This window comes from Rhododendron vialii, chromosome 2a, assembly GCF_030253575.1.
Source record: "Rhododendron vialii isolate Sample 1 chromosome 2a, ASM3025357v1".
In the NCBI taxonomy this organism is placed as follows: Eukaryota; Viridiplantae; Streptophyta; class Magnoliopsida; order Ericales; family Ericaceae; genus Rhododendron; species Rhododendron vialii.
Genome location: NC_080558.1, coordinates 14382433 through 14504777, shown reverse-complemented (window position 1 = coordinate 14504777; position 122345 = coordinate 14382433). Strand labels below are relative to the sequence as shown.

Sequence of the window (122345 nt, the reverse complement as noted above, 5' to 3'; positions counted from 1 at the left end):
GTCATACTGGCTAGGAAAACGAAGGGTGAAATTCCAATTTTACTAGCTGAGCAAGCGGCAAGTGGGAGCATAAGAAGGACCTTTGAAGTCAGCTCAAGCGGCGTGTACCTTGTGATTTCGAAAGAAAGAGTGGGAATTTGAATTCATGAAGTCCACTGGATTATCTGTTTTTTGGAGAACAACATCCCAAATTTTCTCATCGTAGAGGCATTAGACAAGGGGATCCTATCTCCCCTTATCTTTTTGTCTTGTGCATTGAAAGATTATCTATTCTGATGAGAAATGAAGTGCTCCACAAGAGATGGTGTGGTTCCAAGGCTTTTAGCTATAGCCCTTTCTTTAGCCAATGGTATTTTGCTGATGATATATTGTACTAGTTACTTAATGGCTAAAGCTGATGGTGATAATTGTGATTCCATTATGGATACTCTTCAGTCCTTTTGGGAGGCTTCTGGCCAATTGAAAAGTTGCCAAAAAGTCAGACTTATGTGTCCCCCAATATTAGAAGAGGTGAGGCTACTAACTTGAGTCTGCACTCAACATCTCTCTCACCCATGACCTTGTCCAATCTGTGACTTACTATTACCTACTATACTATGCAAGCTTCTTCTTTACCTATGAGCGTTTGTGAAAACATAGATAGGCTCAATAGCACTTTTCACCGGCGAAGAAAAAAGTGCATTCTCTTTAATTGGGATCATTTTAGAAAAGTATAAGAAATCGGGGCCTAGCCTAGGCATTAGAAAATCCAGAGAAAATTAACAATTTAGCCTTTCTTTGTAAGCTTGGGTGGAGATTACATAATGAGAAGAAACCTTGTGGATTCAACTTATTTGTAAGCTATGTAGCTCCAGTACACAGACACGACACCGAGACTCTGACTCACCAATTATAAAAATTGGAGGATACAACATGTTTTAAATTATGTATGTGTATATAAAGGCTCTAAATTCATTTTTGTAACACCATATGTAGCTTAAATCCTATATATGACATGGAGGAAGCTATGGTACACAGGGTATACCGTATGTCTAAATTATGACAATTTGTCATTTTCATTATGCCGATTTTTGGTTTTTGAATGCATATTTATGATTCTAGTTACGACTTGTACATTAAAATTTACCTGTTAAACAGGTCATTAGCAGGTTACCCATAATTAAAAAATATTGTTATTATGTAACCATAATTATTCGTACCGAAATCCATAATATTTATACCCTAACCAAATATATGCGTACAATATCAAAAATTAAATAATGTTACCCACAAATGTTATAACAATACCATAAATTGGCATTATCTTACCACAATGAATCGTACCAAATTTTTTTTGACTCGTATGATATTCCGTAACAAAATCAAAATATGTCGTACCAGAATCAACAATTGTTATACTCAAGCCAAAAATATTTGTAAAATGCCAAATTTTTTATAAAATATCCACAATTATTATGACAACACCTAAAATTGTCATTTTCTTAACACAAGGTGTAGTATCAAAAGAAAATATATTTAAATACCACAAATTATATAACAAACCATAATTATTATGACAATACCATAAATTGACGTTTTCTTACCACAATGTGTCGTACCAAATGATACTAATTAAAATATTCCGTAATAACACATGTCTAAAATACCACAAATTTAGTAATATAATCAAATTTGTTATGACAACACCATAAATTGACGATTTTATACCCACAACGTGTCGTATAAAAAAATTCAATCAGAATATTCAATTAACGAGTTATAATCAACAAAATATCATACCATAAATTCAGTAATATAACCAAAGTTGTTATGACAACACCATAAATTGGCGTTTTCATACCCACAACGTGTCGTATAAAAAAAATTCAATTGAAATGCTCAGTTAACGATAGTTATTAGTAACAAAATACCATACCGCAAATTCAATAATATAACCAAATTTGTTATGACAACACCATAAATTGACGTTTTCATACCCACAACGTGTCGTATAAAAAAATTCAATCAGAATGTTCAATTAACGATAGTTATAATTAATAAAATATCATACCACAAATTTAGTAATATAACCAAATTTGTTATGACAACACCATAAATTGGCGTTTTCATACCCACAACGTGTCGTATAAAAAAATTTCAATCGGAATGTTCAGTAAACGATAATTATAATTGGCAAAATACAATACCACTAAGGCCCCGTTCCGGAACTCCAAAAAAGCCCTTATTTTTTAAGAAGGCAATTTCAAGCTTAAAAATGAGGGATTTATTGAAATTTAAAAATATGCACTATGGATCTTGTTTGAAAGATCTCATTGAGATCTTTTATACGATGCAAAAAAAATTGAAAAATTATTTTTCATTTACATTATTTTTGAGTTTGAAAATGTGAAATAAGCTGCTTATTTTTTAAGAAGGTTTCTGGAACGGAGCCTAATTATTTTCAATTCCCGCCACATTAGTTTTTAAAATTTTAAAATTTCCACCATATTATCTTAATTTTCGATTCCCTCCATACTATTTTTTCAAATTGTTATTTGTCCCTACACAATACCTCAATAATTTAAACTAAAAATGAAGTTCTCGCACAAAATTTTCATCCAAGAAATTCACCAAAAAGTAAGAACTATTCCCAAATTTTTTAATACAACTACAATTTCCTCTCAAAATATTGTCTAAATCAAATTATTTCTCCACAAAATTTAATTCAAAAAATCAAAATTCCTTCGTGGAAAAATGAGAGGTCACTTAAAAAATAATTATCCTACTGTCTCAAATGCATACACTTTCGACACTAAAATGGAATACAAAAAAATAAGTGTGAATATCAAAAAATAGATTGTAAAAATTACTCCCCTTTTTGTAATTGGTGAAATTAATTACATTAATACCCAATCTTATTAATATTCAGGGCGATGCACTTAACAATTGGCACTATATATTTGACACATGGATCGGTGTCAAACCTTCACCCTATGCATACCAATCAAAATTTAATGGTGGTCCTTGGAACTAGGTCGTGGAAGTAAAATCTAAATAATTTTGTAAGTTTATTGTCATTGTACTTTCTTTCAAAAAAAATTATTATAGTCGACATATTGATTTACACCAATGACATAGGCTATAATATGATCTACAAGTGTAGGCCCAGCACTAGGACGGAGGCATTTGAGGTCTCTGTTTTCTCAAATTTTTAGCCTGAAAATAAAGCCCATACATACAAGAAAATATTATATAACTAATTGCCTTTAGAATTACAAATTCTAAATTGTGTACCGTAGTGATAAAGTGTTGAAGTTTGGACATTTATCTAAAAGATCTGGGGTTCATGTCTTACACCCTTCGTTTCTATTTTTTTTAAAAGAATGTTGTTATTTTTTAGGATAAATTACATAGTTAGTCCTTAAATTTTCATACTTCAACAAATCTCGTCGTTCAATTTCAATACAACATTAAAATATAATAATGCACAATCTGAGCCCCACGTAGGGTGTTTTTATTTTATTTTATCAAAATCGTCTATCTTTTACATAATATTAATTAGGTCATTCGTACCAAGAATGAAGTTGATGGCTTATAGCTAGACACTTAATTGGATGGAAAATATCATTCTATTATTCAATTTGTGTGTCGATGATGGAGCTTTCTAAACCTGATTGAGACAAAAATTTACGTAGGTGACTTAATCAACAAACATAAAAAATTTCAACGGATTTGATTGTTATTATTGTGTCACAGTCGCATGGCTACATTACATTCAACTATAACAGAGGACTAGGTTTCATACCAAATACTATAAATTGACTGTACAGTCTAAATGTCGTTAGTGAGTGTATTTTTAAAATGATCAATCAGGACTGTTAGGATGTTAAGTTATACAATATTTAATTTGTGATATTTTAGACATGTATCTTGCTTGGGTATAATAATTATTGATTGTGCTACGATATATTTTGGTCGTGTATCTAGTATCTTTTGATCGATTTCTTTTGGTACGACACATTGTGGTAAGAAAATGTTAATTTTTTGTGTTATCATAACAATTGTGGTTATGTTATATAATTTGTAGTATTTTTTACACATGAGGGAGAGGGAGAGAAAGTCAAGGAGGAGTGAATAACCTGTTACCTGCTGAGCCCTTTTTTATTTTATAAATTGATTTAACAAATGGGTGGTCCGGATTATTTACTTTGAAATCCAAGGGTTTAAAATCATGATGCGTACGGTACACCCCCTAATAAGGGGGATGTACCATAGGACTACCCATATGACATTATTCGCAAAAGTATTCCAACAAAAAACGTTTCATCATTTGTGTCTTTATCATCAATAAACAATCATATGTTACACAAAGAAGAAAGACTTTTCTAAGCTTTGATAAGAGCCTTAACCATTTCGTGTAACACCCCGACATATCTTGTGAGTGTCGTGTCCAAAGCATTTTTTGGATGTCCCCAGAGCGTTTTTTCATTTTTTGATCTGCTGTCCCTGGAGTGTCAAAACCAAAAACTTTAAGAAAAAGTAGTACACTTCATATTTGAGTGTCTCTGGAACTACGATGCTTAAAAAACACGCCAACCGCCAACACGTAGGGAAATTGAAAAGATGAGAATACCCAATTGGCCGCACTGAAGTGGAATACTTGGACATAAAGCCACGTACCAGCACTCTACCATGCTTAAAAAACATGCCAACCGCCAACGCATTGAAAAATTGAAAAGACGAGAATACCCAATTGACCACATATGAAGTGGAATACTTGGACACAGTAAATCCATGTCCTAGCTAGCACTCTACCATGCTTAAAAAACATGCCAACCGCCAACGCATAGAAAAATTGAAAAGACGAGAATACCTAATTGGCCAACATTAGATGCCATCCAATTGAGGGGTAAAATTGGCTAAGTTGGGGGGAAAAATATGGGAAGACGCCAAATTTTCACCGAGTGGTTCTTTTTATATAGGTTGACAAACAACTCATTTGTTCTTCGAAGTTGATTCTGCCCCATACTGTGTTCATTAAACCATGGCATTACCATTTAGTTGTGATCTCAATGTTCGGGAAACGATTTACATGATCAAAGTAGTTAAGAACTCTCAAGTCTTTGTATGCAAGTAGCTATAGCTTCATGGATACAAATGCAAGTTCCTATAAGAGAAACAGAACATTGCTTAATTCAATCATTTCCAAAGTGTGTGCCTCATTTGGGTCATAGATAATTTGCACGAGCGCACAAACAAAAGTCACACAAACATTAGTTGCACACTTACTGATGCATTTTTGATCTTAATATGAAGACTTTCACGTGCAAAGCACGTGGGTATTTACTTGTGGAAATAGAAAGCCCAAACAATAGAATCATACCTCCATTGAATAACCAAATCATTCATGGATAGGAAGAAAAATATTAATCAAAATGCTATATTTATAAGTTTTTTCCTTTTCATCAATTCCTAATTTGTGATAGCAGCAAACATTAGTGGTGGTGGTGTTGGCCAAACCAATAAAACTTTTTCCGATCAAAACATCGGGGGATAAGGAACGAACTATATATATCCACAGAGAGAGAGAGAGAGAGTTCTCCGATCAAAGAAGAAATGGTGTGGTTGTGTGTAAAATTCACCGAGAGAGAGAGAGGGGAAAGTAAAGTGGAATACTTGGACACAATAAAGTCACATACTAGCACTCTACCATGCTTAAAAAACATGTGAACCGCCAATACATAGGGAAATTGAAAAGACGTGAATACCCAATTGGCCGCATCTAAAGTGGAATACTTGGACATAGTAAAGCCGCGTGCCAGCACTCTACCGTGCTTAAAAAACACGCTAACCACCAATGCATAGGAAAATTGAAAAGACGAGAATACCCAATTGGCCTCATCTAAAGTGGAATACTTGGACATAGTAAAGCTGTGTGCCAGCACTCTACCGTGCTTAAAAAACACGCTAACCACCAATGCATAGGAAAATTGAAAAGACGAGAAAACGCCAACCACTGATGCATAGAAAAATTGAAAAGACAAAATGCTCAATCTGCCGCATCTGAAGTGGAATACTTGGGCACAGAAAAGCTATGCATTAGAACTCTATCATGCTTAAAAAACACGCCAACCACCAATGCATAGGAAAATTGAAAAGACGAGAATACCCAATTGGCCAACGTTAGATGCCCTCCAATTGAGGGGTAAAATTGGCTTAATTGGAACAAAAAAAACCGTGCTACCCACACAGAGAATTCCACACAGATCACGCACAGATCATTGTGGGCCCCACACAAACGATCCGATCCGTTCATTAAATGTAAAACATATTTGCAAGGGCTCTCTCAAAAATAAGTTCAATCTAAGACCTATAGGTTTTCGATCCAAAAATAAAACTTTTCATTAAGATTTTCGGATAATAAAAAGATAGATGATTGGATCAAGCAACTATAGTTATCAGATTGAGCTGATTTTTTTAGAGGGCCCTTGAAAAAATGTTTTACATTTAATGAATGATTCAGATCGTTTGTATGAGATCCGAAGTGGACTCCACACAAGAATCTACGTGCAATCTTTGTGGGAAAAATCTGTATGAACATACTTACTGGAAAAAAAAAAAAAAAGGGGGCAAGGCGCCAAATTTCACCGAGTGGTTCTTTTTATATATTCTGTGAAGAAAAGCGTGAGAAGAGAAAATTGTTACCTTAGCCGGAGAAACCACTATGCGCAAAGGTGGAGATTTTTATCGAACTAATCCTTTTTTTAGAACTATTAGCCTGAATACTCTCGTTTTCAAACTATTTTTAAAACTGCTCGGTAGAGCCACTTCAACAAGCGCTACTTGAGTAGCGTCATTACAATTGGCGCTATTTGCCATGTGGCGCTCTGTCATGTGCTGTGTTGGTTATATGACGTGGACTAACGCCACTTGAAGCTGCTCTACCTAATCAGGTAGCGCCACTTGAAGTTGCTCTACCTAATCAGGTAGCGCCATTTCAAGTGGCTCTACCTAAATCAGGTAGCGCCTTTTCAACTGGCTCTACCTTATTGAAACATCTTCCCATTAATTTGATCACTTTTCTTGGTCATGGTGAAAACGAAAGTAAAATCGTTAAAATAAAAATTGCGAACCACTTAGTGTAGAATATTTGGTCATTACAACATGAATAGCGAAAACTATTGTATTTTATGCTTAAGAAAAGATAGATTGACAATAACTACTTTACTTAAAATTGAAAAACAAATGATTGTCCAAAATATAACTAATATAGAACAATGTTGATGGCACTTTAATTCGCTTTAGGGTTTTTATTAACTTCACTAGAAAAAATTTTATTTATATTTTCAGCTTTATTTTGCTACATATCGTGTATATTTATTTTGCTACTGAAGAATTCTAAATATAGTTAACTTTCTCTAATTTATTTTGAAAACCTCATTACAATGTTAACTGTCTTTAATTATGTGGTATTGACTTTGTTATTTTAAACGACAATTTAACAGTTGACACTAAAGCACTACAAAAACTAATAACCATCATAACTTCGCATTATATAGCTCTAACAACAATACTTATTCTCCAACTTCCATGAAAGAAAATAAAAACTAAACATTGCAAGTTACAGATCCATTTTAGCAATTGAAAAGTCAAACATATACATAATTTTAAACATTACAAGTTACATATTTGGTACCGAAGATGACGCTTCTCCCCTCTTTGAACATTTTCGCTTGTTATGCCCATGTCCACCACACAAGGTACAAGACTGTTTGTGTGATGGTTGTGCCTCAAGCCAGTCGTCCATCATATCCATCTCATTTCGAAATCGATTTACTTGTGGACGTCCTCGACCCCTAAGACGTTCTTCATCAGGATGAATTATTGGCCCATTGTAGGGAGGCCAATATGATTTGTCATGCAGCGGTACGAACGTTTCAGAGCTATATATGGCTATGTTTGAGTCAAGCCTCCAAACATTGCTTATGAATCGTGTAGGGTCCATGGCCATTCTATTACACACTGCAATCACATGCGAGCACGGCATCCTCCATTGTTGCATCTTGTTGCAAGTACATGTCTGCTCATTGAAGTGTACTGTGTGCCGCAAGTGAAACGTGTGTGTCTCAGGCCGCCATCGCTCTAAAAGTGCTGTAATGAGACCCCAATCCACGGACACAAAAGGCAATGAACAAAGGCCCTCTAAACGGGCACGCCGTATCAACTCTAAAACAGGGGGTGATGGCCATGGCAATGCTCGTATACCTTTCTTCGCACTACGAACTCTGACTTTTTTTGAATCCACAGGCCGTGTGAAAATAAATTGTTAATTCATGGATTAGATTGATAAATTTACACTAAAGTTTATGAAGTACGTACATTATCCAAATGTCACTTACATCAGCTTCCCAGACTTCTCGAGAGCGGTGCTGATGTTGTAAACATAGAATCGACCCATCTCTGGGCCCCGGGTCAGGCCTACGAAGCGCATTAAGGTTGAGGTCCATAGTATGACCTATATTTTAGATTAATTGTCAATTTCGACATATTATCCACATTGCTAAACAAAATATAGGCAAATTTATAAAGACTTGAACATGGGGTTTTGCACCTACACAATTTAAGGTGATTTCCAATTTTCCTTGACGTACATTAGCCAAGGTAAAATAAAGCGTATAATGAATAGGAAGTGTATATCTTGCCATTCCATACCTATTGTATTATGTTTAAGAAAAGATGGATTGACAATAACTACTTTGCTTAAAATTGAACAAAATAAAACAATTGCCCATAATATAACTAATGACCAACAATTCATAAATTTGCATTACATAGATCAAACAATAATACTTCACTAAGAACTTTCTTTAAAAAAAAATACAACAGATTTATGAGTCATAAGTGGCTAGCTTTCCATTTTGCTTGAACTAAGCCAAAAAACTATCTTATCCTCCAATCACAAAAGATTGAAGACAAAAAAATTTAAATTCTTTTATGAACTTTCAAGATTGTAAAAGATTTTGAAGCATTAGTTTTATTTTGATTGGCACATGGTATGTCGAAGACAAAGCTAGAACATAAGAAAAAGATATGTAAATAGCACGCAGTAACAAACAAAGCTGTTTGAAAACAAATCCACTTTAAGCCCAAAGAACTTGATGATAATGATTTAGGGTGGAGCACGATTCAGAAAAGGAATTTTATATCCAAGTAGAGTTCTACTGTTGTTGACTGGACCTAAGTTCTACGTATTTTTCCCTTTCCCCAAAGCCTCACCGCCATTTTCTCATGCTCCTCCTCACTACAGACTCCACTCTCCTACCAGGTAAAAAAGCCATAAACCCACTTCAAAGTCAGAAAATTGATTACTAGCCTTTATGTGAACAACTTGGGTGTATAAAGTGCTAAATTGCTCTGGACAAACAAATACTTGCCATATTGTTGTGGGTGTGAGTTGCATTGCAACATTTGGGTAGTTTAGCCAGCAACATGAGAGAAATGAACCCTATGCGAGGGGTGAAAATAGGTAAACGACCACAAACCCACTTCAGAAAGTCACTAGATACACATACATTCATAATCTTGGGGTGCATAATGTGCATGAGGAGAGTTATGGTTCCGATTTCACGATAGGATTCATACCAGAAAAACAGCCCCAAACCCATTTCAGACAATTCCCTAAAATCTAGAGATGTGCTTATAAAGTGGTGTATGAAGTGCTAAACTTTTGTGGGTTTGAATGTAAAATTTGCAGAGATTAAGCAGCAACGGAAGAGGGATGAACCCTTTGTGGGTGTAAACCTAGGCACGGATGTGTCGAATTTCCTCTCTCCTACCGATTTGGTCGCTTTCTTACACCTACAGAAGACCATCCATCTCGCGTGTGGACTGGGCCCATGGATTTTCTTCCTTACTACTCTCCATAAATGCTCGAAATCAGAATAGTAGAGAGTAGAGAATGCAAAGAAAGCATAGAGAAAGCTAAAGAGAGAGAGATACATACGGTGAACAGCCAGCGAGTCAGTGACGATTGTTGCCGGTTTTTGACGGCGTCCGTCGAGCGGTCTCGGCTAGCACGAGGGTGGGTATCGCAGAGAGGGAGGGGAGCAGAGCAGAGCAGAGGAGAGGAGAGAGGGAGAAGAAGCGCCGTTGGAATTAGATACAACCGGATATGCCGAATCTGAGCTGAGAGATGCTAGGTCTCGTCTAAGCCCTTCTGCGGATTCTCAAGCAACCTCTTCTTAGCCCAGGAACTTCTTCTAGTTAGTAGCGCCATTGAATATCTATTGAGGCTAGCCCACTGTGGAACGGGGAAAGGTCACCAAAACAAAAGCCCTAGAGCCGGATCAAAAAAAAAAAGAAAGAAAGAGCTAGAGCCAGTTCAAGTGGCTCTACTAATTTGAGTAGAGCTATTTCAAATGGCGTTTGTCCACGTCATACAGCCGCGTGGCACAGGTGTAATTCCATAGCGCCAATCGGAATAGCGCTACTCAGGTAGCGCTTGTTGAAGTGGCTCTACCGAGCAGTTTTAAAAATAGTTTGAAAACGAGAGTATTCAGGCTAATAGTTCTAAAAAACGGATTAGTTCGATAAAAATCTCGCAAAGGTGAGACAAACGACTGTAGAATCCTTCCATCAGAGATCATCGCCGACGTACTCTCTCGACTGCCGGTGAAGCCACTGTGCCGATTCAAGTGCGTCTCTCCCTCATGGAATTCCCTAATCTCTTCCCCCCATTTTTCCAAAACCCACCTCAATCGAACCCAGACCAATAACCCTAAACACTTACTTCACAGCATCCTTCTCGTTCTTCGCAGCAGCTTGCAGGATCTCTACTCCGTCTATCTCACCGCTGCTGACTTGGTTCCGGTCACCGACAAGCTTGATTTTCCTTTGCTCCGAGAACCCGAGTACAAGTGGATCACGGTATTGAACTCTTGCAACGGTTTGGTTCTGGTTTCCGACGGAGGTAATTCCCACTTATTCCTTTTGAATCCAGCCACAAGAGAATGTAAGAAACTGCCCACACCCCCTCTTATCCCCGATCCCGTTCGTGGGTATTACAACTACGCATATGGTGTGGGTTACGATTCGTCTAAGGATGATTACAAGGTTGTGAAGCTCTCGTATATTGAATCTGAGTCTGAGTCCGAGTCTGAGTTTGAATATTCTACTCTGACGAGTAATATAATATTTGTGTGTGTCTATTCGCTGGAAACTAATGCTTGGAGGAGAATTCAAGATACCCATTATGTCCTTGACGGAACTTCGTCTGGCACTAACTGTAAGGGGCGTCTCCATTGGCTTTGCTGGAGGGCTGGGTCCCATCTGATGGCTGCTTTCGATTGGGCGGATGAGATTTTTAGGGAAGTGCCATTGCCTGCTTCGTTTGTGCACTGTGACCAGCTTGTGTACCTTGACGTGGTCATTATTAAGGATTGTCTCTGTTTGGCTTATAAACAGGGTAGTGACCCAGTTGAGGTTTGGATGATGAAGGAGTATGGGGTTAAAGCGTCGTGGACAAAAATTTTGATTGATACACATGATATGTGTCTACAAGGTTTGTTAGCGGAAGATGAATTTTTGCTGATGGGAAATGTCATACAAACATACGAAGATAAATTAATTGTGTACAATCCCAAAAAAGAAACGCTGAGGGACATTGTGGTTCATGGCATTCCTGCTGCATTTTTAACTTGGGGGACATATGTTGAGAGCCTTGTTTCTCCTAATCAATGTAGTCATGGAGGAGGGATTGGGAAGCAAGGATATAGCTAGATATGCTCATTGGCACTGTATCTCCTGGCCCTTTTGATTTCACAGAAGCTTTTTTTGTATCTTTGTAGCTTCAGTTTCATTTGCTTGGTTATGAGCTTAATTTATTGCAGTATGGTTGTTAATTTGTTATTTATTCCATGACTGTTTTGCTCGTTTCTGTGGTAGTTTTCTTTGTTTAGGACATACCTAAACTGATATTATATCCTAATGTATTGGGTTATAATACCCGGTAATGGTAGTAACTTAGAAGAGTGATCAAGCAGTTAGATAATTTTCTTTTTTGATGTGTTTTTTGACACCATAGACAATATAAAAGGATAATTTCTCATCTTTTTTAAGTCTTCAACAAGTGATCAAATTTTTCTTTATTCTTCTTTTCCCATCCTTTCTCTCAATTCAAGGAGAGATTATCCAGTGTTCATGCAGCAATGTTCAATCTTTTTGCCCGCCACACATTAATATGAGACTTGGGTAATTCATGATTGAACTCATCAATCAATGTGTGGCAAAAGATGTGGGTTCCATTTCAGGGGCGCGGAGACGATTGAAGTTTACATCAAGTCATCAGCATCCTGGCTATGCATACAAGGGTTGAAATTCCAATTTTACTAGCTCATATAGAGGGTGCATGTGAAGGACCTTTGAAGTCGGCTCAAGCGGTTAGTACCTTTTGATTTCGAAAGAAAGATTTGAAATTCGAGCCTCTGTTCTAAATGGCGGCCGCCGAGGCCGCCTAGGCGCCGCCTAGGCGCTTGGAGGTACCCTGCCGCCACGCCAATACCCCTTGGCGTTTGATTTGGCACCCAGGGAGGTTTGGCGGTGTTTGGTGGCCGCCTAGGCGGCCTTGGCGGCCATGGCGGTCTCGGCGATTTGGCACCCAGGGAGGTTTGGCGGTGTTTGACGGCCGCCTAGGCGGCCTTGGAGGTCTTGGCGGGCCTTGGAGGCATCATCGACGTCTTTGGAGGCCTTTGGCAGCTTAAAATGTATAGTATTAAACTAATGTAGATCAAGTTTTGGAAGGGTATGGAGGAGAAGAGTTAAAGAAAAGAGATGAACTTTTAACTTGGCATTGGGGATCTCCGATCTTGTTTATTTCTACTTATTGTCTTATTCAACTTATTTGCTAGTTGCTATTACTTAATTTCATTTGGGTTTGTACATTAAACTTTGCATTATGGTTATGTAGAACTTTGAACTTGTATTATGGATACATAGAATATAGTTTGATTGGATAATGGTTTGTTAAAAAAAAAAAAAAAAAACGCCGAATTGCTTGGCGGCGCCTAGGCGGCCGCCTAGGCGGCTTGGCGCTTGGAGGTGGGTCTCCGCCCTACTAGCGCCAAGCGCCATTTAGAACATTGATTCGAGCTCATGAACTTGTTATGAACTTATGAGTTGTGTTAAGTCCACTAGCAAAAGTAGCTTACTGTGAAACGAATTGTACTCAATGTTTGCGTCTGGCTTTCAAAATCACACCATCGTTTATGGTGCACTTCATTCCTAATGAGAATATATAGTCTTTTCACGCTCAAGACAAAAAGATAAGGGGAGATAGGAAACCCATGTCTAATGCCTCTACCAGGAGAAAATTCGGGAAGTTGTTCACCATTCCATACAACCGAGTACTTTTTACCTTACCATTGCCCAGTCCTTCCATTTTTTTTTAGGATAACCAAAAGGAAAATTGGTTTCCCTGTGGAATTTTCACACTGCATGTAGGGTACCTCATTCAGACGCTTAAATTTCTATGTAGCAATTTCTTGATTTGAAGTGCAATCTTCTTTGTTTTTTTCCTCATTTCGTTTCAAACCTTTTGGTTTCAGTGGCATTGTCGTCCAAACTTGTAAATTTCTTCATTATGACATGATGTGCTTGCTTGTCGCCACTCGCGATAAGGATTTGTGCGTCAGACTCAAGTGCCTACATTGGATGTGTGAGACTTGAAGCCAAAACTGTAGTTTTGTTGGAGGGGTGCCCAACCGCTGGCCTACCGTTTCGGGCACTTCTCCTTATTTTAGCTGACTCACCTACAGGTTCTAGTAACTCGCTAAACCCATCAACCCCTGGGGGATTTCAGAAGAAAAAATCTCTAAACTTGGTAATTTGTATCAAATGCTTTGTTTTATTCTGCTGGTATACGATAGAGAGTGAGAGGGCAAGAAGAGGAAGGCTATAGCTGCTATACTATGTTCATCAGTTTTACGAATATCATAAAAGTCATTGCTACGATGTTTAAGAAACCAAAAGAAGTGTTATTCTTGGTTTAGCTTTTTTCGTGATGTTTAATCGTCTGCATCCATATTTAAGCATGGATCTTTCTAACTGTTTGAATTTGATGCTCTGCTGCATGCTTGCATCCATTCATGGGGGTCAGAATAAGAACCATTCGGAAAGCACGAAATCAAATACAGTAATAATAAGAAGAAGAGCGGATGATACGGGTTTCTGGTGATAGTGCTTGTTGATTAGATATCTGAGGTTCTGGATCCACTACATGCGATCTTTTCTCTCTTAAAGGACGTTACTCAGCAGATCAAAAAGAAAAAAGAAAAAAGACGTTACTCAAACTAGTGTCATGTCCAGGAGATTGCGATAAGTGTACCAACCTCCACTTAGATTTTTGCGCTACTGACTTCTGAGAAGTACTTGCTCCTTACAAGAGTTCAACTTCTGCAGGGCGGAGTGGATCATAGAAGAAACTACAATGAAGTTCATGAAATTTGTGGACAGAGCTTTCCTCTTGTATTGAGAAGGGAGGATTCCCATACACAGGTTAAGGCTCCAGATAACCTCCTGTGCAACCTGGTTTAATTCTCTTCATGGGAAGTGGATCAAAATGGCTGTTCAAAACCATTCCAAAGAACTAGAACTCCACATTAAACCTTGTAGCTGTCCAAGGTATTCTTCAAAGTTTAAGATTCAAGCGTTCGATTTGTCTTTCCAGTTTTTCATTAGGTTTATCTGATTAGCTGTAAATTTCAATCTCAAACTAGCGGTGTATACTTCTAGTTGTAAAACTAAAAGGTATGTCCACATTGAAAAGATAACTTACAGCTCTGTAAGTAACTGCGAATCTGCAATATTGTTTTTCTATTCTATTCTCTATGGCTTTTGGGGCAGCAAAATTAGAGAGAGGGAAACATGTCAAACCCTATTCTGATTGAGGGATATCAATTTTAGGGCCACTAATTTTCGTACATTAAGACATTGTGATATGTATGGTTTGCATTCATTTGTCTGAACCCCCCACGAAACGAGACGAATATAGCTTTTGGCCAAGGACTTATCCAACTTACTGAATTTGTTTTCATTTTTTTTTTTTCCATTTTCTTTTTCAGAGCGTGTGTGGCACACATTCATGTTTGTCGTTTAAGTTACTGTTTCCATTATTTCTTTGTTTTGATACCAAGTACTGTTGTCGTCAACATCGATTTTATAATTTTTGTATTCAGGTTTGATTGATTTTTTCACACACAACAGTTTGCATTAAACTACTATGATACTAGATACTTCACACACAACAGTTTGATTAATGATAATGATATCTAACCCTCTGATTAAACAGTTCTGAAACTGGACTGAAGAAGTTTAGATAAATGGAGTAAGTGAAAAAGTTGTGATCGAGGCGCCAAATCTTGGCGAAAGATTGGACAAGGATTTTGCAAAGTTTATAACATTGATTCACCTCACAATCTGTGAGATCTTTCTGTGATAGGCAGTTCCATCACCGACGAGTTCCTCTTTGGTGGCATTATTTCTAGATTCCTCCTCCTTGAGTATTCGAGCTTAGACGGTTGTGAATTGTGACAAGATCAAAACTATCAGCATCAAAAAGTCAACAACTTAAGCGCCTTATTTAATTTTGTGTGACTGTTGAGATCAATTGGAGGTGGTGAATCTTGATGCTCCAAGTTTCACTTTTGCTCGAATACGAAGGAACGAAAATCCCCTCTTCCTTAACCAGCTCGCGGGGGAAATCCTGGATAATGGCAGAATATCGATTTGGAAAACCTATTTGACCGCTCGTGACCGAAGGCAGTAAAGCGATCGTCCTTGAATTTAAAGTCATATCGCTTTTTGACCACTCAAGGCACTCTCTCCTTTCTGGGCCGAGGATTCGATACCATCTACTACTACGAAAAGTTTTTCATTCTGTCACTCTCACATTACTCGTAACTCGATCGGTTCAACTCGGTGGATAAAGAGAGAGAAATTAGTACATCGTGTATGAGCTAATCTCAGGGAAACCACAACCAAGTGCATGTCACCTAGGTTAATTTCATGTCTTCTTCAAAGCGTAACACACGTACGTTACGTTCGACATTTGGATCGATGTATGGGCTCCGCATCAGACGTAATCAGTTGGAAAATTGGGTAGTTTGAATATGCTCCCTCCTGAAGTCTAAACGCTTATACTCTTAATATGCCTGAAATTCCTTTAGGCAACTCGTAAACAATGTTCATCCTAGAAGACAACAGAAATATGCTTAGGCAAACACATATTTGGCTGGTATCGTATCCTTCAAATGGACATTAGTTGAATCCTAGACTTAAATGCATATCTCACCCCCGGCACCCATACCCGAGTCTATGTAACGAAGAAGGCATTGGTTCCAACTTGGATGGTTCGACCAATCTATTTTGCAAAATATAACTAGCGTTGTAACGAAGAAGGCATTGGTTCCAACTTGGATGGTTCGACCAATCTATTTTGCAAAATATAACTAGCGTTGTACTCATTTGATGAACGGAAACGGGAAAAATCAATGTCACCCTTATTGTCCTATGCATTAAACGGGTACAAGGCTGGTTGCACAAATAAAAATGTTCGATACATACTAAATTTTACTTATTTTTTTGCAACAAATAAACTTAGTTTTCCCTAAATATGAAGTATTCAACGAATTTTATAAAATGATCCATTCGAATCAAGATAATGTGCTCCATGCTTATCCCAACGATTCACGCTAAACGCAATTCTGAATTCAACCGGCAACCCAAGTCGAATATAATACAGACAATTTAGACAAAAGATTTTCTCGAATTATATGTAATAGTAGATTATTAACAGTCCATTTAGAGTGTGAAAAGGACAATTGGTTAATCAAAAGTTTTGATATTATTCTCCACATTTTCGCAAAAAGTCAGAATTTGTATTTTGAAATTCTAGTAAAAGTCCATTGGGCTTTGAATAATAGAAAGAAACTATTTTTTGTTTTTTGGATCACTTAAAAAAGCTGTATTGACATCGGCAAAAAATGTATAAAATCTCCGCCAAAGTGGATTGATATAGTATGTTAAAACTGTATTGAAGTTCTAACCGTTTTGTTCTTTTGTTTGTACTCCCGTGTGTACAATAAACTTATGTTAGCTAATGGGCTCTAACCCAATTAACATCTTCTGGTCTATCCCATGTGAGAGGCCGGGTTCGATCCTTGTTGTGGACATTTGGTTTGGTTCGATCCTTGTTGTGGCTCTTAGAAAAAAAAAACGAAAAAGAAAGAAATTACTTTGGCTGGGCTCTCAAATTCCCTGCACAATAAAAATTCTTGATCTATTTCTCTTCATTTCTTAATCTTAAAAATCTGCATTAAAACCCAAATCGAACAGGGAGAGCCCTAAAACAGAAAATGAAGAAGAAGAAGACGATTATGTCCAACGGTGATACCAACGACTGTTCAATACATAGGGTTCCACCGGAGATTCTCGCCGACATACTCTCACGGTTACCAGTCAAATTTCTATGCCAATTAAAGTGTGTCTCTCCCTCATGGAATTCCTTAATCTCTTCCCCCTGTTTCGCCAAAACCCATCTCAAACGAAACCCCCCAAGTCAAAAAATCATCCTCGTTTGCGTCTCTGAAGATCTCTATTCCGTTGATTTCGCCAACGCGAATCCCGCCGCAAAAAAGCTTGATTTCCCCTCGGTCCAACGCTCCCACCACCGGTGGACCGAGGTTTTGGGTTCTTGCAATGGCTTGCTTCTTGTTTCTGGTAAAGGTTATTCCACATCCCTTTTGAATCCAACCACTAGAGAACGCAAGAAGCTGCCCACTTGCCCTCTCAGTTTTTCTCTTGAGCCCTACGTTTATCTCCATGGTTTTGGTCATGACTCTTTTACGGATGATTACAAGGTTGTGATGCTCTCTTACCAGTATATTAAGTCTTATTCTAAATACTATTTCGACAGTGATGCTAATATCACGCATGTGGCTGTCTATTCATTGAAAACCGATGCTTGGAGGAGAATACAAGATTCTCATTATCATCCTTTGGGAAATCCTTCTGGGGTTCACTTTAACGAGCGTCTCCATTGGCTTTGTAGGAGGACTGGTGGTTCGGATGGTTCCAAAGTTATTGTTGCTTTCGATTTGTCAGATGAGATTTTCAAAGAAGTGCAGCTGCCTACTTCATTTAGTGATTACGAGATTTTTTATCATCACATGGCGGTTCTTGGGGGTTGTCTCTGTGTGATTGTTTGCCCTCTTAGTTACCGAAATGAAGTTTGGATGATGAAGGAGTACGGGGTAAGAGAATCGTGGACCAAATTTATGATAAATCCTAGGATGGTTTTAGTGGATTTATTGTGTTTGTTAGCAGAGGACGAATTTTTGATGAAAACAAGAGGAAAAGAACCAGATGTACTGTTTCAAGATAAATTGGTTGTGTACAATCTGAAAAAGAAAACACTAAGGGACATGGTGGTTCCAGACATTCAGCTTAAATGTCAAAATGGGGTCACCTATGGCTATGTCGAGAGCCTTGTCTCTCCTAATCATTGAGGAGGGATTGGGAGGCAATGAAGAATGAAAAGCTTCTTCAGGTAGCTTTTGTTAAATGCAAATGAAATGACTCTATGCCTTCTTTTGTTGATCAATATGTGTAGATTCATTTGGTGAGCTTCTTATTTCAAGGGGTTTTTTTTTTTTTTTTGGTGGTTTCAAATCCATATATCCCATATTGATACTTATACAGCTTTGCTAGTTTGAGTTATATGGTGCAGTGGTTAGTGATGTAAGTTGAACTTTGATATTGCCTCCATCGTACACAAGTTGCTAATGCCCACATCAAAATGGTTGAGTCTAAAAGGCATGAGATCTTATTGATGGGGTTCATATCCCTTTTCGATATGATTTAAAATTGACTTTGCTTACGCATGAAGGTATCGGGGGTACTGGTCAGATACTCTTATGTCGTGTACCCGAATTTCCATGAAAGTGAGATTATAGCTATTCTTAACTACACCGACAAGTCAGATTTTTTACCTAGCGGTGGCAAACACATAGTTATTTGGCGGTAAGAGCTATTGGAGAACCATGCAGTCCGACCTCCTACTTGATACTAATTTTTTGAGTTCTGAAGTTCACCATGCGAGGATAATAACATTATCAACCTTTCAAGTTGTGTATTTTGCGATCACTGACCCTAATAGTTGAGTTATACGAACCCAATTGCAAATTATTCACCATGGTAATCGTCTGATGCCAAAGGAATTGTACTTGGTTCAGACAAAGGACCATCTGAAGACTAGTATTCGTGCTTTGGAGCTCGTAATTCATTAAAATGAGTCGTTACCATTTAGTCAGAAGTGATGGGTATACCGTATTTATAGTTTGGCAGTAAATTGAAGTTAGGATAGACTATATGAGGATAATTTGCCACCATATTTCCTGGTCTTCTGAACTTATGATTCTTGCAGATGACAAATTGACAACACATCAGGTTCTTAAAGTTATGATTCTTGCTGACCTCTTTATCATTTGCGGAGTTGCTTTGAGTGTTACAATTGATTTTGTATTGGTGGTATCTCTATTCATTCTCTCTTTTGACAAAGTTGTGTTTGGCATCTGACTTTTGGTGGCTGCATTAAGTAAACATACCATCTATATGCATCATCTCATTTATAATGTTGAGTGTTCAACTGGTTATAGTTCATTTCAGGTTGGAATTCATCCCAAAAAGTAGTGAATTCACAGACTTTTTTCTGACCTGGCTTTCTTAATTTGATTTTCTTCTGATCATTATATCTCCCTTTAATTTGAATGTCAGATCGGAATGTACCGTAAATGAGACAATTTGAGTGATCAATGGCTTGTTGAAATGTGATTTGAGAACTTGACCAGTATCAAAACGTGTTTAACCATAAAAAGGTTTTTGATCACCCGAAGGTTTTTGTTTTTGTGTTCGGATATTGGAGACACTTGGAGATTATGTGACTTCTCGTGGAGAGTGTGGGGACTTGTTTGGGGGCTTAATTAGCTGGTTCATATTACAAGAGTGGTTTGTTATAAAAGTTTTGTTCTGGTGACTGGTATTAGATGTGTTTTGTGTTGTCTTGACCTAGACTTTACATCCTTTGATTTGTTATGAAAGAATGCTGGAAGTTCTGTAAGAATTCATGCGTTTGGATTTAAGCTCTGAAAATAAGGTAATTATTAGGGTTTTGGTGAGAATATCAGCTAGCTGGGCTTGAGAGGTAGGATAGCGAATAACAAGTTGCTTGTTTCTAACTTTTTCCTGTATAAAATGAAAGCCAACCTCCACATGCTTGGTGCGGACATGGAAAACATGATTAGATGCCAAAGAAGTAGCAGAAATATTATCACACTACAATGCTAAGTTCACCTTTAACAAATTGAAGGCCTTAATTCAAGCTGCCTCTAAGACTGTGTTTCAACTTTCATAGCATTAAACTGACTATCATGGGGCTATTCATATGCTGACAAACAGCATTGACAGAAGAGGCCAACTCTGGTATAGTAAGAGTCAGGTATTGCAAGAGCCAACTATGGTTCTCTAGAATTCAGCATTAGCAAACACAGGCTTCTCGGAGAGGATGGATAACCATAAGGTCTGCAGTCAGGCATGCGGCATGCCAGCCTCGGCTAGGATCCTTATCATATTCTGCTTGAGATAATACCAAAACCATGAGACACTTGAACGACTTCGATACCCGGAAAGTAACTGCGATCTCCCAAATCTTTAAGAGCAAAATAGACCCCAATTTTGGAACAAGAGCGTGTATAAGACTTGGATTGTTGCCCGTTATGAGAATGTCATCTACAAAGACCAGTATATAGACGGTATTTGCACCTTGTTTGGGAACAAAGAAAAGGGAATCTGCTGAACTGTTCTCAAAACCATGCTTAATCAAACAGTTGGTAAATAGATCATACCAAGCTCTAGGAGCTTGTTTGAGTCCATACAAGGCCTCGCGAAGTTTGCAAACATGGGCCTGTATCAATGTTGTCAATTCCGAACCGTACCGGCCGGTAACACCCGTACAGGACATAAGCGGTAAACATAAGTAGGTGTTCGTACTGACCCAAATACTAGCCTGTATCGGTCGATACCGGATGATTCTAGGTTTGTACCGGAATCTCGACCAGAACAAAAAAATAATAATAATAATTGTGTATTTTTTCTTTTGCTTAAAAAATGCTTGAATTTTAAGATAATTCAATAAAATTTGGAGTATATAATATGTTAATCATCTTAATTTGTTATTAGGACTAATTTTAAGGTAGTATATCAAAGTGTTAGAATTTATTTTATATCTCTACTTTTGAGTGTTTTTTTTTTTTGGTTTTTTGTACATATATTAAAATTATATAAAATATACGTTACGGTCATTCCGGAACAGTACTGAAATATATACCGGTACCGATAGGCAACTCGTAAACACCGTTCATCCTAGAAGACGACAGAAATATGGTTAGCAAACACATATTTGGCTGGTATCGTATCCTTCGTATCTCACTCCCCTGCACCTACACCCCACAGTCTACGTATTGCAGAAGGCATTGGTCTCAACTTGGATAGTTCGAATTTCGACCAATCTATTTTGAAAAGAGATTAAATTCCTTTGGCCGGTGGCAGAAACTATTGGGTTTTCCACCGCCATCATTTTGGGCCTCACGATGCGTTAATTGGCACTCTGAACTGATCATCTTACAGGGCCTGCAGAGTAGTATTCTCATTTCAAAAATTAGCTTCACCGAATATCGATAGGTGTGTCAAAATTTAAATTTTGATTTATAAAACGGATGTCATGGTCAGTTTAACTTGAAAGGGTCAGACCGTTTAATTCATAAACTAAAATTTGACTTTTGATTGATCTATGAATATCAAATCAAGTTGATTGTTTGCACGAATATACTACATTATAGGTCTTACAAAATGAGCGATTCGAATTATAACAATAAACGAATTGTAGGGTTCACAATGGGCAGTGGTGGAAAACCCACCCTTTCCACCGCCGGCGGAATTTAATCTCTTTTGAAAAAATATAACTAGCGTTGTTCTCACTCGATGAACGGAAACTGAAAAAATCAATGTGACCCTTTTTTTTTAATTGTCTTGTACATTAAATGGGTACAAGGCTAGTTGAACAAATAAAAATGTTCGATACATAGTATTAAGTAATCAATGAATTTTACAAAATGATCCATTCGAATCAAGATAATGTGCTCCATGCTTATCCCAACGATTCACGCTAAGGCTTGTTTTGTCTTAAGAAGTCATGACTTTTTTGTTTGTCTCTATTCAAAAAAATTTGCATTTATTAGTTTTGCGTCAAATTTTTCTGACTTAGGCTCTGTTTGTTTGGACGTAAAATATTTTTGGATAGAATATTTTACCGATTTTCCGTTGTTTGGCTGATAGAAAGATGAGGAAAATATTTTCTAGGTAAAATATTTTGCATGAAAGGGGTGAAAATGTTTTACTCTCTTTTTCTCGGTAAGATGTTTTTGTTTTTGGTGCCCGATGGTCTTACTCCCCGTATCCCATCCCCCTTCTCAAAATAGGTGTACCCATCCCCTTCTCCCATATGTGATTCAATCGAAATAAATAACTAGTTCGGAAATTCTGCTTGACCAAAAAAAAGAAATAAATAAATAACTAGTTCAAAAAAGTCCATGAGTAGCGCTGCAAATTAGATTTCCTCAAGGACCAGTCTCTCTTCATATAAATTTTTTTTTTCATATTTCCATTGTTAACATTATGGTTGTGTTTCAATCTCGGTGCTTGGGCACTTCCGTACGTGTGCAATCCCAACAAGAAGGAAAGTTATTCTTCCCTACCATTTGAGGAATTTTTCAATGCCGCAAGGGTACCAAGTGGTGCCGCTCGACGTATCCGGGCTGTCCAAAAGATTTTTTACATAGGTATTATTGGTGCAATATTTGCATAACCAGTTGAGTGAAAAATCATTTTGACAACCAAACTACGGAAAATTATTGTTTTGAAAAATATTTTTCATGTGTCAACCAAACAACGGAAAATAAAAGTTGAAAGTTTATTTTTTGGAAAAATATTTTACATCGAAACAAACGGAGCCTTATTGATTTATCTCGACGAGAGGAATAAAAAAAGTACAAAATTATTATCATAATTTTTTCCAAAAAGACAAAAATAAATCAAAAAGAAAAAATCAATTTCAAAAAATAAATATTACTAACAATAAATAAAGGCGAGTGATTTTGACACTCTCTGAATTGATAATCGTACACTTAATAGGGAGTGCAAAATTAATTTGGAGAGTGTCAAAATCAATCCCTATATGAAATTGGTTTTTTGGTATTAATTTGGGGTATGAAAATCAATTTCCTAAATAAATAAATACATATATAAATGAACTTGCGTTCGCCGGAACCTATATATATCGATCTCTTCGGGATTATCACACGGAGAACCCTAAACACACAAGATGATGAAGCAGAAGACGATTGTGTCCAACGGTAATAACCTTCCACTGGAGATTCTCGCCGACATACTCGCACGGTTATCTGTTCTTCTCCCTTTTTCGCCAAAACCCATCTCAAACGAAACCCTAGTAAAAAAATCGTTCTCTTTTGCGACTCTGAAGATCTCTACTCCGTTGATTTCGCCGCCGCAAAAAAGCTTGAAATCCCCTCGGTCCAATACTCCCACAAGTGGGTCAAGGTTATGGGTCTTGCAATGGCTTGCTTCTTGTTTGTGATCAAGGTCATTCCGAATTCGTTTTGAATCCATCCACTAGAGAAGGTAAGAAGCTGCCCACGTGCCCTTTATCTACTCCCCATTTGTTTAGTGAGCCCTACGTTTATCTACATGGTTTTGGTTATGACTCATCTAGGGATGATTACAAGGTTGTGATGCTCCCGCACAAGTATACTAAGTCTGATTCTAAATCCTATTGCGATGGTGATACTAATAATACCTATGTGTTTGTCTATTCACTGAAAACTGATGCTTGGAGGAGAATTCAAGGTTTCCATTATCATCCTTTGGGATATTTTTCTGGGGTTCATCGGCTTCCTTCTGGGGTTTACTTTAATGAGCGTCTCCATTGGCTTTGTAGGAGGACTGGTGGTTCGGATGGTTATTTCGTTATTGTTGCTTTTGATTCGTCAAATGAGATTTTCAGGGAAGTACAACTGTCTACTTTGTTTAGTTATTCTGAGATTTTGTATCATTGATGATAGTTCTTGGGGGTTATCTCTGTGTGGTTGTCTTGCCTTCTAGTTTCCGAAATGAAGTTTGGATGATGAAGGACTACGGGGTAAGAGAATCCTGGACCAAATTTACGACTAATCCTAAGATGGTTTTAAAGGATTTGTTGTGTTTGTTGGCAAAGGACAAATTTTGGTTGAAAACCACAGGAAATGTAGATGAAGTGTGCCAAGATAAATTGGTTGTGTACAATTCAAAAAAGTAAACACTGAGGGACATGGTGGTTCGTGGCATTTCTCCTAAATGTCAACATGGGGGAACCTATGTTGGGAGCCTTGTCTCTCCTAATCATGGAGGAGGGATTGGGAGGCAATGAGTGAGAAGCTTCTTCAGGTAGTTTTTGTGAAATGCGAATGAATCTATGCCTTCTTATTACAAGTTTTTTTTTGCTTGCAAATCCATATATCCCCCTTATAGATACTTATACAGCTTTGCTAGTTTGAGTTATATGGTGCATTGGTTAGTGATGTAAGTTGAACTTTGATTATCGTCTTTATCATACACAAGTTGCTAATGCCCAATCAAAATGGTTGGATTCTAACCCGAAAAGTATGAGATCTTATTGATGGGGTTCATATCCATATGATTTAATAATTAACTTTGCTTATGCATGACGTATGCGTACTGTTGGAAAACTCTTATGTCATGTACCTGATCAATTTTCTTGAAACTGAGATTATAGCCGTACGTTCTTTAAGTACACCAATGAAGTCAGAGGTTTTATCTAGGGGCTGCAAACACCTAGTTAGTTGGCGATAAGAGGTATTGCACAACCATGCACTGTGACCTCCTATTCCATCCTAGATTTTTTGAGTTCTAAAGTTCAGTACTAGTAACGATATTAACCTTTGAAGTTGTGTATTTTATGATCATTAACTCTAATAGTTGAGTTATGCATAACCAATCGTAAATTGTTCACCATGGTAATCGTCTGCTTTCAAAGGACTTGTACTTGAACCTTGGTTCCGACGAGGGACCATTTGAAGAGTATTCCTGCTTTGGAGCTCATTATTCATTAAAAAATGAAGAGTTACCATGTAGTTTTCTTGAACTATCATATTAGAAGGGATGGGTCTATATAGTTTGGCAGCAAATTACTTATCCAAAAAAAAAAAAAATAATTGGCAGCAAATTGACAAAAATCCTAGTAGAATAAGAATTTTTTTCTGAATCGTTGAGGTGGCATTTAAGTGCAATTATTGGCGGTAAATACATGTTTCAAATAGTGTGAATTGAAGTTAGGATAGACAATATGGGGATAATTTGCCTATACAGAGGGAGGGATTATCACACGGAGAGCCCTAAAAACAGAAGATGAAGGAGAAGACGATTATGTCCTACGGTGATACCAAGGGCTACCCAATACATAGAGTTCCACTGGAGATTCTCGCCGACATACTCTCCCGACTATCAGTAAAATCTCTCTGCCAATTAAAGTGTGTGACGTGTGTCTTTCCCTCATGGAATTCCCTAATCTCTCCCCCCGATTTTGCCAAAACCCACCTCTAATGAACCAGCATCAATGGCAATCCACGTCAAAAAATCATTCTCGTTTTTGAATCTCAAGATTTCTACTCCGTTGATTTCGCTGATGCAAATCCCACCGCCGAAAAGGTTGATTTCCACAAGTGGGCCAAGGTTTTGGGTTCTTGCAATGGCTTGCTTCTTGTTTATGAGAAAGGTTATTCCACATTCCTTTTGAATCCATCCACTAGAGAACCTAAGAAGCTGCCCACTTGTCCTCTCGATTTGTTTTTTGAGCCCTACGTTTATCTACATGGTTTTGGTCATGACTCTTTTACGGATGATTACAAGGTTGTGATGCTCTCTTACCAGTATATTAAGTCTGATTCTAAATACTACTATTTCAATAGTAATGCTAATGTCACGCATGTGGCTGTCTATTTGTTGAAAACCAATGCTTGGAAGAGAATACAAAGATTCTCATTATCATCCTTTTGGATATCCTTCTGGGGTTCAATTTAATGAGTGTCTCCATTGGCTTTGTAGGAGGACTGGTGTTTCGGATGGTTCTTAAGCTATTGTTGCTTTTGATTTGTCAGATGAGATTTTCAAAGAAGTGCAGCTGCCTACTTCGTTAAGTGATTACAAGATTTTATATCATCACATGGCGGTTCTTGGGGGTTGTCTATTGTGTGATTGTTTGCCCGCTTAGTTACTGAAATGAAGTTTGGATGATAAAAGAGTATGGGGTAAGTGAATCATGGACCAAATCTACAATAAATCCTAGGATGGTTTTAGTGAATTTGTTGAAAATCAGAGGAGAAGTACTAGCGGTAGTGTACCAAGATAAATTAATTGGTAGTGTACAACCCAAAAAAGAAAACACTAAGGGACCTGGTGGTACCTGGCATTCTGCCTAAATATCAACATGGGGTCACCTATGTCAAGAGCCTTGTCTCTCCTAATCATGGAGGAGGGATTGGGAGGTAATGAATGAGAAGCTTCTTTAGGTAGTTTTTGCTGAATGCAAGTGAAATAAATCTATGCCTTCTTTTGTTGATAAATATGAGTAAATTCATTTGGTGAGCTTCTTATTTCAGGGTTTTGTATGTGTGTGTGTGTGGTTTCAAATCCATATATCCCTTGGTTGATACTTATACAGCTTTGCTAGTTTGAGTTATATGGTGCAGCAGTGGTTAGTGATGTAACTATGTAAGTTGAACTTTGATTATTGCCTTTATCATACACAAGTTGCTGATGCCCACATCAAAATGGTTGGAGTCTAACCTAAAAAGCATGAGATCTTATTGACGGGGTTCATAACGGTATCATTTCCATATGATTAAAAATTTATATACTATATACTTCGCTTTTGCATGAAGTATCAGGGGTACTGGTCGGATACTCTTATGTCATGTACCCGAATTTCCATGAAAGTGAGATGATAGCCAGCCTTAAGTACACCAACAAGTCAGAAATTTTACCAAGCGGTGGGCCGGTGGCAAACACAGTTAATTGGTGGTAAGATTGCACAACCATGCAGTCCGACCACCTATTTGATCCTAAATTTTATGAGTTCCGAAGTTCACTATGTGAGGATAATAACAATATCAACCGTTCAAGTTGTGTATTTTACGATCACTGACCCTAATAGTTGAGTTGAGTTATACAAACCCAATTGCAAATTTTTCACCATGGTAATCCTCTAATGCCAAAGGAATTGTACTTGAATCTTGGTTCAGACAAAGGACCATTTGAAGACTAGTATTCGTGCTTTGGATCGAGCTCGTAATTCATTAAAATGAATCGTTACCATTTAGTCAGAAGTGATGTGTATACCGTATATATAGTTTGGCAGAAGTTAGGATAGACAATATGAGGATAATTTGCCAATGTGGTTCCGGGCCTTCTGAACTTATGATTCTTGCATATGACAACACCTCAGGTTCTTAAGGTTATGATTCTTGCCGACCTCTTTATCATTTGCAGAGTTGCTTTGAGGGTTACAATCGATTTTGTATTGGTGGTATCTCTATTCATTTCTCTCTTTTGACAAAGTTGTGTTTGGCATCTGACTTTTGGTGGCTGCATTAAGTAAACAAACCTTCTATATGCATCATCTCATGTATAGTGTTGAGCGTTCAACTGGTTATAGTTGATTTCAGGTTGAAATTCATACCAAAAAGTAGTGAATTCACAAACCTTTTTCTGACCTGGCTTTCTTTTTTTTTTTTATTGTTTTTGTTTTTGTTTTTTTTTCTGATCGTTATATCTCCCTTTACCTTGAATGTCAGATTGAAATGTGTCGTAAATGAGACAATTTGAGTGGATTAATAGCTTGTTGAAATGTGATTTGAGAACTTGACCAGTATCAAAACGTGTTCAACCATAAAAAGGTTTTTGATCACCCGAAGGTTCTTGTTTTTGTGTTCGGATATTGGAGACGGTTGGAGATTATGCGACATCTCGTGGAGAGTGTGGGGACTTAATTAGCTGGTTCGTATTACAGGAGTGGTTTGTTATGAAAGTTTTGTTCTGGTGACTGGTATTAGATGTGTCTTGTGTAGTCTTTGCATCCTTTGATTTGTTGTTGTTTTGTTTTCTAGTTTCTCCGCTCGAGACTCCCCCGCAAAATAATGCTGGAGTTTGGATTTAAGCTCTGAAAATATGGTAAGGGTTTGGTGAGCTAGAATATCAGCTAGCTAGCTGGGCTTGAGAGGGAGGATAGCAATTGCTTGTTTAGAACTTTTTTCCGAATAAAATGAAAGTCAACCTCCACATGCTTGGTGCGGACATGGAAAACATGATTGGATGCCAAAGTCTAAGAGCATCCGCACGTGGCTCTTTAAGACCCCTCTCTAAACTAAAGTAACGAGCAAAAACAAAAAAATGGACAAAAAGTGTCCTGCACCAGCCTCTCTTCCTTCCTCTTTCACTTTGCAAAATGGGTAACTTTGCTACAGAGACTCTTGTAAACCAAAAGTCACTGTTTAACCCATTATTTTAATGTTTTTGTTTCAAAGGCCCTGTTTGAGTCGCAATACTTAAAAAAAAAAAAATTAAGTTTTGCAATTTTGAATTTGTTTGAACCGGTGCGAAGATTTTATGTTTTAATCATTTTATCTTAAAGAGTCATGATCAACTTTTGGTTCTAATGTTCTCATATGAGAGTTCGAAAGATTGCATTCACATTTGTCTTTCTTACTCTCATATAAAAGCTCTAGAGCCAAAAATAATTATGACCCTTTAGGATAAAATGATCAGAAAATAAAATCTTCGTACTGGCTCAAAGTGGATTGAAAATTGGAGCATTTAATTTTTTTTGGCAATTTATATATTAAGAAATATGATTAAAAATTAAGTGTTCCAATTTTCAATTTATTTGAACTAGTATGAAAATTTTATTTTTTCAATTATTTTATTCTAAAAGGTCATAATTAATTTTTGGCCATAGGGCTCTCATGTACGAGCCCTAAGATCGTCATATAACCAAATAAAGAGTAAATACTTAATTATGAGAGAAATGTGGAAATAAATAAAGGTAATACAAAAGTATGAATATTTAATTTAGTAGAGAGTGGGAGTAAAGAGTGTGATACAATAAGGTGAATTTTTAAGATGTAAATTGATTCAAAATCTAAAGATGCTACTGCGGATGCTCTAAAATCACCTTTAACAAAATTGATTTTCGCCATAAGGTGAGGGTTCGATTTTCGCCAGAAGCTCAAATGTTGGGTGCGGTGGTTGACACCCTTTGGGTTTGCCCCACCCGAATGGGTAATAATTTAGTACTCTCGGTGTATACCCCCTTCCCTCACATAACATGTGGAGCCCTTTTCTCATCTTTTAAGAGTAAGTTAGACATCTATCGAGTGGGAAAAAAAAAACTATATTAGAGTTCTAACTCTTTTTTAAAAACTTTTAGGCATTGTTTGGAAAATGTGGAAAAGAAGGGAAAGGGAAAGGGAAAGAGAGTTTAAAGATTTTCTCTTTGGGTTGGACAGGAAATGAGAGAGAAAATGAAAAAATAGAGTTCTTGGACTAGTAAAATATTTCCCCTCATTTTTTCCTATTTTCCTTCTTAATTATTTTCTCTCCCCTTTTTTTTTTCCTTCTACATGTTCCAAACGGCTCCGGCTATGATGCTCCCTGGTGGGTTGGGAGCATCGTACTCCCAATTTGTACTACCATACTACTCACCATTGGATTTAAGACGGAGAATCTGAACCGTTGGTTTTTTTAAGTGGGGTCAACAAGTACAGCCGGTTACCAAACTTGCCTTCCATCTTGCCCAAATTATTGACTGCTCCTGTTGCTCCGAAAAGTACCTCTCTCATTGATTATGGTAACTTTTGTATCATTTGTAACTTTAATTTCAAATCTTTTGAATATTGAACATTGTAGCCCTTAGCTCTTTCGATACTCGGTACTTGTGTTAATTTGGAGCCTCGAAGCCAACGATGTAATATTTTGGGAACTTTTGGAAGTTGAAATGAGATTACAGAATTGGGGGAAGGCTATTTTATTTTGGGAAATCGCATAGATTATAACGAGGTTTTATTTATGGAAAATCCTTTATAATTATGTTGAAAATCGTGGGCGTGACAAAACAATCACCACACACTTAAAGCATAGTGTCACATGGACGGACACCTTTGGAGTGGAAACCACCTATGCTCAGGCCCGGCTCTGGGCTAAAGCCCAAGAGGCGTGGGCCTTAAGCCCCCCAAAACTGTCAAAAAAACAGGGCCCCCACTTATTTGTGAAACCTAGTATATATTTTCTAATTTAGGGCCCAATTTTGAACCCAATACATTCTACACTTGAGGCCCAATGGCCCAGAAAAATGAACAAGGAACCATCGAAACGCAAGAAAAAAACAAAAAGGAGGAACAACGAACAGAACTAGGGCAGAAAAAAATCGAGAAGAAGACGAAGAACTAGAGGAACAAGATCAAAGAGTAAGAGAGACAAGAAGGAAATTAGAGATTCAACAGATATTTTATGATCGATTCTTTATTTGATCTCTTTTCCCACATCCTATCTAGGGTTTTAGGCCCTTAATGAGTATACATGGTTTAAAACCATAATATTAGTTGTTAGTTCTTCAATCTGGACGTCTTATGTCTATGAGTGTGGAATACATGTTTGATATCTTTATGTTTATTTCTTCTTGATGGCATCATGATTCATGGCAAAATTGATGGTTGAAATTTTTTGGGATTTGCAGATTTTAAGGAATCGTGCCTAAAATTGGAAAGTATATGTTTGGATTCGAAAAAAGAAAACGAAAGCAAAGAGTAGATGAATTGATTCAATCTCAAGCGGGGGCTCTCGATAGGTTTATAAGTAGTAATAAACAAAAAGAGAGTTCAAATTTGAATGAAGAACAAGAAATATTGGTGAATGAAGAACAAGAAATTGTGGGGAATGAAGGAAAAGAAAACTTGGGGAATGAAGGACAAGAAAATTTGGGGAATCAAGAACACAAGGAATTCAATGAGCAGATAGACGAGAGTGGTCATGAAGGTATGGATAATGATAGTCAAAATGAAGACATGAGTTTTGAACGTGGGGTGAGAAATATTGATGATCCAAGTATTTGGGACAAAATTGATCAAAAATTCATTGACTTCATAGTAGAAAGAGGTCCTTTGAAGAGAGATAAAGTTAATTTTCCTATGGATAATGCGGGTAGGCGTTTCTTGTGTTTTCATTATATTCACCGTTTGTCAAATGGAGAAAAGCAAGATGGGAGATGGCTTGTATATTCAAATGCTTCGGACAAAGTATTTTGCTTTTGTTGTAAGTTGTTTAAGCAAGATGAAAACGAGACTATGTTGGCTACTAGTGGGTTAAATGATTGGCATAATCTTGCCCAAAGGGTCAAGAGTCATGAAGCTAGTAATGAGCATATTTTTGGCATGAGCAAATGGATCAAATCAGAGATAAGATTGCGATTGAACGAAACAATTGACAAAAGTGTGGAAGATCAAATCAAGAAAGATAAAGTACATTGGAAAGGGGTACTAGAAAGGGTAATTGAGGCTGTGAAAAACTTGCTAAAAATAACTTGGCATTTCGCGGGGACAACGAGAAGATTTATCAAAAGAATAATGGGATTTTTCTGAGCATAATTGAAATGATGGCCAAACATGACCCAACAATGCGAGAGCACCTTCGACGGATACTGAATGGTGAGATTCATTACCATTATTTTGGTCACAATATTCAGAATGAATTGATACAAATGCTAGCTAATGAGGTCAAAAGTGCAATGATTAGAAGGATCAAAGATGCAAAATATTTTGCCGTGATACTTGATTGTACTCCAGATATAAGTCACATGGAACAAATGTCTCTTGTAATACGTTGTGTGGATGTTTCAACAACTACAATTCAAGTGGAAGAGTTCTTTTCACAATTTCTTAAGGTGGAAGATACAACGGGATCCAGACTTTTTGAGGAACTTGAAGAAGGCTTGGTCACTCTTCAACTTGACATTGGTGATTGCAGAGGACAAGGATATGACAACGGCTCTAATATGAAAGGAAAGCGCAAAGGTGTTCAAAATAGATTACTCAACAAAAATCCTAGAGTGTTTTACATGCCATGTGGTTGCCATGCATAGTCTTAACCTTTTGCTTTGTGATATGGCTAACTCTTGCAATAAAGCAGTATCTTTTTTTGGAGTCCTACAAGGTATATACTGCTTGTTTGCAGCTTCTACGAAGCGGTGGAAATTTTTACTGATAATGTTGAAGGTTTCACCGCTAAGCCATTATCACAAACGCGTTGGAAAAGTCGCGTTGAAAGTGTTAAAGCCATAAGATATCAAGCTCCGGAAAACGAAATGCTTTAATTGAATTGGAAAATTCCCCTGACGAAGCAGGTGCAAAAAGTGAAGCCGATTCGTTGGCAAGACATGAAATTGGAGATTTTGGATTCTTGGTTAGCATGATTATTTGGCATAATCTGTTGTTTGCCGTTAATTCTGTAAGCAAGACATTGCAAAAAGAAGATATGCATATAGATGTAGCTATTGAGCAATTGAATGGGCTTATTACCTTTTTTACATAAAGTCTACTGGCACCAGCAAATTTGTGCACAGATTGTGCATAGATTTCTATGTGGGGCCCACCACGGGTCCCACACAAGTGATCTGAGCCGTTCATTATATTTAAAATATTTTTTCAAAAGCCATTGCAAAAAATCAGCTCAATCCGATACCTATAAGTACTTGATCTAATTGTCTAACTTTTCATTCTCTAAAAACCTGAATGAAAAGTTAGATGATTAGATCAAGCACTTATAGGTATCGGATTGAGCTGATCTTTTTTTGCGGGGGTCCTTGAAAAAATATTTTAAACATAATGAACGGCTCGGATCACTTGTGTGGGACCCGTCTGTGCACAGATTTGCTGTGCTAGTAGACTGGTTCCCTTTTTTAAGAGGTACAGAGAAAATGGTTAGGTAGAGGCCATTATTGAAGCTAAGGAAATTGCATCAACGATGGGAATCGAGCCTATTTTTTATGAGAAGCGTGTCATTCGTAGAAAGAAACAATTCAATGAGAATGTGGGTGAAGAGGTGAGCTTATTAGCTGCAGAATCATTTAGAGTCAATTATTTTTTGTTTGTTCTCGATCATGGCCTTTCTTCTCTTGAAAGCAGATTCAAGCAATTTCAAAGATATGAGAAAACTTGGGGTTTTTTGTTTGATGTGAAGAAGTTAAATTCTATGACTGGTCAATGTTTGATGGCACATTGTGTGAAGCTAGAAGATGTTCTGAAGCACGAAGGGACTTCCGATATCGATGGAAAAGATTTGTTTTCAGAATTAAAAGTCTTGAAAGACTGTTTACCGCAAGAGACAACAAAACCAGTTGAAGTGCTCAATTTTTTGAAACAGATAGAGGGCTGTTTTCCAAATGCATGGATTGCTTATAGAATCCTATTGACTATACCCGTTGGCGTTGCGTCCGGAGAGAGAAGCTTTTCAAGGTTGAAGTTGATCAAGTCTTATCTTCGCTCAACTATGTCACAAGAAAGGTTAAATGGACTGGCCATCATATCCATCGAGAGTGAAATGGCAGAGGAGATTGATTGTGAGGGCATAATTAGTACTTTTGCTGCTAAAACCGCAAGAAGAGTGATGTTTAAGTAAAGATAATGATGCTTTTGAAATAGTGTGGTATATTGTATTTTTTGTTGGGTTTTATGCCTTGAATACATGTATTTGGTTTTGAAATTAAAGTTCATTTATCGACTTTTTATTTGATTTTCGTTTACAATTATTAAAAGCCTCACTTTCGAAAATCGTCTTAGGCCTCCAAAATCTCAGAGCCGGCCCTGCTTATGCTTTAGCATATATACAACAAGACAAGAAATTCAAACAATTATTTATACATGCTCATAACCATCCTAAAGATCAAAATATGAATACTATCAATCAAATTATTATTTCTTATGTTTCGAAATATGTTCTTTCTTCCTTTTTGGAAAGTTCAAAACAACACATGTTTTTCTGGAAAAAAATAAAGTCAATTTATTCAACATAATCGTATTTCCTTTCGACCCATTAAAACACTTTTCAATCCTCATGCAATTCAAACAATAGAAGCAATAAACATTTTTTTTAACTTTTATACTTAGAGTAGTGAGTAAGAAAAATCTACCGTTCTTCTTGGCGTTAGGGCGGCTACGGAAAAACTAAGTCGACTATCGGACGGAATGACTTCCTATGGTAAGCTTCTGGTAGTATTGAAAGAGAAAGGTTTCTCTCAAAACTAGTTCTTGGCTAAACTACTAAACTTTTTGGATCAAGAGGGTGGTCGAGTGGTGGTTTAGTGGCGGTCTTAGATGAGTTTTGTGAAGAACTCAAGAAGAATTAAAGAATAAAGGAAGAACACCAAGAACAAAGAACAACACAAGAATTCTAGAGAGAGAAGTTGAAAGGTTTGGTGGTGAGAGTTGAATGGCATGAGAGGGGTGCTATTTACAGTAAAAACTTGGCTCCCACTCTCTCTACATGGCTGACCCTATCTCTTTCTCTCTCTCTCTCTATCTCTCTCTCTCTCACTCTCATGGATTTGCTCCATTGTATTGTCCAATCAAGCCTTTCTAGCAAGCCAAAGCCTTGCCAATCCTTCCTAGGTGTAAGACTAAGTGATTATGAAGAATCCTAATGCTTAAAAGGAAGATCCAAGGTGATTATATCCTATCTTACTATAGAAAAGTTACCTGATCAAGCCTCCTCGGCTTGGAGATCATTGGCTCGGCGCGGGACGGTCGGGTAGGCGGGGGGGGGGGAGGGGTTGTGGGGCCGACCACCGTGATATCCTCCCCAGCGAGGCGACAACTGCCACCTCTCGGGCTTTAGCAAGGTGTCTGATCACATGCACAATGAGTACTGTAACTGTAACAACTGCCAAAACAAGCGTCGCCGAAGATGCGACAACAATGACGATTCCTTCGATCTTGCCGGCAGGAAGTGGTTGAGGAGGGGGTGCTCGCCGCTGCCGCCGCAGTGACGGGCTGGAAAGAGGAGATTGAAGAGGGGCGGTGGTGGCTGTGGGAGAGGGGGCGGTGGTGCTGGAAGGGCAGAGAAGGAGGAGGGCTGCGGTGAGGAGGAGGAGAGACAAGGAGGAGGGGGATGGAGGGGGAGGAGGGACAAAGAGAGAGAGAGAGAGAGAGAGAGAGAGAGAGAGAGAGAGAGTGTGTGTGTGTGTGTGTGGGTGTTTAGCAAGTAAACCCAAAGGGGGGATGGGGTAGTTATGATGGGGTAGTCGGGATTGTGTCTCTATATATCAGCAGATACCATCCATCCTACAGATACCATGCACCCGTCCATGTTTATTTTTGTTTAGTTCCTTGAAGTCTTTTTGGTGACATAATTAGATATAAAACTTATGATTAGATATGCTCTTTCTCAATGCTATACATCTGTATCTTGTTTCTAATATGCATGACTACTTTTGTCGCATGTTATTCGAATTTAGGAGTTTTTAGAAGTGGTGTTCCATTGAATTCTGTATCTTGTTTTTTTTTTGTCCCATTTGTGCAGCGAAAGGGGCAAGATAAAAATCCCAATTAGGTGTAGCGACATGTGATTTTCTTCATGCCTCGTGAGGCAAGGTGTTCCAGGAACTTGGATATGAAAAGTCAGTGTCGTTAGTTGTTGTTAGCAAGCTTTGAATTCTAATCACTATGCTCGTGCAATATCCGTGCAATATCTGTGCAATATACGGGTAATTTTTATATGTTCTCTGTTCTCAGTTCCAAACATTTCCGGAAAGTAGGCAATAGCTTTTCTATCTAATTACGTCACCAAAAAGACTACAAGGAACTAAACAAAAATAAATATGAACGGAGGCATGGGTATTTATAGGATCCATTCCCCCCTTATAAGGGGTGTTTCTGCCTATTAGCAGAATTCGAAATCCACACCTCTCACCAAGGCCAAACTAGTATTCCTATATATTTGAACTCCTATCCCTTTTTTCACATGGAATTCATGTGTGTGTGTGTGTGTGTGTGTGTATATATATATATATATATATATATATATATATATATATATATATATATATTGCATCCTTCCAAGTTAAATCGTTGATTGCTATATCCCTGCAAATGCAAATGCAAAAAATTAAAAAATTACAACGGTGTGCCAATGTGAACCGATAAAAAAAAAACAGAGACAGAAAAGTTACCTGACCAAGCCTCCTCAGCTTGACAATCCTTGGCTAGGCGCGGGATGGTCAGGAGGGGGGAGGGGTGTGGGGCCAGCAACCGTGAATCGTCCCCAGCGAGGCGACAACTGCCACCCTCGGGCTTCAGCAAGGGGTCTGATCATGTACACAATGAGTACTGTAATTGTAACGACTGCCAAAACCAGCGTCGCCGAAGATGCGACAACAACGACGATTCCTTCGATCGTGCCGGCGGGAAGTGGTCAGGGTGGGGGTGGTCACCGCTGCTGCTGCAGTGACAGCTTTGCAAGAGGAGATGGAAGTGGGGCGGTGGTGGCTGTATGAGGGGGGGCGGTGGTGGTGGAAGGGCAGAAGAGGAGAAGGGTAGGCATTGGAAACGAGGAGGAGAGAGAAGGAGAAGGGGGAGGGAGGGGGAGGAGGGACAAAGAGAGAGAGTGTGAGAGTGTGTTTTGCAAGCAAACCCAAAGGGGGGATAGGGTAGTTATGATGGGGTAGTCGGGATTGTGTCTCTATATATCAGCTGATACCATCCACCCTACAGATACCATGCACCCGTCCATGTTTATTTTTGTTTAGTTCATTGAAGTCTTTTTGGTGACATAATTAGATATAAAACCTATGACTAGATATGCTCTTTCTCAATGCTATACATCTGTATCTTGTTTCTAATATGCATGACTACTTTTTATGCATGTTATTCGGATTTAGGAGTTTTTAGAAGTGGTGTTCCATTGCATTCTATATCTTGTTTTTTTTTGGTCCCATTTTTGTAGCGAAAAGGGCAAGATAAAATCCTGATTAGGTGTAGCGACAGGTGGTTTACTTTATGCCACGTGAGGCAATGTGTTCTAGGAACTTGGATATGAAAAGTCAGTGTCGTTAGTTGTTGTTAGCAAGCTTTGAATTCTAAGCACTATGCTCGTGCAATATCCGTGCAATATACGGGTAATTTTTATATGTTCTCTGTTCTCAGTTCCAAACATTTCCTCAAAGTAGGCAATAGCTTTTCTATCTAATTCCGTCACCAAAAAGACTACAAGGAACTAAACAAAAATAAATATGAACGGCGGCATGGGTATTTATTGGATCCATTCCCCCCTTATAATGGGTGTTTCTGCCAATTAGCAGAATTCGAAATCCACACCTCTCACCAAGGCCAAACTAGTATTCCTATATATTTGAACTCCTATCCCTTTTTTCACATGGAACTCATGTGTGTGTGTGTCTATATATATATATATATATATTGCATCCTTCCAAGTTAAATCATTGATTGCTATATCCCTGCAAATGCAAATGCAAAAAATTAAAAAATTACAACGGTGTGCCAATGTGAACCGATAAAAAAAAAACAGAGACAGAAAAGTTACCTGATCAAGCCTCCTAAGCTTGACAATCCTTGGCTCGGCGCGGGAGGGTCAGGAGGGGGGAGGGGTGTGGGGCCAGCAATTGTGATATCATCCCCAGTGAGGCGACAACTGCCACCCTCGGGCTTCAGCAAGGGGTCTGATCATGTACACAATGAGTACTGTAACTGTAAAGACTGCCAAAACCAGCGTCGCCGAAGATGCGACAACAACGACAATTCCTTCGATCGTGTCGGCGGGAAATGGTCAGGGTGGGGGTGGTCACCGCTGCTGCTGCAGTGACAGCCTTGCAAGAGGAGATGGAAGTGGGGCGGTGGTGGCTGTATGTGGGGGGGCGGTGGTGGTGGAAGGGCAGAAGAGGAGAAGGGTAGGCATTGGAAACGAGGAGGAGAGAGAAGGAGAAGGGGGAGGGAGGGGGAGGAGGGACAAAGAGAGAGAGAGTGAGAGTGTGTTTTGCAAGCAAACCCAAAGGGGGGATGGGGTAGTTATGATGGGGTAGTCGGGTTTGTGTCTCTATATATCAGCTGATACCATCCACCCTACAGATACCATGCACCCGTCCATGTTTATTTTTGTTTAGTTCCTTGAAGTCTTTTTGGTGACATAATTAGATATAAAACCTATGATTAGATATGCTCTTTCTCAATGCTATACATCTGTATCTTGTTTCTCATCTGCATGACTACTTTTATTGCATGTTATTCGGATTTAGGAGTTTTTAGAAGTGGTGTTCAATTGAATTCTGTATTTTGTTTTTTTTTGGTCCCATTTGTGCAGCGAAAAGGGCAAGATAAAATCCTGATTAGGTGTAGCGACAGGTGGTTTTCTTTATGCCTTGTGAGGCAATGTGTTCCAGGAACTTGGATATGAAAAGTCAGTGTCGTTAGTTGTTGTTAGCAAGCTTTGAATTCTAATCACTATGCTCGTGCAATATCCGTGCAATATCTATGCAATATACGGGTAATTTTTATATGTTCTCTGTTCTCAGTTCCAAACATTTCCTGAAAGTAGGCAATAGCTTTTCTATCTAATTACGTCACCAAAAAGACTACAAGGAACTAAACAAAAATAAATATGAACGGAGGCATGGGTATTTATAGGATCCATTCCCCCCTTATAAGGGGTGTTTCTGCCTATTAGCAGAATTCGAAATCCACACCTCTCACCAAGGCAAAACTAGTATTCCTATATATTTGAACTCCTATCCCTTTTTCCACATGGAACTCATATGTGTGTGTGTGTGTGTGTGTGTGTGTATATTGCCTCCTTCCAAGTTAAATCGTTGATTGCTATATCTCTGCAAATGCAAATGCACAAAATTAAAAAATTACAACAGTTTGCCAATGTGAACCGATAAAAAAAAAACAGAGACAGAAAAGTTACCTGATCAAGCCTTCTCTGCTTGGCAATCCTTGGCTCGGCGCGGGATTGTCAGGAGGGGTGTGGGGCCAGCAACCGTGATATCATCCCCAGCGAGGCGACAACTGCCACCCTCGGGCTTCAGCAAGGGGTCTGATCATGTACACAATGAGTACTGTAACTGTAACGACTGCCAAAACCAGCATCGCCGAAGATGCGACAACAACGACGATTCCTTCGATCGTGCCGCCGGGAAGTGGTCAGGGTGGGGGTGGTCACCGCTGCTGCTGCAGTGACAGCCTTGCAAGAAGAGATGGAAGTGGGGCGGTGGTGGCTGTATGAGGGGGGCGGTGGTGGTCGAAGGGCAGAAGAGGAGAAGGGTAGGCATTGGAAACGAGGAGGAGAGAGAAGGAGAATGGGGAGGGAGGGGGAGGAGGGGCAAAGAGAGAGAGAGAGTGAGAGTGTGTTTTGCAAGCAAACCCAAAGGGGGGATGGGGTAGTTATGATGGGGTAGTCGGGATTGTGTCTCTATATATCAGCTGATACCATCCACCATACAGATACCATGCACCCATCAATGTTTATTTTTGTTTAGTTCCTTGAAGTCTTTTTGGTGACATAATTAGGTATAAAACCTATGATTAGATATGCTCTTTTTCAATGCTATACATCTGTATCTTCTTTCTAATCTGCATGACTACTTTTATTGCATGTTATTCGGATTTATGAGTTTTTAGAAGTGGTGTTCCATTGAATTCTGTATTTTGTTTTTTTTTTTGTCCCATTTGTGTAGTGAAAAGGGCAAGATAAAATCCTGATTAGGTGTAGCGACAGGTGGTTTTCTTTATGCCACGTGAGGCAATGTGTTCCTGGAACTTGGATATGAAAAGTCAGTGTCGTTAGTTGTTGTTAGCAAGCTTTAAATTCTAATCACTATGCTCGTGCAATATCCGTGCAATATTTGTGCAATTTACGTGTAATTTTTATATGTTCTCTGTTCTCAATTCCAAACATTTCCTGAAAGTAGACAATAGCTTTTCTATCTAATTACGTCACCAAAAAGACTATAAGGAACTAAACAAAAATAAATATGAACGGAGGCATGGGTATTTATAGGATCCATTCCCCCCTTATAAAGGTTTTTTCTGCCTATCAGCAGAATTCGAAATCCACACCTCTCACAAAGGCCAAACTAGTATTCCTATATATTTTGAACTCCTATCCCTTTTTTTCACATCGAACTCATGTGTGTGTGTGTGTGTGTGTGTCTATATATATATATATATATATATATATATATATATATATATATATATATATATATATATATATATATATATATATATATATATATATTGCATCCTTCCAAGTTAAATCGTTGACTGCTATATCCCTGCAAATGCAAATGTAAAAAATTAAAAAAATTAAAACAGTGTGCCAATGTGAACCGATAAAAAAAAAAAACAGAGACATAAAAGTTACCTGATCAAGCCTCCTCAGCTTGGCAATCCTTGGCTCGGCGCAGGACGGTCAGGAGGGGGGGAGGGGTGTGGGGCCAGCAACCGTGATATCATCCCCAACGAGGCGACAACTGCCACCCTCGGGCTTCAAAAAGAGGTCTGATCATGTACACAATGAGTACTGTAACTATAACAACTGCCAAAACCAGCGTCGCTGAAGATGCGACAACAACGACGATTCCTTTGATCATGACGGCGGGAAGTGGTCAGGGTGGGGGGGTCATCGCTGCCGCTGCTGTGACGGCCTGGAAAGAGGAGATGGAAGTGGGGCGGTGGTGGTGGAAGGGCAGAAGAGGAAAAGGGTAGGCATTGGAAACGAGGATGAGAGAGAAGGAGGAGGGGGATGGATGGGGAGGAAGGACAAAGAGAGAAAGAGAGTGAGAGTGTGTTTAGCAAGCAAACCCAAAGGGGGGATGGGGTAGTTATGATGGGGTAGTCGGGATTGTGTCTCTATATATCAGCTGATACCATCCACCCTACAGATACCATGCACCCGTCCATATTTATTTTTGTTTTGCTCCTTGAAGTCTTTTTGGTGACATAATTAGATATAAAACCTATGATTAGATATGCTCTTTCTCAATGCTATACATCTGTATCTTTTTTTCTAATCTGCATGACTACTTTTGTTGCATGTTATTCGGATTTAGGAGTTTTTAGAAGTGGTGTTCCATTGAATTCTGTATCTTGTTTTTTTTTTTTGTCCCATTTGTGCAGCGAAAGGGGCAAGATAAAATCTTGATTAGGTGTAGCGACAGGTGGTTTTCTTTATGCCACGTGAGGCATGGTGTTCCAGGAACTTGGATATGAAAAGTCAGTGTCGTTAGTTGTTGTTAGCAAGCTTTGAATTCTAATCACTATGCTCGTGCAATATCCGTGCAATATCTATGCAATATATGGGTAATTTTTATATGTTCTCTGTTCTCAGTTGCAAACATTTCCTGAACGTAGACAATAGCTTTTCTATCTAATTACGTCAGCAAAAACACTAAAAGGAACTAATCAAAAATAAATATGAAAGGAGGCATGGGTATTTATAGGATCAATTCCCCCCTTATAAGGGGTGTTTCTGCCTATCACCAGAATTTGAAATCTACACCTTTCACCAAGGCCAAACTAGTATTCCTATATATTTTGAACTCCTATCCCTTTTTTTCACATCGAGCTCATGTGTGTGTGTGTGTGTCTATATATTGCATCCTTCCAAGTTAAATCGTTGACTGCTATGTCCCTGCAAATGCAAATGCAAAAAATTAAAAAATTACAACGGTGTGCCAATGTGAACCTATTAAAAACAAAATAGAGACAGAAAAGTTACCTGATCAAGTTTCCTCAGCTTGGCAATCCTTGGCTTGGCCGGGACGGTCAGGAGGGGGGAGGGGTGTGGGGCCAGCAACCGTGATATCATCCCCAGCGAGGCGAAAACTGCCACCCTCGGGCTTCGGCAAGGGGTCTGATCACGTACACAATGAGTACTGTAACTGTAACAACTGCCAAAACCAGCGTCGCCGAAGATGCGACAACAACGACAATTCTTTCGATCATGTCAGCGGGAAGTGGTCAGGGTGGGGGTGGTCGCCGCTGCCGCTGCAGTGACGGCCTGGAAAGAGGAGATGGAAGTGGGGCGGTGGTGGCTGTAGGAGGGGGGGCGGTGGTGGTGGAAGGGCAGAAAAGGAGGAGGGTAGGCATTGGAAACGAGGAGGAGAGAGAAGGAGAATGGGGAGGGATGGGGAGGAGGGACAAAGAGAGAGAGAGTGAGAGTGTGTTTAGCAAGCAAACCCAAAGGGGGGATGGGGTAGTTATGATGGGATAGTCGAGATTGTGTATCTATATATCTGCTGATACCATCCACCCTACAGATACCATGCACCCGCCCATGTTTATTTTTGTTTAGTTCCTTGAAGTCTTTTTGGAGACATAATTAGATATAAAACCTATGATTAGATATGCTCTTTCTCAATGCTATACATCTGTATCTTGTTTCTAATTTGCTTGACTACTTTTGTTGCATGTTATTCGGATTTAAGAGTTTTTAGAAGTGGTGTTCAATTGAATTCTGTATCTTGTTTTTTTTTTTGTCCCATTTGTGCAGCGAAAGGGGCAAGATAAAATCTTGATTAGGTGTAGCGACAGGTAGTTTTCTTTATGCCACGTGAGGCATGGTGTTCCAGGAACTTGGATATCAAAAGTCAGTGTCGTTAGTTGTTGTTAGCAAGCTTTGAATTCTAATCACTATGCTCGTGCAATATCCGTGCAACATACGTGTAATTTTTATATGTTCTCTGTTCTCTGTTGCAAACATTTCCTGAAAGTAGACAATAGCTTTTCTATCTAGTTACGTCAGCAAAAACACTACAAGGAACTAAACAAAAATAAATATGAAAGGAGGCATGGGTATTTATATGATCAATTCCCCCGTTATAAAGGGTGTTTCTGCCTATCACCAGAATTCGAAATCTACACCTTTCACCAAGGCCAAACTAGTATTCCTATATATTTTGAACTCCTATCCCTTTTTTTAAAATCGAACTCATGTGTGTGTGTGTGTGTGTCTATATATACATACATATATATATATATATATATATATGTATTGCATCCTTCCAAGTTAAATCGTTGACTGCTATATCCCTGCAAATGCAAATGCAAAAAATTAAAAAATTACAACGGTGTGCCAATGTGAACCGATTAAAAACAAAATAGAGACAGAAAAGTTACCTAATCAAGCTTCCTCAGCTTGGCAATCCTTGGCTTGGCGCGGGACGGTCAGGAGGGGGGGGGGGTGTGGGGCCAGCAACCGTGATATCATCCCCAGCGAGGCGACAACTGCGACCCTCGGGCTTCAGCAAGGGGTCTGATGACGTACACAATGAGTACTGTAACTGTAACAACTGCCAAAACCAGCGTCGCCGAAGATGCGACAACAACGACAATTCCTTCGATCATGTCGGCGGGAAGTGGTCTGGGTGGGGGTGGTCGCCGCTGCCGTTGCAGTGACGGCCTAGAAAGAGGAGATGGAAATGGGGCGGTGGTGTTGGAAGGGCAGAAGAGGAGGAGGGTAGGCATTGGAAACGAGGAGGAGAGAGAAGGAGAAAGGGGAGGGATAGGGAGGAGGGACAAAGAGAGAGAGAGTGAGAGTGTGTTTAGCAAGCAAACCCAAAGGGGGGATGGGGTAGTTATGATGGGATAGTCGAGATTGTATCTCTATATATCAGCTGATACCATCCACCCTACAGATACCATGCACCCGCCCATGTTTATTTTTGTTTAGTTCCTTGAAGTCTTTTTGGTGACATAATTAGATATAAAACCTATGTTTAGATATGCTCTTTCTCAACGCTATACATCTGTATCTTGTTTCTAATTTGCATGACTACTTTTGTTGCATGCTATTCGGATTTAAGAGTTTTTAGAAGTGGTGTTCCATTGAATTATGTATCTTGTTTTTTTTTTTTGTCCCATTTGTGCAGCGAAAGGGGCAAGATAAAATCCTGATTAGGTGTAGCGACAGGTGGTTTTCTTTATGCCATGTGAGGCAAGGTGTTTCAGGAACTTGGATATGAAAAGTCAGTGTCGTTAGTTGTTGTTAGCAAGCTTTGAATTCTAATCCCTATGCTCGTGCAATATCCGTGCAATATTTGTGCAATATACGTGTAATTTTTATATGTTCTCTGTTCTCAGTTCCAGACATTTCCTGGAAGTAGACAATAGCTTTTCTATCTAATTACGTCACCAAAAAGACTACAAGGAACTAAACAAAAATAAATATGAACGGAGGCATGGGTATTTATAGGATCTATTCCCCCTTATAAGGGTTTTTTCTACCTATCAGCAGAATTCGAAATCCACACCTCTCACAAAGGCCAAACTAGTATTCCTATATATTTTGAACTCCTATCCCTTTTTTTCACATCGAACTCATGTGTGTGTGTGTGTCTATATATATATATATATATATTTTGCATCCTTCCAAGTTAAATCGTTGACTGCTATATCCCTGCAAATGCAAATGCAAAAAATTAAAAGAATTACAACGGTGTGCCAATGTGAACCGATAAAAAAAAACAGAGATAGAAAAGTTACCTGATCAAGCCTCTTCAGCTTGGCAATCCTTGGCTCGGCACAGGACGGTCAGGAGGGGGGAGGGGTGTGGGGCTAGCAACCGTGATATCATCCCTAGCGAGGCGACAACTGCCACCTTCGGGCTTCAACAAGAGGTCTGATTACGTACATAATGAGTACTGTAACTATAACAACTGCCAAAACCAGCGTCGCCGAAGATGCGACAACAACGACGATTCCTTCGATCATGCCGGCGGGAAGTGGTCAGGGTGGGGGTGGTCATCGCTGCCGCTGCAGTGACGGCCTGGAAAGAGGAGATGGAAGTGGGGCGGTGGTGGCTGTAGGAGGGGGGGTGGTGGTGGTGGAAGGGCAGAAGAGGAAGAGGGTAGGCATTGGAAACGAGGATGAGAGAGAAGGAGGAGGGGGAGGGAGGGGGAGGAGGGACAAAGAGGGAGAGAGTGAGAGTGTGTTTAGCAAGCAAACCCAAAGGGGGGGATGGGGTTGTTATGATGGGGTAGTCGGGATTGTGTCTCTATATATCTGCTGATACCATCCACCCTACAGATACCATGCACCGGTCCATGTTTATTTTTGTTTAGTTCCTTGAAGTCTTTGCTTTTCATACTCACTTCTCCCTCCCAACTTCGTTCTCTAAAAAATTAGTCGGCGAGTTTTTAATATGTACATGAGAGTCTTGGACAATGTGTAAGGGTGTTTTATTTGTGGAGCTTTGGGTTCTCCTACTTGTGCAGAGTAGGTCCGAACCATACAATAAATTATCGGGCTGTTATATCCTGGAGGGAACAAGGCAGAGATTTTCTACTGCACCGGTTTGTTACCGTAGAGGGGTTGAATCTCCTTAAAGAAAGCGAGATTTCCGCGACTTAGCCTGTTAATTTGTCCATTATAATTTTATTCTTTGGTGTAAATTGTTGTAATTTCGCCAACATAGATGGATATATAAGAGTTTAAAGAACGGCACAAATAACGAAAGTGGACACACAAAATGGGTAGGAAGGAGTATATTTTTTCGCGCTCTCTCTGCAATGGAAGAGAGGAAATTTCAGCGCTATTTTTGTTGGAAAAAGAAACTGAACTTACGAATATTGATTTTCTTTCATATAGTACTATATCTTTTCGTGCTCCCTCTGCGGTGGAGGTGAGAGGAATTTTTACGCACCGCTTGTGTTGGAGAAAGAAGCTGAACTCAAGAAATTTGATTTTATTTTGTCATCGACGAGTTTGAGGTGTTAACTGTTGTGCAATTCGTATGGTTTTGTACAAGCAGGTGATACAGAAATTGGGTAACCGCACATACGTACACTAGCGTTGTGATCATTTGATGCACCTGGCATCGTAAAAAAAATCACATGGGGTCCTTAAGTGCACTACCTTATAGTGCACCCTGTAGTACCCACTTAGACCGTTCATTTCCACAATCGATAGTTTAGATATGTTTGTTAACTTTTACCAGTAATAGACAACTTTGACCGGTAAGAATACTTTCGCGAATCTAAACCATCGATTGCGAAAAACGGACGGTCCAGGGTACACTACAAGTAGCACACTACAGTACCCCAGGGTCCATTTGTTGATCCCATGCTGTCCAACGGTCCGTTTGTTAATCCCATGCTTCAATCGAATACAACACTAGCAATAATATAAGGAAAGAAATAAACAGTGGCATGATAATATTTACAATCACCCTAACAACAAATGTGGGGTCTTGACCTTATCAGGGACAAAATTGCTTGGCGTTTGGGAGATGGGGAGACTATTTACGGTCTTCGGCCATCAGTGGATTCCGGGGTGTAGCAATCCTTTTTGTGGCCAAGTCAGTTGGGGCTTAACAATTTCAAAGTTAGAGAGTTAATTAATTGGAGAAAGCCAATTAATTGAGGTGTTGTTTCGTAATTAAGGAGGTCTTGGGAGGATTATGGTTGGTGTTAGATGGAGCGAGGAATGGTATTGGAGGGCTTGGAATAAAGATTCTTTGGAAGGTGTTGTAGCATGGTGTTCGGTTAATGATAAGAGTAAGGTCCGGAATATAATTAAGGAGAGAAAAGAAGTTTTTGTGAGCAGAGGCCTCAGCTCTAGGAATGGCAACGGGGCATTTTTTTTTGGATAATTCGATCAGAAAATTATTACTTGACCCTGGTCCCGACCTGATCATGACTGCGTATTTTTTGGGTATTTCCGTTCCTGTCCTGACCAAGGAACGGGTTTTCCCGCCCTGCCCCACTCCGTAAAAAATTTATAAAATTGCTAATCTAAAAGCAAAATAAGTATAAATAAAGTGTTAGTTTAGTATAATGGTGAAAATATAAAGGTAATAATATAAGGGTTTTTTAGTATAATGATAATAGTATTGGGGTAAAAATATAAAATTTGAAGTATTAATGATAATTAGATTAGGATAAAAGTATAATTTTATAAATAAATACATCACGGGGTGTATAATATCGGGGCAGGTACTATCACCCCGAACCCTACTTGAACCAAGCTGGATTTTAGTATTTTTACCCCATCCCGATATCCGAAAAGGTGGTAGAAAATCCATCCCGTTCGGGGTGGGGCAGGTCCAAATGCCATCTCTACTTAGCTGTTTGGTTTGCTTTATGTTGGGCTTTTCATAGTGAGTGGTCGTCGGTTGAAGTCTGCTCGGACTGCTTGGTTCTGGTTCATGGCTTTCAACAAATTAATGGTGTGCATGCTTTGGTTTTGAAAGTTTTTTGGCTGATATTAAGTATTTGGCTAGTAATTTTAATCATGTTATAATTTCTAAGATTGCAAGGACTCAGGTTAGAGCAGCTCATGGTCTAACCAAATTTGGAAGTTTTCATGTTTAGTAATATACTTATATCTTATGTTTGTGGTTTGATTAAAAAAAAAAAGTGTAGTATGGACCCTAAAATATATATGAAGAAATGAAAAAATAAAGAAAATCACACAAATCCAATTTGCCAAAAGTGGAAAATAAAAACCACAAAATTAATGCACTTTTTTTTTGGGCTGAGCAAAAATTAATGCTGTCATTAGTAAGACAGTACAATGCTAACAGTGATGGAGAAATAAAAAGCATGGATTTATTTAAAAGAAAATGTTAAAAAAGAGAGAGAGAAGGAATTGGGGAGGGAAAAATAGGCAACTAACCCCACGTCTCTCTCTCTCTCTCTCTCTCATAAGTAAATAAATCAAATCAAAAATTGGGATCGGGAGTTTGGAAGCTTATGAGACTCAACATATTTGTATGGAGTATAGAATATAAATCAATTGATTCACCAGCAACGACACGCCCCACAATAGTAAATATCCCTCCTGTTTCTCTGAGTAAAAATGTTGGATGGGGGAGACTAGAGTTGCAACTTCCGTCAAGGAAGAGGGGCTCTCAACTGCAATAACATGTTTAGCTAGTGAGCTAGTATCACCCATTGAAAAAACCAAGCTTTCAGGGGCGTCTTTTTGGAATAACTCCTACCAATTGGAGGGTAATCTGTCACCATAGTCCCATCAAGATGCAAGCTTGACAGATGGTGATCAAAACATAGCATTTGGTTCACGAGGACTAATGTCCGCAAGAGGGATTCGAACTCACGGCGGTGATGTGTTAATTATTTTGTATCTTTTCTAAAAAAGCAAAAAGGGGATAACTCATACTAGTAAACTATTCCTTAAATCTTAAAGCTAGGTTTTGGGTTTTCTTCGGGCTGGACTTCAATATTTGATTTGGATTTTTTAAGATCTTTTGGGTTATTTGAGCTGATAGGTAAAATTACCCTCCTGACCTTCATAATAAAAAAAAAACTTGAAAGGCAACCTATGCGTTTGACTTTGTCCGCTAGTTTTGCCGTTTAATGGGCTACTACTAATGCTTTTAACATTATTATATATGTACATCCTCACTCACTGATGGTGAAAACTCTATTTTGAAACTTGTAGGAATGGAATAGACTCACTTTACAGAGCTAGCTTAGCTCTAATCCCCTGTATTGAATATTTGCAGGGGAAACCATGGTTCCTGGAGAAGTAGAGGTGGTCCAGCACTCGTGATCTAGCTAGATATGCTCCTTGGCACTTCATCTCCTGGGCCTTTTGAAGGCTCTTTTGCCCGCTTGATTTCAACGTACTGAAGCTTTTTTGTAGTTCGTTGGCTTTAGATTCATTGCTTGACTCAGTTGCGAATGATAAATTTTATACTTTTATATCCTCTATGAAACTAATAGTCGGATTTGATTTTTTTATCCTAATGCCAAGGCTGAAAACTGAAAAGTGAGGCTCCACCCTTCCCTTAGAATAATCCACTCCGAGTTGGAGGAGCAGCTAGTCCAACTTCTTGAGCATGCAGTCGAGATATTCCTCGCCTCACCCTGAGATGAGAGGGAAGGTTGATTTTATTCGAATCCGGGACATGATCTTTAATCAAATTGCTCCGAAAAACAGATGAATTTGTTAATAATTCGCGGGCTTTAACGACCTTATTATATTGTAACTTTGATAGACTGGTGTGTTGACCCTCAATACTAATCCAAAACAAGAATGAAACTGATCAAAAAATGGACGAATTTGTTAATGATTTGTGAGCTTTAACGACCTTATTATATTGTAACTTTGATAGACTGACGTGTTAAACTTCATTACTAATCCAAAACAAGAATGGAACTGATCTCAAGAGTGGCAGGTCTTTTTGGAGCTTCTTTCTTAAGGGATAAGGAACTAAGACTAAGGAATCTAAACGCCATATAAAAATATTATTCTGCAAATTTAATATCTAAAATCTACGGAGATTGATTATTCTATTAATGGATTATTCTATTAAATTGCAATAAAAAATGGAAAGAATACGGAAGATAGGATGGGAGTGATTTGTCCGTCAGAAAAGGAAAAGAAGGGGCTTTCAATTCCATTTTGTTCATTTTTACTCATTTGTTGTTAAGAAATACCTAATCTCTATGTTGTCATAATAGAAAATCAACTCTTATTAACCAATCAAATTTTTTGAATAAATAGAATTTATATAAATAGCTCGGTGGAAATAAAGTCCTTTTCCTTCGAATTCTTTCAAACAGAACTACAGAACGAAGGAACTACAAAGATTGTTTAGAAGGATTATTTATCCCTAAATCCTTGATGCAAGGAAATATTCAAGGGAGAGAAGGGGTGCAATTTATATACAATCTCACAAGAGTCTCTAGGGACATTTAGCGATAAGCATGTGTTTGTTTGGAGAGGTCATCATAAATAATTATAAGGATCCTGTCAACTTGTTCCAGCATAAGATAATAAGCTCATGAGTTTGGTTTTATTTCACCGTCAAGAAACGAAAGAAGACTTAGCTCGAGGTTTTCATTTCTTCATAGTAGTACCCTCGTTGATTTTAGCCTTACTAATTTTGATGATTTTTAAACTTTCCTTGGTCTGGAAAAAGATCGGCCCGCGAATGTTAAGGCAGAAGGAAGATTGACTGCAAGACTCACCCGTCGAGTAGGAACGAAAACAATTTAATAGAATAATTGATTTCCATAGATTCTAGTCTAGCGGCTATGTCGGACCAATATCTAAATAAATTTCTAAATTAGCTGTAAAATGTGGCTACAGGCGAAATGATTTCTCGCGCACTACCCCTTGGAATGAATAATCAAATCTCCCATTATAGAAGTTCCCCCCCCCCCCCCCCCCCCCCCCCTTCTGTAGTAAGATGGGAAATCAAACAGCATTAAAAAAGAAAAGATAAAGTGACAGGCAAACGGAACCTTCCCTCCCTGAGCCATTTCATTCCGAGTTAAGAAGATGTGAAAACGCCTTTCTTTCTATAAGAACGGTGCCATTCCGTAGATTCATCCTATATTATTCCAATAAAAAATTTCCAGTAAATAGCACAATCGTAGATAGGCACCCCCCAGTATTCCAACGGGAATGACTTCCGACATAAAAGCACATTTCCTACAACAAAAGCTAATAACACCAAGATGCTTTTCTTTTTTTTTGGTCACATTCTAAAAATCCCCTGTTTTGATTTCGTCAAATTGGCGAGACTCTGAACCACGACGGATGAATCGATTGATTTAGGAAGAGAATAAATTCTTTGCACCGCCGGTGTAAACATTTGTTTCCTTCAAATCAATTATATTGCGTCACGTTGCAAAATAGTAGTTCCAATCAATAAAACATGACGGGGAAAGTCTTCAATACACACCCCTTTAAGGTGTGTACCATATGCACCTATTGTGTGGTGTATATTATGCCACCTCATAAAAAATTACTTGTAGTACCGGCCATTCATAACATTGTATTCCGTATCGTAACTTTTATACTAAAAATTCGTAACTTTCATCAATATAATTCGTAACTTTTTAGCAATAGATTCATAACATTTTGGGGATCGTAATATTTTGGTGTGTTTCAATGAGGGTGTATATGATACACACCCAAATAAGGAGTGTTTATTGTAGATTCCCTCACGACGTGGCGTAATATAATTAATTTGGAGGAAACAAATATTTACATCGACGGTGTAAAGAATTTAATCTCTTTTAGAAAATAGAACTTCTGATCGACCGGTTGAGTTGACCCGTCTCAGTATTTTTTTATGTTTTTGTTTGAGTGTAAGCATCTCCAGTCAACCACTGCCTATAAAGATATCTCCACAACCACCGATCACCACGACTTACCACAACTCTTCCGGCAACCACCCAAACAGTCCACCACTTACCACCACCCAAACAACTCCAACCCATATATCCTCCTTTCTTTTTCATCCGTAGGAACTCGATCCGAAGGCAATGTCCTACGACGAAATCCTTCCCCAAGAAATTCTCACAGACATACTCTCTCGACTACCCGTCAAATCCCTTTGCCGATTCAAGTCTGTTTCTCCCTCTTGGAATTCCCTAATCTCCGGCTCCCAATTTGTCAAAGCCCACCTCAATCGAACCAAGAAGACCAACTATGCCGAGCAGAAAATAATTATCATCACTTCCAGTTCCACCTCTTACAACCTCCACTCTATCGATTTCACTGGCGTAAATCCGACGATCGTGACTGTTGATTTACCTGATAACAGTTCCGAAATCAAGGTCTTGAGCTCCTGCGAGGGTCTGCTTCTAGTCAACCATTACGACGATTCCAACTTCTTGTTGAATCCATCCACTAGAGAATGTAAAGAACTGCCCCCATTTCCTTTTGCCCTCCCGCGGGTTCGTTTGTACTCGGCTAACGTTTACGGGGTTGGTTACGATTCCTTTACGGATGATTACAACGTCGTGATACTCTCTTACTTTCGTACTCTAATCCGAGCTGAGCGTGACACTATCATCGTGGCTGTCTATTCACTGAAAACTAATGCTTGGAGGAAAATTCAAGGTTCCCATGATTATGTCCTTCAGAAAACCTCTTGTGGGGTTTTCATTAACGGGCGTCTCCATTTCCTTTGCCGGAGGAATGAATCCTGTGTGATTGTCGCCTTCGATTTGTCGGAAGAGAGTTTCAGGGAGGTGCAGCTGCCTGTTTTGTTTGGTGCAAACGATAGTTTATATTATCGCCTTGCAGTCCTGGGGGGTTGTCTCTGTTTGGTTGATCAACGGAGCCGTAAAACCGAGTTTTGGATGATGAAGCAGTACGGAGTAAGAGAGTCTTGGTTGAAATTTACAATTGGTATGCCCGAGATGTCTACAGTGGACTTCTTGTGTATGTTAGCGGAAGACGAATTTTTGTTGAAAAACTGGTTTTGTACAGAAAAACTGGTTGTGTACAGCTTGAAAAAAGAAACATTGAGGGACATGGTTGTTAGTGGATTTCCCATGAAATTTAGATTCGGAAGCACCTATGTCGAGAGCCTCGTCTCTCCTAATCATGGAGGAGGGATTGAGAGGTAGTGAATGAGAAGCTTGTTCAGTTATTGTTTTTGTGAAATATGAGTGACCCTATGCCCTTTTTAATTTCTTGAAATATTCTTCCTCTTCTCTTTTGTTTGTGCAACTGAAGGTTTATGGTTGGAAGGAATTGTATACTTGCACTTGTTACATAAGTTTTATGGTTGGTGTTATGTTGAGTTTTTTTTTTTTCTTTTTTTTTTTTACGGGCAAAAATAATAATTTATTAGGGATGGGGGAAAGGAATTCAATCAAAAGTTAAAAAAAATACAGCAGCTAGATGGACAAAACTCAATACACACCTAAAGGCCTAAAGTGTCCAGATAGATACAGCTGGGTAGGGGAAAGTTACGTCTCCTAGAGTTGTATTGAATCAGAAATCTGGGAAATTTAGTTATTTGTCCCAAGCCGCTAGATGTGCTGTTCTCGTTCACCCTCTGAACTTTAACTTGTCGTAGTACGACTTCAATTGCTTGAAATTTACTATTTGGCACTCACTTTAATTTTCAGTATTTTTTTTTTTTTGGGTTTGTTGTGTTTTTTTTTTTTGGTACTACGTATTTTGGATCGGTAGTGTCCTTTTTTATATTTATATATCGGAGCGGTTTCGAAAACAACTAAAAAAACACCCCAAAGTTCCTGATCGAATTTCGATGATCCGAGCCGCTTAATATAATCAGAACGTGATTTTGAGGGTATTTGAAAAGAAATCAGCAAAAAAAAAAAAGACCGGAAAAGACTTTATCCGAACAGTTTTTTATTAAACAGTTCAATAAAAAACTGCTCAATGAAGCCCTTCCTGATCAATTTGTTTTTGCTGATTTCTCACGGATACCATTAAAATCACGTTCTGAACATATTGAGCGGCTCGGATCATCAAAATTTAATCGGGAACTATGAGATTGAGATTTGTGGTGTTTTTTTGGGTGTCCCTGAAACCGCCCCATTTATATATCATATGTTTATTTCTGCTTAAAAAAAAATATCAAGCTCCCCATTCAACTATGAAAATCAGATGGTAATCAAACTCCACATTCAACGGTGGAAAATTGAACAACATGGTACGCGGCAGCCCAGCAAGCCCTTGGGATTGGGTAACCACAAGTTATTTTGTGAACCCGTAAATTTGTGGGTTCGCAAAATTATTCTTTCATCCCGATAAGAGAAATTGAAAAAATAAAAAATTATGATCAAAACACAAATTTAGAATGAAGCCAAAAAAATTCGGCTTACTGATAAATCCAGTGGGTATTACAATATGTAGACGTGACTTCATGAAGTCGGGGAATCCAATTATGGTCGTTCTGTAAAGAAGAAGTTACGGAGTCCAATCGCGACCGTCCAAAGTATTTTTAGACGATTTGGATGTTAATGAAACTTTTTCGAAAAAGAATTAATTGTAACCGGTCATAATTAAAATTGAATATCAGCCATTAATTGCTCGAATAGACAGTTGAGATTGCGCTGCTCTATGAATAACTTGTTTATTGAGCTTCCATGAAAAAGACTATCTCATGTATGAATAAAACCTATATATGGATAATCTTAATAGTGGCAATAAGAAAATGTTACAAGTGACAATTGACAAATGACACGTTTTTTTTTTATGAAGGTCTAGAAGGTGACTTCACCTACCAACTTACTTAGGCAATTGATGACACGTAAGAATTTGATATTTGAGTTGGAATTACTTCACATGCCAGTTCTTTCACTTGACATGCCATGTCAGATTTGACATGTGTATTGGAAGCGTTTTTAGAGCATCTCCAACACTTGACTTCAAATTGGAGATGCCAAAATTGTTTTGAAAACTTATATGGCATTTTGGCATCTCCAATTTGACATCAAAGCCTCTTCTCTAACCTTTATGCCAAATAAATAAAATTCTATATGTTTGAGGTCAAGTTATCATTCTCTAACCCTTATGCCAACTCTTATGTCAAACTTTGAAAGGAAAAACAAATAAAAAATTCAAACAGGCACATTTTTAAAATTTGGCATGCGTGTAGAGGACTGAAGATTAACATGTTTTCATATCCCTTCAAAGCCACATCATTCATATGGATTGGATTGCAAACGGGTGTCAATTAACCTTTACGATCTCCGGCTCAAATTTGGCATCTCTCATTAAAAATGCTCTTGTCATGCCTGGTCAAATTTGACTTTTTGGTCGGAGATACTTCCTCCGTTCTTTTTTAAGCATCCTAGTATTTCGTAACTTCAACTTATTGAGGAGACATCATCATTACACATTTCACATTAACTTTTATCTGTACTGTTCCTACTTACCCTCTATGAAGATATCATCATTATACTTATACTCACTAACTTTTCAAAATGTAATATACTTTTAGGCGCAAAATAGAAAATGCATTTACACACTAAATTTACAAAACAAACATTTATTAAGCGATAATCCAAAATAAAATACTGACTCTGAAAAAAGGTTCGGAGGGATGACTAAGAGTCCGTTCTAGAACGAAAAAACCCCCTTATTTTTTAAGAAGGCAATTTGAAGTTTAAAAATTATGGGTTTATTGAAATTTAAAAATATACGATATGAATCTTATTTGATAAATCTTATCGAGATCTTTAATACAATGTAAAAAAAATTAAAAAATTATTTTTTATTTACATTAATTTTTAATTTAAAAATGTAAAATAAGTTATTTATTTTTTTAAGAATGTTTTTGGAACGGGCCATAAAAGATCACCATCTCCACCACTTCTTTTTTTATCAGCACACCATCTCCACCATCCTCCGCAACCACGCAAACAGCTCCGAAGGCTGCAGCCATGTCCAATGGCGGAACCCTTGCCCTGGATATCGTCATCGACATACTCTCTCGACTACCCGTCAAATCCCTTTGCCGATTCAAGTCTGTTTCTCCCTCATGGAATTCCCTAATCTCCGACCCCTATTTCGCAAAAGCCCACCTCAATCGAGCCAAGACCCAAAACCCCAAAAATCTTGATCAGAAACTCATTATCATTTCCACCCATCACAATCTCTATTCGGTAGATTTCGCGGACGTAAACCCGACGATCAAAACACTGGCTGATTTTTCTTCGGTCAGAATTAGGGTTCTGAGTTCCTGCGATGGTTTGCTTCTAGTTTCCCTTGTGGATAATTCCAACTTCTTGTGGAATCCATCCACTAGAGAGTATAAGGTACTGGCCACATGTCCTTCTGCACTCGGTCCAGTTCGTGGTGTCTTCCGTGATGTTTATGGCGTTGGTTACGATTCATCTACTGATGATTACAAGGTTTTGAAAATTGTTTACAATGAAACTGAAACTTATTCTCCTACCGAGCGTGGTATTACCATTGGGGCTATTTATTCACTGAAAACTAATGCTTGGAGGAAAATTCAAGATACCATCGATTATGTCCCTTGTTGGACAACCTCTTGTGGGTTTTTCTTTAGTGGGTGTCTTCATTTCCTTTGTTGGAAAAGGACTGGTTCCTTTGTGATTGTTGCTTTCAATTTGTCGGATGAGATTTTCAGGGAAGTGCTGCTGCCTGCTTCGTTTTGCGGATTGGAGATATTGGATTATCGTGTGGCAGTTGTCGGGGGTTGTCTCTGTTTGGCTGATCTGGGGGAGAGTTATGTAATTGAGACTACTGGTGGTTGGATGATGAAGGAGTATGGGGTAAGAGAGTCTTGGACCAAATTTCCGATTGATGTGCCTAAGAGGTATGCAGTGGAATTGTTGTGTTTGCCAAGGGAAGATGAATATTTGTTGAAAACAAGGAAAAAGATACATGATAGATCGTATGGAGATAAACTGGTTGTGTACAATTTTAAAAATGGAACATTGGGCGACGTGGTGGTTCATGGCTCTCCCACTGGATTTACGTTTGGAAGCACCTATGTCGAGAGCCTAGTCTCTCCTTATTATAGAGGAGAGATTGGGAGGCAATGAATGAGAAGCTTCTTCAGGTATTTTGTGAAATGTAAATGACTCTGCTTCTTTTGTTGATGTTTAATTGTAGATGCATATTACGAGAACTTCTTTATTTCAAGTTTTTTTGAGGTTGCACATTCATATATCCCTTGTTGATACTTATATGTGTTAGTGATGAATGCTGAACTTAGAAAATATTCATATACAAGTGGCTCAGGCCCACTTAAAATGGTTGGAATCTAATCTATGAAACATGAGTACTTATAGATGGGGTTCACACCCGTCTCAATAGAATAGCATTTCACCTTGCATTCTCACGAGTACATATGTCATACTTTCTTAATGTTCCCACAGTATGGAAGTTATTTGTTTAGGAGAATGATGAGAAGTACAGCTATTCAAAAGGGCCCCGGAAGCAGCTCAACTTAGGTTCATATGCACTTCAGCAATTTGTGGCTGGTGATAGATCACTTTCACAATTAGAGGAAATTTAGAGAGTTTTAGCTGAGGTGAGTGTGAGATTGAGACATGCTGGATATCAACCACAGACATCCTCCATGTTGCACAGTTTTGATGGGCAAAAGAAAAACACCGCGTGAGTTCATGTTAACGAGACCTTGACATTCAAATTTGGCCTTCTTAGCTCAGCTCCAGTATACTCTAAACGAATTTAAGTGTGTGATGATTTTCGCAACCATTGAGCATGAATCAAGGATTGTCGGATGTGAGATCATTGTGAGGGACATGACTCGATTTTCATGGTTTTACGGTTGGGTCCTTGACTTGTCCTTGTGTTTGCCTGTCAATCTCCTCTTTTCCTCAAAGATAACCTCAGAAGCCGTCCTTCAGACTCTTGTAATGGAACAGCAGTCTAAGGGAGTGCCATCTAGGACGTTTTTTGATCAAAACTGAGTGCTTGGCTGAACCTTTGAATTATATACGATTATATAATATGCCTTAGCACAAGAAAATATGCTTCTATGGTCTGATTGCCTAATTACGCTGTCCATTTCCAAGTGTATGAAAGGCAAAGTTTTTGTAATTTGAGCCATTTGCACCTCACTTTGACTGCATTTCGTATGAAAAGAAAAGAAACCAAACTCTCAGGGTTCCTTTTGAATCAAGTAAACTTGTAAATTTGTCGAATAAAGTACTTGTAAATACTAACTGAAATTTTCATTTGGAGAACCACAACAAGCTATAAAGATGGAAATCTGAACTCTTGTTGTAAATATTTCTTTTTATCCGTCTTAAGTATCACTAGATCCTGAAGTATTGCAGTTGAAAGAGGTTAGTCTCTTCTCCATTTTTTTTTCAAGAACTCACATGGTGAAGATTTCATGCAGATTCTGAGGGAATGCTCGCTGGTTTGGTGTGTCGGCGTGGGAGCAAGCCATCCATTCTTGATGAAATATTGAACTGATTGTCCAACCTTTTCTGCTGATATCTGGATTTGTTTCTACCCTGTAAACAAGTCTTCTCTGACAAAATCGGAGTCATAGTTCCCAGTCCCAGAAAAGAGGTAACCCACAGCTTCCAGTTCAAATTTGCACTGCTGACTTGATCAGGCTCAATCAAGACATAGGCTACTTGCACCATAATGAGCAGACCCCGGCGCACTGATTGTGATGCATGCTGAAAAAGTTTTCCTCCAGCTCCCTAGCATTGAAATGGTTGAAGAACTCAAACTGACAGAGAATGAAGCTGCAGAAGATCACAGGATGGGCTATCCCTATCCCTGTTTGGGATTCCTTTGTCTCTCTTTCACATCTCTTCCACAGAGTTGCAATAAACATGACACCTTCATATGTAAAACCTCTCATACCTGCAATTCACAGCCCCATTAAACTGAAGAGTGTAATCTTGCATGTGGGTGGACCATGCATATGTGTGTTTGTTGAGTGATATAGAGGAGGTTAGAGTGAAGCGAGGGGGTAGAGTAGGGACGTGTATGTTGAGAGAGAGAGTTTTGTGTTGTGATCAATAAAACGTTGTCTGTGTTTTGAGTGTGTGAATTTCTCTCTAGTCTCTATACATCATAAAGACTTCTTAGTTTGGTGAATACCTCACCTTCCCAACCACTTTGACATGTAAAATTAAGATTAACTTCTACAGCAACAAGAGCTTCTATATTTCAAGGTTTTTTGAGGTTGAACATGCATATCCCTTATTGATATTTAAGTAGATTTACTAGTTTGAGTACAAAGGGCATTGGTAAGTGATGAATAGTGAACTTCAATTGAAGCCATGGTTATTTACAAGCGGCTAGTGCCCACTTAAAATGGTTGGAGTCTTAACCTATGAAGCATGAGTACTACTTTTAGATTGGGTTCATATCTGTATCAATGGGATACTGATAAAACTTGGATATTTCTTGCGTGCGATTGATATTAATTGCTATTTCTTGTTTGCTTTCTTCTCAAAGAAAAGGAAATAGTGAGATTATGCTAGTATCATCCTTTTGTTGGGGACAATTAATCTAAGGATAGTTGGTCATATGGGTTCTGGGTATGATTGTTCGCCTTTTTTGGCAATGACACTATCAAATACTCATCTCCTTAATAGGGTCCCTCTCTGGACTGATGTTCTTAAAGACCTCTTCACCCCTCTCCTGGTTGACCACAGATCGGGTTTGTAAAACTTGTGATTGTTGCAAACCACTATATCATTTGTAGAACTGCTATGAATCTTAACACTTTCGAACCATTTGTACCATTGACATTGCTATTCAATCTCTCTTTCCACAAACATGTGTTTTGTATGCCCTTTTGGTGACTGAATCAAGTAAACGTACCTTCTATATCCCGCATGTGTAGTTGAGAGCTCATGAAAACTTGTTATTCTTGATTTCAGGTTAGACATTCTTTGCTTATCTGAGTGTTTCACTCACTTTTCTAGCCTGGCTTTCTTTAGTTGTGTCCCTTCTAGTCTTTATATATGCTTTCACTTTTAACATTAGATTCAAATATGCTGTAATGAGACTAGTTGATTCAAGCAATGGGGGTTTCAAATTTGGTTTGATCACTTGAATAGTATGAAAATGTGTTTGGGTGCAGAAGGTCTTGCTAACCCAAAGGACATGCTTTATTGGAGTGCGGAGTGTATTGGAAACGGTTGAAGATTAGGGTGACTTCAACAGTACATCCTCCGGGTTTCATTTCTTGGGTATGACTGTTATACATAGCACGTCGTCTCGTGCCCATTTGCTTAGTGTTGTGCTCTCTTTCGTTGTGGCACAATTGGTTTCTACAACTAGAAATTTTCGTGCGTATTGTTAATTACTATTTGCGTAATAACACGGTCACACTATAAAATGTTAGTAGTTCCAAAGAACTTACAACTACAATTATAGCCTCATGTGATGCTAAAATGAAACCAAGAAAAAGAAAAAGAAAATGAAAATGGTAGCTGTGTAAACATCACTTCTTCAACTGATGCCGTACAAAAACAAACTTTACCTTAGGCCCCAGCTCCCACAATGTCGAAACACATAAAGGGAGGAAATTGAACTCCTTGATGCATTAGTTAAACTCCCACAATGTCGAAACACACAATGGTAAGACACAAGAGTAGTTTTGATTCTTTTGAACTCCTTGCTGCATTATTTTTATCTCCTTAAAAGTTGAGGCACTCCTAGAAAGTGCTTGCATCTTTTTCTTTTTTTGATTGACATGGTGCTTGCATCTATAGATGACTCAAATAACTCAGTAAACTGAATGTGTAAATAACTCATGAACACTGGAGCGAAAGAATGCACAATATGCCCGTTTCATGTATAACACGATACGAGAACCTCCACAAGTCCTTGATAACCTACAGCTTCAATGAATTTCTTTTTCACAGAAAATTGAGGATGGGAGTGTGGGTACTGGAAGAGCATCGCCACGTGGCACTTACCGGCGGGCCCAATACCTCGGGGTAAGGCAAGCGAGCTCCTCTGGTTTCATGACTCCGCATACCATGCAAGCACTCTAGGCTTCATGGACCTCCTCCAGGAGAAGCTCCAAAACATAGCACTACGATGCCCAATGTTCTAAAAGTCGTTAGGTGCTTGTAGAGCGGTCAGCCACCTTCAAGCTTCGAGGCGTAGTAATCGGCCCATATCAATTAGTAATCGGCAGTTAATCGGTGCATAGCAATTATTCGGATCTAATCGGATAGGTCCTGCCAGAGATTAATCCCGTTTTTTAGAACACTAATGATACCTAATGACATGCTCAGCCATGTCCACTCTCTACACAATAAATAAGGCTTTAATGAACTTGGCGACTCCTCACAATATCTCAGGTCGGGAGCAGGGCCTTTGAGTTCCGTGAAAAATCCTGCTACACCTCCCATTCATCTCTTCTTCCAATGCGAAACTGCAGTCACCATCTCGACCTTTTGTTGCTCCCTTGTCTCGACCACCATGACCCTCAACAAGTCCAATCCCAATTCCAACACATTCTGCGAAACCCTTGCCCTTGCGAACTTTGCAGTCGCAGTTTCAAATGGCTGGCTCTGGTTTTTACTTGTTAGGTGGAGTGGATTGTGTGTCGGATGCAATTTGTTTTACTTGCACCCAGCAGATAATCCACTTACACTTGGGACATAAAACTTCCACTATTTGGAATGTGGACTGACAGTTTGTGAGCAAAAGGGAGGGGCATTGGAGGTTGAGGTTTCATAAGAGAACTGACGGTTCAGATGGTGAGGATTGCTAAAACTTTGGTGGAATATTTTGTTTGCCCTAGTTTCCTTGGCATTCATCGTCAAAGAGGTCAGTGATAATATCAAGGTGAGGAAAGTCATCGGTCACTGCACTGTTGTTCTGACACCCTGACTTAGAGGCTGGAAATTCAGAAACGAAGTGATCTTGAGATCTCTTATTCACAGGGTTGAGGAACAACATAACTACTGCAGGTTGAGGAAGTTGAAGGTTCAAGACCCAGGTGCACTTACTGAACGCAATAGCAGTGGTGGTTTGAACCGTGGAAACAACAGGGGGAGTTGGTTTAGGTCCATGAACAACTGGAGCACTTAAGGGCCTAGATGTGGCAGACACTTGTTGTACAGAGGGCTTTTCAGTTGGTATAAGAGGACCAGGTTCATGCGCATCAGCTAAATTAATAGGTTTGTAGTTATCTGAAAAGATGGGTTTTTAACCAAAACAGGATCAGTGCCAGCCGGCAATCCTTGTTTCTGACTTCATCTGAATAGAAGAGGGAATTTGGCAGGGCTGATAGAAGAGGAAGAAGGCATTCCTGTTGATTTTTGTTTGGGAGGTCTATCTGTATCAGCTTGATCTTTAACGCTCAGTCAGTCAGTCCCCTTTGCAGACTTACGCCGCCTTCTTCCTATCACACCAAAAAGCAAAGGATGCTAGCTAACATAAAAGGCCAAATTAAGATGCCTCCAAACGGGAATGAAAAAAAATTTGACACAGAAGTAAATAATGCCCATAATCAATGATCAAAACTTTGTTTTGGTCTGTTGTTTCAGTTACTAGGAAACGAAACTTAAACAGTTTGCTCTGCCATTGTTCGCTTTTAATGACTCGAAGCATCATAGAAAAAAGAACCTGATTCAGCACCTTTTGAGACAAATGCATGACCCCCGGTCCCCCACGGATGCCCCCTGCCTCCTTTTAGATGGACAACAAAACTTGTAACCGCAGCTATGCATCCTAGTGATGACAAACACCATATAAATTGAACAAAACACTAGAATGGTACTAATTTAAACTTTGGTTTTATAATGATACCATAATTCCTTGTTTCAGGAGAAACAAACTACCAATATCCCATGCAAAAAAATCAACTAAACTCCACAAGTGTAATTGATTGTGCTACGTATACCACATGATCTATCGGGAAGAAGGGGAAGTTTTGAATCTTACTAAGATAAACTTCATCTACAGTAATATGTCAATTTCTGCAATAGCAATACCTTTTTCGCTTCTGATTAAACGGAGAAGGCATGGAAGAAAAACCTACGACTATTGAATCCATGAACTTCTACAAAGAAAAGGCAGATAACTCTCCGCATTGTCATAGTAAACTTGCAAAAGATACACCACACCGTGTTCTTTCAATCCCTTTTGTTCCATCCATCAAGCATGTAAACTATTTGGTATATTATTTTGACAAGTCGAAATAACTTGTCCTTTGGCTACACATTCTTAGTTATAAAGCCAGCAGATTGAATTTCACAGCAGCACCCAATCATATATATGTCATCTATATAATAAGAGCATCCACAGTGGAATAACCAAAACTATAAGATTGCTAAAGTTAACAATGTTTTTTCATAAAAGTGCTCACAGTGGCATAATCAAATTTGACAACATCTCAGCAAATCATCAAATTTTGGCCATTGAATAATCAAAACTAGCAATTAACCTTTTGCCAATAACCAAAAACTTTTTCTCTTCTCTCTCTCTCTCTCTCCAATGTTTTTAAGAAGAATATTTTAAAAAAAGTTTTTGTGTTTTTTGCAAAACAGTAAAATTGTTTTTCAAAAACTATTTTTTAAAACTATTTTTTTTTCAAAAATTGTTATTTTAAAAAAAATTGTCTTTTTTTTAGAAACTTTTTTAAATTTTTTTTCCAAAAAGTGTTTTTTTTTCAAAATAAAAGTTTTCAAAAAATTATTTTTAAATTCTAATAACCTTTTTTTATTAGTTTGAAAACTATTTTTAAAAAAATTTGTTTTATATGGTTACAATTTTTTGATTTTTATAGGTTGAAAAGGTGACGTGGCAAGTTTTGATTATGCTATCATGAACATCTACATTGCTAACCTTAGCAACCTCTTAAATAGATAACCAAAAGATGATGTGGCAACTTTTGATTATCCACGTTTGATTATTCCACTGTGGATGCTCTAAGAGAGCTTAGTTTTCAAATCTTATGTCCTACATAAATCCAACGGTCTAGCTTTATCCCATCTATATAAATCTCCATCCTTCATTCTATATTCCTTTTAAGTTTTACACGTTTTCCTGATATGAGAGAAGACTAAACATATCAAAGAAATTCTGTTACCTAAGAAATGCACTAATTATGAGAAAGTGTATAAATCAGCTTCTTAGGCGGGGTGATTAATAGTTTCGTAATTAATTTTAGTTGCGTTCAAAACGCATTGCGCGCGGGCAAACCCTAGTAATTGACTATAGGAAGTCTAAAAAGAAGTTTAGGAAGGCAGGTCTTCTATGCAGAAAAAGACTTTATTCGATCGTGTGCTTCTTGTGGTAATATAACTCACAGTTCAAAGATCACCTGTCAAAAGTGATTACCATGCTTCTCTTTCTACAATCTTTTGATCATTTGATAGCAGTTTAGAATATCTCAGAGGTAAAAACACAATTTAGAAGGAGAATTACCAAAAAGTTAAAATAGAACATAGAACCTCAGCATTCCTAGAATGACACACACATAAGCATCTTAACCTGATCTCCCTTTGCAGAAGTCCCCCTTTTTTTGAGCCATTTTATTTTAGTTAAGAAGATGTGAAAGTGTCTTTTCTCTCTATAAGATCGGTGTGTTCCTTACTCTTTCAATTTCTAGCCATTCCGATGATTTACCCTATATTATTTCAGAATTTTTTTCAGTAAATAGCAGAATCAGGGATAGGTGCCCTCTAGTATTCCAACGGGAATGACTTCAACATAAAAGTATATTTCCTGCCACAAAAGCTTACCACCAAGATGTTTTTTTTAATGATTGGTCGCATTCCAAAAATCCCCTATTTTGATTTCATAAAATTGGCGAGACTCCGAACCACGACGGATAAATCGATCAATCTTAGGAAATGAAACTCCTGATCGACCAGTTGAGTTGACCCGTTTCCAATTTTTTTTATTTTTTTATTTTTTTATTTTTTTATTTTTTTATTTTTTTATGTTTTTCTTTAGATCGTTAGCATCTCCACTCTCCAGTCGACCACTGCCTATAAAGACATCTCCAAAACCACCAATCACCACAACTTACCACAACCCTCCGGCAACCACCCAAACAATCCACTATTTACCACCACCCAAACAACTCCGATTCATATATCCTCCTTTCTTTTCTATCTGTAGGAACTCGTTCCGAAGGCGGCAGTCATGTCCAACGACGAGATCCTTCCCCAAGAGATCCTCACCGACATACTCTCTCGACTACCCGTCAAATCCCTTTTCCGATTCAAGTCTGTTTCTCCCTCCTGGAATTCCCTAATCTCCGGCTCCGAATTTGTCAAAACCCACCTCAATCGAACCAAGAAGACCAACTATGCCGAGCAGAAAATAATTATCATCACTTCCAGTTCCACCTCTTACAACCTCCACTCTATCGATTTCGCTTGCGTAAATCCGACGATCGTGACTGTTGATTTACCTGATAGTAGTTCCGAAATCAAGGTCTTGAGCTCCTGCGAGGGTCTGCTTCTAGTCAACCGATACGACGATTCCAACTTCTTGTTGAATCCATCCACTAGAGAATGTAGAGAGCTGCCCCCATTTCCTTTTGCACTCCCTCGGGCTAACGTTTATGGGGTTGGTTACGATTCTCTTACGGATGATTACAAGGTCGTGATATTCTCTTACTTTGGTACTCCATACTCAGCTGAGCATGATACTATCATTGTGGCTGTCTATTCACTCAAAACTAATGCTTGGAGGAGAATTCAAGGTTCCCATAATTATGTCCTTCAGGGAACCTCTTGTGGGGTTTTCGTTAACGGGCGTCTCCATTTCCTTTGTCGGAGGAATGAATCCTATGTGATTGTCGCCTTTGATTTGTCGGAAGAGAGTTTCAAGGAGTTGCAGCTGCCTGCTTTGTTTGGTACAGACGGTAGTTTATATTACTATCGCGCAGCAGTCCTTGGGGGTTGTCTCTGTTTGGTTGATCAAAGGTATCGTAAAACCGAGTTTTGGATGATGAAGGAGTACGAAGTGAGAGAGTCTTGGTTGAAATTTACAATTGGTATGCCCGAGTTGTATACGGTGGATTTGTTGTGTATGTTAGCGGAAGACGAATTTTTGTTGAAAAACTGGTTTCGTATACAAAAACTGGTTGTGTACAGTTCGAAAAAAGAAACACTGAGGGACATGGTTGTTCGTGGGTTTCCAGCTAAATTTAGATTCGGAAGCACCTATGTCGAGAGCCTCGTCTCTCCTAATCATGGAGGAGGGATTGGGAGGCAATGAATGAGAAGCTTGTTCAGTTATTATTTTATTTTATTTTTTTTGTGAAATATGAGTGACCCTATGCCCTTTTTTCTTGAAAATATTCTTCTTCTTCTCGTTTGTTTGTGCGACAGAAGGTTTATGGTCGGAAGTAATTGTATACTTGCACTTGTTACAGAAGTTTTATGGTTGGGCTTATGTTGCATCTCCCAGAGTTATGCTGTAATGAATCAGAAATCTGGAAAATTTTGTTGAAATTCGACTTGCAAACGTGCATAGCGTGTGACCCGACCTTTTTATTGTAATACTCCATGTTTGGGGTATTTAGTTGCTTGACCGATTTCCTAGTCCTAAATTAATGGGTTGCCCCAAGCGTAGGGCGGAGATCGACGCAGCATAATATCCGGTAAGTCCGGAGTCGAATCCACAGAGACGGTGATGTGTGCTGACTAAAAATTCGGGTTGTAGAATTAAAATTAGCTCTTAGGTAGCCACCCCTTATTGTTTTGTTTGAGATTAACTAAAACTTAAGAAAAATAACTTTTTTCTTTTCAAATAATTAAAAAGAGGTACAGTCGTAGGGTTCATAGCACTCGTAACCAGTCCAGATCAACCTGCTCAATTTGGTATTCTTAAAAACGTTCAATTTTGGATTGAAAAGATACCCCGCAAGATGCGAAACCTTAGGGTCGCCGTATACCCATGCGCAGCGGAGAATGGGTTTTGGACCCCCATTCCCCCGTTCACAAGGGCTCCGACAATGCCCAGATTCGTCCGCGGGAAGTATTTTTCCAATCTTAAATCATTTTTACATTGTTTGATAAAAAGAGCAGTACCCGAACTGATCACGGCGTGCTAATCACCCCGCGACCCTACCTATATAACTACTCACTAATCATTATGCAATAAACAAAAGAAACCCTAAATTTGAAACATGCTGCTATTGTGCGAGATGAAAAATAAACAGAAAATCTAAGTTAAACAAGAACCAACGAAAAACTTATATTAAAAACAGAAATTGAAACTAGTTACCGGAATGTGAGTAATTGAACAAAGCTTCAAAACATGAAAGAAAGAAAAGAGAACTCGAAAGACAAACGAAAGCCTCGGCAGCCACCGTTCTGCTCCCTCTGTTATGCGTGCGTCGGAATCAAGATCCGTAGTCGCCTCCCTCCTCCCTTTTATATTTTTTTCCGCTGACAGCCGCCCTTTTTTTTCAAAAGCTGCTGCTGCCAATTTTTTCCAAAAGCTAAAGCTGCTGCCGAAATAAAATCCTAACCAAAGAAAATGGCACTCGGCAGTCCCTTTCTTCATTCTTTTCCGCCGCCTTGTTCTTTGATTTCGGCAGCCCCCAAATCTTCTCCTTTCATATGTGGGCATGTGTGTATATATATATATATATATTAAGCCAACAACCCTTCTCTCCTTTTTTAATTCTAATTCCAAGTCGGGGCCACACTTCACTGACCGACCTAATTCCCAATTGATCCAAAAGCCATTATTATCCTATGTAGTCATGCCCATGGACTACTTAAGTTCATAGCAAAATTCTTGACTCTGTATTGACCTTCAAACGGACCACCTTCAATCACCATATAATATTTTAATTTCGCACTTCTTGCACTAAATCCTCCGAATACCTACAATACACAAATTAAGCATTAAACTTTAAATAATAACATAAATGAGACGTAACAAAGATAAATTAGGAGGCGCTAATGTGAACATTTACGCGCCTATCACACCCCCCAACTTACACTTTGCTAGCCTCGAGCAAAGAAAATAAAAAAAAATTTATAAAACAACTGATTAAGAGATAGATCTTTTAAACCCCCGGGTGGCCCCGGTAGGACGAGTGAAGTCTCGTGAGGATTTTCAGCAGTGATCATCCACAAAACACCGCGGATCCCTTTACTTGTAACTCAAAAACCTGCAATGCGACTCATTGATATGCCAATGCCAAGAATATAGCACATGCAAAACTAGTTCTGAAGGCTATCAAAACATAGAAATAAATCATGGCATCCAAACTTAGCGTGTGTGAGTAAGGACCTTAACCACAAGTGAATCACAACTAAGTACTCTCTCCGGACCGAGTCTCGACTTCAATTCTCACCGTGTTATGCACTCAACAAAAGAAAACGCTCGAAACATGGTGCATTTAATGAAACTTTCAATGTGTGCGGGCAGAAGTTATGCAATATGAAACCAAAATACCCCGCACACTTAGACACGAAAAGAAAGCTTTTTAAGGTAGACACATGATCTCATGAAAGGAATGTCAAGTATTAAAGACTACCTATCCATCGAACCACAACTCATTGCCCCTAAGATCAAATAGGACTTTTATTCGGTTATATCGGTAGGCAAGGAAAAGTGCTTCAAATGTTAGGATAAATTATAAGCAAGTGTCTGAAATTAGGCCAAGATAACATAGGCAAGTATAAGAATGTTCGTCCTCTTTCAACCCTTTTCAACTCCGCCATATCCCTCATATTCTTCACCCTTCACACAATTCCAAGATGAAACAACTTATTTCATTCTTGTAACAAGTATATTGGTGTCTTCCCCTTATCTTTATTTTTTATTTTTTATTTATTTTATTCAAGTTTCAATCTATCTTCTTCTTCTTCTTCTTTTTTTTTTTTTTTTTTTTTTTTTTTTTTTTTTTTTTTTTGGGGAAGAATACTGCAACTCGAGTACAACATTCTTGAAACACTTATCATATTCTCTTCAAAAAATTAACTTTCACATGATTAGCTCGCCATTCTCAAGACACAATTTGGTTGGTGAAGGTTAACAAGAAAAAGGCTCATGCAAAAGGCACAATGTGGCTTGCAAGGATAAATATTTAAGGAAAAGAAACGAACCGGCTCAATTAGCAAAGATGGCCTATTATCCTCTCCTAGGGGCAATAAAATCAAGTAACGATCCAATTCAAAAGAATAAGATAACAGGCATGTATTAAGTCTCAACACTTGACGACAAAAGATAATGAGATCAACAATGATTAAGCCCTTTTTTTTTTATTTTATTTTTATTTTTTTTTATGACAAACAAAGAATTTATGTGACACCACTCCAAAGAAAGGAAAGGCACTAAAGCTCACATGGGCATAAGTCTCCACCAATCTAGCCATTGAAAGCACTCAAGTCACAACTCACAAGCAGTCAAGGTCCAAGAAACGTGCAATGTAAAGATGCTAAGAGTGTATGCCAGGATAAATTCCTATCGCCAAGTTAGCAAAAAGAACTACCATGCAATATCAATATTCAATTAATGCCCAACAATTCTCAACACTAGCAACCAACAAGTAGATATCGCAATCTCCGAGACTCAAGCAAACAGGATCCAACAAGTATTTTTTTAATTTTCAAATTTATTTTTTTTTTTTAACAAGATAAAGAACAAAGTGATTCCTCCCCCCAACTTGAACTATTCAATGTCCGCATTGAAGGTATGAAAAATAAAGATAAGACAGAAACGTAAAAGAGAGGAGAGATATCACCTCGAAAATGAGAGGCTAAGCAGAGAAAATTATAGAAAGAGGGAGACCCCCCAACTTAGATCGAACAACCTGCAAAATGTGAGCCTCCAAGACAGCAAGAAAAATAACTAAAAATAAAAAATAAACAATGCGAGAAATAAAATAAAAGACAAAAAACTCATCCACTTTCTTCACGCGAAAGACATGAGTACTACTTTTCTCCCAGGCTAAAGACTGTGTTTCCCTATTTGTTGGAAGGACAGGATGCATAGGATTCAACGATATCTTGAGAAGTGGTACCATCATCTAATAGGCTGTCACTCCCTCTGGGGCTGCCAGATTCCTTACCCACCACTCCGTTTGTGAAGCAATCTCCACAGAGTTTGGACATTGAAGTCAGATGGTTCAGACAGAATTCTCGCTGCTAACTACGCGTCTGCCGTCAGACCCAACCTCCTAAGTACTACATACATAGCTTCGACTAGGTGGTTATACCAAACCATTATTCTAATTTTTTTTTTCTTTTTCCAATTTCCTTTTGTTTTTTTTTTTTTTTTTTTTTTTTTTTTTTTTTAACAAGAAATAAAAGAACGAGTGTACAAAGATTATTCCCAAAACCCAAGTCAATGATGGGTACCCCTATCGCTAGGAGCCGGGTCCACTTCTTAGTGAAGACAGTGGTACGCGAAAGCTACCCATCAGAACGTAGCCCAACGGCTACACAACATGGTCATCCGAATAAACAGGATCGACCAACAATTCATCTGGTTCACCTACTTCTACATATTCCAAAAATGGTTTTAGACGCTGTCCATTAACCTTGAAAATATTACCATTCTTAGGGTCACAAACATCTACCGACCCATTCGGATAAACCTTATGCACAATGTAGGGACCGTCCCACCGGGACCTCAACTTACCAGGAAATAAATGAAGGCGCGAGTTATACAGTAACACTTTCTGACCAACACTAAAGGTTTTGCGCTGAATATTTCTATCATGATATGCTTTAACCTTAGCCTTATAAATACTCGCACTTTCATACGCATCATTCCTAATTTCCTCGAGCTCACACAACTGGAGCTTCCTATGGGCACCCGCCTCAGGTAAACGCGCATTTAGCGTTTTAATGGCCCAATAGGCTTTATGCTCCATCTCAACGGGCAAGTGGCAGGCCTTACCATAAACAAGCCGGTAGGGTGAAGCACCTAACACGGTCTTGTAAGCAGTGCGGTAGGCCCACAAGGTATCAGTCAACCGAAGTGACCAATCCTTCCTATTCGGGTTCACGGTCTTCTCTAGAATCCCCTTAATCTCGCGATTTGCTAGCTCAGCTTGACCGTTGGTTTGAGGGTGATAGGCAGTAGACACCTTGTGAGAGATGCCATACTTGTTCATTAACGCCCCAAAAGACCTATTGCAAAAGTGCGTACCCTGATCAGAGATAATGGCACGTGGCATGCCAAACCTTGACAAAATGTTAGTTCGCAAGAACTCTAGCACGACCTTAGAATCGCTGGTCTTAGTGGGAATTGCCTCAACCCACTTGGAAACGTAATCCACCGCCAGGAGGATGTACTCATAACCGTATGACACCGGAAACGGGCCCATGAAATCAATACCCCAACAATCGAAGACCTCTATCACAAAAATGTTTTGTAGGGGCATCATATTCCGCGGGCCAACCTTGCCTAATTTCTGACACCGGTCACACGACTTACAAAAGACGTATGCATCCTTAAAAAGACTCGGCCAAAAGAAACCACACTCACTGACCTTGGCGGCGGTCTTCTTTGCGGAGAAATGACCTCCGCACGCCTCGGTGTGACAAAACTCTAAAATTCCCCTTTTATCAGTTTCGGGGACACACCGGCGCACTATCTGGTCCGCGCAATACTTGAACACATATGGATCATCATAAATATATTGCCTGACCTCTCTCAAAAATCGCTGCTTCTCAGCTGTGGACCAATGGGGTGGAATTTGCCCAGTCACCAAATAATTGGCGATATCTGCAAACCATGGGCACACATTAGCAGCGAACAACTGCTCGTCAGGGAAAGAATCCACAATGGGGAGATGAGAGGTGGGGTCCTCAAACTCCAGACGAGACAGGTGGTCGGCTACTACATTCTCAACCCCTTTCTTATCCTTAATCACAAGGTGGAATTCTTGCAGCAAAAGAATCCACCGGATAAGGCGAGCCTTCGCATCCTGCTTGGTCATCAAATACTTCAAGGCCGCATGATCGGTATACACCACAATCTGCGAACCCACCAAGTAGGACCGAAACTTGTCTAAGGCAAACACCACCGCGAGCAATTCCTTCTCGGTAGTGGTGTAGTTCATCTGTGCCTCATTTAGCGTCTTGCTCGCGTAATAAACGACGCATGGCTCTTTCCCTCGCCTCTGCCCTAAAACCGCTCCGATTGCATAGTCGGAGGCGTCACACATCAACTCAAATGGCAAACTCCAATCTGGAGGCTGAACAATCGGCGGAGTAGTGAGACTCCGCTTCAATGTCTGAAAAGCCTCCTTACACGCCTCGGACCATACAAAGGGCGTGTCTTTTGACAGTAAATGGCACAACGGCCGGGAGATAGCACTGAATCCCTTAATGAAACGCCTATAGAAACCGGCGTGACCGAGGAAAGATCGAATGTCTTTTACAGACTTTGGAGTGGGAAGATTTGCGATCAAATCAATCTTCGCCTTATCCACCTCAATACCCTTGGATGAGACAATGTGTCCTAACACAATCCCTTGGGTCACCATGAAGTGGCACTTCTCCCAATTAAGCACAAGTTGCTTTTCCTCGCACCGTTGCAAGACCTTTCCTAAGTTCTCGAGGCATTCGTCAAACGAGTCCCCGAAAACTGAAAAGTCATCCATAAACACCTCCACGATCTTCTCTACCATGTCGCTAAAAATTCCCATCATGCACCTTGAAAAGGTTCCGGGAGCATTGCACAAGCCAAAGGGCATGCGACGGTAGGCAAACGTACCATAAGGGCACGTGAAGGTGGTCTTCTCCTGATCCTCCATGGCTATCTCAATCTGATTGTAGCCAGAGTACCCATCCAGGAAGCAATAGAATGCCCGGCCAGCCACCCTCTCCAAAATTTGATCAATGAATGGGAGAGGGAAATGGTCTTTCCGGGTGCTCGCATTGAGCTTCCGGTAATCGATACAAACTCGCCACCCGGTTTGAACACGGGTCGGCACTAGTTCGCCCTCGCCGTTTCTCACGACGGTCACTCCTGCTTTCTTAGGCACCACCTGCACTGGGCTCACCCACTCACTATGGGCTATCGGGTAAATAATACCCGCATCTAAAAGCTTCAGCACCTCAGCCCGAACCACCTCCTTCATATTGGGGTTCAGACGACGCTGAGGTTGCCTAGTAGGCTTCACATCCTCATCTAGAAAAATGCGGTGTGTACACACCGTTGGACTAATACCCTGCAAATCTGCTATTGTCCAGCCTATCGCACCCACGTGCTTTCTCAACATGGTAAGCAACTTAGCCTCTTGATCTTCCTCAAGGGATGAAGAGATCACAACCGGAAAAGTATCATCGCCTTTAAGGAAGGCATACTTAAGTGTGTCCGGCAGAGGCTTTAGCTCTGGTTTAGGTGGCTGGACAGACGATGGGAAAGCTGTAGGAAATGGGGCTCCCAGCGGCTCAAGAACTGGGTTCCAAGCGGCGCCACACACATCCTCCACTGCAAGCATCTCCATTAAACTTCCTACCTCTGGAGAATCTAAAAATGACGCCTCCTCGGCGGTTAAGGTTATCTCCAGAGGATCCTTGTATAACACACTATCGACATGCTCTTGTACCAGCGTGTCGATCAAACTCACCTCATATATCTCCTCATCATCCTCAACCCGGCTATCCACGTTGAAAACATTCACCTCCATTTTCAAGTCCCCAAACGACAATTGGACTTGTCCAGTTTTGCAATTCATGACAGCACTGGAGGTGGCTAAAAATGGACGGCCTAGGATGATAGGAGTCTTTTCAAAGACCTCTGGTATTGGGCATGTATCCAGGACAATGAAGTCGACTGGAAAAAGAAACTCGCCCACTTGAATTAGAACATCCTCCACCACCCCCTTTGGAATTCTCACACTCCGGTCAGCCAACTGTAGCGTGACTGGAGTGGCTTTCAAATCGCTTAAGCCAAGTTTCAAGTATACTGAATAGGGGAGCAGGTTGACACTCGCTCCTAAATCTAGTAAAGCCTTATCGAACTTTTGGCCTACAATCGCTATAGGGATGGTGGGACAACCAGGGTCCTTACACTTGGTGGGGATCTCAGTTTGGAGAATGGAGCTCACTTGCTCCGTCAGAAGCACTTTGTCCTGACTCTTGGTTCTCCGCTTCGACGTGCACAGATCCTTCAAGACTTTAGCAAACTGAGGAATTGCGTCAATGGCTTCCATCAAAGAAATAGGAAACTGAACTTTCTTGAATAATTCAAGCATTTGAAAGTTCACATTGACCTTAGGCTTCGCCACCAAGCGATTTGGATATGGAGCGACGGGTGGTGTTGGAGTCGTGGGGGCCGCAGTTGCAGGCACCACCACTTCAGGAGATTCCGCCTCTTTCTCTACTTCAAGAACACTTCCCAAGTTTGGAATGATTGCTGGAATAGCTACCGGCACCGAGGGTGGCACCGATTTCTGCTTTGGGGGCAAATCTTTGTCAATCACCTTCCCACTTCTGAGAGTGGTGATCGCTTTAGCATCTTCCAGACTGAGATTCGGATTACTTGGGCCAGAAGAATCGCCCACATAATGGGTACCAGCGGCATTGACTAAAGGTTGAGAAGGAAACTTTCCCTTCTCCTGTTGGATTTGTCCAACTGCCGCCGTCAACTGGGTCAATTGGGTCCTAATGTCACCAATTGCCTGTTTGGTTTGTTCAGTGAAGCTTAACTGAGACTGCATGAGAGCCTTCATCATCTCATCAGTCTGTTTATCCCGCGGGGGATGGTTTATGCCTGGGGGTGGTCCAAAAGATGAAGGACCGAACCCCTGCTGCTGCTGAGGTGGGTAACGAAATTGGGTCATTTGGCCTTGAGGAGGCTGGAATTGCTGAACTTGTGGCTGAGGTGGTGCTTGGGGTTGCACCGGGGCTTTTTGATCCCTTCAACTCAAAAGTGGGTTTTGGGCCCACCCTGGATTGTAGGTATTTGAATAAGGATCCCAACGCTGGTTAAGTGCGTTCACCTCAGCCTGGTTACTATGGTATGCGTCTTTGACAATGGGAAATGCGGGGCAAGCAGTGACAAGATGCCCCGGACACTCACATAACGCACACACCTCTTCGACTTTCACCTCATTCGCCTGATGGACTTGCTTAAGCTTCAAGTCCTCTAATTGTTTAGCCATCTTGTCCAGCTGAGACTGGACATTGTGCTCTCGCACACTAGAAGGAAAAATGCCAGACCCACTGGGTCCCTGTGCAGCCATGGCCCTATCACCGAGGTCGGAAGGTTCCCAACTTCGGTGCTTCTCGGCCAACTCTTCGAGAAAGTCCCACGCATCGTCCGGGGACTTATCTAGAAAATCCTCCTCTTTACAGAGGTACTCCATTTGTTGGACCGTAGCAACATTCAAGCCCAAATAGAAAAATGACACCAACTGGTGTTTCATGAAACCATGATGTGGTAAGGACAACAACAAGTCCTTGAACCGCTCCCAGCACCTTAAAAACGACTCGCCCTCTTTCTGCTTATACGATTGGATTTGGCGAGTCAGGTACTTCGATTTACTTTCCGAGAAATATTTCTTGTAGAATAAATCTCGGACAGCAGCCCACGTCGTGAGAGATTGTGGCTTCTGCATCCGCAGCCACTTATCTGCATTGTCCCTGAGCGAGGCTGGGAAAAGCTTAAGGCAAGCATTCTCCCACTGAGTAGTGGTGGCCAGGGTGCGCACCAAGCCCTCGAAATGACGGACGTGCTCATACGGATCCTCATTCTCCTTCCCATGAAACAAGGGAAGGGCATTATGTGTACCAGGTTTAATGGTGAAAGCATTACGTGCTTCCACCGTCTCGGTTGGTAAAACTATTGGACTGAGAGGAGTGGTCCTCTCAGGATGCATGTGTGCACGCATCGACATCGGTGGCTCTGCTATTGGTGGCTCAATTATTAAATCAACAAAAAGAGCACCGACATCAAAAGAATCACCACTAAAAGACTCTCCCTCCACGATTACTTTCGGCTCTCTCTCAATGGCTACGAGACGCCTGGTATTGTCTCGGTAGTACTTAGGCTTTAGTGGTGATTGCGTTCCTACAATGGAGGATTGCGCACCTCTACCTATGATGGCTCAAACAAAATTAAAAAGAAAAAATAAAAATAAAAAATAAAACTAACTACCCGAATTCTTTAACACACGTTACCGTCCCCGGCAACGGCGCCAAAAATGCTTGACCGATTTCCTAGTCCTAAATTAATGGGTTGCCCCAAGCGTAGGGCGGAGATCGACGCAGCGTAATATCCGGTAAGTCCGGAGTCGAATCCACAGAGACGGTGATGTGTGCTGACTAAAAATTCGGGTTGTAGAATTAAAATTAGCTCTTAGGTAGCCACCCCTTATTGTTTTGTTTGAGATTAACTAAAACTTAAGAAAAATAACTTTTTTCTTTTCAAATAATTAAAAAGAGGTACAGTCGTAGGGTTCATAGCACTCGTAACCAGTCCAGATCAACCTGCTCAATTTGGTATTCTTAAAAACGTTCAATTTTGGATTGAAAAGATACCCCGCAAGATGCGAAACCTTAGGGTCGCCGTATACCCATGCGCAGCGGAGAATGGGTTTTGGACCCCCATTCCCCCGTTCACAAGGGCTCCGACAATGCCCAGATTCGTCCGCGGGAAGTATTTTTCCAATCTTAAATCATTTTTACATTGTTTGATAAAAAGAGCAGTACCCGAACTGATCACGGCGTGCTAATCACCTCGCGACCCTACCTATATAACTACTCACTAATCATTATGCAATAAACAAAAGAAACCCTAAATTTGAAACATGCTGCTATTGTGCGAGATGAAAAATAAACAGAAAATCTAAGTTAAACAAGAACCAACGAAAAACTTATATTAAAAACAGAAATTGAAACTAGTTACCGGAATGTGAGTAATTGAACAAAGCTTCAAAACATGAAAGAAAGAAAAGAGAACTCGAAAGACAAACGAAAGCCTCGGCAGCCACCGTTCTGCTCCCTCTGTTATGCGTGCGTCGGAATCAAGATCCGTAGTCGCCTCCCTCCTCCCTTTTATATTTTTTTCCGCTGACAGCCGCCCTTTTTTTTCAAAAGCTGCTGCTGCCGATTTTTTCCAAAAGCTAAAGCTGCTGCCGAAATAAAATCCTAACCAAAGAAAATGGCACTCGGCAGTCCCTTTCTTCATTCTTTTCCGCCGCCTTGTTCTTTGATTTCGGCAGCCCCCAAATCTTCTCCTTTCATATGTGGGCATGTGTGTATATATATATATATATTAAGCCAACAACCCTTCTCTCCTTTTTTAATTCTAATTCCAAGTCGGGGCCACACTTCACTGACCGACCTAATTCCCAATTGATCCAAAAGCCATTATTATCCTATGTAGTCATGCCCATGGACTACTTAAGTTCATAGCAAAATTCTTGACTCTGTATTGACCTTCAAACGGACCACCTTCAATCACCATATAATATTTTAATTTCGCACTTCTTGCACTAAATCCTCCAAATACCTACAATACACAAATTAAGCATTAAACTTTAAATAATAACATAAATGAGACGTAACAAAGATAAATTAGGAGGCGCTAATGTGAACATTTACGCGCCTATCATTAGTCATGACAAATTTGATACAGCATCCCACGGCGAAAGTCTACAAGGGTGATCTTGGACATATAACAAACTTTGTACAATATACTATTAGTACCTTAAGGCTCAGTCTGGATGATCAAAGTCTTCAGTAGAAATAACAATGTGATTACTAGCTAGGAATCAAATTTTATTGAGTGAGAATAGGAATACGATTACTAGAAATATAATTCCAAGGAATACAATACCTGGAGTAATTTCATTCTAGTGTTTGGATTAATTCAATAATCTTATGCATGAATCAATTATTTTGAAATTTTATCAAAGTCAATATTTCCTTTTTTTATTGATTAAGCTAGGAATCTAAGATTCTCATGGGGTAAGGGAGGGATCAGATTCTTACTCAACCTGGTAATGCGATTCCTGATCGGATGTATCGTCAGGAATCACAATTATATTCCTGTCTCTTCCAAATATGAGAATTCTGAGAGTGTGGAATCACATTCCTATTCATGTTCGTTCCAAACGTCGGAATCATGGAAGTATAATGTCACATTCTCATTTCTCTCTCAAGATTCATGTCATCCAAACTGAGCTGAGCTTAAACATTTTGAGCCATTACTTACCCAAAAAAGAAAAGGCATTTTGAGCCATGTGGCGTAGCTTCTGGATCAAAATCAAGATACTTGACTAGTATGAGAAGTTTACAAGTATGAGGATTACATCAAACTTGAAACAATCTCACAATCATTATAACCCAAACCCTGCTACGAGCTACACTAAGAATATAAACAAACCCTAGTAATTCTATAATCACTATAAGCTCAAACCAACTACTAGCTAATCCCATTAGGCTTTTGGCGAATAAACTAAACCGTAGGGATCAAATCAAATAATTTGACTTGTTTGAGACGTAAATTAGAGTGGTGTTTCTTTTATCATAGTTCATAGAATTCTCTCTTGAGAAATCTGGAATGATACGATATACCCTCTCATCTTAGATATATTCTTTCATACGTCATCTGTATTGTATTATTGCACTTAAATACTGGCAATATTAATTGTCACGAATGATTCTAAATCTTCCGAGAGAACAAAAAATGAAGTGGGAAAAAAAAAAAAAAAGAATGTCAAAGTTTAGAGGTGCTTTCGTTGATACGAAAAACCATAGATCGAGAAAGGTAAGCCACCCCCAAGGAGGGGTAAAGCAACCACAAAAGAGGCATAAACTCGCAAACGAATATTCAAGACCTCACACGGACAAAACTCATCTCTTTGTTACAGTATTTCTGAGTGAATTCCAATGTAATACATTCTTTTTTTTTTGTTTCCATACATTCTATACATTCTTCTTCTTCTTCTTTTTTCCATACAAAATTCGTCTCTTTATTACAGTATTTCTGAGTGAATTCCATTCAGGACCTCACACGGACAAAACCATACATTCTATTTTTTTCCTGAGTGAACAAAAAATAAGATCTTTGCACTGGTTCAAACGGATTAAAAATTGAAGTAATTAATTTTTAGACTGATTATATACTTATATAAAAATAATAAATAACAAGTGAACAGTTGCTTGGAATGAGATTGTTTGGTGCATTTTTTGTAATAAAAAAATAATATTTTTAATAGAATAGTTTTAATATAGAGAGTCTGATATAGTAGAGATTTTAAAAATGAATAGCTTAAATAATAAAATAATTTTTTAAGGTGTAAATTGATCCAAAATATAAAGAGCCAGATGCACTCTAATAATTATAGATTTAAGGACTCCTTCTACAATTGGCACACCATCCTGTCTGCTTTTCACTCGTTCATTGGAAGTATGGTCTACTTCGCCCGCCTCAATTATGTACTTTTTCGGTATTTTTGTTCGTCCTTGCTATATTTTTGTCTTATTTTGCATTAATTATTAGAAATTGATTTTCACATATCATTTTTTGATTATAGCACTACTTTTCTAATCTTTAAGTGAAATTTTTGTATGCATTTTTTTTACTACTCCAAAAAAGGAGTGCCATAATATAAAATAAAGGGAGAGCGAAAATCATTTATCTAATTTTTTTGCATTAATAATTCAGCGCTTAAACGAAAAAAAAGTTCACCAAAAATGAAATATATATGTTTGAAACATTTATGCTTAGTGCCATCTTATCTAAACTTTTTAAAATTTCAGTCCGTATATTTATGTTTTTCAGCTTCTCCTCTCGACGACAAGAAGAAAGATTAATCTAAAAAAGATTTACAATATATATATATATATATATATATATATATATATATATATATATATATATATACATACATACATACACATACACACACACACACAAAAACTAGATAAGGTCGGTTATCAACGTACACTCAAGCACAATAAACGACGGGAGCAAAAACGGATAAGTCACTATAGTATTACTAATAAAAAGCTTGTAAACATATCTCCACCTCCGAAGCATCACCACTAACCGCCTCCCTCGGAACAATTGTTGAATTGATGTTTCCAACTAATTAATTTAACTTTTGAATTTGATTTGCACAAACATCGCGTTTGCACCGGGGCTAGCATGGAGTTGACCATTAATTTCTAACCCACCATTAAAAAGCTTGTAAACATATCTCCACCTCCGAAGCATCACCACTAACCGCCCCCCTCCGAACAATTGTTGAATTGACGTTTTCAACTAATTAATTTAATTTTTGAATTTGATTTGCACAAACATCGCGTTTGCACCGGGGCTAGCATGGAGTTGACCATTAATTTCTAACCCACCATTAAAAAGCTTGTAAACATATCTCCACCTCCAAAGCATCACCACTAACCGCCCCCCTCCGAACAATTGTTGAGTTGATGTTTTCAACTAATTAATTTAACTTTTGAATTTGATTTGCACAGCATCGCGTTGCACGGGGCTAGCATGGAGTTGACCATTAATTTCTAACCCACCATTAAAAAGCTTGTAAACATATCTCCACCTCTGAAGCATCACCATTAACCGCCCCCCTCCGCAACCAACCATACAATTGTTTCAACTGGATCCGAAGGCCGCGGCCATGTCCTACGACGAAACCCTTCCCCAAGAAATTATCATCGACATACTCTCTCAACTACCTGTCAAGTCCCTTTTTCGAGTGTTTCTCCCTCGTGGAAAACCCTAATCTCCAACGCCCATTTCGCCAAACACCTCAGCCAAACCAACACCCGAAACCCTAAATGTCTCGACTAGAAAGCCATTATCATTTCAAGATCTTACAATCTCTTCTCCGTCGATTTCACCGATGTAAATACGACCGCTACAAAGCTTGATTTTCCTACGGCGGAATGAAACTCCGCCGCCGACGAGCGGTTCACGGTATGGAGCTCTTGCGATGGTTTGCTTCTAGTTTCCCATCGAACTAGTTCCAACTCCTTGTCGAATCCATCCACTAGAGAATGTAAGAAACTTCCCACACTCCCTTTATTCCTCGATCAAGTTGGTAGTAGGCTTTCCCTTTTTGAAAGACATCGGGTTAGTACGTAGCTTGATCGTGCATTTTTATGGCGTTGGTTATGACTCCTCTACGGATGATTACAAGCATAGTTTTAAATCGCGGTATCGGTCGCCGTCGCGGTATCGGTCGCGGTATATCGGTATCGGGACATATCGGTGATACGTCGCGGGAATCGGGTGTCGCGGTCGTGAATTTTTAAAAATCATCAGCAACATGTATAAAACTTGAAAAATATACTTTTACCCCAAACATTGGCTTAATTATCACATTTACTTATTTTCCAAGACAAGATCCAAAATTTTTGCAAAAAAGCTGTGAAAAAAGCTGTGAAAAAAGCTGTGTGGAAGGAGTTTTTTGTTTTTTGCTTTTCTTTTTTTTTTTCAGCACCGATACGTATCGGCCGTATCGGCCGTATCGGTCCAAATATCGGTTACGGACCGATACGTATCGGGAACCGGCCGATACGCCTGTGAATTTCAATCTCACCGATATATCGGCCAATATCCGTATCGGAAGCCGAAAATTCCGGTACGTATCGGCCGATACGGTACGTATCGGCCGATATTTAAAACTATGATTACAAGCTTCTGATTATCTGTTACTATCATATTTATTCTAATTCTAAATCTGAAATTGATCTTGAAGAGATGATTTGTAGCCGTCTATTCACTGAAAACTGATTCTTGGAGGAGAATTCAAGATTTCCCTTATACGCTTGTGTCGCCTAGCCGTGGGGTTCTTAATGGGTGTCTCCATTGCGTTTGTCGTGGGACTGGTTCCTATGTGATTGTTGCTTTCGATTTGGCAAATGAAATTTTCAGGGAAGTGCAGCTTCCTGCTTTGTTCCATGTTCCATGAACGCAAGTACTTTTCACATCCTTACGTGGCAATTGAGGTAGGTAAGTGGAACAACCATGGATGTGACCAACTTGAGGTATGGATGATGGAGTACGGGGTAAGAGAATCTTGGACCACATTAAGAATTGAGGTGCCTGATGTGTCTGCATTCGAAATGTGGTGTTCGTTAGCGAAAGATGAATTCTTGTTGAAAGTCAAACCTGATAAATTGCACGGAGAGAAATTGGTTGTGTACAATCCAAAAAGAGAAACACTGAGGGACATGGTAATTCATGGCATTCTGAATCAATTTAGATTTAAGGTCACCTATGTTGAGAGCCTTGTCTCTCCTAATCACGAAGGAGGGATTGGGAGGTAATGAACAAGTAGTTTCTTAAAGTGTTATGTGAACTGTAAATGACTATATGCCTTCTTTTGTTGATGATGAATTGTAGATTCATGTTATAAGAGCTTCCATACAGTTGTTGCCAGATTATGCTCTTTGTCTTTGACTAAGGGGGAGAGTCTTTTTCATGTTCTTGACATGGAGATATGTAAGATGAATTTGGGATTTCAATTTCAGAAGAAAGTTGTATGCTTAATTTGGAAGAGTCTGAATTTCTTTTATGGTATGAAAAAGCTGTCGATCGAGCATTGCGCGAGGAGGAAAGAAACTAGGATTTTAATTTATTTGAGAAAATCTTTTTCACGGCTAGTTGTTTATGGCGCTAATTGCGGCCGTCCAAAAGTATTTTGGACGGTCCAGATCGATGGTAATAAAACTTTTCCGGGAAAAAGTTGAATCTCCGAAAAAGTTTCATTAAAATCCGGACCGTGCAGAACACTTTTGGAAGGTCGTGTTGGAATATTTTTAATAAAATAAATATTAGTGTTAACTCCTCACCTTTAGTGTTTTACCGTTATAATATTAATGTAGTATTGAAATATCGGTTACAAAATAAAGAGTATTTATGCTCTATCATTATCTCTATATTAATGGTTATTACTCCTATATATATATGTGTATCTCATATAAGGGAATTGAGAGAAAAAATAGAAAAGACAAAAACTCATGTTCTTAGAGATGTACAAAAAGAGAGATACAAATATGTTTGTGTGAAAGTTCACATTCTATTTTCTATATTTTCTATGTTGATTGGGCAACTCGGTTCGTGACTCGTTCAAACCTCTCGGTGGTCGTGAACATCGGATGAGGAATGCTTGTGAGCGCTTGGGTTTAATCTTGGGGCTAGTACACTCCGGTGGAACCTTCACGAGGGGAGGAATATTAGCCTTAAGACAGTGACTACACGACTCTCAATTTCACAGGCAACATCTTTCCTACTTTCACTATTTCCGTACTCTCATGTTTTTCTTATTTGTGTTTCTGCGTTCATGTGGTCCAATGATTCTTGTTATAAAATGATATTTGTGAACCAAAGTTCTAACAAGTTAAGGCTAATATATATCCCGCAACAAATTGGCGAAATGAAGTTGTACGTGTTTCTAATTCATCCTGTCTTGCTTTCTTTAACTTTTGGAGATACATGGTCTTGTAGTCATGCAGTGATACATGGTTTCTGCTAATATGAATTCCTCGCATGTGTAGCAAATTGTCATGATCATGAATATGTGTAACTTAAATGCAATCCCTTTAGAATATGCATGCAAGGCAAATTCCTCGAGTTCTAGTTCACATGTAGTTATGCATACATATGTGTGGTAAAAATGATTTCTGATAGATATGATTTGGGGAGAAATATTTTCAGTGCACATGTCTACTTAGTATTGCCTTTGTTATATTCTACTTTCGAACAGGATAGAGTTGTTAACCAATTCCTTTTTTAGTTTTCTTAAAAAAAATAAAAGGTGTTCCTATGGAAAAATCTATTGACCAGAAGCAGTTTAAGTAAAATAAGTTTGAGAAGCCTTTCAGTTTACGATAAGTCCATTAAGGAATGCATCTCAGAAGGACCATACAAGATTTGTCTTCTAATCAAATATAGAGTTCGACGCTTTTATTGCTTGGAATTTTTCCATTTAGACAGAGGCAATATGGTCCATTTCTTCTAGCTGTTTCGCAGCATAACATCACTATGAAATTTAACATTTAGATTTTTGATGATAGAGTTTCTTTTTAAACTCATGAAGTAGAGTATGTATTTTGTAACCGCTACTGAGTTAAATTTCACGATTGCTTGTTTATCGATCTTGGTTAAGTTACTTTCATTACTAGCGATTCAAGTTAAGTTACTCTCATTACTTGAGATCTCGGTTAAGTTACTTTCATTACTTGAGATGTTGGCGTATACTCTTATTCTCTCAAACAGAAAGGATGCTTGGTTCTCCGTAGTAATGCCATTTCATGCTTGTGTTCCCTTTTAATTGTTGTTATCCCACCAATGATTAATAAATTCCTTTTCTCCCGTTGTAAGGAAAATCTATTTTGATGGATAAGGAAAAGAATGGGTATTGCACAATTAGATACCTAACTGTGCGGGTAATGGTTAAAGAGAATATCAGTTGTTGGGAAGCACTTGCTTTCTATTTTTTGAGGGTTGTGACTAATTAAACTGTTTATTAATTTATCTCAATATATATGCAATAACTAGTTTCTTGGTTGGTTACACTCATATTGCCACTAGATGCTCATATTCAGTAATTTGCAATTTGTTACAATTAGACTACTGTACAATTTTGATTGGTGTGCGGTTTTGATCGGCATGATAGAATTTAGTTCCGTTTATAGTGAAGTTTTCCTTGGAACGGGATAAATGTGTCTTCGGACATTATTACAGCATAATGGGTAGATGTGCTACATAGTGCAATTTTTATTCTTCATAAATATAATAAATTGTGGTTAATTGATTATATAATATACTCGGAGTATATCATTAGGTGTCTTAGCCATTTGGGGAAGAGAAGTTATGATATAGAGGTTATGAATTCCTCTGGTTCTAATGCTTGAGCTGTTTGGCTCTCATTGGAAATTGCTCCACTTGGATGTGTATCATGCAATCAAGTTTGTTCCAAAATATGCAAACAGTTTGACCATCGAGAAGAAAACGTTTCACATGAAATGTCTAAGTGGTGGTTTTGTTAATAAATTTTTGACTCCCTCAATATCAACGTAAAAAAGAGTAACTGACAAGATCTCTTCTATATGTTATAAATGAATGCAGGCGATAATTGGCGCATAAATATTGCATATTGTGACGGTTACAAACATAAGATTGATGATCATAAAATGCATGATTAATGCTACGTGATTGTATTTATGTGATTGGTTTTTCTTGCATGGAAAAAAAAAAAAAAAAAAACCCTTCATTCGGTTTTCCTTCAAAGGAAGACAAAAGGTTTTATTCTAAAAGATCACGTAAATTGCACGGTTAAAGGTTAGCATAACTATTTTGCATATGGGTTGTGAATACTTATGTGGCATTCTTTGGGATTTTATCACTTTAGTGCCCAGTTTCTAACAATAGTCTTCACGGTTTTGATCGGTTAGAACCCAGTGGGGGGAAATTATTATGGTGGTTACTTGTAGAAGTATGGCCGAGGTTTTTGTGTTCGATCACCATCAATGGGTTAAAACTATTGCTTTGTGTATGGTTGTTTGAAATCCACATTGTAAAAAGCACATGCATGCGGTTATTTTTCCAAGTCTTGTGCCGGACTTGGTTTCCCAATTCGTTGAAAAAAAAAAATTTATGTCCATAGATGGTCTCTTTACGAGAAAAAAAAATAAATGTCATGCTCAATTTTTCGTTATCAAGTCTATTATCATATTTCATGACCCTTTTGTTGCCATGAGTAATGTGTTTTGTTTGGGTAGATATTTGTAAACTTGATTTTTCAAAAGGTTTTTGTTTTGGAATAGGTGACTAGTTTTCAAATATTGTTTTGTAGAAAGGCAAAATAAGTTACAACCATGGCTATCAGGGTCAAGCTTTGTTAATAGATGATTGATTTTGGTTGCTACCTCATTAATGAGATTTTAAACCATGGTTATAAATGCTCGTATTATTTTGTGACCGTTTGTGAGCATATGTTTGAATTACTTTTTAATAAGGCAGTGTATTTTCTATCATATTACTAGTATGAGTCTCATTGATTGATTGAAGTTTTGAAACTTGTGGGGGATGGTCAAACTTAATTATTTTGTGTAAGTTTCAAAACTTATTATATGAATTTATTGATTCTTAAAACTATTGTATATGATCAAGGTTTCCCTTTAACAAAAGCTAGTTATATACCTATGGATGGGAATGTGAGGGTTATTTATAAATAAAAGTGGGTTCTATATTCTTGGTGAATTTGTGTAATTTTATAAAGCTCTCAACAATGTTTGGACGTTTAAAAAAAATAATAAAAAAGGGAAGAAATAAAGGGAATAAAGGGATTTTTATCTTTGAAAATGTTTTCAATGTCCTAGGTGGAGAATTGATCAAGGGTTTTTTATCACTTAAAAGGTTTCAAATGTTTTAGTTTTGAGGCTTTAAAAAAGGTTTTCCTTGGACAATATTTATGTAATGATTTGGGAACATGCATTTTCAAGATTTATAACATCAACAAGAGTCATATCTCTTTCGATTAAGTTGAGTTTTACTCACCATCTATGGAGGAGTACTCTGAGTAACGTGCGTCAAAATTCTTTTGTTGATGATGCATATTTTTGTAATAAAATAAGTGGTTAGTTAATCCAATTTCATTTGTGAAATAAGAAATTTCCAGTTGCATAGGATTCAACTCCTATGAGAGTTTTATTGGAGGTGTATTGGCCAAATTCTTTAAAGGTGCACAATACTCTCTTTAATATGCATGCTACGTGGGTATTAAAATTATAAGTATTTTGCTAGTGTTTTGTGGGGGCATATTAATTTTGATAGACTGTGAATTTTGTTTATAAGATTAGCAACCAGTTTGATTGCTCATATCAACTTGCCCTTGCTTTATTCCTTTTAAGGAAAATAGATAATGCATGTGGGGTTTCTAATTTTTGTGAATATTGGTTGGATATTTCTTACTGAGAAATTCATAATACTAATTTTTGTGTTGGCGAGTTGTGTTTGAAATTTATACAGGTGCGTTTTGTAAGCCAACAAGACGAAGTTTGAAATTTGCACCATTATAAGGAGAATAAAGGCTTGAGAAGCCAAAGCATGCATGCAAAGTAAAATAAAAATTGAGGCATTTATTGAACTCCCAAGAGGAGTTGTTGCCTCTGGACTAGCACGAGGCTAGATCCTAAAAATTGTCGAGGGGAATGAGCAAAGCCTATAGGAAGTCACCTAGGGAGGTAACCCAATCTCTGTGACTGGAGATCCCATGAAGGAGATTCAATGGGTAAAAACAATCCATATTGCGTGACTTGATATCAGCACTAAAAAAAAAGTATGAGACACCATATAGAGTTGTTCTCCTGCTCATTCCTAAGGCACAGTGCTAAAGAAGTGAGAGGTTGAGGATGAGTTTTAACTCTTAATGAATCCAAGGCGAGGATTCTCTCGCAAGGTACATTCCGTCACTGTACCCTTGGAGGATTCACCTAAGTGGGAGTTGTCGTGAGGCCGCGACTATGAGGCTTGGGCTAGCCTATAGAAATTCCCATGAGAATCAAGATCGAGTGCATGGCCATTAATAGCACTAACCCGCGAACAAAAGTCCAATACCGGTACTGTGTGTGTGATATGTTGAACTCTGACTCAAAGGGTTTAGTTCAAGACATAGTTCACTATGATCCTTCAGAGGTAAACTATTAACACTAAGTGAGGTTCAAGTCCGGAAGACACCTTCACCTATTGCACAGTATATAGTTGCCCAATTTTGTGTTTAGTATGTATTTTCAAAGTCATGTGATTTTAAAAGTCAAACTATAAAATATTTATTTTATTAAAAGTGGGGGATTGTTGGAATATTTTTAATAAAATAAATATTAGTGTTAACTCCTCACCTTTAGTGTTTTACCGTTATAATATTAATGTAGTATTGAAATATCGGTTACAAAATAAAGAGTATTTATGCTCTATCATTATCTCTATATTAATGGTTATTACTCCTATATATATATGTGTATCTCATATAAGGGAATTGAGAGAAAAAATAGAAAAGACAAAAACTCATGTTCTTAGAGATGTACAAAAAGAGAGATACAAATATGTTTGTGTGAAAGTTCACATTCTATTTTCTATATTTTCTATGTTGATTGGGCAACTCGGTTCGTGACTCGTTCAAACCTCTCGGTGGTCGTGAACATCGGATGAGGAATGCTTGTGAGCGCTTGGGTTTAATCTTGGGGCTAGTACACTCCGGTGGAACCTTCACGAGGGGAGGAATATTAGCCTTAAGACAGTGACTACACGACTCTCAATTTCACAGGCAACATCTTTCCTACTTTCACTATTTCCGTACTCTCATGTTTTTCTTATTTGTGTTTCTGCGTTCATGTGGTCCAATGATTCTTGTTATAAAATGATATTTGTGAACCAAAGTTCTAACAGGTCGCAATATGCCGTAAGAAACTTGTTCACGGCGGAGCTGTGAATAAGTTTCTCTCCACTCATTTAACTGAAAAGAAAAGTTATTAATCATCAAATAAGCATGACTTCAAATAAAAGGAAAGGGAGCAACTCATTTTTGCTGTCTAAAACATTGAAAATTACGGTGAAGATTAAAGAATAGAAAATGAGGTTAACATCACTAGCTTCTCACCTACCCAACAATTATTCACTCTCCTTATTCCGAATCGATTCCAATTCTTTCAAATTTGGCTCTCCGTGCATATCGTTCCCCTTCAAGATTTCATGTACTCCTTGGTCCAGTAACCATCCTTGCCCTTTTCATTTTCCGCGAGTGATAATTATATACCACCACATATGTCGCTTCCCCTTTCAGCTCTTCTTCCGTAATCAAACTTTCCTGATCATGCGCAGTTACATAAAAATAAGGGTCCCATTGAATTGAAATTCTCCTATAGGAATAGGGATTGAATGCCCTTTTATGCCAACCACGTTCCCAAACCCGGGTCAGGATTTCACCATTCTATGTGTATCCTAATGGCACCAACTCATGAGAAGGACCAAGATTTTTGCACACCAGATTCTTTAGTTACTAATAGCTCCAAATAGTTTTCACTACTGCGTGCAGGGACGGAGGGAAAGGGGGGCACGTGGGGGCACGTGCTCCCGTTCAAAATTAAAATAATTTTGTTATATTTTTGTATAATTATGAAATTAAGTGCTCTACTACACATAAACAAGTGCATATATCTTGAAAATATACATATAAAACTAGTTTTATGTTTCAATTTCATCATATGGTTAATTTTATACTTGTTGATTTTTGAACTATTTGTCTACTTTGATCGATTCTTTTTTAATTGTACTTACTTTTAACTGTCTTAGAGCAATATTTTAAAATAATATCATTAATAAAACTATATCGATCATTCTAAAACTTGTCGGTATTCATGTAAACCATACTCTCAAATTTTGTCAGAGATTTTGTGCTTATTTTTACATAATTTAAGTGAAAATATGTGTTATATATTTTTGTAGTTTGTATTGCATACCTTAATTATGTAACGATCTTATTGTGGTTAACTAAAATAAATAAATTTTCGCCACTATGATTAACAAGATGCCCCTACTAAACGATATTTCTGAATCCGTCCCTGACTGCGTGAACGGCCCCACCGAAACATACAAGGCATCCATCCAAAACTTTCAATCCACAAATGATATCCCCGTCCTCACCTCTAAGATCTAGCATCAGTACCTCCTCAAATTTATCCCTTTGTGCATCAAAGTAAATAATTTTGGGGGGTGAAAGTAAATAATTACCTGAATCGTTCTTCGAGGCAAACCAGTGAAGATTTTCATTTACTATGAGCCCTAAAATCAGTATACGTACTCTATACAGGAAGTGAATCCCTATCCAACTTTTCCTCCTATGACTACCAACCATAGCAAATTTACCTCCGTGACCTGGAGTCTGATGAGCAAGCACAAGAATGGCCTTGTACTTGTCAATGGTGGAGTCATAGCAAAGTCCAGAACGAGCTCGGTAGTCCCTATCACGCAATTGGTCAAATGCTAGTACTTTCTTGAAGAATCTAGTAATTGGATTCCACAAGAACAAATCCTCATAGGCATGCATAAGCAACAACCTGTTACAAGATCTCAAGAATCCAATCTTGTATGTATTAACGGATGCATTCATGTTCCAAGGAATATAAACGCTTTTCACTTGAAGTACTTCTTGTTGGTGTTGGTCAATGGAGTGAGGAGAAAAAGAATATGCTCTTGAGTCGGATAGGACAAGAACTGTCAATGAGCCGATTTTTGTGACGGATATTTTAGAGATCAAAGATCGCCATTGCTTGTAAACGCATGTGAATTGAGGGGTAATCGATGATGGTAGTTCGACAATGAATTTTGTTATTTATCTTTCCTAGTTTTCGGTAAAGTCAGAAGGAGTTTCCAAATTGTTGGTGCTAATGGATGTAAGGCGAGTCTCCAATTTGATTTTATTTTAAATGAAAATCTCCCATTTGTTTTTTTTTTCCCAGCAAGGAAGAAGGTGTTATTATTTAATTGTTGTCGGACATGATCCCTTTGAATCTCATAAAGAAAAATTATCCAATACTCTTTGGCACTGGTATCTCATAGCTCTCCACAACCACATACTCCGTATTTACATTGCGCCCGTGACTAAAATATTTCCCATGTAGATGTGTGGGGTAGTAGAGTCTTGGAGCACTACTTGGCAAGTAACAAAAAAAAAAACGGCAATGCTATCAACACAATCGTTAAACACAATTCCGGACACAATTTCCTTCGGATTGCACTTGAGTCCACGTGAGCAATTTGTGAGCTCAGTCAGCTCGCTAACGCTTGGCTCAGCTTGTCTCGTTAAGTAAACGAGTCGAGCTCGAGCTTCAATTTTTGGCTCATTTAGTAAACGAGTCAACTCGATTCGTTTGACAAAAACTCAGCTCGATTAAAAAAGCTCTTTCAGTAAATGACTAAACTCGGCTCGTTAAGGTTCGAGCCAAATTCAAACTCAAATTTTTGACCCGTTTACAACCCTAATGTGCATCAAACGACTCCGAATGCACTAGCACGATCATTAATTTCACGATCCGTTGGGTCTACGGAAAAAATGATTACACTAGCAAACTCCACTTCTTTGCAACTGCACTTGCATGATCAAACACAAAAAAAAAAAACAAAAAACAAAAAAACAAAAACAAAAAGTCTCCATTACCCAAAAATCTCACTAGCCACATATCCTTCCCTCCTCTTCTGCCATAGAGCTTTACACAACCACCCAAAAACCTCACTTTCGGCGACCTTGTCCGACGGCGGAGCCCTTCCCCAGGAAATCATCACCGTCATACTCTCTCGACTACCCTTCAAATCTCTCTCCCGATTCAAATGCGTTTTTCCCTCATTGAAAACCCTAATTTCTTCCCCCCATTTCGCTCAAACCCGCCTCAATCGAACCAAAGCCACCCACCACGTAAAGCCATTCTCTTTACCAGTTCTTTCGATCTCTACTCTGTAGATTTCTCCAACGCGAACCCGACCCCTGAAATGCTTGATCATCCGCCCTTCAACCTCATGAGCGTCGACTCCAGGTTAGTGAGCTCTTGTAATGGCCTGGTTCTAGTTTCCGATGAAGGTTTTGTCAACTTCTTATTTAATCCATCCACTAGTGAATGGAAGGAACTGCCTTCCCCTTTTCCTCAATACAGACAATACTCTTCGGTGGATGTCTTTTATCCACCTGGGTTGGGTTATGTCTCGTACCCGGTTGATTACAAGGTTGTGATGCCCGTTTTTAAGCAACGGCGAAACGCTAATGATGCCAATGTTACGATTGTGGCTGTCTATTCACTGAAATATAATGCTTGGAGGACGATTCAAGATTTCCCTTATGATCCTGTGGGACGTGGTCGTGGGGTTTGCTTTAACGAGCATCTCCATTTGCTATGTGGGAGGACTGGTGATTTGGATTATTCTGAAGTTGTTGTTGCTTTCGATTTGGCGGATGAGATTTTCAGGGAAGTGGAGTTGCCTGCCTCGTATGATGATACCGAGTTTAGGGGTCATGACATGGTGGTTCTTGAGGGTTGTCTCTGTTTGCTTGTCTGGTCGAAGAGTGACCGAATTGATGTTTGGATGATGATGGATTATGGTGTGAAAGAGTCGTGGATGGATTTTTTTTTCGATCGCTAATCCTGGGAGGTCTATAGTGTCTGTGTTGTGTTTGTCAGCGCAAGAGGAACTTGTGTTGAGGAGAGAGAGATTTACAAGTATCAGTGGAAGGGTAGAAGATGAATATGAAAGGGAGAAACTAATTCTTTGCAATCCAATGCAAGGCACACGAAGGGAAGTGGTGGTTCCTGGCATTCCAACTACATCTCTAGTTGGGGACCACTACATGGAGATGCTTGCGACCTTAATGTGTGTTGCAATAAGAAGTGCCCCAAGTGTAGGGTTAGGTCGGTTGCAGCATAATAAACTCAGAAGTCCGAGGTCGAATCCACAGGGAGCCAATGGAGCTAGGCCGGAAGTTTGATTTACAAAGGGTTTTTAGCGTTAGGACCACCAACCTTTAGGTTCGGCTTTGAGATGGCCAACTTTTGAGTGATTGAAATTCTCTCTACCTCCTAACTTGATTGAAAATGAAGTTTGACTAGAAATTAAAAGCGGCAAGGTCTAGGGGTTTATTCCGCCCATAACTTAGGTCGTTCAATGCTTCTCTTCGATAACTCAAGTGAGAGTCATTGTCATTTGATCTCACTCGGAAGATTTAACAATGAAAATCAAGTTTAACTCATACAACAAGGTTTGGAGATGGAAAGGAACTCATTTAGGCATTTTATCAAACACCTAGAGTGACAGAGTTCCAAGCATGCCGTGTGCCAAGGAGACTTGTCGACACGGCATCAAAGAAGTTAACAACCCTAAGTTTAGACCAAAGATTAGAGTTCAACAAGTTCTTTGAGACATTTTGGCAAACACTTAGAATGACATAGCTCCAAGCATTATATGTGGCAAGAGATTAAGTCCTTACCTACACATAATCAAAGAGGTTAACAACCCTAGGTTTTGTTACGTAAAAATGAACTTAATCCATTCACAAACCATATTAAGTACAAGAAATGAAAGAAGCCATTAAACTACCCAAGTCACGAGATAGAAATCACCCCATGACCAAGCCTTTATCACTACTCAACCATAGAACAAGAATGAAGAACAAGCATAAAAAGATAAATACGATTCATGGATAAAAACGAAAATAAACTTAAGATTATGAAAGATCTCAACCGTACCTACAAGATTAATGAAGACGAAATTCCTCAAAACCCAACTCTTCAATCTCCTTTGAAGAGAGATGAAGAGTTTGAGAGGAGAGGGAGGTAGAGAGAGAAGTTCCTAGGGCTGAAAATGAAAGATATCCTCTCAAAATGAGATTAAAAACTATTTATAGTCCCAAACATTCGGGATACTAAAGTCTAAACTACCCCTGAAATGTCCAAAAGTCGGGCATAAAATCTGCAGAAACTTCCAGGTGCTACGGGTAGGACCATTTTTGGGCTACCGGTAGTAGTCTTGTTTTGCAATTTTGACACAGCTTCTGATTACTGGCTACGGGTAGTACCATTTTAGGACTACGGGTAGCGGCTGGACAGATTTCTTTCACCTTTGTTTCTTTAGCCTTTCCATGCCCTTAGGGCTTCCGTTGTCCCGCACACCCTCCGAAGTTACTTTTCATCATTCACTACGCCATTTTTTTCCATTAGCGGCATTAAAAAACTGCCGGTAATAGTCTCAAAACCGCCGGTAAAAGTACATTACCGCCGGTAAAAATAAATTACCGCCGGTAAAAGTTTCGTCGGCAAAACAATTGTCGGGAATACAAAAACGGCGGTAAATTACCGCCGGTAATGGTTTCGGACTATTAACGGCGGTTTTTGTACCGCCGGTAATAGTTTCGGAAAAAAAATTGACATTGCCGAGATTCGAACCTGCGACCCGTTGATTAATACCCGAGCACTTACCCACTGAGCTACATAAAATTATGTGTTTTATTAGAAAAATAATAATATTTATATTATAATGTATTATTACCGGCAGTTTTTGCTTACGGCCGTTAATAGTTACTTTTACCGGCGGTTTTACTAATGCCGTTAATAAAGGGCGTTTATAATTACCTTTTGCGGCGGTTTGTCATTACCGCCGGTAATAAGACTCTTTTCCGACGGTTTTATTACCGCCGGTAAAAAAACCGCCGGCAAAGGCAATTTTTGGCGTAGTGATTCTTGGGATTCGATGATGGAGTGCCACATGGCCTCGGGTGTACGGATACCCTTAGAGTTGATCCATAGCGTCAAAACACGCCTTATTCACGCGATTCACCTGAAAACGCCAAAAACACACCTTTCGTGCAATATCGTTTAAATCAAGCAAGTTATGCACTTGTGTGTGACAAAAATAAGAGAGATAAGCCCTATTATTTACATTATAGAGGGCGTATCAGGAGACCATCCGCTCTCCTAATCATGGAGGACGGATTCCGGAGACAATATGAAGCTTCTTCAGGTGAAAGTTCAAAGTGTGATCAAGTATGTTTCCACTTTCCAAAATAGAAATGAATCGATCACTTCTTTTGTTGATTAAGTATTGTATATATCGTGTGTTGCGCGAGCTTCTATACTTAAAAAGGTTTTTGGAGGTTGCAAATTAACATATTCTTTCTTGCTACTTATATAAGTTGAAATTTGATTAATGCTTGATCATACACAAGTTGCTAGGGCGCGCTCGAAAACCTAATGCCTTGTTCTCTTCTCTTCTCTTCTCAAAAAGAATTTTTCATAAAATTCCCCCTAGATTCCTCCTAACACTACAAGAAAAAACACCATTCCCGACTAAACATTTAGTCGGCAATTGTAGCCATTTTAGTCGGCATAAGTCATTCCCGACTAAAAATTTTGGTCGGCACATCAGTCGGTGGAAGAGAGTCGGCAAAGGTCGTTGCCGACTAAAAAATGTTTAGTCGGCTAAAGTATATACCTTTTACCGACTAACACATCCCGACCAACTACTTAGTCGGTATTTGTATTTAGTCGGTAAAGATTATACTATTTGGAGACTAATTCTTTAGTCGGAGAATGGAGATATTTGCCGACTAATAGTTTAGTCGGTAACTTTTGATCTATTCGGCGACTAAATACTTAGTCGGGAAATGTGTTTTAATTATTACCGACTAATTGTTTAGTCGGCAAATGTCTTTCGAATCAAGTTTTTGGCAGCCTATTTGGCGACCAAAGTTTAGTCGGGAGATATAATTTTTCTATTGGCCGACTAATTGTTTAGTCGGGAAATGTGTTTTAATTATCACCGACTAATTGTTTAGTCGGCAAATGTCTTTCGAATCAAGTTATTTGCAGCCTATTTGGCGACCAAAGTTTAGTCGGGAGATATAATTTTTCTAATGGCCGACTAATTGTTTAGTCGGGAAATGTGTTTATTTATCACCGACTAATTGTTTAGTCGGCAAATGTCTTTTCGAATCTAGTTATTTGTAGCCTATTTGGCGACCAAAGTTTAGTCGGGAGATATTTTCATACCAATTTATCATTCCAAAATATTGTACAAATTATTTAGTAGGCAAAAGTATATACAAATCATCATTTGTGGCTGTTGGCAACTAAACAGTAATCGGAAAATATTTCATACCAATTTATCATTCCATAATATTCTACAAATTTTTTCCACATTATTATTCCCTGTAAATTTCAGCCAACAATCATTAAATTCACAAAATTGCCAACCTAATGCAATTAATACAAAATAAAAATTCCAAGAAATAAATACAAACTTTCATAAATAGAGGTATCCACCAAATAGTTAACAAACAACTTGCATGTATCTAAATTCCTAGAGTGCAAAATAACAACACGTCCACCACAAGGGGAAATATATATATATATATATATATATATATATATATATATATATATATATATATATATATATATCCAAGCTCAGTGACAATTTATCCAAACCTCGTGGACAAGTACTTGAACAAACGGATAACCAAAAAAAATCCAAGCACGTCCACAACCAAAATCTTCATAGTCAATAACCAACATCCTGCACGATACTCCATTAAAACGCCGTCCCTGTAAAAAACCAAAAAAAAAGAACAATCTACCATTAGTATTAAGAGTTTTTTATGAAAACATCTCTCAAACTATCACTCATTTTTCTACTTCATTCTTGAACTATCAAAATCACCTATTTCGTCCTCGAACTATCCATATCCCATCCTACTTGGTCCATAACCTAACGCCATCCAATATTTTGGACGGCAAACCCAACAAAAAACTACACTCTCCACCAATGTAAGGGCAGAACTGAAATTCCACCTTCCCAACACATCTGTGATAGATTAACAGCAAGTAATATAAACCATTTACGCTTAAGCAACAAAACAATTACACGAAACTAACATCACCTAGTGAGCCTTGGTTGCAAAATTCATCCTGAAAACATTACAACAGAGACCACAGGAATTCATGCAAACTAGAAAAATTGACTAGTGGAATTGCAATAGAAAAGTGATCATTTAAATGCAAACATTGGAAAGTATGCAATGCCAAGACTATCGAATTGTTAAATTACGCTTAGCTTGGTTTCTGATACCAGTACTTGCAATTATCCACACCATTTCTACACATTCATTCAGCAAGATGATTTGGCAGAGGTAGCAGTAATACGGGTAAGCCACATAAAAATTTATAAGGAGAAACTCGCCTTAACCCTACTGAAAATGTCACGCCCCGCCCCGCAAACAGCACCCAAGCATGCAGTGACATGTCTGCCACATTCTCATGTACCCAAGGTATTGTGTCCCGTAAACCATGCTCCCAACCTCCGTTAATTAGACGGAATGGCATATGACATGGCGTGACTCACTCCACAATCGTTTCGCGGGTACAATCAACATACAACAACCATGCATACCATTAGCTATTTAACAACCAATTGATACCAAATTATAAAACTAATAATGTATTAGACGATACCCAACAAATACAAATATGTCCATCTTAAGGCCTAGAAGTGCCCCAAATCAAACGTAAGAGTATAAGTATGACATAATTCTTAAAATCGGTTTGAAAACTATAACCATCCTATCGTATTCTGATCATAACTTCCTAGTGATTTAAAATTAGGTCATGAGACTACCACCATTAAAAAGTACACCTCTGGTATATGAATTTTGATATAAAATTTGCCTAAAAGGGAGTCCAGACGACAAAGTTATGCTTGTCCAAAGTTACACACACAACTGCTCAAAATTGCAGATTCTGCATGTTTATCAACTTCAAATCAAAAACTGATTTAACCTAGTATACACTAAGCCACAACCCCTACATATTCCAAAAGGTATACGAGTCTAGTTTCAAAATAAACAACCCGTGCGTTAATCCGATACTTGAGCTAAAAGATATGACCATTTTCCCAAAATGTGTCCGTGCAGCAAATACAAAACTCAACAGGGACACACCAACTTGTAAAATCTGCCAAACTTAGAATATGCATCTAATAAACCCCAAATTTGGTACACACCATTATCACACACCAAAGTTCATCCCTGATTTTTCCCAAATTTTACAAAGTAAGAGAACCTAGTTAAAATCACCTCCAAACTCAGAAATTCTGAGCAGCAAAGCATAATTTTCAGCAGAACAGTCTGTGTTCAAAAATTCATTAAAAATTGAATAGTTAATACTTTTTGATAATTCTAACGCCAAAACATCACCAACTTATCCATATTTCAGACTCATAAGGACCCATAATCAATAGGATCACTTAACTATAAAAAAAATTGATGAAAGACGCAGCTCTGTAAGCTGTTTGCTCAAAAACAGGAATCCGACCATAACTTGGTTTACAATTTTTATCTTTTTCCACACTTTTTAGAAAATTTTGAAAATTTAACACGATATAATAGACACAAATATAAACATCCAGTAATTATTACAAGAATTTAGAAGCTCTCTAGGTACCTCGTACAAACTTTGTAAGATACATTTTTTGCTAAGTTTAGTTACTTTTTTTTTCCTACAGGGATGACCAGATTATGTTCAATGGGCTTTTGTTCTACGTAGTGTACATTATAGTGCCAGGAGCTTCTCACCTACCCATATGGAGAACAGATGGTGTAGTCCTCACAGCTTTGATTCATGTTGGTCCAATGGAATTTCTCTACTACTGGCTCCATAGAGCACTCCACCACTGTTACCTTTACTCTCGCTACCATTCCCACCACCACTCCTCCATTATGACGGAACCCATTACATGTAAGATCACAAGTTTTAGAAGTTAAATTGAACAGGAAACTAGAGCGACAGCTTAGATTCCCCATGGTGCACCCAAGTCTTGTAAGAAGAGTCAAATCCTTTCCGTATCAAATGGATCTTAACAACTGCAAAGCTATGTTTTCTGCCATTTAGACAATCACTACATGGACACCGAATCTCAAGCTGTGGTCCTAAATTCGCCATCGCAAATTGTAGGAAAGATTTCACCCCTAGGTTATACTCTCTACTTGCCAACCTATTTCTTCTTATCATCATCCAACTCTTGTCCATTACTTATAACCTACAAAATTAATTAAAGGTTACACAACATTGCTATGTTTTTTTTACAACACTACATATGGCCTAAGTATATGCACAAAATAGAAAGGAATAAATAACGAAGCATAAGAACACCGTCAAAAGAACAATTGTTATTCATTCACTTCCAATAACAATTGTTACTATCCACATGTTCAAAACAAATGTTTTTTTTCCCTTCCATGCACTCAGAGTAGTAAACCATTTAAGAGAATAGTGGTATATCAGTTTTTTTTTGGTTTTTGAAGTTACAATAATTGTCATGCTCTTCGGCCCTTTTTGAACTTTAAACGTGGAACAAATAAACATACAACAAAACTAACATGCACGAATAAACCCGTTCGCAAGGTCAGAATCTATTATGTTGTTGTATGAACACATGAACCACCCAACTGAATTACAGCTAGTTAGATGACAAATGGATCCTCAAGCACGCATTCAAATCCACTTGAATTAACCCCCAAATCTCCAATTGAAATCATGCATTTTCCCTTTTCTTTATGTATCGATTATAGAAGGATTAAAGAAACCAATATCAGAGATTGTAGTTTGTGTATGAATTCTAAGGGGGTTGAAAAACCATATCACAAAAACCATAGATAAATCAAAGAGAAAATCATACCTAGTGAGAACTGAGCTGTGCGAGATCCGAATACTTTCAATTGTCAAGACCTTAAACCTACCAAATGAATTCATACATAAAGGATGAGTGAAGCATTCCGTCAAACACGAAAAATGCAGTCAATTGTACCTAAAAAAATCAAAGAGTAACACTACTATTCCATAAATTTAAGCACACAAAGATATGGTAAGGCCAACAATCAAAACCAGAAAATAAATACAGCACTTGTGGGTCCACAGAGAGAGAGAGGAGAAAGAGGAAAATTTGTTGTTTAGATGACGCCATTTCTTGCCACTGTTGCTAACTAGCCTTAATGGGATAAAAGTAGATATGCGTGTAACCTGGCACGAACACTTTGAGATGTCATAATGAAAAATATCGATTGCATCTTGACATGACCCAACACACTTGCAACATCTTGTGGGTTCCATTCACTACAAGAAAAAAAACCAATGGTGACATCTTTCAGGGACAAAATTCTATGCTTGTCACTAAAAATTCCTTGCCTTTAATATTCTCAGCATCAACTTCTCTCAGACGCCTCTCTCTCTCTCTCTCTCTCTCTCTCTCTCTCTCTCTCTCTCTCTCTCTCTCTCTCTCTCTCTCTCTCTCTCCACGATCGTCTACGTCTCCACAATCGTTGTTGTCATTATCATCAAGAACAGAGCCGAACTCGATTTTGTTCTAGGGTTCGAGTGCATTTATTTTTTTTGATCAGAGGGTTCAAGTATTGACCATCCCATTGATGTTCAGGTTTAAAGAGAAGATCATGACTACGTCGATGGAGGCCGTCAGGTAATATCGATTCTCCCTATTCTTTTCCATTTCTTAGCAATTCTTCCTCTTTTTGTTGCTGAGAAAAATGACAGGAACATAGAGGACAGCACCTGAACACTATGACTGATTAGCAATTCTTCCTCTTTTCCATTTCTCAACCTCACTGATTGCTACCACACAAATACAAAAGCCATACACCAGATTTTATAGCCAGAAATGGAAGAGGGGCCTCAGGTGGAACTACGGCTTGATATGGCACAAGAAATAAGGGAGTTTTTAATGCACTGTGAGCTCCTTCAATTTTTCGTATTTACTGATATCCTTGCAGCTGCTACTAAACCACCAATCTTCTAGAATCCTATTTGAGAGCTAACCAAAAAACTCTACATGTTCGGGGTGCTACCCGTGGAATTAAAATTGAACGCTTAATTGCTGCTAATGATGGCACCAAACTTGTTGCAGAGGTTTCTCGGGAGGTAGGAGCTCTAGTTGGGTAATTGCCACGAGGTTTGCCACTTGGCTTGGTGAATTAGCACACGTGCGCCATTGAAGGACATGGACAAGTGGGATCATATTCCTACTGCTATATATTAAAGCACCTACCATACAGGCTGGTCATTAATGGCAAATGTGATACAAAGAGCTCGAATGAACACAATAAGAAACATGACAATGAGAAATGTTCAACAGGCAGCACATTTTGACTCTGACCAAACAAAAAACTTAAGGAACACAAAAAAATAGCAAGGTACAACACTTGAAATGCCAAAAAAACAGCCGTGTACCAGGACTCAAGTTTCAAAAAATATTATGCCATCAACTGGCATAATGGCTAAAGCAATATCCAGGACCTTACAAGGTTGGGGGTCAATAAAGGTGTGCCTTGATTAAAGAAAAATTATGCCCATGTCATCAGAAGTACCAGAAAGTGAAGAACACAAATTAATCAAACACAACAAAGTGAACAAAAACTTACAAGCTAACATATTTTACTGGCTAATCGAAAATATTACTCAACCACAATGATAACCTGACAAGATCACAAGTGCAGATCCACTTATAAGTTGAGATCCATGTGCACGTTCAGAAACACGCAGCGGCAGAATGTTTCTCAACATGACCTTCAGTATAATTTCATTTTTTTATTTTCGCTTCCTGAGGTGAGGGGGAAATAAAGTATCGCTCATTACATATCTTCCCATAACTATTTGTTAGCATGCTGAAATGTGTTGTGATCTACTGTACGGGACTACGGGTAGGTCAATACAGTAAAAGCTAAAAGATAGAGTACATGTACGACTGGATACGGCCGGAAAAATAGTGTTTTTATATTTAGAGGTAGGTGTTACATATAGTAAATATTCATAAAATTAAGGTAATAGTGACATGACTTAATTAAGAAGAAAAAAGGTAAGACTTAATCCAAAAATAATCCCTCTTTTCAATGCCAAACTTAAGGTACAAATAAGATTCAAATGTCATTATACCAACCAAATAATAGACCAAAATCTTAATTCTACGAGCATGCAATGTATAGGAGAAAGTCTTGTGAAGTTAGCTTCATTTTTACGTAAAACAAAATACTATTTGGGATGTGGTATGACTTAGGTATCTATTGGAAAAAGTCTGAGGTACGGCAAAAACAATACAAAAAAACTTCGGTAAGTATTTCACGTAAACACCTGGTACATTATGGGTACTAGTATGGCATGGTTTTAGAAGTACCCCTGCGTCCTAGGTTGTGATGCATTGGAATATCATCTCAACGCCCCAAGTCCCAAAAGCTTCTCCATGCGGCAATGCAGAAAGGCCAATGCATTGATTCTATAACAGAACTTATGCCCAGTTTTTCAATAAACTACAAATGGAACGTACTGACAGCAAGGTAAAAAACTTGTTATCACATAATTCAATTCAAGAAGAGATATGTCTCAAAAGTCATCCTCCGAGTTCTAATAACAAAAAGGTGAAATTTGTTCATGATAGCATATCAGGTACCAAATGCACTCTAAGTTCATAATATTCTTCATCAGTTCATCTATGTAATGGAATGCACTGGGAGAGAGGTAAGAAGGCAGTTCCAGGAGTCCTATACTCCTATTCCATAAAGACGGAGACAACTAGTATATAAGGAAAATGGAAGAAAACCCAGATTAAGAGAGCAATATACTAAATCAGTAATTAATGTGAAAGTAAATTTTGGGGTTCAATGTGGTATATTTTTCACCATATAACAGTCACATACAAAACCCAGATTATGAGAGAAATCAACCAAATCAGTAGATAATCAATATATTCAACACATGCAAAACAAAGACTGAGCTTGGATTGTACCTGTTGAGGAGAAGCAGAGCGACCTCAGCCTTGAATAACGAAGACTGGGCTCCGATTTCTGTTGTAGTTTGAGGAGAGAACACGGCTACAACAAGGACGGCGTTGGGGAGACAGAGATAGAGAGCTGTGTTGGGCGTTGGAGAGAGAGAGAGAGAGAACTCCAGATTATGCGCCCATTCTCCTGCAATATTCATTCACGCCAACAACTATATGAAAGCTACGGTTGAGTCCTAGCCGCCAAATTGGAAAACCGAGTAAACCCAAATTGATTTTTTCGTTTGGAGAGAGAGTGGGTACCTAGCAAGAGCGAGCGAGAGAGAGACGCTGGAGATGCAAAGTCGGAGGAGAGGGGTTTTCGTCGGGGGGTTTGATTGAGAGGAGCAGGAGGATCTGAGACCACAATCGAAGGAGTGCGGGATTTTCGTCGGGGGTGTGGCAGTGGCGGTGGTGCTGAACGGTGGAGACCGCGGCTGGAGAGAGGGGTTCACGGCTAGAGAGAGAGTCAGGGTCGATTGGCAAGGGATGGACTGATTAACAAAGTGATGAGGGAGATGGGAAAGTGTATAACTGGATGGTTTTGATAAGGTGCAACGGCGCCGTTTCTAAAAGAATAAAAGACTAGCCGACTAAATAGTTAGTCAGAAATTATCTAAATCCCGCCATTTTTTTCCACGAAAATTTCAGGTTGGCGCAAAAAATGTATCGTTGCCGACCAAAAATTAATTAGTCGGTGATTTTTGTTCTTGGCCAACTAAATACAGTATTTAGTAGGGATTAATTTTTTGAGTCAGAATGACTTTTATTGCATTAAAAAACATTAAAGTCTTATAACACACCACCCGAACCCCATTTGAGATTTTTTTGCTCGATCAGAACAATTATCTTCTCTAATATTATCAGTTAGATCATTCTTACTAATATTACAGTTGATCTTTTTCCGTTAGACAATTGATCGAACAAAAAATACTATTTTTCTAATGAATTCACGTCTCGATAAAGGGATATTCTAAACCTGATTGAGCTGTAAATTTACTGGAATGAATAATTCAACAAGTGCAAGAAAATCAACGATCTTGATCGTCAAGATTGTCTCGCGATCTTGTGGCTACTATAATAACAAGTACAACATAAGAATTAGTTAACTATCAAATACATCAAACATATATATAATTAAGGTAACTATTGAGTCATTTTTTATAATGATCGATCTGAACCGTTAGGATTTCACGTCTTACTTATTATAGCATTGTTGCTAAAATCGGAGATCATTTGGTATTGGCGACCACATTATCGAAAGACATTTAATGCTTTTGGAGACGTTTAAGTGTTATATTGAACTAACTGAGCCCCGCCTGAGGTATTTTTTCACGATCGAAATCATCTATCTTTGATGTTATATGAATTTGAGCATTCGTACCAAAAATGAAGTTAACTGCATATGCGTAGGCACTTAATCGGATAACAAAATTCTTTACATTTAAGAATTTATGTGCCAATAAAGGGACTTTCTTGGCCCGATCGAGCCAAAATTTTACAAGAATCTTATGATTAATAAGGAAAACAAAATGACCAGACTAATTAGTCAGAAACATATATTTTATTTATTAATTTCTTAAATTCATCAAAAAAAAATTTACTGGCTAAACTTTTTTTTTCCTTTGTTTTGTGTGTTTTGTTCATTTTTTTGAATTTTTGCTAGATTTATAGTATATTTTTAGACCAATCATCCATCTCGACAAGAAAAGTTTAAAAAGTAAAAAATTATGATCAGAAGTAAAAAGTTCACTAAAGACGGAAAAAATACGAAATAGTTGTCTTCTTCTTCTTTTTTTTGTTGTCTATGGTGTCGTTTTATATAACTTTTCATTAACACATTTTGATACTTTACAAATTCTTCTTGTTGAGACAAACGATTAACCATAAAAAATTAAGATAAATACAAAATAAAAATTTACAAAAAATACAATTACCGAAAGATGTTTTAGATTTTTTTATTTTACAAGAATGCAACGTAAGCTCCACTCCACAATCTCGGCTATTTAAGGGTATATAAGCCTCATGCTGCCATCAGAAACCCTCATAGGCTAATACACTCTCTCTCCCTGCCGCCTTGATGTTATCGAACTTCCGTCTGAAAGATGGAGATTATTTACTCATTAGAATCGCCTAGAAAATATACCATTCTTTTTTTCTCTCTTGAAGCTAAATCCATCTTTAATCAAGACTCTAGAAAACCATTTAATCCTTTGGTTAGTCGGAATTAAATTTCTAATTTATTAAATTCAAAAATATAATATTTCCCCACCAAAAATTTTACTCGGCAAAATATTTATTTTTTATTTTTTAAATTCGTAGAAAAATGAATTTTACCGACTAAAATTATTATTAGTCGTCTAATATCATTAAATACCGACTAAAAGAATTAGTCGAGCAACTGTATTTTCTTTAATGATTTTTTAAATTGGTTAAAAATTAATTTTACCGACTAAAATTAATATTAGTCGTGTAATAAAACTAAATACTGACTAAAAGCGCTCAATTTAGTCGGGAAATTGTATTGTATTTTTTGTAATTTTTAAATTGGTTAAAAACTAATTTTAACGACTAAAATTATTATTAGCCATGTAATATCATTAAATACCGACTAAAGTAATTTGTCGGGCAAATATATTTTATCTATTGATTTTTTAAATCGGTTGAAAATTAATTTTCGCCGACTAAATTTGTTTAGTCAGAATTAATTTTTTATTATATTAAATTCGAAAAAATGGTATTTCACGACTAAATTGAGCTTTAGTCGGCAAAAATGTATATTACCGACTAAATTTGTTTAGTCGGAAATAATTTTTTATTTTTATTAATTCAAAAAAATGATATTTCACAACTAAGTTGAGCTTTTAGTCGACAAAAATATAAATTACCGACTAAATTTGTTTAGTCGGAATTAATTTTCTATTTTATTAAATTCAAAAAAATGATATTTCATGACTAAATGGACATTTAGTCGGCAAAACATATGTTTTGGCCGACCAAAATAATTTAGTCGGCAATTGTTTTATATTTTACCGACTAAAAATTATTTAGTCGGTGATTTGCTTATATTTTCCGACTAAACATTGTTTAGTCGGGAATTGTGTATTTTGTTGTAGTGTAAATTCTCCCTACTTCCACTATTTTTCTCTCTATCTCTCTCCACTGATTACCCCTTCCATTTTTCAAAAAACTTTTCAAAACACAATCCAAACACAGCATAAATCGTTGGAGTCCAACCCATGAAGCATGATTGGATGAGCACTCATAAAAGGGTGTAATGTCCCTTTATGATGCGCATGCTCCTTGGATATTCACTGCACATAAATTTTCTTTATTAATTAAGAATCGAATACTCTTACGTCGCGTTTCTGCCCTTCCATGATATAAAGAATATGGCATTTCTTACGCAGCATCAAAGAAAAATTATTAGCAATAAGTACATGAATTAATGGTTTTCCAATATTTTGTTTATTCCGTAGAGAAAGAGTAGTTTTTTTTTCCCCTAAAGTAGTATCATCCATTTTGGGAGCGTACATAGACAGTTTGAGAATGTTTGGACAAAGGGATTCCTGGTATGATAGTTTGCCTTTTATTGGCACTTGGCAGTGACAACTTAAAAATCTCGATTCATTACTAGTCTTCCCCTCTGGACTTAGTTGGAAGGAATCCAATGCGACCTATCTCAATTCATTACTTTCATTGCCACGAGTTGAGGTCTTTTTAGCTTCTCAATTATTTTTGTTGCTTCCCAAGCCTCAATCCTCTCTTTTATTGTCAATCCTGCAAAGCTTACTAAATCATTTGGGCTTTCATTTGTACTGGACTGAACTAATACATCAAGAGAACTCGCTCGTAGTCTTTACTCTTTAGTTTAGCACCCGTTGTGCATAATATCTAGGGTTTTAGTTATGGAATGCAACTTCTTGAGAAATTGAAGTCTTATAGTGGAAATGTGTTAGTGGTATTTGATTCTTCCTGTGAGAATTAAGTCGGGGTGTGGAATGATTTAGGAAAGGATGGAATCTTCATTCCTTGGTTTGGCAATGGAAGGACCATCTCATTCTTGTGGATGATGGTCCATTGATAATGTCTACCATTTTCTTTTTACAAACCATTTGACGGAATGAACACTATACTGTTGTGAACCAAGCACAATGTTAAGTTCTTTATCTACCATATTGACCTCAATTGCTTACCTTTGCCCTGTTGGAAAAAAATCCAAAACGGTCTACAAGATGTTCGAGAGATGGGAAGAGGAATATAATGGGAACTCAATTCTTGTGTTCCACTTGCATAAAACCAGGTGGTACATCAGGTATTTATAGGCTCTAATAGATAAGACTAAAATTAATAGGCTTCTACTTCCCAAGCATCATACATGAACCTTCCTAGATTCATGATCCTAGGAATACATGAACTTCCAAATACATGAATGAACCTAGCATGCACATAAAAAACATTCTAGACACTGTGTAGAAAATTCCAAAAGACACAAGTCAAGTTTATCTTTTCAATACTCCCCTTTAAACTTGACTTTCTTAGTAACTCCAAGTAGTGCCCGAAGCCTTCCAAAGTCCTCGTACTTGAGTTGCTTTGTAAAAATGTCTGCAATCTGATCATGAGACTTTACGTACTTGAGCTCCACCTCCTTATTTGTAATGCATTCTCTTTGGTAATGATACCTTGTATCAATATGTTTACTCCGATCATGAAAAACGGAATTCCTCGAACAAAGCAATTGCAGACTTGTTATCAACAAAAATTTCTGTAGCTTTTTTGTATTTTGTTTAGCTTTAGTTTCATTGCTTGACTTGGAGTTTAATTGCATTATTGCTGTTAATGAGTTTTTCCATGACTATTTAGATCGTTCTGTGGTAGTTATCTTCATTTGGGACATACCTAAATTGTTACTGTATTATGTTACTATAATGGATTGGATTGTAACTCCCTTATTACTGCTAGCTTTGAAAAGTGTCCAAGCAGTTGGGTACTGCATGTGTTATTTTGATGTGTTTTTTACCCCATAGAGGATATAATAGTATTAAATTTCTCATTAGTTTCTTTATGCTAATGCCGAGGCGTAAAAGTGAAAAGTGAGGCTCCGCCGTTGCCCTAGAATCCACTCCGGGTTGGAGAAGCAGCTAGTCCAACTTCTTGAGCAGTCAAGATATTGAACAACGAACATCTAATTGTAGTCCTTACCTCATCCTGAGATGAGAGGGAAGGTTGATTTGACTCGAATTCTGGACATGATCTTTAATCCTACACTAGTTAATTAGAGAAGAAAGATAAAGAGGAAATTGTTCGAAAAACGAACGAGATATTGAACAACGAACATCTAATTGCAGTCCTTACCTCACCCTGAGATGAGAGGGAAGGTTGATTTGACTCGAATCCTAAACATGATCTTTAATCCTGCACCGGTTAGAGAAGAAAGATAAAGAGGAAATTGTTCGAAAAATGGACGAATTTGTTAATAATTTGTGGATTTTAACGGCCTTATTATATTGTGACTTCGATAGATTGGTGTGTCAAATAAGAATGGAACTGATCTCAAGATCGACAGGTCTTTCCGAAGCTTCTTTCTAAAGGGATAAGGAACTAAGGGACTAAGGAATCTAATCGCCATATAGAAATATTAATATACAGATTTAATATCTAGAATTTATGAAAATCCATTATTCTATTAATGGATTATTCTATTTAATTGCGATAAAAAATGGAAAGAATACGATAGATGGGATTCTTTCCGGGAGTGATTTGTCCGTTAGAAAAGAATCCACTTTCACTCATTCGTTGTTAAGATATACTTGATCGCTATATTGTTGTAATAGAAAATCAACTTGTATTAACCAATCAAAGTTGTTGAATAAATAGCATTTATATAAATAGCTCGGTGGAAACAAAGTTCTTTTCCTTCAAATTCTTTCAAATACAACTAGAGAACGAAGGAACTAGAAGGATTGTAAATCCCTGAATCCTAGATGCAAGGAAAGATTCTAGGGAGAGAAGGGCTGCAATATAAATATAGCCTCATGAGAGTCTCCAGGGACATTTAGCGATAATCTTGTACTCGTTTGGAGAGGTCATCATAAATTAATGATTAAAGGGATCCTGTCAACTTGTTCCAACATAAGATGATAAGCTCATGACTTGGTCTTACTTCACCGTTGAGAAACAATAGAAGACTTAGCTCGAGGTTTTCATTTCTTTACAGTAGTACCCTCGTTGACTTCAGCTTTACTAATTTTGATGATTTTTAAACTTTCCCAGTTCGGAAGGAGATCGGCCCGCAAGTGTGAAGGCAGGAGAGAGCTTTACTGCAAGACCCACCCGTCGAGCAAGGACGAAAGCAATTTAATAGAATAATCGATTTTCCATAGATTCTAGTCTAGCGGCTAGGGCTGTAAACGAACCGAATCGAACTAAATATTAAAATATTCAGATTCGTTCATGTAAGATCCCGTATTTTTCTAAATGGTTTTTTTGCTTGAGTTTTAAATTTAGACGATATAGGACTAAAAAAAATGAAAGAGGCATTCGGTGGTGGTGAGAGGAGTTTTGTGTGAGTGTGTGAACACGTGGTAAGTGTATAGAATTAATGGGCAGGTGGCACACCTTTTTGGCTATAAGGGCTCGTTTGGATGAGGTATTAGGTTTGGAGGTATTATGTAAGAAGGGGTGATTGGATAGTAGGGGGTATTATGTAAGAAGGGTGGGTCTACATTGATGTGACGGGGGGATTAAATAATACATGATTTGGATGAGGTATAAAATGGGAGGATAAGATTGTTTTGTAGTTGAATGGAAAAGAGGGGATATTATAAGGGGGGATTCCACGTAGCCGGCTCTCACCCTAGCCATGTGTAAGCCCCCCTCAGTGGGTATTAGGAGGGGTTATGGAGCAAGGGTATTAAGATATCCACCCTAGTTTTGGACTTCCCAAACCACGCCCTATGCACGGGTCCACGTATTAGGAGGGGGATATCATAATCCCCCTTCACATTGCTGCATCCAACAGGAGCGTGCTTTATGTGCATAATTAAGAATGGTGAAGAAACTTGTCCTCTTCATATGTATAAGTAATTGATACTTCTCCATTTTACTCTGAGTTTTTCGAATACATGCAAGCCGTTGAGTTATCCATCTTTTGGAGCAAGAAAATCATGGGTGGTTTGGGGTCTGGTTGAAGTACAAATTAGGCTGCCGATTCTTGAGGCGGTGTTCACATCTCATACGATAATTTTGAGGTATCGGGTAGTGTGCAATACATTAATTCTTAGCTAAATCTTTTTGCAAATAGTGTTCTTTGATTCTCTCATATTTGTAATCATTTGTCTAAGCTTATTGATTCAGTTATTGTCACTTCTTGTATTGTGACACATAAAGTATTTGGCTGAAAGCCATGAAACAGATTGGTACATGTTTAAACCCACTGGGTTACAGAGTTATGAAAGATGTACGATGAACTGCCCAATGGGGAGTCCAGAATGTTTATGGGGCCCATGTGCCCAATACAGAGTTTGACCTGGGCGGTGCTTGGTATGTTATCAAGATGAGCTGGGTATGAGGCTACAAATGAAAACGTTCAGAATGATCTTACTTGATTTGTTATCCTCGTTTATTGAGCATATTCTTAACGATAGTCATGTTTATTGTCCTTGTATTGCATATACTACCCGGGCGTTTTATATTTTTCAGGTGCAAAGTAAGTTAGTGGGAACCCGAGTTGAAGTATTGAAAGACTTACTTTTAGAGATTGTTTAGAAAATCCGTATCATTTTGGAGGCTTTTAGGGCCCACCATGCATATTTATCTTGAGGACTTGTAATTATTGGAGATGTATTAATTTTGAGGTAATATAAAAATTCGGGTCGTCATAGTTCATTAAGTTTTTTAATGAACTCGAGCTCAAGCTGAACTCAATAAAAATTATGACAAGCCGAACTCGAACTGAACTTGCCTAGGTTTGAGTCGAATTCGAGCTTGTTCACAAGCCTTAACGACCCAATAATATTATATATTTATGCTCTTATACATATCTAAAACTGCAAAAAAAAATTTTAATATGTTCATATACAAGTAAAATGATAAAAACATATACATAAGTTTTTAGTAATTGGAAACGTTCAGACTTGTACAAGTTTTAAAATTTTCACTATTTAACTATATAAAATCTCCATGATATACATATACTCTAGGTTCGCAAGCCTAATTGAGCCGAATACTGCTACGTTCATGTTCGGTTCATTTATGAAACGAGCCTAAAATTGAGGTTTAAGTTCGGTTCATTTAGTAGACGAATCGACCTCGAACGAGCCTTTACCGAGTCGAATCTGGAACAGTTCACAAACGGCTCAGTTCATATACAGTAGCGGCTATGTCGGACAAATATCTAAATAAATTTCTAAAAATTAGCTATAAAATCTGGCCAGAGACAAAACAATCTTGAGATGGCTGATTTCTCGCGCCTTGTCCCTAGGAATGAATGAGTTTCGAAGATAAAAATCTATAACCTGATCTCCCATTCCCATTGGAGAAGTCAGAAGTCCCCCTTTTTTTTTAATCCATTTCTGAATTAAGATGGGTTGCTAAAGTCCCCCTCTTTTTTCTTATCCATTTCTGTAGTAAGATGGGAAATCAGACGTCATTAAAAAAGAAAAGATAAAGTTGTCCTTTTCCTCCCCTGAGTCATTTCATTTTAGGTTAAGAAAATATGAAAACATCATTCTCCCTATAGGAAAGGTGCGTTCCTTCCTCTTTCTATTTCTAACCATTCCGAGTATTCATCCGATATTATTTGAGTAAAAAGTTTTCAGTAAATAGCATAATCGTGGATAGATGCCCCGGAGTTCCAACGGGAAAGACTTTAACATAAAAGTAGATTTCCTGCAACAAAAAATAATAACACCAAAATGTTTTTTTTTTTTTTGTAATGATTGGTCGCATTCTAAAAATCCCCTGTTTTGATTTCATAAAATTGGCCAGAGTCCGAACCACGACGGATCTTAGGAAATGGAAGTTCTGATCGACCAGTTGAGCTGACCCGTCTCCTCTCTCTCTCTCTCTCTCTCTCTCTCTCTCTCTCTCTCTCTCTCTATGTTTTGTTTGAGTGTAAGCATCTCCAGTCGACCATTGCCTATAAAGACCTCTCCACAACCACCAATCACCACGACTTACCACAACCCTCCGGCAACCACCCTAACAATTCACCACTTACCACCACCCAAACAACTCCAATTCATATATTCTCCTTTCTTTTCCATCTATAGGAACTCATTCCGAAAGCGGCAGGCATGTCCAGCTACGAAATCCTTCCCCAAGAGATCCTCACTGACATACTCTCTCGACTACCTGTCAAATCCCTTTGCCGATTCAAGTCTGTTTCTCCCTCCTGGAATTCCCTAATCTCCGGCTCCGAATTTGTCAAAGCCCACCTCAATCGACCCAAGAAAACCAACTATGACGAGCAGAAAATAATTATCATCACTTCCAGTTCCACCGCTTACAACCTCCACTCTATCGATTTCGCTGGCGTAAATCTGACGATCGTGACTGTTGATTTACCTGAAAGTAGTTCCGAAATCAAGGTCTTGAGCTCCTGCGAGGGTCTGCTTCTAGTCAACCGTTACGACGATTCCAACTTCTTGTTGAATCCATCCACTAGAGAATGTAAAGAACTGCCCCCATTTCCTTTTGCGCTCCCGCGGGTTCGTTTGTACTCGGCTAACGTTTATGGGGTTGGTTACGATTCCTTTACGGATGATTACAAGGTCGTGATATTCTCTTACTTTCGTACTCTATCTTCAGCTGAGCGTGATACTATCATTGTAGCTGTCTATTCACTGAAAACTAATGCTTGGAGGAGAATTCAAGATTCCCATGATTATGTCCTTCAGAAAACCTCTGGTGGGGTTTTCGTTAATGGGCGTCTCCATTTCGTTTGCTGGAGGAATGAATCCTGTGTGATTGTTGCCTTCAATTTGTCGGAAGAGAGTTTCAGGGAGTTGTAGCTGCCTGTTTTGTTTGGTGCAAACGATAGTTTATATTATCACCTTGCAGTTCTTGGGGGTTGTCTCTGTTTGGTTGATCAACGGAACCGTAAAACCGAGTTTTGGATGATGAAGGAGTACGGAGTGAGAGAGTCCTGGTTGAAATTTACAATTGGTATGCCCGAGATGTCTACAGTGGACTTGTTGTGTATGTTAGCGGAAGACGAATTTTTGTTGAAAAACTGGTTTTATATAGAAAAACTTGTTGTATACAGTTTGAAAAAAGAAACACTGAGGGACATGGTTGTTTGTGGGTTTCCCGCTCAATTTAGATTCGGAAGTACCTATGTCGAGAGCCTCGTCTCTCCTAATCATGGAGGAGGGATTGAAAGGCAATAAGTGAGAATCTTGTTCAGTTATTGTTTTGTGAAATATGAGTGACCCTATGCCCTTTTTTCTTGAAATATTCTTCCTCTTCTCTTTTGTTTGTGCAACAGAAGGTTTATGGTTGGAAGGAATTGTATACTTGCACTTGTTACATAAGTTTTATGGTTGGGCTCATGTTGAGTTTTTTTTTTTTTTAATCTGAAAAAATACTAATTTATTTGGAAAAGGGGAAATGAATCCAACCAAAAGTTGAAAAATACAACAGCCAGAGAGACAAAGCTCAATACACACCTGAAAGCCTAAAGTGTCCAGATAGATACAGCCGGGTAGGGGAAAGTTACGTCTCCTAGAGTTACGCTGTATTGAATCAGAAATCTGGGAAATTTTAGTTATCTGTCCTAAGCCGCTAGATGTGCTGTTCTAGTTTGAGGTGTCAACTGTTGCGCAATTTGTATGGTTTTGTACAAGCAGGTGATACAGAAATTGGGTAACTGCACGTACGTATACTAGCGTTGTGTTCGTTCGATGCACTGGGCAGCGTAAAAGAAAATCACATGGGGTCCTTAAGTGCACTCTGTAGTGCTCACTTAGACCGTCCATTTCCGCATTCAATAGTTTAGATATGTTTGTTAATTCTTACCGGTAATAGACAACTTTGACCAGTAAGAGTACTTTCGCGAATCTAAACTATCGATTGCGAAAAATGGACGATCCAAGGTACACTACAAGTAGCACACTACAGTACCTCGGGGTCCGTTTGTTGATCCCATGCTTTCCAACGGTCCGTTCGTTAATCCCATGCTTCAATCGAATACAACGCTAGCAATAATATTAGGAAAGAAATAAACAGTGGCATAATAATATTTACAACCACCCTAACAACAAATGTGGGGTCTTGACCTTATCAGGGATTTGGGAGATGGGGAGAGTATTACGGTCTTCGGCCATCAGTGGATTCCTGGGTGTAGCAATCCTTTTTGTGGGAGGAGTCAGTTGGGGGCCTTGGGGCTTAACAATTTGAAAGTTTTAGCCCCGTTTCGAAACGTAAAATAAGTCTTTATTTTTTAAGAAGGCAATTTCAAATTCAAAAATAATAGGTTTATTGAAATTTAAAAAAATGCAATATGAATCTTGTTTGAAAGATCTCGATGAGATTTTTTATACGGTGCAAAAAAAAAATAAAAAATTATTTTTTATTCACACTATTTTTGTGTTTAAAAATATGGAATAAATACGTATTTTTGAGAAAATGTTCTGGTACAGAGCCAAGAGTTAAATAATGGGTTGCTTTTGGTCGTACTCAGGTATCGTTGCAGCCAAGCTTGGGGGAAGGTTACCGTACTCTGACCTTGCTTGGGAGGATTACGGGTGGTGTTTTTATTTTATTTTATCAGCGATGTACCTTTTTGCATAATTCGGTTAATGATAAGAGAGAGGTCCCGAATAAGGGGAGAAAATAAGTTTTTGTGAGCAGAGGCCTTAGCTGTAGGAATGGCAACCGGGCGGTTTGTTTTTGCATAATTCAACCCGAAAATTATTACCCGATCTCGGTTTTGACCCGACCATGATCGCGTATTTTTTGGGTACCTCCTTTTCTGTCCCGATCAGGAAACGGGTTTTACCTGCCCTGCCCCACTCCGTAAAAAATTAAAAAAAATTGCTAATCTAAAAGCAAAATAAGTATAAATAAAGTGTTAGTTTACGATAATGGTGAAGATATAAAGGTAATAATATAAGGGTCTTTTAGTATAATGATAATAGTATTAGGGTAAAAATATAAAATTTGAAGTATTAATGAAAATTAGATTAGGATAAAAGTATAATTTTATAAATAAATACATCACGGGGCGTATAATATTGGGGCGGGCACTATCACCCCGAACCCAGCCAGGTTTTAGTATTTTTTACCCCAATCCATACCCGAAAAGGTGGTGAAAAATCCGCCCCGTTTGGGGCGGGGCAGGTCCGAATGCCATCTCTACTTAGCTGTTTGGTTTGCTTTATATTGGGCTTTTGATAGCGGGTGGTCGTCGGTTGAAGTCTGCTCGGACTGCTTGGTTCTGGTGCATGGCTTTCAACAAATTAATGGTGTGCATGCTTTGGTTTTGAAAGTGTTTTGGCTCATATTAAGTATTCGGCTTGTAATTTTAATCATGTTGTAATTTCTAAGGTTGCAAGGACTCAGGTTAGAGCAGCTCATGGTCTAGCCAAATCTGGAAATTTTCAAGTTTAGTAATATACTTATATCTTATGTTTGTGGTTTGATTAAAAAAAAAAAAGTGTAGTGTCGACCCAAAAATATATATGAAGAAATGAAAAAGTAAAGAAAATTAAATCACACAAATCCAATTTGCCAAAAGTGGAAAAAGAAAACCACAAAATTAATGCACTTTTTTTTGGGCTGAGCAAAAATCAATGCTCTCATTATTAAGAGAGTACAATGCTAAAAGTGATGGAGAAATAAAAAGCATGGATTTATTTAAAGGAAAATGTTAAAAAAAGAGAGAGAGAAGGAATTGGGGAGAAAAAAATAGGCAACTTACCCCACGTCTCTCTCTCTCTCTCTTAAGTAAAAAAATCAAATCAAAAATTGGGATTGGGAGTTCGGAAGCTCATGAGACTCAACATATTTGTATGGAGTATAGAATAAAAATTAATTGATTCACCAGCAAACACACGCCCCACAATAGTAAAGATTCTTCTCTTTTTTCTGAGTAAAAATGTTGGATGGAGGAGACAAGAGTTGCAACCCCTCCAAGGAAGAGGGGCTCCCAAGCGCAATAATATGTTTAGCTAGTAAGTTAGTACAACTTATTGAAAAAGCCAAGCTTCTTGGGGCGTCTTTTCGGAATAACTCCTACCTATGGGAGGGTAATCTGTTATCATAGCCCCATTAAGGTGCAAGCTTGATAGATGGTGATCAAAACATAGCATTTGGTTCACAAAGACTATTGCCTGCAAGAGGATTCGAACTCACAGCTGTGATGTGTTAATTATTTTGTATCTTTTTCAAAAAAAAAAAAAATATCATAGGAGTAAACTACTCCTTAAATCTTAAAGCTAGGTTTTGGGTTTTCTTTAGGCTGGACTTTAATATTTGATCTGGATTTTTTTAGACCTTTTGGGTTATTTGAGCTGTTTATTATTTTAATCTGGACACTTTGGGCTTTGTTCCTCGAGCTGTATTTTTCAACTTTTAGTTAGAATCCCTTCCTTTTTTTCAAATAAAATATTACTTTTGCTAATAAAAAAAAATTATTGACCTCACCATTTGCTTGTTCATTTATCAAAAAAAATCTTGGAACACAAATCTAGAACACATTTTGGCCATAAGTTCAATATATGCATGTGAACCTTAGATTATTTAGGAAATTGATTTTGGTACTTCAGTTTTAGTCACTGGCACTTCACTTTGTATCTTGATCATATAAGATTACAAAATAAAAAGTGGAGTGCCGCCGGCTAAAAGTAGAGTGCCAAAATCACATTTCTTTATTTATCGACCCTACATATAAATAATTTTGTTCACTCTCTTTTAAAGAAGGTAAACATTACCCTCTCTGTAATTAGTTGAAATTGTGTGGGATGGGTAGTGAATTTGTGGACCCACCCAATTTCAACCAATCACAGGGAGGATAATGTTCAATCTCGTTAAAGGTGGATTAACAAAATTACTGTCGGAGTGGGTATTCATGGTTATGGATATTAATTCCATCCCTAATTGTAGGTCTAAACACGTACTTCTTCCGTTTTTAAATAATGTTCGGACTGCAAATCCAAATATTTAAAATAAATTTCACAAATCAATAGTTCTTTCAAGTTGTAAAAAAAAAATCGAAGTTTTTAAAGAAAAAAATACTCCTATGTTTTTTAAATCAAGACCGGATATTATTTAGGAATGGAAAGGTAGGTGTAATAATTTTACACCGCAGTCGTACTGTCCCAACGGCCCTCCTCAAGCTCCTCCAATCCATCGCATTCGGCCTTGATCCGATGGCGGCGGCAGCCATGTCCAATGACGGAACCCATCCCCAGGAAATCATCATCGACATAATTAAATTTTGACTCTAGGACTTTCATTGGTTAGCCCTAAGAAAGTCATACAATCAAATATCTTAAGGCTAACCAACGAGAGCCCTAAGCCAAAAATTAATTGTGACCCTTTAGAATTAAATGATCAGAAAAATAAAATCTTCCCACCCATTCAAACGGATTGAAATTTGGAACACTTAATTTTTCAACCTACAGTTATATATTAAAAAATATGGTTAAAAAAAACGAAGTGTGAAAGATTAAAAACGGATTTAATCTACAGTTGTTAGTAAAATTGAGTTTTTCAACCTAGAGTTTATATATTAAAAAAAAATGAATTTTATCAAAATAAAACTGACTTTTTATTTTGTAATATTATTAAATTAGTACATTTATTAGTAAAATTAAATATTAAGGCTTAAAGTGTGAAAGATTAATTATATTTGTAACTATATATATAACGTAATACATAATTAAGTTTGGGACTGCACAAAGGCAAAAGAGTCATTTAACAACTTTTTACATCATCCACACTTCCTTATACCCCCTATTTATGCTCCATCCAACCCAAGTACTATTTTATCCCCCTCTCTAATACCTCATCCAAACCAAGTGCTATTTAATACTCCCTTCTAAACATCACATCAATGTAGGTCATCCCTTATTAACCAATATCCCCTACTATCTAATCCCCCTTCTTACATAATACCTACAAATCTAATCCCGCATCCAAACGAGCCCCTATTGTCATCTCAATAAATGTGTTGTGCGACTGCTGTCAGGTGGTTCATGCTTCAAAAATGGTTTATGGTTGATTTGTTTTGGTGATAGCCGTGATTGGTACTAGAATGTGTAAGGTCTTGTGTAGGCCTGTCAATGGGCCGGATTCGATCCGGATCCGACAGATCCGGATCCGGATCCGATAAGACACAATCCGATCCGGATCCGATAAGACTCAAATCCGATAGTGAGAATCCGGATCCGAATCCGAAAAATCCGGATCCGATCCGAAAATCCGAATCCGATCCGGAAACTTTTTTTACTTCAAAATTTTAGCCAAAAAAAAATATTTTTTTCAAAAAAATACAATTTTTTTTTTCAAAAAAAATTTATTTTCAGAAAAAAAAATTAAAAAAATAAAAATAAAAAATAAAAATAAAAATACAACTTCTTAAACATTTTTTTTTTCAAAATAAAAATTTTACTATTTTTTTAAAAAAAATTAAAATTTAAAAAAAAAATAAAGTTCGGATTCGGATTGATAACGGATTTAATCCGATCCGATCCGGATCCGACCCGGATCCGTATTGAATTACCGGATCCGGATTATCGGATTATCGGATCGATGTTATCGGATCCGGATCCGGATCCGGATCGGATTTTTCGGATCGGATCCGGATCGAATCCGGTCCATTGACAGGCCTAGTCTTGTGTCCTGTCCGCGCTGAAGTAAAAATCCTGGAACTGCCTCTAGGCTAAAGAGTGTGCACACTCTTCAGTTTTTGGTATTCCTCTTTTCCATTGCACATGGAGCTTCTAGTCATACCCGCTTGATATCTTTTCTCTAACATTGCTCTCTTGCACTAGACTATATTGATGTTATCGTTCGCTCGACCCAATACAAAGTCTATTTCTTTACCGGGTGGAAACATAACTCGGCGCCATCGCTCCCCCTTTTAAAGGCCACGGCTCATTCAATTCCTGACACCGTCTTCAATGGGGTGCAACAACTTCAAAGGCGACCTATGCGTTTGACTTTGTCCGCTACTTTTGCCGTTTAATGGGCTACTACTAATGCTTTACAGAGCTAGCTTAGCTCTAATCCCCTGTATTGAATATTTGCAGGGGAAACCATGGTTCCTGGAGAAGTAGAGGTGGTCCAGCAGTCGTGATCTAGCTAGATATGCTTCTTGGCACTTCATCTCCTGGGCCTTTTGAAGGCTCTCTTGGCTCTTGATTTCAACTGAAGCTTTTTTGTAGTTTGTTAGCTTTAGTTTCATTGCTTGACTTGGAGCTTAATTGCATTATTGCTGTTAATGAGTTTTTCCATGACTGTTTAGTTCGTTCGATCTGTGGTAGTTATCTTCATTTGGGACATACCTAAATTGTTACTGTATTATATATTCCATTGGATTGGATTGGATTGGATTGTAACTCCCTTAGTACTAGTAGCTTTGAAAAGTGTAAGCAGTTGGGTACTGTGCTATTTTGATGTGTTTTTTACACCATAGAGGATATAAAAGTATAAACTTTCTCATTTGCAACTGCCTAAAAGACGAGAAATCCTTCCTAGTGAAGTTGGTTGTCTCACCCTCCTTCCACAGCGTAGGCAGAGGTTCGAGCCCAACGGTAGGCGAATTTGGGGTTCAGTGTTGTGGACAACCTCTGGACCTCTTGTTGACTAACATTCTAACACCTCACTAATCCACGCTGATGTATACAATATTGGAGAAAAAAAAAACTGCCCAAAAGACAATAAGCGGATTAGACTAAAAAGCGGATTAGCTTTGCCAAAATCTATGCGAAAGTGGTCAACTCTATCTTCCCGAAACTATTTAGCTTTGAGAAAATCCAATTCACGGAGGCTCCGTGATTTGGGTGTTTGTTGAGCGGATCAATCTCAACCGTTCAAATGTGTGTTAGACGGTCCGAATTTTAAAGAAACTATTCTCGCAACTATTCGCGAGAATAATTTCTTTAAAATCTGGACCATCCATTGACGAGACGAACGGTGAGATGGGCAGTGTGGAGGCTTTGTAGCCTCCGTGAATAAGGCAATCACTTTAGCTTTTGTATGATAATGCCAAGGCTGAAAAGTGAAAAGTGAGGCTCCGCCCTTCCCCAAGAATCCACTCTGGGTCGGAGGAGCAGCTAGTCCAACTTCTTTAGCAGTCGAGATATTGAACAACGAACATTTGATTGTATTCCTTGCCTCACCCTGAGATGGGAGGGAAGGTTGATTTGACTCGAATCCTAGACATGATCTTTAATCTACACCGGTTAGAGGAGAAAGATAAAGACGAAATTATTAGTAAAACTGTCGAATTTGTTATTAATTCGTGGATTTTAATGGCCTTATTATATTGTAACCTTGAGAGACTGGTGTGTCGACCCTCATTACTTATCCAAAACAAGAATTGAACTGTCTCGAGCGGCTGGTCTTTTTGGAGCTTCTTTCTTTAGGGATAAGGAACTAAAAGAAATCTAATCGCCATATAGAAATATTAATATACAGATTTAATATTTAGAATCTATGAAAATTGACTATTCTATTAATGAATTATTCTATTAAATTGCAATAAAAAAATAGAAAGAATAATGAAGATAGGATCCTTTAATTTCTGGGAGTGATTTGTCTGTCAGGAAGATAGGGTTCTTTCTGGGATTCTTTCCAATTCCATTTTGTCCACTTTCACTCATTGTTAAGATATATCTAATCTCTATGTGGTCATAGTAGAAAATCAACTCGTATTAACCAATCAAATTTATTGAAAAAATAGCATTTATATAAATAGCTCGGTGCAAACAAAGTCATTTTCCTTTGAATTCTTTCTAACAGAACTAGAGAACGAAAGAACTAGAAAGATTGTTTAAAAGGATTGTAAATTCCTGAATCCTAGATGCAAGAAAAGATTCTAGGGAGAGAAGAGCTACAATTTATATATAGCCTCACGAGAGTCTCTAGGGCCCTTTAGCAATAAATTTGTGCTTGTTTGGAGAGGTCATCATAAATAATTAAAGGGATCCTGTCGACTTGTTCTGACATAGGATAATAATCTCATGGCCTTGGTCTTACTTCACCGTCGACAAACGAAAGAAGACTTAGCTTGAGGTTTTCAAAGGAGCTAGACTACAAGACCCACCACATCGAGCAAGGACGAAAGCAATTTAATAGAATAATCGATTTCCATAGATTCTAGTCTAGCGCTATGTCGGACCAATATCTGAATAAATTTCTTAATTAGTTGTAAAATCTGGCTGGAGACGAAACAACCTTGAGATGGCTGATTTCTCGCGCACTGCACCTTAGAATGAATGAGTTTCGAAGATAAAAATCTATAACCTGATATCCCATTGCAGAAGTCCCCCTTTTTTGAGCCATTTTATTTTAGCCCCTTTTTTTGAGCCATTTTATTTTCGTTAAGAAGATGTGAAAGTGTCTTTTCTCTCTATAAGATCGGTGCGTTCCTTACTCTTTCAATTTCTAGCCATTTCGATGATTTACCCTATATTATTTCAGAAATGTTTTCAGTAAATAGCAGAATCAGGGATAGGTGCCCTCTAGTATTCCAACGGGAATGACTTCAACATAAAAGTATATGTCCTGCCACAAAAGCTTAACACCAAGATGCTTTTTTTAATGATTGGTCGCATTCCAAAAATCCCCTGTTTTGATTTCATAAAATTGGCGAGACTCCGAACCACGACGGATAAATCGACCGATCTTAGGAAATGAAACTTCTGATCGACCAGTTGAGTTGACCCGTCTCCAATTTTATTTTATTTTATTTTATTTTATTTTATTTATATTTTTCTTTTGATCGTTAGCATCTCCACTCTCCAGTCGACCACTGCCTATAAAGACATCTCCACAATCACCAATCACCACGACTTACCACAACCCTCCGGCAACCACCCAAACAATCCACTACTTACCACCACCCAAACAACTCCGATTCATATATCCTCCTTTCTTTTCTATCTGTAGGAACTCGTTCCGAAGGCGGCAGCCATGTCCAACGACAAGATCCTTCCCCAAGAAATCCTCACCGACATACTCTCTCGACTACCTGTCAAATCCCTTCGCCGATTCAAGTCTGTTTCTCCCTCCTGGAATTCCCTAATCTCCGGCTCTGAATTTGGCAAAACCCACCTCAATCGAACCAAGAAAACCAACTATGCCGAGCAGAAAATAATTATCATCACTTCCAGTTCCACCTCTTACAACCTCCACTCTATCGATTTCGCTGGCGTAAATCCGACGATCATGACTGTTGATTTACCTGATAATAGTTCTGAAATCAAGGTCTTGAGCTCCTGCGAGGGTCTGCTTCTAGTCAACCGATACGACAATTCCAACTTCTTGTTGAATCCATCCACAAGGGAATGTAGAGAGCTGCCCCCATTTCCTTTTGCACTCCCTCGGGCTAACGTTTCTGGGGTTGGTTACGATTCTCTTACGGATGATTACAAGGTCGTGATATTCTCTTACTATCGTACTCGATCCTCAGCTGAGCGTGATACTATCATTGTGGCTGTGTATTCACTCAAAACTAATGCTTGGAGGAGAATTCAAGATTCCCATAATTATGTCCTTCAGGGAAACTCTTGTGGGGTTTTCGTTAATGGGCGTCTCCATTTCCTTTGTCGGAGGAATGAATCCTGTGTGATTGTCGCCTTCGATTTGTCGAAAGAGAGTTTCAGGGAGTTGCAGCTGCCTGCTTTGTTTGGTACAACTACAAACGGTAGTTTATGTTATCGCGCAGCAGTCCTTGGGGGTTGTCTCTGTTTGGTTGATGAAAGCTATCGTAAAACCGAGTTTTGGATGATGAAGGAGTACGGAGTGAGAGAGTCTTGGTTGAAATTTACAATTGGTATGCCCGAGTTGTATACGGTGGACTTGTTGTGTATGTTAGCGGAAGACGAATTTTTGTTGAAAAACTCGTTTCCTATACAAAAACTGGTTGTGTACAATTTGAAAAAAGAAACACTGAGGGACATGGTTGTTCGTGGGTTTCCCGCTACATTTAGATTCGGAAGCACCTATGTCGAGAGCCTCGTCTCTCCTAATCATGGAGGAGGGATTGGGAGGCAATGAATGAGAAGCTTGTTCAGTTATTATTACTGTATTATTTTTTTTTTTGTGAAATATGAGTGACCCTATGCCCTTTTTTCTTGAAAATATTCTTCTTCTTCTCGTTTGTTTGTGCGACAGAAGGTTTATGGTCGGAAGTAATTGTATACTTGCACTTGTTACAGAAGTTTTATGGTTGGGCTTATGTTGCATCTCCCAGAGTTATGCTGTAATGAACCAGAAATCTGGAAAATTTTGTTGAAATTCGACTTGCAAACGCGCATAGCGTGTGACCCGACCTTTTTATTGTAATACTCCATGTTTGGGGTATTTAGTCATGACAAATTTGATACAGCATCCCACGGCGAA

General features: G+C 38.4%; 9 protein-coding genes across 14 annotated transcripts; 8 read left to right on the top strand and 1 right to left on the bottom strand.

Moving 5' to 3' along the window:
• Positions 1-6594: 6594 nt before the first annotated feature.
• LOC131313901 (F-box/kelch-repeat protein At3g06240-like) lies at positions 6595-26807 on the top strand. 2 transcript variants are annotated; one of them, XM_058342403.1, is made up of 5 exons: positions 6595-6713; positions 10586-12416; positions 14434-14655; positions 24101-24585; positions 26263-26807. In XM_058342403.1, the coding sequence occupies exons 1-2, from the start codon at positions 6704-6706 to the stop codon at positions 11755-11757; spliced, it is 1182 nt and encodes a 393-aa protein (XP_058198386.1). In that variant the 5' UTR covers positions 6595-6703; the 3' UTR covers positions 11758-12416; positions 14434-14655; positions 24101-24585; positions 26263-26807. The 2 variants fall into 2 exon arrangements, with proteins under 2 accessions (XP_058198386.1, XP_058198382.1); XM_058342399.1 differs by lacking the exon at positions 26263-26807 and having other exon boundaries at positions 24101-24644.
• Positions 17362-20185, top strand: LOC131313911 (F-box/kelch-repeat protein At3g06240-like). Its single transcript, XM_058342405.1, has 2 exons — positions 17362-18580; positions 19807-20185. The coding sequence occupies exon 1, from the start codon at positions 17388-17390 to the stop codon at positions 18537-18539; it is 1152 nt and encodes a 383-aa protein (XP_058198388.1). The 5' UTR covers positions 17362-17387; the 3' UTR covers positions 18540-18580; positions 19807-20185.
• Positions 23468-24457, top strand: LOC131317192 (F-box protein CPR1-like). The gene is made up of 3 exons (XM_058346766.1): positions 23468-23693; positions 23746-24120; positions 24225-24457. Exons 1-3 carry the CDS (start codon positions 23468-23470, stop codon positions 24455-24457), a joined length of 834 nt encoding a protein of 277 aa, XP_058202749.1.
• A 4173-nt stretch (positions 26808-30980) lies between the features above and the next one.
• On the top strand, positions 30981-31847 carry LOC131317191 (uncharacterized). Its single transcript, XM_058346765.1, has one exon. It carries the CDS (start codon positions 30981-30983, stop codon positions 31845-31847), a length of 867 nt encoding a protein of 288 aa, XP_058202748.1.
• A 19425-nt stretch (positions 31848-51272) lies between these two features.
• Positions 51273-52609, top strand: LOC131317190 (F-box/kelch-repeat protein At3g06240-like). The gene has a single exon (XM_058346764.1). It carries the CDS (start codon positions 51518-51520, stop codon positions 52607-52609), a length of 1092 nt encoding a protein of 363 aa, XP_058202747.1. The 5' UTR covers positions 51273-51517.
• Positions 52610-55347: 2738 nt separating this feature from the next.
• Positions 55348-118219, top strand: LOC131313865 (F-box/kelch-repeat protein At3g06240-like). Of its 2 annotated transcripts, none has more exons than XM_058342364.1 (2): positions 55348-56550; positions 118028-118219. In XM_058342364.1, exon 1 carries the CDS (start codon positions 55403-55405, stop codon positions 56531-56533), a length of 1131 nt encoding a protein of 376 aa, XP_058198347.1. In that variant the 5' UTR covers positions 55348-55402; the 3' UTR covers positions 56534-56550; positions 118028-118219. The 2 variants fall into 2 exon arrangements, with proteins under 2 accessions (XP_058198347.1, XP_058198351.1); XM_058342368.1 differs by lacking the exon at positions 118028-118219 and adding an exon at positions 64578-64775.
• LOC131313876 (F-box/kelch-repeat protein At3g06240-like) lies at positions 64469-65820 on the top strand. Its single transcript, XM_058342376.1, has one exon. The coding sequence runs from the start codon at positions 64602-64604 to the stop codon at positions 65682-65684; it is 1083 nt and encodes a 360-aa protein (XP_058198359.1). The 5' UTR covers positions 64469-64601; the 3' UTR covers positions 65685-65820.
• LOC131313885 (uncharacterized) lies at positions 95364-102274 on the bottom strand. 4 transcript variants are annotated; one of them, XR_009196311.1, is made up of 4 exons: positions 102036-102274; positions 101739-101919; positions 98628-98684; positions 97750-97988 (listed from the first exon to the last, which is right to left on the bottom strand). XR_009196311.1 is itself a non-coding variant. In XM_058342382.1 (3 exons), the coding sequence occupies exons 1-3, from the start codon at positions 101930-101932 to the stop codon at positions 95374-95376; spliced, it is 378 nt and encodes a 125-aa protein (XP_058198365.1). In that variant the 5' UTR covers positions 101933-102021; the 3' UTR covers positions 95364-95373. The 4 variants fall into 4 exon arrangements, 3 of the variants coding, with proteins under 3 accessions (XP_058198365.1, XP_058198369.1, XP_058198373.1); XM_058342382.1 differs by lacking the exons at positions 97750-97988; positions 102036-102274 and adding an exon at positions 95364-95500 and having other exon boundaries at positions 101739-102021; XM_058342390.1 differs by lacking the exon at positions 102036-102274 and having other exon boundaries at positions 101739-102021.
• Positions 111068-111784, top strand: LOC131317189 (F-box/kelch-repeat protein At3g06240-like). The gene has a single exon (XM_058346763.1). It carries the CDS (start codon positions 111068-111070, stop codon positions 111782-111784), a length of 717 nt encoding a protein of 238 aa, XP_058202746.1.
• Positions 118220-122345: the final 4126 nt, after the last annotated feature.

Excerpts from the sequence above, each read along its gene's own strand:
- LOC131317192 (XM_058346766.1), top strand. The coding sequence starts at position 23,468 with ATGATGAAGCAGAAGACGATTGTGTCCAACGGTAATAACCTTCCACTG. Across the intron at positions 23,694-23,745 it reads TCGGTCCAATACTCCCACAA|GTCATTCCGAATTCGTTTTG; the intron begins GTGGGTCAAGGT and ends TTTGTGATCAAG. Across the intron at positions 24,121-24,224 it reads GAGGACTGGTGGTTCGGATG|TTCTTGGGGGTTATCTCTGT; the intron begins GTTATTTCGTTA and ends CATTGATGATAG.
- LOC131313911 (XM_058342405.1), top strand. The coding sequence starts at position 17,388 with ATGAAGAAGAAGAAGACGATTATGTCCAACGGTGATACCAACGACTGT.
- LOC131313876 (XM_058342376.1), top strand. The coding sequence starts at position 64,602 with ATGTCCAACGACGAGATCCTTCCCCAAGAGATCCTCACCGACATACTC.
- LOC131317191 (XM_058346765.1), top strand. The coding sequence starts at position 30,981 with ATGTTTGGATTCGAAAAAAGAAAACGAAAGCAAAGAGTAGATGAATTG.
- LOC131313885 (XM_058342382.1), bottom strand. The coding sequence starts at position 101,932 with ATGAATATTGCAGGAGAATGGGCGCATAATCTGGAGTTCTCTCTCTCT. Across the intron at positions 98,685-101,738 it reads GCTCTGCTTCTCCTCAACAG|GTTTAAGGTCTTGACAATTG; the intron begins GTACAATCCAAG and ends TTCATTTGGTAG. Across the intron at positions 95,501-98,627 it reads CACAGCTCAGTTCTCACTAG|GGACGGCGTTTTAATGGAGT; the intron begins GTATGATTTTCT and ends GGTTTTTTACAG.
- LOC131313865 (XM_058342364.1), top strand. The coding sequence starts at position 55,403 with ATGTCCAATGGCGGAACCCTTGCCCTGGATATCGTCATCGACATACTC.
- LOC131317190 (XM_058346764.1), top strand. The coding sequence starts at position 51,518 with ATGTCCTACGACGAAATCCTTCCCCAAGAAATTCTCACAGACATACTC.
- LOC131317189 (XM_058346763.1), top strand. The coding sequence starts at position 111,068 with ATGTCCAGCTACGAAATCCTTCCCCAAGAGATCCTCACTGACATACTC.